This window comes from Vulpes lagopus, chromosome 20, assembly GCF_018345385.1.
Source record: "Vulpes lagopus strain Blue_001 chromosome 20, ASM1834538v1, whole genome shotgun sequence".
Classification (NCBI taxonomy): Eukaryota; Metazoa; Chordata; class Mammalia; order Carnivora; family Canidae; genus Vulpes; species Vulpes lagopus.
In genome coordinates, this window is record NC_054843.1 from 27,426,141 (window position 1) to 27,570,319 (window position 144,179).

Sequence of the window (144,179 nt, forward strand, 5' to 3'; positions counted from 1 at the left end):
TTTGTATTAATAACACTTTCGTGAACAGCTTGTCCACATTTTAGATTTTCTTTTTAGGATAAGAAACCATTAGGTCAGAAAGTATAGTGCTTTTAAGGCACTTGACACTTAAATGGCATATTGTCCCAATTTGCAATCCCACTAGAGATGAACAAAATGCCGGTTTTATTGCCAACACTGTGCAGAAGATAAACAACTTCTTTTTGCAACAAATGGCGTTTGTATTTGATTCTTTACTAACTTTAGAGGACACGTGTCTCCACTGTACCAGGTTTAAGAATGGTATGCTAGGGCCCTATGGGAGTGACAGAGGAAGGGAGTGGGAACGAGAGGGATATATGTACTTTCCAACCACATTTGCATTTGATGACAAGAGCCTTCTATTTCTGGCCATCCTGGACCATTGTGGGAGATGTCTACCTGGCAAGTCATATAGAGACCAAAGTCTGTGTCATTCACATCTTGTGTGTGACAGATGAAGCGTCAGAGTGTAAGTCCTCTCTAGGCATGAGAAGAGGGACACTTGTCATATGGCCTGGGGCAAGCAGCAGGAAGTTCGCCTGTAGGGAAGGCTGCACTGCCAGAGGCTGGACACTCAAAAAATGCCCTCCTAGCATCCTGTGGATATCCGCCCACTCATCCTCCTGGGCAGATGCCCACTCCCTTGAAGGGCAATTTCCTGAGCCATCATTCAGGCACACCTGCCACCCCCGCAGCCACTGAGTCTTCACAGTTCCCACTTCCCTACCTGCCCTCCAACCCAAAACAAACACTTTAGTCTCCTCTCCATGATATTTTACGGAGAAGTATTGAGATTAATAGAGCAAATGCTCTTCTAACCACCACCCAAATGTAACAAATACCATTATTTTGCCAAATGTGCTTCCAGGGTTGCTTTCTTTCCAAGAAATAGAATGTTATACCACTCCTCATTCTAGTCCCTTTCCTCCCTCTTCCTCAGAGATAACCACAGGGTTGAGATGGTAGATCGTTCTATAAACTAGGTAATAGACAAAGGAAATTGCCAATTCTTTTTCCCTTTCTGGGTCAACCAGATTTCTTCTCATTTACATATTCAAAGACACTGAGTTGGCCCTAAAAAGAAAAGAACTTCATTTGGAAGAGAAGAGTTGTTTTCCTATATATAAATGGTGTCATCAGAATGAAATGACAGGAGGAATCTCCTCCACTCTGGCCTCCATCAGATGACTATGAGCAAGAAAACAATCAAGAGGCAGTAAATATAAAAATAAGAAAATCAGGGGGTAGATAGTTGGTTGAGGTAGAAGCCTTATCAGAGAAAGGCAAACCTGAAACAGTCTTCAAAATGAAATAAATTCTGAATGGAGCCTTTAATGTTCAATAATAGAGAAATATGTAAACCAAATATGGGCAATATTTTGATGACATATTATGCAGGCTATAAAATCTTGTGTTTAAAGACTAATAAATATAGGGACATGTGCATGACAATGTTGAAACTTTTAATAAGGAATAAAAAAGGAAAAATTATAAACCACATACATAGTCCATAATACTATGTATATGTACATATATATTCATATTTGCAAATCAAGTCATGGATAGAGAGATAAGACAAGTAGCAATCATTTTGCTTGTAGTTGCATGTATGTATGTTTATGTTTACATCTTAGGAAAAACGACTAGGATAAAAGTAAACTAAGATGTTAATGATTGAGTGATAGAATTACAAATAAATTTTGTATTTCTTTTAATTTTCTCAAATTTTCTTTAGGGTTGCACAGGTATTTCTTTACATAATGTGTGTGTGTATAATAAAGTAGTGAATTTAGAGATAGGTTGAACTTAATTCAATAGTGAAGGCAATTTTGCAATCCTTTGGCAATCTTCAAAAAAACCAGCCTACCTGAGAGCTACTCCATTGTCTGCAGTCATGAAAGCTAGAGAAATTTTAATAAATTTAAATAAATGGATACAAAATGGATCTTTATTTTGAGTTTATAAGGAGGAAAACCTATTTGTAAAAAAGCTGATTTTGTGATTTCAATGTTTTTTTTTTTTTCATTGAATCAGGTTGAATAAGTTACCAATGTGATCAACTAAGCATAACAGAATTATCAAGTTGGAAAAAGAAGAGAGAGAAAGATTCAACTTAAGTAATTGATCCAATAGCCACATGTAGACACAGAATCAATGTCAGGGTCAAGATCATGAGAAAACAAGGCAAACACTTGTTTTGTAAAACTTATTCATATATGCTTAGGAACAATAATGGATAATCATGATTTTCGATTCAGCAATTACTCTTTTTAAACTATTTGCTTATTATGCTTGACAACAGGCAATATGTTTTTATAGTTCTCATTTTGACAGCTTTTCTAATGACATTTCCTTGCTTTTGGATGCAGCCCTCCTTTTTTCCTCCTTCACTACACAAACCACCAGAAATCTCAGCTGAATCAGGAATGTCTTGCTCTCAAAGAATTTTCTGTGAATAGGGGAGAAGCTATTATCTTACATTCCTTTACTTTTATTGTTGTTGGAATAATTTTTGCTTAGAAAATTTTAATTTCTGATGACTTTATGTGAAAGACTAGACAAGCCAAAACTAGTAGAGTTACTCATAAAATGAAACTTAGGTTGGAAGTCATAATAAAACGGATCTCACCTTCGATGAAAATGAAAAGGTCTCAAGAGATGAACACGCATAAACACATCGTCATCCACTAACGTATTAACAAACATTAGCGTGCATTAATAAAAGCCAAATGTCTTAGAGGTGAAAAGGGAATAAGATATCATCTAATTCAATTCCTTCCTCATTTTTTAGATAAGAAAACCAAAGTTTTTTTTTTTTTTAAATGACTTGTTCAGATTGTAGCCAATGGTTCTCAAATCTCAATCTATTCTTTAAAAAATTTTTGAAATTTTTTCCAAATAGTTGCATGTGGTCATCTTTTTGTTCCAGTTGCACATTGTCTTAATCGTGGGCAGTCAGCACCAAGCAGATGCTTCATCACATAAACCAGCAGGGCTTAGTGGAACAGACGCCTCACTGAAAGCTCCTCTGACCTGGGGACCTTCTGCCCATGCAGACCATACTGCAACTGACCAAGACAGTTTAGTTTAGTTTGGACAGCAGGTGAATCTAATGATGTCAAAAAGAGAGAGAGAGAGAGAGAGAGAGAGAGAGAGAGACCACTTATAAGCCAATTGCTTTCAGAAGGGCTTCCTTAATACTAGAGTCCACTATAAAATTGGTGATTATTATATGTCATTATAGGAGGCCAATTTTTATGTGAAAGATCTATTTTGTTGATTAAATGAAATTCTTTTTAGTGCCATTGGGTCACACATAACATATGTCCAGTCAATTATTTTAGGAGTAGTTGAAGATTTCTCTTTTCACAGTAATAGTTTTTTTGGCAATCAATAGAGCTTTGAAGAACCATTTTTCTTGATAATGACCTAGATCTTTTTTATAGGAGGTTTTTTTTCCCTCAAGATGGATAGACCTGGGTCATGGGAAAGGTTGATCATACATGCTTTATTGTTATGTTTTTAGTAGGATCGATGGTTTTGCATTCTAAAAGAATAGCACAAAAATAATAGTTTTTAGTAACTTGGAATAACTAAAAACAAATGTGGGTTTGAGTTGACAGATGTCAAATAAAAATATTGATAGTAAAGAGAGAGCTATACTTTTTCCAGGAAATCTCATCTCTTTTTATCCTACTTAGATCAATAAGACAAATTTAAGCTATATGATGGTCAATAATCTAGCCAGGTAGAAGAATCAATATTAGATATTTGGGAATTGACTTTCAGATCTAATTCTGACACAGTAATTTTTTGTCGAATAGTCATTTAACTTTTAATTGCTTCACAAATAAACTGTTAGTTTTTAGCCACCATTTGTGTTTGTGGGAAAAAACGCTGCATCTTTACTAAAGGAAATACTTGTATTTTCTTTTCAGATTTTATTTATTTATTTATTTATTTATTTATTTATTTATTTATGAGAGAGAGAGTGGGAGGGAGGAAAGAGAGAATCCCAAGCAGGGTCCATGCCCAGGACGAAGCCTGACATAGGGCTTGATCTCATGACCCTGAGATCATGACCTGAGCCAAAATCAAGAGCTGGATTGGGCCACCCAGGTGCCCCATAAATACTGGTATTTATATATGATTCTTCGTTTCCAGTTTGTGCTCAGATTAAAATAAATAGTTCAGGTAGTCTGTTGACTTGTTCTTTAGTCCATATGTGTGATTTTATACTGTATAGTCTTTTCTCCCAAATAGGTTGAAGGTCTTCTGAAAGGCTTAACTAGTGACCCCTGTTGATATAAACAATGCTTATATTGACAATTTGGTTAAAAATCTCTGCCAAACTTGTCTGAGCTTTACTTACTCTGTTCATGATGGGGGAACCTTGTGAACCTATCCTTTCTCCCTCATTTTCATTCTCTAAGCAAGATACTTGAAGCTGTAGCTAATCTTCATGCCTGGTATCTATAGACTGTGGCACTTAGGAACAAAATTTAAAGGTTAGAGAGTGCCTTCAGGCTGCATTCACTGTCCTAGCTACAAATGGTAAAGCCGTGATAATGGACTGCTCTGTATGCAGATGCCCAATGCAAGCGTCACCAGCCCACTGAAAAAGGAAGCAGGCCAGGATTCCTTTCTTTTTGTCATCACACTTTAGGTGAAGAAGACGGATTTACTGCATCCCATGGAATTAGAATTAGAAGGGACCTATATCCAATTCTAATCGTGATAGATTCAGAGGGATCAGATAACTGCTTTATCCATGTGCTGATCCAGTGGACCCACCAGTTTTCCTAAAAAGAAAGAAAAAAAAAATATATATATATATATATATTCCTATGAGATTAGGCCGTGCCAGGAGAGCTTAAAGTTGGGAAATCTGGTAACACAAACTAGGCATGGAAAATTAATTTGTGCAGCTGCTTCTGCGCACCAACATGTGTTTGTTCAGCAAGGACTTGCACTTTGTTCATTTCCAAATATACATAGATAATTATCACCCCTTTTGGAAAATAACAGAAAAGTTGTTTTTTTCCCCACCTACATCTACCATAGTCTTAATGAAATTCCCTTTTGAGATCCTTACTTATACTTGAATCAGCTCCATAGGAGTTGAGCTTACCTGACTCCATCCAACTCCTGCATCTGCAAACTGAACACTTGATCTGAGCAGATGACAAATGGAAGACAGTTTTCAAACTTTCAAATGCATAGTGATTCCATTAAGTATTCCAAGAGGTGAGTCTAAGGATTCTAGGCCAAAGCTAGTTACAAATATCATTATTTTCATATATATCATGGAGCTCCATTCCACCAGTTCCTAACTAGCTGGGACTATTCTAAACATAGTGTGAATATACCATCTTGGCACCAAGACCAATATCATATTGAGAAGTTTCAAAGTGAAGTTTTTACAACTACATAAATATCACTAATCATGGAAGAAAAGGATAATCAAAGATGTCTGGTAATTCCTATGATTTTCTAGATAAACAGTGGTTCATGCCCTCCCTTTTCACTCTGACCATTCCGATAAAGACCTCCTCTGGACCTGAAATGAATAATCTGACTCATGGAAAAGGCTTTAGCATTCCAACAGTTGGAAATTGACCCTTGTCCTGACACTGCTTCATCTCCCACCATCAGCACAGCTAATGCTACAAGAGCATCCTTGCAAGTGAAATCTCAGTGCCCACAGCTCTAGAAACCTGGTCCTTCCTGAAATCCATACTGCGTATGAAACAGTAAATTCTGGCAATCAATGCCAAGTCTGAGTCAAGTATCCAGACAAATGACGACAAGGCATTTAAACACTGCAGCCTAGAAGAGCCAAGGCAAGCAGAGTAGGTAGGTGACATGGGCCATGTTCTTTAAACACTTCTACCAGTACACTGTCTAAATCTTGGGCACACCGTTCAGCAGGGTATGGTAGTACAGTCAACTCTCTGAGAGCTCCGCTGATCTGGGGACCTTCAGCCCATGCTGTAACTAACCAAGACAATTCAGTTTGGACCACATACAAATGCCTGATCGTGTCAATGTCTAATAAAGGCACTACCCAGAGTCTTTCCCAGACTTTACAGGATCCCCATTATCTTAAAAAAGTGGCAGCATATCCCAGCAGAACCATTAACAATAGCTCCTTATTCTACGCATGTCCTGGATCTCTGCCTAAATCCTGATCTATTGCTCTGCTCTTTGTCTATCTGGCTCCATTTTCTAGCCTCAGTATCTGTGACCCTTATCATTTGGCAACTGTCCTTTGGCATTTAGGGCCTTAGTTTTCTTCCTATTGTAAAAAAATGAGGGAAAGAAACAAAAAGCCAAAATAAGAATTCCACATTTCCTTTCAATCACCATAAGTATTTTAATGATATGTCCTTACACACACACATTCACACATTTATGTGTGTGTGCACACACCATAATCCTGCATCTATATGCACATATGAGATCCTATATGAGAGGTGTGTTTCACAGTGCCTAATATAACTAAAACACGCAGTAAACATGAGCTATTGTTATATTTCTGATTTTTAACCTGCTTACATTACTCAGCAACATATAATGAGTACGTCCCATGTTAATACTTATTTTTCTATACATAATTTTTTAATATTTTATTTATTTATTCATGAGAGACACAGAGAGAGGCAGGGACACAGGCAGAGGGAGAAGCAGGCTCCTCAGGGAGCCTGATAGGGGACTTGATTCCCAGACCTGGGATCACATCCTGAGCCGAAAGCAGTCGCTCAACTGCTAAGCCACCCAGGCATCTATTTATACATGATTTTTAATAGATACAGAGGATGCACCATTATTCAATCCTCTATTGTGAGACACAAGTTATTTACATTATTTTGCTAGTATAAACACAGCTACAACAAACATTATTCTAGTTAAATTTTTATATTCCAGGATAAATTCCTAACAATGAAATTGCTGGGTTCAAAGAATATGCATAGTTAAGACCTTTCATATAAAGTGATAAACTTGCCTGCAGAAGACAAGCTTATACTGGTTTACACTCTCCCAACACTCGCATATCTGGAACGTCGATTCATTTATTCATCCTTTTATTCCACAAATGGATTTCGTGAACTCCAATAAATGCTATAGATATGTTTGAGACCAAAAATACAAGGACCGTGCTCTCCTGGGTATGCAGTTTTAAAGGGAGGGGGGAATAAATATTAAATAAATGTCACAATGATCAATTATAAAGTCCAAAAGCACCGTGCCTATAAAAAAACCAGTTTCTGTTAGATGTGTATTGGTTAAATATTGATGTGTAACAAATTACCCCAAACCATAGTGGTTTGAAACAACAAACATTTATTATCTTACAGTTTCTGTGGGTCAGGAATCTACTTGCAATTCAGCTATATCCTCTGAAGAGATTTAGTATGTATATTTGAAAGGATGACAAGGCAGGTCCTAGCGAAAGATTAAATGTAAATGAAGAAGAGAAATAAATCAGAAAATATCCCCAAGTTTCTCGCAAATGACTATAAGCAATTTTGGTTTCATTATTACTATTTTATCGTTGTTATTATCATTTGAGTATTCAATAGATAAAAGTTATTTTCTCTTTTGCTTTTTCTTTTGCATTTCTTTTTTATGCGTTCACTCGTGAGGGAGGCGTTTTGGCTTAATTATTTTATGCTTACTATCATAGCACTCTTCCAAATGGTAGAATTCGTGTCAGAAACTTGGTCTTTTTTTTTCTTTAAGATTTATTTATTTATTCATGAGAGACACACAGAGAGAGAGAGGCAGAGACATAGGCAGAGGGAGAAGCAGGCTCCCTATGGGGAGCCTGATGCAGACTTGATCCCCTCACACTCGGGATCACACCCTGAGCAGAAGGCAGATGCTTAACTGCTAAACCACCCAAGTGTCCCTAAAACTTGGTCTTTAACATCTTTTCAGTAATTTAGCCATTTTAAACTTTCTACCTAATAAGCAAAAAAGTAAGATGTGCAACAGTATGCTTATAAATGAGTATATAATATGAATTTATATTTGTAAAAGTACCTGTGTTTGTAAAGGTTTAGATTGTCTGTAGTACAAAAAAACAGAAATAGTGAGTTTTTCTGGAGATGAGAACTAGGTAGCTGGGGGACAGAGAGAGGTTTATTTTCCCTGTATAATTTGTCTTCCCTTAGAATTTAGTTCCTTATGCTGATATTATCAGTTTTAAGACATACTACTAACAAGTCAATAGGTATATAGGATGATTGTGCTGAAGTAAATAGGTGACAGACTTTAGTGCCTATTCTTTTGTCACCTTGTGGCTATTTTATCAAATGAACAAGATACATCCACAGGCCTCCAGGAGAATTCATTCTAGAATACGCTAGCTCAAAGACATGGGTTGTATCATTGTAAGAATTGAATATAAAGTCATTCTTGGTGTATGGTAGTTGGTAACCTAAGACCTTTAGTAACAATAGTATTTTGCTCTGTATATCATTGTCTCCTGTGCGTTATCTACACCAGGTATCAATTATTTAGCACTCACTTTTGAGCTTGTGCATTATCTAGACTCTTTGATTCACATCCTTAGCTCCTCTGCCACCTGCCTCTTAATCATTTTCCTGCTCATTAATGGCTCCAGTGCACATGGTCATAAAGGAGAGGCAAAACTGGAATAAAGTTATTTGTTATTGTTAATTGCTCATATAAAAAGACTTTATGGGGGAAAAAAGTTGAGTTTGGTGATTAAAATGAGGTGTTTTGATAATTTTAATTTATTATTTTTTTCATTCTTGATTCTTTCACATCTATACACTCTACTTACTACCAATTACTGGTTTTTCTCTTCTGCTATCAAAAAATATTATGTGCATAAAAGACCACTTAGATGTGTTTTTGGCCACTCATTCCACATTCCAACATTTATCCCCAAATTGGACAATATAAAATGAAGACACAAAATACAGTAACAGTTGTTAAAATGAGATGTTTTGGGATAATAATCAAAGTAAACAACAACAAAATGTAATAATGCATGAAAAGGACAAAGTAAAAATGGTACGGGCCAACACAGGATGCATATAGAAAGGCCAGATGTAAGATGACTTCTCAGAAACAGTCCCAAAGAAAACACAGACCAACTGTTTAACATGCTTATTAAAAAAACAGGGAGAAGAAACGGAAATGGAACAAAATCTAAAGATAGGAAGGAGTAGAACTTCAGATAACTGAAATGGCACTCCAGGGGCCAAAAATTGTTTATTAGGTGCCCAATATCCATTCATTCTATTCTGATAACTGTTTCCAATTTATCTATTTGAGGATCTGTTCTTGGCCTCTAATCTCAGTTCTCATGATCTCTGATGTGAAAATGCAACCTTGATTCCAGAGACAGCATACAGTCCGGAGCTGGCCAAAGTATCACATTTTTCCAGCAATTGGTTCCCAAAGATCCATGGCCCACCCCAAGCCAATCGGAGCCAGTAACGCTGATATGAGGGACTGTATATTGCCCACTGGAGGAATCAGATTTGTCCCTTTGTGTTGAGCTAGGGATTGGGAAATTTAAAATCAGGAAATGTTTCCACCATCTTTTTTCTGTCACTGAAGCTGAGAACAAAGCTGTAAATGAAGCAAACACACCAAAAGTTCAGCACCCCGTCCTGCCAAGAGGAATGAGACAAATCCAGACTGGCAGGACACTGTGTGAACTATTGCCTGAACCAGCCCACATGAATCCATCCCTATCTCAGACTTCCCAGTTGCATAAACTAATCAATTCAAATTTCCCGCTGCCCTTACAGGATTGAGTTTTCCTTGCACAGAAAAGAGTCTTAAATAATAGGTTTTATTCACAGAGGTCACTATGGGAAAGATAGATGGTTTCATTTTTGTCTGATCAACCAGTAGTTTATAGGTAGGGATCCTGTCATATGGAGACAATTTGCCATTCATTCACTAGAAAGACCCAACCCAGGTCTAGTGGGGCCATAAAGAGTAGGCTCTTCCACTGGGCAATAAATACTAGTGGTTTCCCTTTCAAAAATTTAGAAAGTGGTAGACCCCAATGCGGAATCACTGAGAAAATATCTGACTGTGGCTTACCTAAAATTTTTAATAGGAAATATTGACCTGTGAAAGAATAAGGCTTTGAGACTGAATAAAATGGTGAATAAAATTGGGGGGGCAAAGAAATGGGACAGTGAAATTCAGAGTAGAAGTGTGGGAAATGCAAAATTATTTCCATCCCTAATATAATGGAAATCTCTCTGGAGCTGGCAGCGTAACTGATGCCTGGAAAACATGGTCAATTTCACTGTGACATTGAAACTTGCTGAATTGAAACACTTTGCTGCCATCACACTTTGAAATCATCATCCTAGACTTGAACTTTTGGGAAAAGTTGAACAAGATCAAAAACTCTGAGTCACTTTTGTGATAGCTTGATGCCAGGAAGTGATGACCTCTTTGGAATAATGGGACAGTGACATCAGTTTACAGTGGGTCACTAGGTATTATGCAGGGTGGCAAGTTTTTGTGCACTATCCAGTAATATGCTTCTTGCATGAAATATGAGACCAGAGCTCTAATTCTAACAATGTTATAAACAAACCTATGCAATTAAAGCCTGGTGCATGACTGGAAGCAGAGATAAGCTAATAAGATTATAAACCAACTAAATAGATCCTGAAACCATATGATGACATCATGAAATTTTAGAAGATACAGCTGGCTTCCCGTGATATTTTTGCAGTTGAAAATATGTAGCATCTGGTCTTTCGCTTATCATTCTTTGCTGAAGTAGTTGTCATCTTAGGTTTCCTTTTATCATGTAGATGTGCTAAGTTTAAAAATAAAGTCGGAGGTTTTGATAGAACATTCCATCTAATTTCAAGGAAGAATTAAGCAAAAATTAATTACTGCTTCATAAACTAACTATAAATATGGGCAGTGCCCTGAGCCTTTGCACATGCATTAAGCAATTTTGTACTGTTGGAGCACCATCAACCTATAGAATGATTGTCTCTCATGCAACTGTAGAATGTTCAATCATTCCTTCTTGCATGCTTTCAGTATACGGAGGTAGTACACTATAGGTTTCTTTGGTTCAAGTCCCAATTTCTCCATTTACTAGCTGTGTAACTTTGAAAGAGTTATTTAATCTTTCAAGTTCCAGTTTACTCTTCTATAAAACAGGAATAACAGTAACTGCTATTAATTGAGCCAATATTTGTTAAGTATTTTGCAGCATGTCCAACATACATAAGTCTCAAATAAATATTATTTATTATTAGTCATTCACTTAACAAATATTTATTGAGGTCTAAATATGGGCCAGGCCCTGTGCTAATCCCTGGTAATACTTGGCCAAAAAAAGAGAAATAGTCTCTTAACAATTAACTTGTGTGTAGGGATCATCTCTGACATTTTAATTGTCTGATACCAAACTGCTCCATTCTCTGACTCTCAACTAAGAAGAACTTTGGGAAACTATTTTCTGACATCCAGTGTTCAAGATGAGAAAGGATTCATCCAGAGAAACAATGTTAAGTGACACCTCTATAATAAAAGGGAATGTGTCCTCAAATTACATGCTATTATCAAAAATTTAATTCTAGGTGGTAGCAATGATGTGGGTGGACACATGGGAATGGATTCCGGAATCTGATTCTGCTGCTGATGGATGGACTTGAGGTCAGTCATACTGACTTCTCCTCTGGTTTCATTTCTGTTACCTCTCCTCTGCGCCTGTAACTCCTGCCACTCTTATGCCTGCTGGCAACTTTTCCTTTGCTGCAGGCCCAGCCACCCTTGCCATGTGTCCTGTCATCTCCATTAAATGATCTCAAAAGCTGTCTCCACTGGCACTGCCTCTGGTCGCTCCCAGAGATCTGACACGGCCCCTGCCTTCCAGAAGCTCACAGTCTAACAGGGTATAGGGTATTTGAACATTCAGCCATAGTCAGGCCTAGATGAATTAAGTACTAACAAAGAACCTTAAGAAACATTATTTTAAAAAAAGGAAAGTTTTATGAAGAGACTGGTATTTGAGCTGACTCTATCTTTTGATGGACAAAAAATAAAAGGAAGACCATCTCTGGCTACGGTAATGGCATAAGCTTCTAAAAAGGTCATCACTTTGCTGTTCTTTTAATAGTACAAAAACCCAAAACCAATGAAGGCTTTCAACACGATGATCTAATCACTTATATCTTCTGGAAGGGCATATTTAGGTCAGTTTTTCCAAGTATACATGTGTGAATGATGCTTCTGGTTTTACAGGGTGCCAGAAGAAACAGAAAGGTAGCTTTTTTTGTTTTGCTTTTGTCCACTAGTTTCTTGCCTAACAGTGTACAGCAAATGGTAGATGTTAATGCAAAGTCCATTATGATGTGAGTGTGTGGGGGGCAATGAGTACTGCCTGTGTATATGTGTGTAGGTGTGCACACACATGCACATACATACGTACGTACATACATAAAATATAAAACAATAATTTAGAAACAAGAACCATTTTGAATTTGAAAACAATTTCTATAAAATAATAGTAAATAATGATAATATGAGGCATTATTATTTTCTGCTAGTATTAACTACTAATTTTATTTTGTTTCACATCCCAGAAGTATTGTAACTACCATAGGCTAATTCAAGAAGCATATGCAGAGTATCTGAACATTAATTACCAAATCTTTTTGTGATAACTTGATTAATATTGCTAATCCTCATTACTCACCTGAGCCTTCTAGTCATGATGCCTTTGATCCATAAGATATATAGAAACAGGACATGACTAAATGAGACAGTTTAGGCTCATGGTATTTAGCTATGTCAATGAAAAACCTTTAATGCCATCACAATACCGTTTCTTATCTCTCTTCACCAGAGTAGGACACAATAGAGCATGAGAAATGCATATGCCCAGGTTTTAACAAAGAGCTCATTACCATGTTAGACTTAGCTGTGCTCAGTTAACTCTGAGGGATCAAAATAGAGGCAAATGATCCAAAGAGTGCACTTTATTGCCAAATGTTGTCCAAATTAAATAGATTATTTTAGCAAATGTTTCATTAGCGTTTGACTTAACAGACAAACCACTATTTTCCCTCTGAGCATGTTTTAATCAAAATGGAGAAGCCAGCAGATGCTGTTTGATAGTTTTCAAACCTATACCAAAATTTCTCCCATCATCAAATACATTTCAAGTTCCTTTAAAGGTGATATTAAGAATGTTTATGCCCAAATTAGATAGCTCAGTTCACTTCAGAGTTTTCTTGCTATTTTATGTCAATTCCCTTCCACACATCATTCAAACAGGATTAAATTATATATGCTTTAAACATACAATGTGTTGAAGTAGTGAAAGTCAGCCTAGCTTCCTGAAAAGATTAATTAAGTGCATCGGCTCTTTCCTGAATAGAAAGAACCTATAAATTTGGTTCTCTGATGCAAGATCGAGCTACTCCCCCACAAACGGGACTGGAAAAAAGTGTTGATCACAGGTAGGGCTATCCTAAAATTAGAATGTCTCATTCACATTATGTAATTGAGGAAATTTGAAAAAGTCTGACTAGCAAAAAAACTGACTCCTTCTTCGGTGTATGGAGTATTTCAGATTCCCATTCTTCAATTCACTCCTTGTGAATTTTCTAAGACCTCTTCTAAGGAGTCCAATACAATAACTAGCCAATTTATTAGGAGGGATTAGTATATCGGAGCCACGGATATATCCTTGTCCCTGGAGGAAGGCAGGCTTTTAGAAGAATGAATAAAATAAAAGATTTTAGTATTTGATTAAGAAATTAAGCACTTGTGGCAAAATTTTTCTCATAACACCCTGAAATATTGCTTACAATGAAAATGACTCTATGTTTTGTATAAATTCAATACCACGCGAAACAAGGTTCTAGTATGGTCAAATGGTAGCAGAGACTGGATTTAAAGACAAAATGCAAAAAGATTTTGACAACTATCTGACGCTGATGCCCCCCACCCCCGAACATTGAGAAAAGATAACCATTATTCGATTTTGAAAAACAGGAAATCTTGAAACATCAGTATTTTTCAAAAGCATGATTTGTGAACTGTTGGATTAAATTTTTCAGTGGTGGAGGTATGATAAGTAGGAGGTTGAGAAACATAGTGTAGGGCCATGAATACCCAAGAGGCATAATGAAAAGTAGCATAAATTGGTGGAAAGAGACTTAGGTTATGAATAAAATATCCCCGTTCTACCATACATAGTACCAACTCCACTTTTATAAGCTTTGGGGGACATCCAGTACTTTGCTTGTAAAATAAGAATCAATGCCTACCAGACTTACATTATTATGACAATATTCAAGAGATTCAATGTATGCAATAACACTTTAGGAGCTATCAAGTAATATCGTATGTCTTTGATTCTATGTCATATACCACTGATTCATCATTTGATGTATTAACATCTCTGAAATGGTGATGTGCCTTACCCTCACTGTCCGTGGGCATCATCTGCCAGTGCATCTGCATCAAAACTTCTAAAGGAAGGTCAGCAGCTTTGGAAAAAGATCCCAGAGAGAGTCATAGAGCACTCTTTTAAGAAATGCTACTTAGCAAAATGCTTCTTGATGGCACAGAAGATTAAGTTGTATTATAACAAAACAAAACAAAATAAAACAAAACATAGGCATCAATGTTTGAGTCAAAAAGTGATCCTGGGGAGACAGACTCAATGTGAAAACATTTTAGGAATATCTTGAATATATTTCACTTATATCGTTCTTTGACTTATACCTAATAGTGATAAAAGATTTTAAAAATCTATGTATAAGTAAGTTTAAGAGGGTTCTTCCAATAAGTATAAAATTAAAATTCTATGTAATGAAAAAGCATTCTGTTATTATTTTATTTTCTTACTTAATAGTACATGAAACAATTGATGTGTTAGAAAGAAAATAGGTACATAAATACACAATGTTACTATGAAGTTGTACTGAGTTGGAAAAAGGGCAGGTACTGGCACCAAAAGTAAGGCTGGCACATTGCATAACTTTGTTTGAGGAAGAGATCAGGAAATAACAACAACCAATACTGTAGACCTGTAAAGTTCTGATTTGCATGCAAGCCATCTGGGCATTAGAAAAGCAAATTTTACCCTCAGAAAGGAATCTGAATCTGCTTGTAATTGATAAAATACCATTCTAGTCCTATATGTTAACACGTTGACAATCAACAAAACTTGCTGGGAGGGTAATAACATCTGCAAAATCCGTTTTGATGACAGGGTGTTATAGTAAGCAGCTTTTATAAACACTAATCAGTGATGACCATAAGAAAAAAATCATGTTGGTAAATTCATCATTTATGATATGGTTCAATAATCTCTTTAAAGGAAGAAATCCTTACTTGAAATCCCAAAAAGCAAGCAAATGCTTCTTTCCCCAACAACACCCATCTTAATTACATCGTTATTAGAGAACATACCAAACTAATCAGCTGTCTCCTCAAATGGGTACCACAAAGCAAGTAACCAGAGCGTGTTCATTTGATATCAAGAGAACCTTGATATAGTGTACTGCAGAATACTTAGTAGGAAATCAATACATAATTGGTGAAAGAATGAATATGTTTAATGTATTTTGTATATAAGATTCACAGGCATTCATTTGTTGGCAGACAGTTTGTAAATAAGATTAATGATGCTGTTACAATATTACAAGTCTTAATTTATGTGGTATAAAAGATAATGACTGTACTACAAATATTAGTTTATTGATCTACACACCCATCTTACCCTTCTAGTCTTACTAGCCCTCTTCACAGGCTTGGGAGTGTCAATCCTATGTAGTAAGTTAACTTTCCTTCACCTGCAATCAGGGCTACAGCTGATTAGAATGGGGTGGATACTTGTCCATAAAAGTAGTCCACTGTCTGGTCAAGGGTTAATCAAATTTTCTTTTTGGAGAGTTGGACCAATAGACAGTTTGAACAAGTAGACAATGAAGACACGTTACTGGTGGAGCACCAGGATGAAGTTCTATGGTCTTCTGAGAGCTAATGGGACAGCATCTTCTTAGATTCCTTGTGCTTTATTCCTTAGAATTTCCTTTCTTTTCAAGTTAATTGGTATGTTTCTTTTCCTTAAAACCAAGATGCCCTATCCAAGAGCGAGGACATTTTTTTTTTTTTTTGTATCCCATCAAGATCAAGATATATAGTATACTAGTTAACACTGATTGATGAAATTTCCAAGAGCTAGAATACAGTGAAATAGAATTAATGCAAAACATACCCCAATTTAATGATCGTTGGATGAACTATTGTTTATTTTACAATGTGAAATATTTCATGTGCCTCAGAAAGTTTTGGTCTTGCTCTCTAGCAGAATGAACACTTTGGCCACTATGTTAAATACCACGGAATGACACACTAAATACCATTCTAATTTCTTTCTAGTATGCTTTCCTGCTTGCTAGAGATTGAAAAACTGAGTGTTACATACATTTCTCAGACTCAAGTGAAGCTAGTATCTCACATGTGACCTGGTCTGTGCCAACCAGAGATGGCCTTATATCAGAGATGGGAGGTAGATAGATACAAACATGGCAGGCAGAAAGCATAGGGCCGTTTCAGCAAGTAAGGTGGCTGAGTGTTTAGTTCTTCTATAGAGCTGTGATGGAGGTTCTAATACTTAATCTGTACCTTCATTAGTTCTAGAGGCAGGTGGTAGATAGAGTTTCTACTTGGCTGTTCCCATAATGCAGCTGGACACTTCTCCCATGGATCTTTGAAGCCTGGTTCCTGGATTCAAGCCTGGTTCCTGGGTCCCAGCAAAAAGTTTGTAGATTGTCTATTATATCGCATTATAATAAACCCTTCTGCTGCTTGAGCTGGCAAGAGTTAATTTTGTTTTCTGAAACCAAGAACCGTGGCCTATGTAGTAATTGGTACCAGAAGTGAGATGCTACCAAGTACAAATAGTGAGTGGTGGGGGTCTAATTTTAATGTGGTAGCCAAATATTTGCTTAACCTGTCATTTGCTTACCTTAAAAAAATCAGGCTATTTGCTGAGTCTATAATGTTAAGAGAAGCAAAACAAATGTATGGCGTTGGTATGTGGTAGTTCATTTTTTGCTATTTTTAGCAAAATCTAATGCATTAAATCAACTCAGACTAGAACCAAACCTTCTTGAAACAGAGGTGGAAGGAAGCAAAGATTTACTAAGGGAGGTATTCTCTGCCTTTGCATGTTAAGGACACTGATGGAGAGTCCAATGATTTGGGCCTTGCAGTGTTGAAAAAGTCATCTGCCTCTGTACTTGAACTTGAAGAAGTTTTAAACTGTGGCCATGAAACTATAGTCTTAGCAAGAGGTAAGACTCTTGCTTTGTCATAAAGCAGCAGTGATATTGCTGGCAGTCGGTGATGAATTGTATTGCTTCTCCAACTAAGACTATTATTTCAGATGCTCTCAAGGTAACCACCATTAATTTAAGGGCCAAAGAGATGGGCAGAGTACAGAGCCTAGTAAATAAAAGAGGAGAATCTACAGGCTGAAAAACCATGTCTAGGCAAGAATTTTGGCTATGGTAGTTTATACATAGAACAGAATGAAAATAAATCAAGTCTGTTAAATGTTTGAAGGAATTATCTTCCCAAAGAAACGCTAGCTTGGTCTACAGTCTGTGGTTGTTAAAACTTGAAAGCAATCTCTATGTCCTGGTGTTTTAAAATCCATGTAGTCTCCAAGAAGGGCATCCTCCCCTGTGCCTACCTCATTTATATTTGTTGAGGAAAATTGACAAGAAGAAGCCTCTCAGGAGCAGATCCAGGAGCAGCAGAGGTCAAAACATGAAGGAAAATATTCACGAGAAAGAACCAGGTAGCTGTCAGGTTGGCCAGCCAAGGAACTCCCTGCGGTGTTAGGGCAGGGAGTCCTGGCTATTCCTGCTTAGTAGGTCTTTATAATTATGATGGAATAATGACTGTCTCTCCTTCTCCCTTTTCCGAATGGAGAGGTTTATTTCAATAACCCATTCCTTCTACAAAATTTAAATGTGCTGATAGTTGAACACATGTCTTTAAAACTGAAGGTTTTAAAGGTTGCCGTCCTACAGGGAGTCGTGTCTGGGCTTCTTGGAGAGGGCTGCATATCACCCAAAAGTTTTGGGCAGTAGATTTGATGAAGTCACAGAAAAAGACTTGTGTCTGTACCCCTGGAAAAGACAGTGAGACTGTTGTACGTATAAAAACAAAAGTGTACGTGCTGGTTTGGGAAACCAAAGAGGCAGATTATGACAGAAAATACTAATAGACTACTGTATGGTTTTAAACGATGCCCACACATTATTTGATACCCTTCCCTTCAAGATGACTTTCCTTTTAAGAGTGGAATTAATTTAATGACTTACCTCTAATTAATAGAATAAGGTGGAAATACTCCATGTGAATTAGGCGACCAGGTCACAGAGGACGTTGTGACTTCATCATTGCTTTCTCTTGGATAGCTTCATCTGGGGGAGTTAGCAGCCACATCGTCAGGATACTCAAGCTCATGTAGCAAGAACCCAAGGTCTCCTGCCAAGAGCCATGTGAGGACCTGAGGCTTCCTGCCAAAAGCCTTGTGAGGGATCCTTCTTGAAATTGGATACTCCAGCTCCAGGCAAGCCTTCAGATGATTGCAGACCCTGCCAATATCCTGATTGCAGCCACATGAGAGACCTTGTATCAAAATAATCCAGCTAAGCGGTTCCTGAATTTTATACCTCCCAGAAACTATGAGATAATAGTGTTTCTTGGTTTAAGCTACTAATTTTTGTGGTGGTTTTTTATGCAGCATGAGGTAACAAATACACCCACTAAATATCGAGTCTCACCTTCTTAGAAACAAAACCTTGACTTTTATCTGAGTATTATTCCTAGCCAAAATACTATGCACCCCACGCTCCCTCTGGATACATCCAATGGTATGTTAGGGGGAGTTATTTGATGGTGCTCTCAGGAAAACTAGTTAAAAAGGTGGTAGGCCACCCACATTCTTTCTGCCAGAAATGCAAATGTGATGACTGGAGCTGTAGCGGTCAACTAACATCAAGAGGCAAACTTTAGGGTGAAAGCCAAGAGCTACAGGTGACAGAATAGAAGCAATCTGGGTGCCTAAAGATGATGGCTTCATCAAGCCAGCTCCAGGAATATATTTGTGGACTTTTTTTACTTTCGAGAAAAATAAACTCCTTTCTTGGTTAGTTCTTATCTCTGTTACTATCAACCAAATGTTGTTACTAGATGATGGAATTTGGAACTAGATTTCTTGGATATGACAGAGAGATATAATACAGTGAACTACCTAACAGGAGTAATCATTTAGTTTGTAGAAATAGTTATTACTATAAATTACTGAGTTACGTATACATGTAAGCCAGCTTTGTGGAACATGAGCAGTATGTGCAATTTATACAGGATTCTCTTCCTAAGCCACCCCCAGAATTCCATATTGGCATTGCTGAAAGACCACACACACACACACACACACACACACACACGCGCACACACAGTTAGTATAGTGCACACTAAATTATTGGAACTTGGGCTGTCCTGATAAAACCATTCTTCTGTACTATGCCATTTAAGTATCATTAAACAGCTGAAGTTAATTTCCAATGTGTAGTTTTTGTGGTTTTAAAGATTTATCTGTATCTATCTCTTTATATGGATACTATTTTGCTGATTTTGGCAAATCATATCAAGCAAAAACAATTTTGAGTTGTAACTATAAAAATGTTTAAAAAATAATTTTTAAAACATTTACAGACATTATTTTCTAATACATGTCAAGTTTTATTTTCAAAATTAGAAAACAGAAAGCTTCTTTAGTGTTTTTAGATATATAATAGTTTTATTTAGATATAATTGACATACCATATTACTCATTTAAAGTGTATAATTCAGTGGTTTTTGAAATATCCAGAGTTTTGCAAACATCACCACCATCAATTTTAGAACACTTTTGTCACTACAAAGAAATCCTATACCCATTAGCAGTCTATCCCCATTTCTTCCTATATCCATTAGCGATCAATCCCCAAACTTCAACCCCCCTTTCTACCCTGCCTTTGCCCTAGGTAATCACCATTCTACTTCTATTTCTACGGATGTGCATATTATGAACATTTTATATAAATGTAATTATACAATATGTGGTCTTTTGTGACTAAATTTTTTTACTCAGCATAATCTCTTCAAGTTCATTCATTATGTAGCATGTATCAGTTTATTCCCTTTTTTAAAAAAAGATTTTATTTATTTATTTGAGAGAAGGTGAGTGCATGAGCAAGAGGGAGGGGTAAAGGGAGAGGAAGAAGCAGACTCCCCGAAGGGGGCAGGGGTCCTGGTGAGGGGCTCAATCCCAGGACTCAGGGATCATGACCTGAGCCAAAGATAGACACTTAACTGATTAGGCCACCCAAGTGGCCCAGTTTATTCCCTTTTTATTGCTGAGTAGTATTTCATTGTAAGGATATACCACATTTGCTTATCTATCCATCATTTGATGGATATTTGGGTTTGTTTCTCTCTCTCTCTCTCTCTCTCTCTCTCTCTCTCTCTCTTTTTTTTGATCTTGTGAAGAGTACTGATATGAACACTCATGTACAGATTCTTCTGTGGAGAAAAAGTTTTCATTTTTCGAGAGTATATACTTAGAAGTGGAATTGAAGGGTCATACAGTAACCATATTTAACCTTTTGAGGAACTGCCAGACTCTCTTTCAAAGTAGCCGCAACACTTTAGTTTTTCACCAGCAATGTATGTGGGTTCCAGTTACTCTATATCCTCCTCAACATGTGTTTTTATCTCTTTTGTTTTGTTTCATTTGTTTGTAGACATTCCTGGCAAGTGTGAAGTGGTAAAACATTGTAGTTTGGATTTGCATTTCCCTGGTGACTAATGACAAGGAGCATCTATCTTTCCACGTACTTAATTTACATCTTTGGAGAAATGTCTATTCAGAGCTTTTGCTCATTCTAAGTCTTTATTATTGAGTTGTAAGAGTTATAAAAGTAGATAATTTGCAATTTTTTTCTTCTATTCTGTGAGTTGTCATTTCATGTTTTTGATAGTGTCCATTTAAGTACAAAAGATTTTAATTTTATTTAAGTCTAATATATCTACTTTCTCTTTTGTCACTTGTTCTTTTGATACCACATCTAAGATGGCTTTGCTTAACTAAGATCATGAAGATTTATTGTTATATTTCCTCCTAACAGCTTTATAGTTTGGTTTTTACAGTTAGGTCTAAGATCCATTTTGAGCTAATTTTTGTATATGGTATAAGGAAGGGGTCAAGTTTCATTCATTTCCATAAATATCTAATTTTCCCAGCATCATTTATTGAAGACTACTCTTTCTGCATTGAATTTTGTGAAATCTTAGGGGTGTGTATATATGTGTGTGTGAGTGTTTGAAGGTGAGAAGTAATTTTAGTTATGTGAAGAGATAAACTATATAAGAAATTTATGTTCCTTAAACTAAACAAATCTAAAACAGATACATCAGAGTTTGTATTTATTTCTTTTAAGGGTCAAACAAATGGTAAACATACATTTGTAACTTTATAGCTTTGTTCTCCGTAGAACCCTGCATAATTCGGAAAACAGAAATGCACTTTGCTTTAGTTGAAGGGTATCTGAAAAAGATGTCTGAAAATTAATAGAATCATATTTCCTCAATTGATTTATTATACGGATGTATGTTTGTGAAATCCCAAAATTTTGTATTCATTTGACTGCTTAATGAGATCTAAATAACCTACTTCTCTCTCTTTTTTTTTTTAAGTAGGCTCCATGCCCAGCATGGAGCCCAACTCAGGGCTTGAACTCATGACCTTGAGATCAAGACCTGAGCTGAGATCAAGAGTCAGATGCTTAACCAACCGAGCCATCAGTGCCCCTAAATAACTCATTTCTAGATAAAAGGATAGGATTCCACGTCATACTTACTTTCAACTATTTAGACATACTAGACTGATATATCATCAAGATGGACATGTTTTCTTTAGCTTCATTAGGACTTTTTGCTTTTTGGATCCCTTAACTATACTAGACATTTTCTTGTTTTGGGAATGAGAAGCCTTCATCCACATTTGCACTTCCCTGAAGTATCTGTCTTTTTCTTGCACATTTTCAGCTACTGGTACACAATCATTTTCAGACTTTTTTTTTAAGATTCAGTTTTCAGGATTCATTTCAGTGTAGATTTTGAGTGCCCTGGCTTTCTAGTCCTTGGCATTCGAGTCCTATCAAAAGTAAAAACGCTCCAATCTCATTTTGGAAAACTTCACAGTAACCTGCAGGCTGGGCATCTATGCATCTTCATCTCAGCTCTTTAGACCTTTCTCAGTACCCAGGGTGCCGCGGGACATCCTTAACCACCGCGACTTCAGGCAGGTGACTGCCTCAAACAGGCTGGGCTGTATGGTATAGCCCAGGAGTAACTGGGCATGGAAGAACTGAAAAGCAAAACCTGGGCTTCTATAGAAGGTGCTTGGCAGTGACTAGCACAGAGGTAGTTCTATCTTCTAGGGAAGACTTCTTTAAAGCTTATTCAACCCCAAATTTATAGTGTTTTATTTCTGCCATAAAGCCAGTTTACGTTTACAGTCCACCACCAGAGTTAATAGAGATAGCCGTAGTTGTAACTACTGTATGGTTAATGAAGACACAGTACATAAAATGTAAACTTTGCTGATTTTCTAATTGGCATAAAAGCCTAGATGCAAGAAAGTGGTTTTTATAACACAGTAGAGCTAAACACCAGTAATCAACACAAATAAAATCTTAGATTTAACAAGATTTAGATTTTCAATTTAGGGGATTACTTTTCACTGTATTGTTAAGTATTTCGTCTGTCCTCTAGAGCTGTTGCTGTCCAACGCAGCAGCTGTTAGCCACATGTGGCTATTGGACACTTGAACGTGACTAGTTCAAGTTGAGATGTCCACTGGATTGTGAAAATGCAGTGTGAATAAAATAATTAAAAATATCTAATGGTGGGCAGCGCAGGTGGCTCAGCAATTTAGCGCCGCCTTCAGCCCAGTGTGTGATCCTGGAGCCCGGGGTCGAGTCCCACGTCCATACAGGGAGCCCGTTTCTCCCTCTGCCTGTGTCTCTGCCTCTCTCTCTCATTGTCTCCCATGAATAAATAAAATATTTTTTAAAAATCTAATAAATAATTTTTATGTTGTGCACACATTAACATAATATTTTAATCTATGGGGTTAAGTAAAGTATATTGTTAAAATTAGCTTTACCCGTTTCTTTGTATTTTTTTTTTTTAAGATTTTATTTACTTATTCAAGAGAGATAGAGGCAGAGACAGAGGCAGAGACAGAGGCAGAGGGAGAAGCAGGCTCCATGCACCGGGAGCCCAACGTGGGACAACACCCCCACCCCCACCCCACCCCCCCCACCCCCCGGGTCTCCAGGATCACGCCCTGGGCTGAAGGCGGTGCTAAACCGCTGAGCCACCCAGGCTGCCCTCTTTGTATTTTTTTAAATGTGGCTACTAGAAAACTTAAAAGTACATATGTCGCTCACATTTATGGCTCACTTTATATTTTTATTGGGCAGTGCTTAATCTAGAGGCTAAGGGGACTGTAGCAGGGTAGCTACACTGGAGTTTCATCTGTAAATATTTTTGTCAGTTGTCCTAGTTTGCTAGTCACTAGTTCATTGTGTATAATGGAGTTTCAATCCTTCTCAATGTATATTTTTGTTTTCTTTATACCTCTGTACTGTCGAACAGCCTTTTTCCTTTTCTGAGAATCCCTTTCTTACTTTGCCTACCTGGTCAATTCTTACTTTTAATAGTTTGCTGAAGCATTATTTTCTTTGTGAAATTTTCCCTAAATCCCCTCATCCCTCACCTATAACCCAGGTAGAGCTAAACATTGTCCCCTGGACTATGACAGGATCTTGCCCAGTATCTCCTGAGTGCTGTTTGTTGAGCACAGGGATACGTGGTGGAGATATCTACATGTGAACCAGGGGGATATGGACCTTGTCTCTGCCAGCAGTGCTTGCATTTAGAGGGGGATACAGTCACAAAATGGTGTGAGAAATGCTGTAACAGCAGAGATTCAGGCAGCACATCATAAACGTACTTTTCCCAGATTCCTTCTTCGTGATGGATAATCATATTGAGAGTGAACCATAAATGTCTGATGCCATAGGAACCCAGGGCATCAATATAAAAATACTTTTGTGTTTAAGTGTATAAACCGACGGGCATCTTTTTCACATCACAATTGGTTAAAATGAGAGTCGTCTTCAAAATACACATTACTGAATAGGCGTCCTTATATTACACATATGCCCAGTATCACTGCAATGACTCTCTTAGCCAGGAAACTTAGGTATTGATTTTTCAAAAACAAAGAACAACAACAAAAGAGCCCCACCACAATTAGCATGATCAAGTAAAAACGAATCCCACAAAAGGTGCGCAATTTACTTTCACTGATGCCCTATCAAAAAGAGTTCAGGATTTCAGGGACTGGATTTTTGTGGGGTTGAAGAGATAGATTAATAAGAGGTGAAAGGCTTTGTTAAGTCCGCTAACGAATGGCGGTAGATTTTCTAACACTAGCATTGGAAGGCAGGACCAATACTCTGCTTGTTGGGTCAAGCGTGTAACCTCACTCATTAGAAGACTGTTTATCTACCAGCCTCGATGATCCAAAACCCAGTTAAGGAGGAAAACTAGTGCTTTTCAAAGCAACATTTGGGTAGTCTGAATAGCTGTCCCAAAGTCTATGCGTTGAGGTTCATGTGTCTTACTCCTTGGTGAGCACATCAGTTTCGTATAGGACCTATTTAGTTTTACTTTACTGAATTGGGACAAGGGAGGTTATCTAGATTCCCAGTCTGCCCCAGACCAGAAGCTGCCAGTCAGAAGAGGAGGAAAATATTAGAGACAGGCCCGCTGTGGCAACAGAGAAAAAGGCCGAAAGATTGTCAGCGAAGGGGAATAGAGGAACTACAAAAGGCAGAAAGAAAAAAAAAAATCACTAAGTCCTAACATCCTAGAGTCCTTCAGTGCATTAAGAGTGTATATACCTCCTGGGAGCATCTTTTAACACCTAGGAAGAAGCCTGATATAGAATAGAAACTTGATGTATTCGTTGAATCCACTACAATCTACCACAGTAAACACTTTTAATAATATTAACCCTCAATTTTCAAGAAAAAGCCAAATGAAGTCCAATATACTGCTTAAGAAAAAAAAATAACCCATTTTAGAAAATCTTTGTATAGCACTGAAGTCCAATAAACTGCTTAAGAAAAAAGATAACCCATTTTAGAAAATCTTTGTATGGCACTTAACAGTGTTGTTGTTGTTGTTGTTGTTTTTAAAGAAGTTTGACTCCTTAAAGGGCCGGATTCCAGTTCTGCTGATCATCACTTAATTGGAACAGTTCGCCTTGCATCAACCCTAGATAATGATGCATGATGGAACAGCCGGCTTGACTAAGTTGCCTTGAGCAGATTTCAGACTATGGTACATACACACAATAAGTCATCCCATGAAGTGTAAACTATATAAGATGGCAACAGATTGCACAGTTGAATCACTAGGGTGATGTAAAATAATCGTTCTAAAATGCACCATCACCATCCAGCAAACTATTCGTACCGTGTGCCCAGCACTGGGCTCGGTGGTGGATTTATCTTCAGCATCGCTTTCACTTTTAAGATTTGAAGGTTTTGCAGAACTTTCATTCATATTTTGAAAGGTTAAAGGAAATCTTAAATGCACAGTACAGCCATTACATAACAGGCATAGAAAACTGCTTCATGCCTAGGATAGTGGGTTTTTTGGTGGTTAAGCACGCTATTTCCAAATGTCACAGAATTCCTAAGGATGTGAAGACCTGCACAGAAGAAGGGAGAGCCTCGTTCCCTCGGGTTCTGTAGGGTGCGCGCGGTTGAGGTGCAGCTGCACTTCAGCGTTCCTGTTTTGCTTTAATCAAGCAAAAAACAATTTCGGCAATGACATTCCGTTCCCCTCCCCTGGTAATCTTTTTTTTTTTTTTTTTTTCCCACGGCGAGTTAGGAGCTGCTGGATGCTAGAGTCAGAAAGAAGCCTGACGTCTGGGGGTGCGGAAGGGGTGTCGATAGTCCAGTTACGGTGTGGGGGGCACCGGGGAGGGGTCTTCAAGCGGGAGGCGCGGGGCGGCATCGCGGGTTCCCAGGACGCTCCGTCGCCTGCACTTTCCCTCCCGCCAGCCCGGACCCGGGTTAGAGGCGGGTTCGGCGAGATTCCGCCGCAGGAGCCCGAGAGGCTCCCACGCCGCGGCCGCGGCCTCGTGATGTAATTGTCGTTTCCTATCGGAGACTGGGCCGCGCGGGGGGCGGCCGGGGAGGCGGAGGGTCGGCTTCGGGCCGGGACGCCGGGGCTGGCGCACGGGCCCGCCGGGGGCCTCGCGGTGACGAAGCAGCCGGAGAAGCCGCGCGCCCGGGTCCTGCGGCCGCCCGAGGGCGGGACGGGGCGCCCGCAGGTCTCCGGCCCAGCTTTCCTCGCGGCGCCCCACGTTGGTCCCGGCGCCTGCCGCGGGCCGAGGCGCGGGGTCCGGGTGACCCGCGTCAGCGCCCTCGCCCCCCCCCCCCCCCCCGTGAAGCAGGACACACCGACCGCCGGGCGGGGAGGCTGGGGCGGGGGCCGGGCGAGGTGCCAGCCGCCTGCCCCCGGCCCCCAGCGCGAGCCCCGGCCTGGGTCCCGGCCCGGGCGCAGCTGTCCAGGCGCCTGCGGCGGCCGCGGGGCTCTCCCCGCCCGCCCGCCCCGGGGCTCCCGCCGCCGCCGGCCCCGCAGCCCCCGCCCGCCGGCCGCGGGGCGCACAGGGCGGGGCGGGGCGCACAGGGCGGGGCGGGGGGCTCGGCTCGCGCGAGCGGCCGGGCCCGAGAGGCGGCCCCTGCCCCGGCGGCCGCGGCGGGAGGGGGAGAAAAGGGTTAAGAAACTTGGCTGAAGAGCTGAATGGCGTGGAGCGGCGAGGGGAGGGACCGGGCCGCGGCGGCCTCGGCGGCGGAGGGAGGAGCGCGGCTGCGGGCGGGCGGGCGGCGGGCGAGGCGCTCAAAGTCAGCCTCGCAGACATTGCAGCAGAGCCCCGAACGCGGGAGGCGGCGGCGGCGGCGGAGGAGGCGGCGGAGGAGGCGGCGGCGGAGGCGGCGGCCCAGGCGGACGGACCAGCGGCCCCGCGCACGCCCGCCCGTGGCCCCGCGGCCGCCCCTGCGCTCGGCGGCGCTGCCCGTGCGAGAGCGGAGCTCCCGGGGCGCCGGGAGGACGGGGCGGCGGGCGCGGAGCCGCGGCGGCCTCCGGTGAGTGGCGGCCGCGGCCGGGGGCGCCGGGAGCTCCGCGAGCTGCCGCGGGCGCCGCCGGAAACGGCCCGGGAGCGCGGCCCGCGGGGCGGAGGCGGCGGCGGCGGCGGCGGCGGGGCGGGCAGGGCCGCGGGGCGGCGGGGCGGGCGGGGGCGTCCCCGCTCCTGCCGGCGCCGGCGCCGGCTCTTCCCGGGACCTCGGGGGGCCCAGGCCGGGCAAGTTGCGGAGTTGGCCCCGGGCTCACGGCGGGTTCCCTGGAGGCGGCGGTCGCGCCCCGCTCGGCTCCCCTCGGCCCGGAGCTCCGGGCGCGTGTGGCCGCGCGGCTCCGGGTCCTGCAGCCCGGGGCGACCTGGGCGGCGCCGGGCGCTGCCCCCCGCCCCCCGCCTCCCGCCTCCCGCCTCCCGCCCGGTGTCCCCGGCGCGGCGCTCTCGCTGGATTCCGGGTCCAGAAAAGTGATCAGGAACAGGGACCGCTCTCCTGGCCCTGCCCGGGCCCCCGAGCCCCGGGCCCCGAGCCCCGGGCCTGGCCGCTCGGCCCCAGCCCCCCCCCCCCCCAGGGCGAGGCTCTTTGCACCGAGGCCTCCACCATCACCACCCCTGAGCCCCAAGCGGGGCTCGCGTTTGGGGGGAGCCCTGCGGAGGTCCCGGGAGGCTTCCTCGCCCTCCTGTCTGGTCCTCCTTAACTACGAGTGAATATTGTTTCATGAACGGCTTCCCTGGAAATACTCCACACACCCTCGCATCCCTTCCAAAGTAGTTTCCAAATTTTCCCCAGGAGTTGGTGTGCGGCCGCAGGAACAAAGGAATCGCTGTGCCTCGGGGGCGCACTCGCCGGGAGTCGGACACGTGTTGATCCCGGAGGCCCGGGGCGGCCCTGCCTCGCGTCCCGGGGGGCCTGCGCGGTGCTGCAGGTAGTGGACGAGCAGGGCCGGGAGTGCTTTCGCGTTGCGTTTCGGACGAAGATGAGGACGTCCCTAGCTGCAGGGACTTTTCACTCAGTCGGTGGGGCTGAGTCGGAGTTTGTCTCCGGTAATGTGAATGCCTAAGTCGTGAGATTGTGCGGGGGTGAGAAACCGTCTTTAGGGGCAGAAAGACTGTCTGCGGACGTCCAAAGTGACAACGGTTGTTGGGGCGTGTACGGTGAATGCGCTTGCATTTCTGGGGTGGGGGGCTTGTGGGCAGGAGGCTTTGGTAATTCACTCTTTAAAGTTATGGATCAGTGACTCACAGGTTTAGTTTTGCAAGTGGGTGTATTTTCCCGATGGATTATTCAGTGTTTAGTAACCAGTTTGCTACCTTCGTGGAAGAGACACTGGAATAAGTGGACTTTCTAAACAAATAATGTTTCAGTTGCTTGGCACCCAAGTGTGGGTCGCTGCCTAGAGTGTGTTGAAATGTTTTCCAACTTAGAAATAAGTTGTTTTGGTTTTGTCCGGCGGTTTGGTAATGTCAGTTGGGTTTAGTTGGTTCAGAAAGTAATGGCTTCATCACCAGTAGTAACTTTTCTCTGCCTGGAATTAGTTCCTAGAGACAAAGAAGAAGAATCAGTCAATGGAACAGCTACTCCTCTGCAGACTGTGGGATAGTTAACTCTAGTGCGCTTCATTCAGTCTGGTGGGGGAAATACCTCTGAAAGTGCCCTAAGAGTGTGAGTTCAGTGAGTTCAATACATATTTCAAAAAAAAAAGAAAGAGAGAGAGAGAGAGAGGAGAACTGCTCATTGTTTGTTTTACTCAAGTGAGATCTCTACAGTGCTTTTGAAGCAATTGAAAACCATGTTTAATGTCTGTGGGAAAACTTGACTTAGATCCATTCCTTGCATTTATCTCCGAAACTCTGTCGAACTTGGATTTTACTAATTTAAGCGCCCTGAAAGATTGTAAGTTTGCAATCAAGTGTCTGTAAAAGAGGCTAAATACTCTCCTGACTCTTTCAGTTTTAAGAGCAAAACATCATGATAAAAAATAACCTATACCACCACCTAGAGTCTGTTTGTTAGTTTATTGCTCCTAAAGCTTGCTTAAATTGACACGTCTCTTGTGGCTCCAGTAGAACCAAAAAATGATTGAGAAGTGCTAGTGTTCGAAGGCCATCCAAGAGAACAATTATTCGTGTAATAAATAGCAAGTGCCAATTTAAATTATCCATGCTACCTTTAGAAATGAAAATGATGACATATCAAGTTGAGTGGCTTTTCTCCAAAAGATACTAATTCAAAAGAATTTAAAACGGAATTTTCGGTTTGTGCTCCAAGGTAGTTCTCCAACTGCTTCAAGATCGCTTCCAGCTCTGCATCGTTATCAGGGTTATTTAAGAAATCTTGCAGATTAAACGTCATTAGGACTTTTCCAGGTCCACCTCAAACAAAAGCAGTAAGAAAAGTGTAAGGGAGTGTTTAAAACTCCAAAAATTCTGGAAATTCAAAAGGTAAGAGGGAATGTAGGCAGAGCAGACTTAACGGTTCAGAGATGTGAAAAGTAAATCAGTGTGAAATAAAGTGGTGATCTGTCTTGCTGGTAGTTGATACATGGTAAAGCAATCTGTTAAATGGGAGACTTGGGGATGGCAGCTTTAGTGCCATGTGGCTTATCACATTGTCTGGAGGAAGTAACGTTCCTTCTTTAAATGGTGTAACCTGAGAGAAAGATGGCCTCCAAGATCTTTAATTAAGTACCAGTTGAGCAGAGAGAACTAGAGCACTGTATTAATTCTATCAAACATCACTATTTTAGAACATTGAGGACAACTAAAAATGAATTAACTCATATCTGAAAGCAGAGTTTTATGGAAGGTGACAGATGAGGCAAAATATGTCAATCTAATGGAACAAGTAGGGAGATAAGAAGATATGTCATCCTTGGCTCTCTAGAAAGATGAGAGGGAAGAAGGTTATTATTAATTGTACAGATTCCATTGCAAACCAATCCTAGGAGGCAATGATAGAGAAGGTAATTTTAAATCGGAGTGGCTTAGGATATATGATGCTAAAAGGATTATTAAGCTTTTGATTTTAAGCCTTGCAGATTGTTAAGAAACTCGAAAGCTCGTATTTTAAGTGTTGTGGAAGAGCAGTACTAGTTTTGTGTATCAGGTTAAAAGATGATTCAGCCAAAAATAAGTTCCAACACATCTAATTTTCATCAAGAAAATATTGTTCGGTTTAAATTGTGATAGGTTCAGTTTTGTCTTTCAAACTTTAGATTGCCGGATTCAGTTAGTTTTTAGAGTGTAGGTGAATAGAGAAGAATTGTACTTTATCCGTCAGTACTTCACCTTTCTCTGTATTGCTCTCTCATCTCTCACCCCCTTTTCTAAAAGAAACAGCTTCTGCATTTTGGGGTGTGTTCTTTTATGAGAATCACCTTCAATTGTAGCTTCCTTTCTTGGCTGCGGTGGGTACAGTTTCTTTACTGTGTGTTTTTTCCATATGCCCCTTCACGTGGCTAATCCATGATCAGTGCATTTTGTTTTGTTTTAATACCAATTTACCATTTTTGTGGACGAAGACTGGGGAAAGGAGCATTTGCTCTTTTAATAAAGCCCCAGTACCCATGTCTTCTAACCGAGGACATATTTTTATGAAAAGCATATTGATTACCAAAAAAGCACATTGATTACCATCAAAAAGTCAGACATGTGCAACAGAATATGGCAGGGGGAGGGACTTCAGGATATGTTCGAATCTGTGAATTGAATTGTTGAAGATTCATTTCCTTAGGTTGCTATGGTGGTGGAGGGTTAATGGGCAAACTCCTTCTATAGTATTTAGATACCAGAACAATCACAGAACTACAACATCAGGAGGGTCATTAAGACTTGAGAAGGTAAAACTCAGGAGTGTCAGATGATGAAGCAGGCCAATGGAAGGGAACTGAGGAGTATGTCCAGAGGTTGGAATGAACAAAAAGTAAATGGAGGAGAGAGATCTTGTTTCCGTATCCTGTTTGCATCTGATGCTGAAGCAGGGACATGAATTGCTGATGGTAATGGATTCCCTTTTATGAGGGCAGCAATATTATATAAACAGTGGTTGTTTGAAGGGGGGAAAAACAGCAAATTCCCCATTTGTGCCTTTGCACACTTTGCTTTTGAACGTCTCTTAAGTGTATCTAAGGTGGAAGATCAAAACTGGGTACCAGAAGAGAACCAGGAGTTACAGTTTGGAAGAAAATGAATTCGTCTTAGATCATCCTTTCTTTATTCTTTTAAGATTTTGTGATTTCTAAGGGTCTTACTCAACATGGGAAACAGTGCTGAGGTTTGGGTGGTGAACTAGAGACCCTTTTCATATGATTTCTGATAAAGATAACGATGTAAATAACTACAGAAAGAGTGTTTCCTTTAAGCATATTATCAAGGGCAGGGGAAAACTGTAACTAAGAGACATCTGAAGTCTTACCAGGATTTCTTCACAAACTATGGCATAAATGCCCATCTGTTATTTTCCTATTCCTTGAAAATTAACATTCAATTTGATGGATAGTGAATGTTTAGGATTCTCAAAATTAGAGGTCATTTAGAACAGACCTTTCCTTTCACCTTACTACAGTTATGAAGGGTAGTTTTAATTTTTCATAATAAATACAGCTGTTGAAATAATAGGATGTTATACTAACTGTTGTCACTGTAATAGTACACACTGTGCATTATGAACCTTGAAGTTCTATCTTGCAAATATTACAAATAAAGCATTCCAAAACTTGTGGTATTTTAGGGTATCAGTACACCTGAAACAAGGTGATTTTCTTTTCATTCATCAAACATGGAGAAGAACAAGAAAGAGGGGAAAATGTGGCACATTTTACCACTGTATTAGCATTTTGTTAAAATTAATACCTTAAACCGTGCTAGGGATAACATTTGGCCTAGAACTCTAGGAATACTATAATGAGAAGCAGACTTAAAGAATTTATTAGGAGACTGGCAACTCAAGAATGTAGTTATGAAAAAAAAAAGGACTGCACTATATTAGTAGTATTAAGATTTTTTAAACGTCTTTACCAGATTTTAAGATAGATTGTTCTTGAAGATAATGTTATGGGTAATTAAGCTGATTTGGGTAATTCATGTAGGTTGTTTTTTGGTTGAATTGATTTCCAGAATAACTCCAGAATGTGTTGAACCTTTGGCTAGGAGGGTGCTTGTGACATCCATTCATCCCTTTATCCATCCTTCCACCCTCCCTCCGTTTTTCCCTCCCTCCCTCCCTCCCATTCCTCCTCCACCTTTTCCTTTGACCTCTCCTCTTTCCCTCCCTTCCTTCCCATCTCTCCTTCCTCTTTTAATAAATAGGACTAGGGGAAGAGGCGTTTTGTTAAGAAATTTGGAAATAGAATTGCTCCTCTGACAGGGTTGATAGTTGTGTTTGAAATTCAGAGCTAGCATGGTTCATTCTCCCCAGGAAATTTTTTGACTTATAACTTAGGGAATAAAAGCTCTAAATTAAAGCTCATCTTGCCTCTTTAACTTTGCGTCATTTAGCAAAAATGTCTTTAAGGATGAAAGGAAGAGACCCTCATTTGCCTTAAATTCCAGGTCACTCTGACTAAGCCTGGTGTTTCAAGAAATATTAAACTAGATGCCTGCTGGGAACTTGAGTCATCAGCTTAAGATACCACGAGGACCAGGACAACTCTTACTGACCTGATGTTGGTGTCTATTCAGAACTTTGATGGAAAGGAGTCTCTTGCGCTTGGACTTCTAATTAAGAAAGTTCTCTTTTTAGTCATGTGTTAAATGATAGGGCTACTCCTTATTTTCAACTCTGTAATTTGCTCATGAATTAAGGACAAATTAGGAAGTGAGGAGTTAGGAGCTCCTGTTGTTACTGGGGTGTCTTATTTTACTTTTACCTTCTTTACTAGCTATGTGAGGCTACGGGGTAAAAGTCAGGTGATGAGCTTTAGGTAGATAAAAAGGAAAGCTTAAGTCCCACAGTGGCTACGCTAGCTTCTCCTTGTAGTTGTGTGCTTTTAACTGTTGAATTTACCCATACTGTCTGCAACCTGTGAACATCTTGAATTATGTTACTGCGATTAAAAAAAAAAAAAGTTAGATGATAATTTAGCATTGTAACAGTTAGGAATGCATTCTTAAAAATAAGAGTAGCATTTATGATTATTGTGTTGATTTAATGACATAATGTAGATCAGAGAGCTGACACCTGACAGAACATAATCCAAATTTGAGAATTAGAAGTTCAAAACAAAAAAGGGTCTTCTCGCTTGAGGGATCTCTCCAGAATTTGAGAGAAATGAAATCTTTAAGGGATTGTAACTGGCTTTTTCTTTTTAAAAAATATTTTATTTATTTATTCATGAGAGACAGAGAGAGGCAGAGACATAGGTAGAGGGAGAAGCAGGGTCCGATGTGGCACTCCATCCTGGGACCCCAGGATCAGGCCCTGAGCTGAAGGCAGATGCTCAACTGCTGAGCCACCCAGGCGTCCGTGTAACTGGCTTTTGAAAAGCATACTTTCTTAGATTTTTTTTTTTGATTCTTGAATTTATGAATTTATAGTAATCTACAACAGCAGAATGGTAGATGTATACACTGGAAAAGAAATACAATAAGTAAAGGAGGGAGGAAAGAAGAAGGTGGAGAGCACCAGGAAAAGGTGTTAGAAAACATGTGAACCCCTCCGAAATAGGTTATAATAAGACGCATCCTCAAAATGAATTAATCACAGTTGCAGTTTTTTCCTGTAAAAGGAGTATTTGCACAATGGGTCATTAGGCTCAAGTTTGATTTTTGAAAAACAAATTTTTACGTATTTGTTTTGTTATCCCACATGTACTTTTCCAGCTTAGGATCTGCTGCTATGACAATGTATGATATAGATAATGGGGAAGTCCTTTTATCTCTCTGAGCAACATCCGTAGAGTATAGAACAAGATTAGTTGGACCTCTAAGTTCTGGAATTCTCATTCTATGTATCGATGTATGCTGTTGTCAGTAAACAGTAAAGATTTCGAGCCTGTGGGTTTTTTTTTTTTATTCTTTTTATTGTATTGTATTGTATTGTATTGTATTGTATTGTATTGTATTATTCATGAGAGACACGCAGAGAGAGTCAGGGACATAGGCAGAGGGAGAAGCAGGCTCTCTCCCGGGAGCCCGATGTGGGACTCTGTTCCAGGACCCCGGGATCACGACCTGAGCCAAAGGCAGATGCTCAACCACTGAGCCACCCAGGTACCCAAGCCTGTGGTTTGAAGAAGAGTAGACATGATAGGGTAAAAACTTAGAATATAGAAAAGCTGCCCTTTTTTGTGTTTTTCTTTTTTATTGAGAAAATAACAGGAAAAAAGGAATTGGGGGCAACTGCTTTGTCCAGGCATTGAGCTGGCTGCTTTACAGTTTCCATGTGGCATTTAGGTATCATTTTCTCTATTTACAAATAAAACTAGTCTGAGAAATTCTTTTTTTTTTTAAATAATTTTTATTTATTTATTCATGAGAGATACAGAGAGAGAAGCAGAGACACCGACAGAGAGAGAAGCAGGCTCCTCATAGGGAGCCTGATGTGGGATTTGATCCTCAGATTGGGATCATACCCTGAGCCAAAGGCAGATGCTCAACTGCTGAGCCACCCAGGAATCCCAGAAATTCTTGAGATTACACAGTTAATTTCATTGATAATAATTTGCTTTTTCATTGGAATATGCCATCTTTTTAAGAGAGAACCACTCTCTATTTGATTTTTAAAAAGTCACCAAAATTCCTGCTCCCAAACTTGATAGGCACAGAACTCATGCAGCACCTCCAAATCTGCCCAGCCTGGATTCTCAGACCAGTCTCAGGAGAAAGGCACTCTGTTTCCAGTTGATAATTCTGCAGGATTTGCTGTTAATTCTCAAGAGAAATGTAGACAACAAGGGTAACCATGCAAACTCATTTCCCTCCTCAGATGCTAACCCTCGTGAAGTATATCACAGAATTACTGTGGAGTTCTGTGAGGCAGAGAAAGCAACTATGTGTCTTGATATAATTCATTAAAATACCTTGTCATGGTCTTAATCCAGGTATTCCCAAGGCTAATTATGTTTGTCTACTTCAAAGAGCAGTTGCCACAAATTCAGACCCCTAGCTCTTCCTGATTGAAAAGTTAAAATTCTTGACTGTAACAGTTCTGACATGAATTTGTTTTATTGCCCTATCTTCACCCACAATAATTTTATTTTAAAGACTACGTTATGCTAATAAACTAGGCTCCTTGATAGGAAGAGGAATTTAGTAATGGGATTGTGAATTTATCAGAAGGAAGTGGAAATAGAAAGATGAGCATTTGACTTCATTTTGGGAGTAGACTATGGTCAGGAAAGAGATTTTTAAGTTAGGTAGGTTTGTGGCATATAGCATAGTTTTAAGTATACATCAGAAATGCTCTTCTATTGTTTATTGTTTATAAATCTCTCCACCTCTTTTTACTTAACTCATTTAAAATTTATGGAATTTGGAACTCAAAAGAAGCCGAGTGGTTCCCTTTACGCTAAAATATAGTCAAATTAAAACTATATTGGAGACACAAGGATGAGCAATAAGGCTCATGTACATATTTTCTAGTGTGCTTTGAATTTTGAATTGCCAAGTAAATGTTGGATAAACAAAAGGGCTTCTATAAAAGCTGCAAAGAAATGTTTTACTATGATGTTTTATTAAGAGAATATATTGTATCTGGCCAAATAAGAGAGAACTGTAAGTGAGCCATCTGGGAAAAAAACAAAAAAACACTCCCCCACCCCCCACTTTCTAGAGTTCAGATATGTGGTTATATTATTTCCCTAACCCATTCATACATTTTTAAAAATTTAATTGATAGACTGAATCTCCTTGAAGCCAAGGATTGAAGATGGAAATTCTGTATTCACCATTTAGTTCTTTCCCAATATCCATATATTTGGTGGTGTTGACACAAAACAAACCAATGCATTGTTTGCTTTGTTAGTAAAGCATTGCTCTTACCTATCTATCCTAGTAATCCTTGAATCAGCATCATATTTTCTTTTTCTTTCTTTCTTTCTTTCTTTCTTTTCTTTCTTTCTTTCTTTCTTTCTTTCTTTCTTTCTTTCTTTCTTTCTCTTTCTTTTTCTTTCTTCCTTCTCTCTTTCTCTCTTTCTCTCTTTTTTTGCTTTAGCTTTCACAAGTTGAAGTAATTACAAAGAATTTTTAGATTTTCAGATTGGAAGGAAATTTGATAAAAGTTATGGCTGCTCCAGGTTTAAGTATATTGGTCATAGAGGTATCTTGTGTTCCCTATTTTCAAGCAAGTTGGATTATAGAGGCATCTTGCTTAATGGAAGATCACACAGGATAGGTATTTGATATGAACTATAACTCAAATGGTGATAAGTGCTACTTTTTGGCACTTATACACTTTTTTCTTTTGATCCTCCTTTCTCTTATTTTTGTTTCCTCTTTTCCCTGTTTTCTCAATTTCTCACTTGTCCTTTTTTTTTTTTTTAATTTTTTTATTGCCAGGGTATACTTGTGATACAACGGGGTAAACTACTTTCTTATCTTCCAACATTATTGTCATTGTTAATGCTGTGATGAGCACTGTGTGTTGTATGGAAATGTTGAATCACTATATTGTACCTGAAACTAATATTACACTGCATGTTAACTAACTGGAATTTAAATAAAAACTTGAAAAAATAAAAATAAAATTTCCAAAACATGTATTGTTTGCATTTTACAGTGGAGGAAATTGAGTCCCTGAGAATTTAGGTAGAGGAGGAAATTGAGTCCCTGAGAATTTAGGTAAATTCTAAAACTTGACAGCTAGTTGTTGGGTAAACCCAAGATAAGAAATCAAGTCTTAATTTATTTCACACTTTGCATTTGTTTAAGGCAGTCTTAGCAAGAGGGCTTGTGTACCACATGTTAAGAAATAGTTAATAACCTTTGGTGATGGATCCAGCAGTAAAGTCCAAACTGACCTTATGATTCCAGAAAGAGTCTTGAGAAGTGGGGTGAGACAAGGCCAACCACATCCCCCTAGTTTTGGTAGTCTATTTTCTTCCTTGCTACTGAAATATGGTCTTCAGAACAGTCTTGTGATTCATGTATTCTAGTACTTAGAATGTACTTTCTAGGCTGAGAATTTAAAAACAAGTTTTACAGTACAGGTGCGCATCTATTCGTGCAGCAGCTTTGTTTCTACATGTTATATACATTTTGAGTTCTATTTAAAAATCAGTAGGGAAACTTCTATTTGTAGATTAACAGAGTCAGGTACCTTTAGTTGACCAGTGGGATCAAACTACAGGTCAGCTCTAGTTATCACTAAAGAGTAATGTTATAAAATCGTTAGTGCAGGTAGTTGGGTCTATCAGCTCAATTGGGAATATAATACAAATGTCATGGACCGTGTTTCAGTGTTCTCCTGTAAAAGGGTAACAAGATGAGATCGCACTGTGTGGACTAGTGTAATGTGCCCTGAACCAGGTGCATCTAGATCCACCCCTCTAAAATGAGAGCAAGAGAAAAGAAACCTAAGGTAGTCACTTACATGGTCCACAAACTGCATTTTAGCCAGAAAATTGGAAAGGAATATTCTCACTCCTGGGCCAGTGGGCAGGAGAGAATAGATGCTCACTGTAGTCCCCAAGCCTCCAACAAGATCAGATTTGTCTGTCCCAGTTCTCTGTACTCCTGATTGCAATAGCCAGACTTCTTTAGCATTTGTGTTTCTTAGTAGATCGTAAGCTCCATGAATAGGAGCTAATTCATCAGTGTCCTGTTGGTACTGTAGGTGCCTGGCACATAGAAGGCTGTTACAAACATTAGTTGAATTGAACCATACCAATCCCTATTTACTGGTAAAATCTGGCTTTTGGGGGGGGGGTGGTCAGGAAAGGAGCCTTTATGTATTTATATGTAACAACTACTAATTATTATGTATAGCTAATTCATAGTAATTGCTATTCTACATTTTTTTCTTCAGACTATTTAAATAAAGACTTCTAAAAGGAATAACAATTCTTCCTTAAAATTTATCATCGTCTTTCCAGGCATATTAATTATGAAGGAAAAGGTGAAATTAATGGTGACATTATAATTATGTGGCACTTAAAGTTGTTTTGTAATGCTAAGTTTCTTCAAAAATACACAAAGTACAATCTATTTGAAAACATGTTTAGCAAAACTGTTGGGGGCAACATTTAAGTATTTTTTAAGGAAACAACATTTTTAATAGAGCCTTATAGGTAGTCTCCTTAGCTTCATTTCCAAAGCTAAGAAAACTAGCTAATAGTAGTGGTAAAGATATACTAGCTTGACACATTTACTCACATTGGATTTGACTGGTTGGAAAGATGAAAGTATTTCAGAATTTCATGTCTAGAGTTAATTTTGGTGTTCAGTAATCTAAAAGTTAGCCTCCATTAAGAATGACTTGATTCAAACCTTACTAAGTTATAGGACTTAAGTAATATATGAAGCCTCTCTGTTATTATTATTTTTTTAACTAGCAATTGCTCTTCTCTGGAGGTGAATTTTCTGTTAGAACATGATTATGTTCAACTAGATTAATAATGCTAAGGTAGTAAAGAAGTTTATTTTAAAATGGAGCTAAGAAATTTCTAAACTAGTGATTTTCAAATGCTAAAGGAAATGTATAGGTAATCTGGCATATATATTTGCAACACTGAGATTTCATAAATCTTCTTAAAATAACTTTAACCCAGTTTCTTGCTTTGTGAAGACAAAGTGTTTTACTAAACTTCATGCATGTTTAGAAGTCGGTATCTTTTGTAAACAGAAAAAACATCTCCTCTCATGGCTCATATATTTTTTTATATGTCACATGCTTATAAATCATAGCAAAAGAAGATATGTAGGCTAGTAGACTATTGTCCAAGGTAAAAGGGTAGAAAAATAAGCACATTTACTAATTATGTGATATATTCTACTTTGTGCTTTCATCATGATTTATCCTGATAAACTGAATTGTCTTTGCCTTTCATTGTTAAAGAATGCATGAGTTCTATACAGTAGTATAAATTTTCCAAAGTAGGATTCCTCAACAGAGAATCAGACTTAATTTCTATGTTCATGAACTGACTCTTATAACTAAGACATGGTGTCTCATATAAATTAAGAGCGTTTTCCTTTGCAGTAAAAAAGGTGAATACAATGCTGAATCATTATTTTACTGGTAATTGTCCCTGCTACAAGTGTTTGTTTTAATTCTGGCTACTCATCCATCCACGTATTTGACATTTTATACATCCTCGTATATATTCCTTCTGATAATGTCAAGTGACACTTTCCTTTGAAGGTGTCATTCTAATAGCATGAACACATTTACTTTGGGTCTTAAACTCGATACCATGTTTTCTTACCTCTTAAGACATAATAAATTCCCTCACTGGATTTATTCATCATTTTAGTACAACTCTGAATGATCTTTCTTTTAAAAATTATTGTACATTCTCCTCTCTGTGTGTCTCTCATGAATAAATAAACAAAATCTTTAGAAAAAAATTACTGTACATTCCAATAAATGGTATGTTACCTTAACCTGTAAGGTTCCAGTAAAATGACAGTGTTGCTTAATAATGAAAATAGGTAAATGGGCTTTGGGCAGTCAACAATAAGGATAAAATTAAAATCTGACTTTTAATCTTTTGAAAATCTGAAATTAATATATGTTTTCTCACAAGAATCACAGGTGGAAATCTAAAATTTGTTAGATGTTATTGATCTTTAAATTATTTTCATGTGTTACAGTGAGAATAGTAAAAGAAAATATTTCTAGCTGTGTGAAGAAAATAGAGGAATAATAACACACATTGCTATATGCTAAAACTAAAATACCTCAGTGATGACAGCGTGTTAGTTTGGACTACATTTGATTTTATTTTACAGTGAATTTCAAAGTTTTTTGTTTTTATATTTTGGAATTCTGGTAGATGTGAACAGCAATCCTTATACATATAGGTATAAAATAGAGCTATTTTTAAAGATATCCAGCTGTGAATTTGCACTGGGGAGAAGTTGTGAGTTGTAATTGCTTTCTGTAGCTTAAGTCATTTTCTCTGTTAAATACTTAGATGAAGCATTAGAAAAGAAAAAAAAAATTGTATTCATACATACTGCCTTAGATTTGAGTGTTGCAGAATTTAGCAGTTTTTGATGACCATTGTTACTTTTAAAAATAAAAAAATAGCGAGGGGATAGAAAGTTTTGTGTGTATTGGGAAATTAGTTCTGAGGTCTCTTCACATGCTCATTTATTTTGCTTTAGGCCAGTTTGTGTATTGCATCCTAGAGGGTGGTGAAAGATACAAATTTGTGGTGAAAATATTAGTATCCTTAACAACCATTGGTTGGTTTAACTATTAATCAGAAATACCATGGAGAATAAAGGATTAGAGCTAGTGATGAGATAGATTTCATTGTGGCTCAGCTAAAGCTCTGAAATGGGCGAGTTGTTAAATGTTTTCTGGCCTCAGTTTCTAAAATAAGGGTGGACTAGGATCATAATTCGGTTCTTCTCAACTCTAAGAATCAGTATCACTTCAAAAATGAGGTTTTACTGTTGCATACATGGAGTAACAGGGTGCATAGAACTAAGGGCTGGGAGGATGTCCCTTATGATTTTTTGAGGTTGGCATTTAATATTTTACAGCAAAGTTTTTAGTTTAACATAATTGAACTTGTACTAGATAGGGTTAATAGGCTAGAACAAAAGGTCAAAGCATAAGGCATTAGGCTTAATTAAGGGAGAGCAGGAGTGGCAGGAGTGTGTGACAGTTAAATGGGTTTCCCACAGACTAATGTCGGTTACAGTGCAACCATGCCTCAACTTAAGTGGGTTATTTTGTGCAAAGGGCAGCAGTGATTAGCAGTTTGACATGCCAGACACTTCTGGCCAATCCCATCTGTTTTAGAGGTTAAAAAAGCACACCTTTATGAGCTGATGGATTGATTTGTGTGCCCGTCTGGTAAAGATTAGAAGTCCAAGGCCAATGCAGTAAATGTCAGTTATAGAATATTGTACTTTCTTGGTTGGCTCATTGTTTTAACCGTCAACTGTTTTATAATGGTGGATTACTGCTGTTTATGGAGTTGAATGCAAGATGGGTGGGGGAACAGGTGAGAGAAGAAGAAAACTGTTTCCTAGATGGAATTGTGAAGTCACATATTCTTAGCAGGTGTTTCAAATAGAGATATGGCATATTCTAGATACACTTGGTTTTATGGAGTGTTTTTGGCATGTTCCTTACGGATTGAGTCACGTTGTGCTTTTCTGAGTGTTATCTGAGCAACCCTGTCAGTCCAGGATTTAATACTTAAAAAGTGTCATATTTTGTTCATTAACCTCCTGGGGATGAGGAAACAGAAAAGAAAAGAGAAAATGGAAGAGGCTCATATACACGTGCACATGCATGCATGCGTGCTTGCTTTGTAGGCAGGATTTACTAGGCTCACCTGAGATTGATGCATGTTGTTAAAATGAAGTGTATCTGAACCTAGGCTCAGACTTATTTCTTTCTTTGAGAGATGTAAGAGTGATGCCATTAATATAGTTCATTTTCAGTTCAAGATTGTAGCCCATTTAAAGATACACTAAGGCTAGATTGTGTCTATAAAAATTGGCTCTAACATGTTCTGATATTCAAGAAGAGGAAGATCCTAAATATGTGGATGAGATAGAATTTTAGATTATTGTGATTGTAATCAATGAGCTGTAGGAACACATGACATTGGGTGGTCATTTGGGTGGATAAAGGGGAAGTGTTCTAGAGATAACAAAAAGTTATCATCTTTATCAGAAAATTATTGTCCATCTGAGATTTAAGTAAGAATGCGACCAAGAATATTGGAAACAATATTAGAAGATTCTGATAGGCCCCCGTGCTTTTATCTTTGTCATAGGATATGAACCATCGATTGCCTGTTATATAGTTATACAAATTATACATATCATGTGGATCGTAATAGTAACTAATACTTTTAACGACATATGTATGCATTTATTTTACTGCTAAGCTAATCCAAAGTGAATTGGCTTACCTTCTAGAGAAAAATTGAGATATTTTATTTCTCATTTAAAAAGGACAAAGTCTAAAAAAAAAAAAAAGGACAAAGTCACATTTTGGTATTGGGGTTTATTTAGGAATATGGTACTTGAATAAATATATATTTATCCTTGTGTTCTTTGTGGAGGAGCATCACTTGAAACTCTTTGGATCTAATAGAGATTTGCATGAAAAAAAGTCTTGCCCTTCTGTGAGGGTAGAGAAGGTAAAGAAGCATACATTTTATAATAGTGTTGCTTCTCTTTTACTGACTCTTTTAAATTACAAAGATTGGCTTGAGTCGTATAAAAGTACTTGGTTAGTAAATTAATCGTGGGAGATTTATCTAATTTATTGGACAGAAACTTTTTTTTTTTTTTTTTTTTGAGAGCTAGAGAGAGGAGGTAGGGAAAAGCAGAGGGAGAAAGAAGAGTCCCAAGCGGGCTCCTCATCTAGTGCAAGCCTGACCTGGTGCTCAACCTTAGCACCCTGATATCCTGGCCTGAGCCCAAACCAAGAGTCAGGTGACTTAGGTGTCCAGGCACCTCTGGACAGAAACTTCTTAAATGAATATTCTGGTGATGATATATAAAACCTGAAATACATATTTGCTGCTCTCCGTTTGTACTAATAATATAAACCTTTTTAAAGCACCCCTAGATCCTATTTTAGTTTCCTTTTCTCCAGTAAACTCAAGTACCAATATTATCCAGTTTGTGTTAGAATTTGATAAGACTACAGGGAAATATTCTGGTGGGTTAACTTGATTTTGTGTGTTTTGATATATTCTGAGGTTTTCAAAGAATATACATAGCCTTTTATAATCTGTGATAGTCCATTTCTGTCTGTTGTATTTCCTTCCTTTTACTAATGTTGTATTACTGACTTTGAGACACGTAAAGTCTGCTTCTCTAAGCAAAATAGTTGAACATATGCTTGTTTAGGTTATAAAACGTGAAAGCAGTAACTCTTAATATACCTTAGATCCTGTGTTTGTAGTTATTGTCCTAAAAATTGTTATAACTTTGTAATCTGAGTTTTAGTTGTTAGAAATTTTATGAGATAATGGAAAAAATAATAGCTCGGTTTCATGTTTTGATTTTAATTGCTAGTGGATTGTCCTTTACCTCTATTTAAGCAGACTGATTATATGATGAACTTATTCTAAAATATATTCTTAGTATATCTATATATTTATAGTTATAAAATCAGTGTGTATATATGTAATATGTTTCAAAAAGAGAACTCTGCACCTGTTGATTGCATTAAGCATTTGGTATCTTCTAATGAGGAGGGAGAAGGTGCTATCATTCTAAGTGGATCATTCCTCCTCAGCAAATTGCGTACATTTTACTTTTTTGTATGCTGTGACCTTGCAGTCAGTGACTTCAGCCCAGAATAGTTTCAAAGTCATGTAAATGAATGCAATTAAGGTATTGCTTATCATCTTACATAGTTCAGATGGAACCTTATTGGATAGAGAGATTTGTTTGCTTTATAAGGAAGGTCAAAATAAGGTTAAATTTTATTACATAAAATGATTTGGTAATGTTTTTATTTAGCTGCTGAAAAAGTAATGTCCTAATAGGAAATGATAATGCTTTTTTTTTTTTTTCTTTAAACCACTGGGAGGTCTTTTCAGGGTTTTTGTTTGTTTGTTATTTCTAATAGTTACAGTTCTATTTTAAGATGATATCTTCTGTCTACTTGTAAAATTTTGGGAACATTCTACCCTTAGTTATGATTCTAGGTATCTTTGACTCATACATGTAGAAGACATTTCCTGCTGCTGATGGAGGGTTGCTTAGGAGCAGCTGATGTATGTGCTTAGAGGATTTGTGTTAATGTCCAGTTATCATGCCAGTTGGTGCAGGACCTCAGACGGCATGATTAGAGTCCTGGTTCAGAAAGGAGATCTGCTCTCCTACCAGGCTGATTGTAAGGGTTGGGAGAGCATTGACATAGATACTAGAAGAATTTTGCTGATGAAGAACTGTGTGTGTGTGTGTGTGTGTGTGTGTGTGTGTGTGTGAAGTAATTAGAAGAAGGGCAGCTACTCTTCATTGTAGTTGGCCTGTATAATTACCCTCTTTCCTTTTATGGATTATTCTTACTTCAGCATGGCATATTAATTGATAAAGTCTTTAAGATTCACTTTGTTGAGTAGGTACTTACTGCACATCAGCTCTTGGCCTTGCACCATGTTAAGTGTTGGAGGATTCAAAGATGAATAAAGGGTTCACAATTACAATGAGAATAATAGTAAGCATGAGGCAGAGAAAATTATCTGGAAGCACAATGGTCAAAGAGCCTGCTTTGGTAGGGTGTTGAGAAAGCATTACTAAAAGAAATTTGGTTCCCCTGTATGGTTTTAGGGAAACTGACAGGTACTGGTAAAATGAAATAACAATAAAAAGTAGCTCCTTTATTTGGGGAAGTCGAAGTTGCTATAATGGAATCAGGATATCTGCATCACGCCTTCCTTATCACCAACCAGCTTCACTGTCCATTACCTATTGATCAATATAAAGCCTCCTCTGCCACCACAGTATTAAAGTAGAGGCTGTGTCTCTTGCTGGTCAAAACTTTTCACCTACTTTTTTATTCCTGAAGTTATAAACTTTCTTATATGGTTGATGTCATTCTGTATCTGAAGGCTTCTAATTCTCAGTTTAACATTTTTTGTTCCTGGTGATCTAGAGAGAGGGAAAAAAAAAGAGGTGGTTCAAACTCTGTATTGACTACCAAATAATCCTAATACCTTTACTCTCAGAATCCTTGACCAGAATTTCTCTTCATCACCATTAACTTCTCACTTTGAGAATAGGTGATAGTGTTTATGTATATAAAGACAGTATATTTTGGTAAATAATTTTATAATTGGTCATCAGTTGTGGTCAACAGCTATGCCCAAGGAAAGCATGTATAATGAAAACTATTTTTTATTTTACATCTTTTGTGTTATTTTTAAAGATAATTTATTTTAGTAGTTAAGATTTCATTGTAAAACATGCCACTGAAATTCTTTGAGATAAGATGCACTTGAAGTAATATTTATTTTTCTTAATTTTCAGGGAGTTTTTGGACTGTGAGCTATTTCAGAACTCTCTTCTCAGGACCCATTATTTTAACAGTCAGGAGAAACACATCCAGAAGGTATTGTATTTTGTCTGTTGCTCCATTTTTTAAAATGTAGTTACGCCTTTTCATTTATAGAAAGAAAATTATGTTGCATTTTGTTATTTATTTTTTCTTTAAGTTTCAGATATTGATTAACTAGTTGATGTTCATAATGGAGGAGAGGGATATATTTCAATATGGGTAATTCGGAATTTTTTGTAAGTCAGTAAAAGAAATCTGGTTTGGGGGGGTGGCTGGGTAGCTCAGTTGGTTAAGCATCTAGCTCTTGATTTTCACTCAGGTCATGATCTCAGGGTCATGAGATCAAGTCTTGCATCCCAGTAATGGGATTACTGGATCCTAAGGTAGGTAGTTCTATTTTTAACTTTTTGAAGAACCTCTGCACTGTTTTCCACAGAACCTAAGAGGTTCATTTTTCTCCATATCCTCTCCAACACTTGTTGCTTGTTGTGTTTTTGATTTTAGCCATTCTGACGAGTGTAAGGCAATATCCCATTGTAACTTGGGTTTGCATTTTCCTGATGATGAGTGATGACAAGCATCTTTTCATGTGTCTTTTGGCCATCAGGATGTCTTCTTTGGGGAAATGTCTGCTCATGTGTTCTGCCCATCTTTTATTGGATTATTGTTTTTTGGGTGTTGAGTTATATCGTTCTTTATATATTTTGGATACTAACCCTTTATCTCGTATGTCATCTGCAAATATCTTTTCACATGATTCACTAGATTGCCTTCTAGTTTTGTTGATTGTTTCCTTCACTTTGCTAAAGCTTTTTGTTTTGATGTAGTCCCAATAGTTTATTTTTGCTTTTATTTCTCTTGCCTCAGGAGAGGTGTCTAGTAAAATATTGGTGTGGCCAATGTCAGAGACCTCATTGCCTGTGCTGTCTTCTAGGATTTTTATAGTTTCAAGTATCACATTTAGGTTTAATCTATTTTGAGTGCATTTTGTATGTGGTGGAAGAAAGTGGTCTAGTCCATTGTTTTGTATGTAGCTGTCCAGTTTTCTCAACACTATTTGTTAAAGAGACTGTCTTTTTCCCACTGCATAATCTTGCCCCTTTGTCAAGGATTAATTGACCCTATAATTGTGGGTTTATTTCTGGGCTCTCTGTTATGTTCCATTGATCTATGTGTCTATTTTTGTGCTAGTACCATACTCTTTTGATTACTTTGGCTTTGTAATATAACTTGAAATCTGGAATTATACCTCCAGCTGTACTTTTCTTTTGCAAAATTGCTTTGGCTCTTTGGGATCTTTTGTATAAATTTTAGAATTTTTTTGTTCTAGTTCTGTGAAAAATGCCATTGGTATTTGGATAGGGATTGCATTAAATGTATATATTGTTTGAGGTAATATAGACATTTTAACAATATTCTTCTAATCCATGAGCATGGAAAGATATCTTTTTAAATCGAAGAATTTACTATGACAAGGAAATATTGACGATACATTCAAATAGTTTATTAGTTATACAAAGGATTCTTAAACTTTTAAGGTCATTATGAATTCTCCATTTATGAAAGTTTATCATGTAATCTCAAAATTAAGGGTATGTTTGAATAAAGTTGAACTCGTTACTATTTTTGATTAAAAACTGTAAATAAATTTAGTTGTAGGATTAAGTAGACAGACTCTTACGTAAATTCAAAATAGGAATTGGTTTTCAGTAATTCTTTTGAAACTGACTCAAAATACTTAAGGCCCTTTAAAAAAAAGTTTCCTAAAGAAAACAAACTTTTTACCAAGCCATAATTTCATGTAGTCAAACAGGTACTCTTACTTGCTAGTTCAGTCATTTTTCTTTTTCTTTCTTTCTTCTTCTTCTTCTTCTTTTTTTTTTTTTTTTTTTTTCCACACAGCATACCCAGCATAACTAACACTATCCCAGGAGACTGTCTGTCTTAGGCAGTACTACTTCTGTTCAACAGAAACCAGTCTATGGCATTTTTTACTATGTGTTAGTTTTGCCTGTTTTTGAACTTTATACAATTAGAATCATATAATATGAACTCTTGTGTCTGAGTTTTTTGATCAACATTACATCTCTGAGAGTCACCCATATATTGTTTTTTTTTCTATTTGTACCCCACCCCAATTGTCTGTATTCCTTTGTATGATTATACCACCATTTATCCTTTCTACTATAAATGGATATTGAGTATCTTAACAATTTGGGGCTACAAATAAGACTGCCATGAATTTTTTTTTATATCTTTCATATCATAAGCATTCATTTCTGATAAGTATATGCACAGGAACGGAACTGCTGAATCATGGAGTATGTATATGTCTAACTTTAGTATGATACATACTTGGAGTGCTTTTAAGGATATTTGTGAAATGTCAATTAGTGTATCTCTTCTTAATGATAGCTTATACTGTGATAGACTTAATTTTTCTCTAACTGCATGTAAACTCTAAAATTGCTTTTTTACGAGGTATGAAATTTTACCATCTATTTAAAATAAATTGCCTGTTTTTTGATGTCATCATGGTATGTATTTGATCTGTGAAACTTAGATCTGTCCTAACCCTACGGAAGGAAAGGAGGACATAAAACCATCCTTATATATATACCTACTACTGTGGAAATATTGAAAAAAATGATTTTAAAATAAATTGGACATTTTGTACATGAAGCTTTTATTTTATTCTTGAATATTGGGATACCTCTGGAATATCCAAAATTATATACTCTTGAGTTACAAAAAACTTACTTTAGCATTTCTGATGAATCTTTCTTTCTACCTTTATCTGTGTTGTGTTAATCTTTTTGGTGAAGTGAAATTATGCATTTTAGAGCATAAGTACTTGAGAAATTTTATGTCAGATCTTCTTCTTAGTCTTTACTATAGAACAGTGCTGTTTATTCAATAAAAGTACAATGTAAAAAAAAATAAATAAAAGTACAGTGTAATTTTAAATTGTCCAGTAAGCACATAAAAAAGGAAAAAGAAACTGATTAATAAAATATTTTCTTTAACTCATTATCAGCAAAATATTATAAAAGTACAGTGTAATTTTAAATTGTCCAGTAAACACGTAAAAAAAGGAAAAAGAAACTAATAAAATATTTTCTTTAACTCATTATCAGCAAAATATTATTTCATTGCATAATTAATATAAAATTGTGAGATATTTTACATTTTTCTCATAATAAGTTTTTAAAATTCAATGTATATTTTCACTTAGTGCACATCTCAATTCAAACTGGTCACCTTTCCTATGCATTGTTAGAGCTTGGAATTGAGGCCACAGCCTGGCCAGTGAACTCAAGTGTAGGGTAGTGTTGTGTTACATGAGGGGTAAGTCTGGCTAACACCACAAGGGTCTCTGGCCCAGTGAATGAGTTTGATAGTAATTCTTGCTGCAGGTGTGTGTGTAAATAAATATAAACACAAATACATAAACATTTAAAAAATAAAAATTTTAAAAAGACAGACTATTCCCTTTTCAAATGCTCCATAACCACATGTGTCTATAGGTTACCATATCTGACAGCACATTACAGAATTACATCTTGGTTTTAAAAGACAAGGCTTTAGTCAAATCCATATCTAGCTAAAATTATCCTTTCCGGGCACCTGCCTGGGTGGTGCAGTGGGTTAAGCCTCCGACTCTGGGTTTCAACTCAGGTTGTTATCTCAGGCTTCTGAGATCGAGGCTCCCAGCCCCCCTCATCAGGCTCAATGCTCAGCACACAGTCTGCTTTAGATTCTCTCTGCCTCTCCCCTTTCTGCTCGTGCTCTCTCAAAAATAAATAAATCTTGAAAAAATTATCCTTTAAAATCCAATAGAAAGCTGCTGTGTCAAAAGCTAATATACCATCTTTCAGTATGTCTCAAGCTGCCTGTTTTTCCTTCAGTATTGGAATAAATGACATTTTCTTTGGTTGAACATCAGATAAAGCAGTTATCCAATGTTTAGGGGACATGTTGTATGGAAAATACATGTCTTTAACTGTAAAATCAAAATCTGTAACGGCAGGTTCACATCTTCCATCTTACTCTAGGTTATATGCTGGATAGGTTTTTAATCTTTGTTGTTTTTTTTCCTTTTTTTTAAAAAAAAATATTTTTAAAGCATGGCTGGTTTAATTTGAATGTGGTAAACTGAACGATGTAACTCCACTATCTCCTGCATAAAATAGGACAGTTAAAAAAAGGTTATATGTATACATATAGATGTACCTATAATGACTTTTCATTAATTAGGATATTTAAAAGTTACCTACATTTTAAGGGTTAATGTTTCTTCATGTATATATTTGCCAGGTAGGATAAATCAAGAACCATATGCTATCTCATATGAACTTAGGTCAGATTTTACTACTAAATTGGCTTGCTTTAAGCTTTTTTAGTGTTCAGAATATGGATAAAGTACTATTGACCTTCGAATGTAGTCACATACGGAGTTGTCATGAGGGACAGGGCACCTTTAGCAATACTTGACATAATTATACATGTTAGCTGTTATTTTGGGTTCTGGATTGGAGGTAGTTGTTTCATAGTCCTGTCCGCTAACTTCTTTAATAGTACTTACCTCTTCTTTTTTAAAGGAAATCAACTTTACTTTTTTGACACCCCGTTCTAATAGTGCATATTATGGCTACTTTTTAAAAATGAAAATCATCCTTCTGCTGAAAAGCCCTCATCTTGGTTGTAGTAAAATTAAAGTTCTTGTATTTGCTGACAGGGCCATCTGCATCTTATTAATGAGGCCTAGTCTGGTGACCACTCAAAGTGGAAGCCTCTTCTTTCTTTTTCTACAGCATTTATCACCTTTAAGACTGCCATGAAATTAATCTTATAAAATGATTGCTCATTGATTATTTTCCTCTTCTAAAATGAAAGCTCCCTGAGGGCAGGAGTGCTCAACACTAGTACATCTGAAAGAACCAAGAATAATCCTGGGCATCCATTGGTACAACTACTGTGGAACAGTGTAGAGTGTTCCTCAAAAAATTAAGAACTGTCATCTGATCGAGTAATCCTACTTCTGGATATATATCCAAAGAAATTAAAATCAGGATCTTGAGGAGATACCTGCACTCCTGTATTCATTGCAGCACTATTTGCAGTAGCCAAGACATGAAAGCAACCCACATGTCCATCCACCTATGAATGAATAAAGAGAATGCAGTATTTATTTCCATCCTTAAAAAATAAGGAAACCCTGTCATTTGTGACAACATGGATGAACCTAGAGGACTTCATCATAAGTAAAGTAAACTAGGCAGGAGCACAAATGTTACATGATTGCACTTATATCCAGAAAGACTTCATAGAAGCAGAGAATAGAATGGTGGTTACCAGGAATTCTGTAAGGAGGAAACTGAGGTTTTGGTCAAAAAGTAAAAACTTTAAATGATGTAAGAGGAGTAAATCCTGGAGATTTACTGTACAGCATAGTACCTATGGTTAGCAAGACTGTATTTTATATTTAAAAATTTGCTAAGAGGTAGGTCTTTTTTTTTTTTAAGATTTTATTTATTTTGAGGGTGGGGGGGGGAGAGAGAGAGAGAGAGAGAGAGAGAGAATGAGAATGGTTGGGGGAAGGGCAGAAGGAGAGGAGCAGGGAGCCTGATGCGGGGCTTGATCCCAGGATCATGACCTGAGCCGCAACCAGACACTTAACCACTGAGCCACTCCAAGAGGTAGGTCTTATGTTAAGTGTTCTAATCACACAAAAAATAAAGAGAGTGGGGAAAAAACTTTTGAAGGTGTTGGATATGTTTATGGCATTGACTATGGCAGTAGTTTCATGAGTGTATACTTATTTCCAAACTCATCAAGTTGTAACAGCATTTTGTAAATCAATTATACCTTTAAAAATTGTTGTTGTTCAGTGATAGGCATCTAGAAGGAACTCCTAAGTATTGATTAAATATTTCTTGAGTGTATAGAGAAGCTACGCCTTTTTCCCCCTCCCAGAAATTTGCCTTTGAGAATTATCTGGGGGCAGAGAACATTTAAACTAAGAGAAAACAAAGATCTTCAGTTGTATATATAATAATACATTTTGATATTTTGAATTAGTTGAAAGTAGTTTATTTATCAAATTGATGTGTATATGCCTATGAAAGGTAACATGTAAATATGAGGTTTCAAAAAAATAGGGTTTATTATTATGGTCAGGTAATTTATCTTTTGGATATTTGTATGTACATTTTTCCATTTGGGTCATAAAAATAATGTTGGTTCAGAGAAGTATATTTATAAGATACTTCTTTCATTCTTAGGAACTAGAGAGACACACATGGTATTTTGGTATCTTAAAATTAGTATGAATCAAACAGACCTTGATAGTTTTTAAGAATAATTTGTATGTAATAAAGTATAAATTGTTCATATAAACAATGTTGTAATAACGTATAGATTTCGTTTTATATAGACATTTTCTAATTGTAGTTTTTGAAGTTTTATTTTTAGGCCACCTACAATAAATGTTTTTAAAATAGTACAAAAATATAATCAAAGACTTATATTAAGAAATGGTATATGCTACCTGTATTCACATTGAAAGGAGTTTTTTCCAAAGTGTTTTTTCCAAAGCAGGATAGGTAACTTTTACGTGATGATTTAAGCAAAGTTTTCCCTGCAAGTCTGTTTACAAGTCTTTGGTTTTATTTTGTGCCTTTATATATCAACACATAATATATATAACTATTTCAATAATCATTTTCATGAGAACAGGAAGAGCTATGTGTTTTGATTTATTCCTTCTCTTTCTACTGCTGTCTTCCAAATTCACATGTTAGTATTTCATGCTTGTTAGTCGCTTTCTAACTGCTCTTTTTGTCTTTTCATTTTTATTATTCAACCCATTCTACACACCGTAGGACAATAAGCCTTTCTGAAGAAAGTATTATAACTCTGAACAAAGACCTTTGCCTAACAAGATAAAGGCCAAGTCCTATTTTTATCTGTCTCCTACTTATCCCAGCATCATATTCCATTTGCCTCACCCTCAAAGATGTTAACTGCACATTTCTTATGCTGCCACCCGGGTTTTGTCATCTTTCTCACAGGTGTCCTGTGATCCCTGCTTATTTTCTTTTACCAAAACACTCCCTGGTCTGTGATTTGAATAATCACCCTGAAGTGCCCTCTTCCACTGTCCCTTAGTAGTTGATGAGTACCATTCACACTGCATTTATTTAATTCGTCTCTCCTGCAAGATTGTAAACTTCTAAAGGGAAGGGATCATATCTTGTATAAATCTGTGATTTGTAAAACACCCAGCTCTAAGCCTTACACATAGAAGGTGATAAATCAAAACACTGAGGAGACAGTAACTCCAGGGTATATCCTGGAGCTTTAGAAACAATTAAGAGGGGCAGCCCGGGTGGCTCAGTGATTTAGCGCTGCCTTTGGCCCAGGGTGTGATCCTGGAGTACCCAGATGAGTCCCCAGATCAAGCCCCCTGTCGGGCTCCCTGCATGGAGCCTGCTTCTCCCTCTGCCTGTGTCTCTCCCTCTTTCTCTCTGTGTGTCTCTCATGAGTAAATAAATAAAATCCAAAAAAAGAAAAAAGGAAACAATTAAGAAAAGGATACAAATTCACCTGTATTACACAAGTTCCTTAAGCTTAGGCTGCAACAATTTCTACGTGTGGTTTGTGTGAAGATGAAATGACAGTATGTGTGTTAGCAATTTGTAGGTTCCAAAATGTAATCTAAGCATTTGTAATAGTTCTCAAACTACATTTTGTGGACTATATAAGTTTCTTTTCTTCATGTAAAATGTATAGAATGTTGTTTTAATGTTCCTCACCCTACTAATGGCAAGATTGATTTAATATGTTAGCTGTATGTTTACTGTAATAAGTCTCTTTACAATTCATCTGAAACAAGAAGGAAAATAGAGATGCCTTTGGTGAAAGTAATAAATTACCTGCGTGGAATCCAACAATTTCAGAGATGAATGAATTTGAAAGTTTTGTTAACAACTTTCCAAAATTGATCCTTAATTCATCATATTGAATTACATGGAGTAAAATACATTTTTTGAAGGGCATCATCTCACAGATTTCCATAAATTTCTCAGAGGTGACCCCATCCCTGTCAATTCTATTTCCTAGGAGTATTTAAAATTAAATAGCTTACCTGGCTAGTGGACATTCTATATGAGACTGAAATTGGGATGATGAATTTTTTTTTTTTTTTAATTGGGGTAGGGTATAGTTCTGGTGCTAAGAACAGCATCTAGAAATGGAATAAGTTTCTGATTTTCAGAGATTTTTTTTTTCTCTCCAAAACAAAATCTAGGTATCATGTATATCTGGGATATAGCTGTGAATTAGTTGAAAGAGAGATAGGGTTGAGGTTCAGGGAGGAAATAGTATTGTAGGACCAGCATCTTGAACCATGAATACAATCATTATCTGTAGATTCTGAAAATATGGTATCATATGGTCTTGTGTATTTAAATGCTCAGATGTTGATAACACAAATTGGTACCAGAGACTGAGTTTATTAAGCATGAGGCAGTGATTATGGTTTCTGAGTGTTCCTTACTCATGACAAAATATGATGTGCAATTTGGATACTATTCCTTTGGCAACTAACTAGATTTGAGAAGTTACCCTTACAGGCCACCCAGATATATTTTAGATCGTGAGTGTATGGAGCCGTTATTTCATTACCTAGGCCATAGTAGAAAATATTTAGCCTTTTTTTAATGGTGACTAAAAATTTGATCCTTTGATTTTATGTTAATGTTACAGACAAAAATTCTGAAAGTCAGCCCGTGAGTTTCTGTTAAGGGTGAGCAGCATTTGTTGGAAAGTTACATACAATTTCAACCTAGTCTGGTGACTACAGAATGCTGTTTCCTTAGCTTTTAAGTCTTTTGCAGTAGTGTAGCCTGAGAGAAGGCAGAAATAGTTGTTTCTTTGTTATATATATATATATATATATATATATATATATATATATATATATATATATATATAAACGATATGCAGTTGACCCTTGAACAACACGGGAGTTACAGGTACTGGTCCCTGACAGAATCAAAATTCTCTAATTTTGACTCCTCCAAAACTTAACTACTCATAGGCTACTGTTTACTGGAAGCCTTACTGATAACATAAACAGTCTATTAACACATATTTTATATGTTATATGTATTATATACTGTAGTCTTATAATATCTTTTTCTTATTTTTTTTCATATTTCTAGGTTACATGGTTCATCTGTTTTTTTCAAATTATTGCATTCTCCAAAAAATTTTCCAATATATTTTTTGAAAGATACACAGTTCAAAGTGTTTTTCAAGGGTTAACTGTATTTCTTTTACCCCTTGTGTAGATACAAAGAGTAGTCCTACCGTGGCCACAGTTTAATACAGTGATAGGAAAAATGCTGGTCTTAGAGACATAAGATTTATATTTGAACTACAGCTCATCAAACAGACTGTTTAACCTGAGCCTCAGTTTCCTAATCTGTAAAATGAGGACATAATCTACATCAAAGGAATATTGTGCAGAATGAATGAGGAAATAACGTTTGTTGTCACCGGTGTAATCTTTTAGAAAGACAATGTTTTATTGACAATATTGTTAATTCTGTGTGTTCCAAAAGAAATAAAATAGGTTTTTGGATGACTACTGTTTTACTCAATAGCATACCCTTCTAAATTAGGACCACTCTTCCACACATTTTGCATTTTTCTTTTTTTGGTTCTCTTCCACTTGAGTTTTCACAAACTCTGCTCCACGCTTTTGAACTCTTTTCAAGTTTGAACCAGTTACCATCTGCCACCTACTGACCCAGTTCTCTCTACTTCCTTCAACTGAGCTCTCCCCATACACACATGCTTATTTTCGTTGAGTGATTAAATTGGCCTTCATTTGATTTTTCCAAAGATCTAGATTAATACAGGGTTAGAAACAGCAGCTTCTGCATGTGTCTGAACTATAAATAAAACAAGGTACAGAAGAACCAGTAATAATACTCTTTTTTTTCCCCTAAGGAAGACAGTTGTCAGAGAAAACAATTGGTAACACCCCAAATGGACTTGCTTTTTTTTTTTTTTTTTCCATTGCATAGTACTTACAGGTTTAAAGTGATTTCTGCCTACATATCCAGGTTAAAAAAGTTTTCAGTATAAAGTATGAGTTGTCAAGTGACTCACCACATATGCAAGTACTTCAAAATGCATGCCCTTAACTACTATTTGAATTTTTATAGGTTTGTAGTTTTGCTGACTGCAAGAAAATAAAAGGCCTAGTGCCAGTTCTTACTGGGTCAAGATTTATTTTAAAGTATCAACATTTCCTCAGCATTTTGATACTTACAAAAGTCCTAGAAATTTTCCTGCAAGAAGACTTAATAGGCTTTATTCCAGTAAGGAAAATTCAGGGTGCTTATGCCATGGTAGTAACAAAAGCGATATATTTGGTGAATTTGTTTATAGAAATTGCCAGAAACCAGACTACCCTAGAGATCTATTTTTATTTAAAGAGGCAAAGACTAGTAATTATATTTGTTCAGCTCCAGGTACAGAAAATTTGGCCAATAATTTAAAAACAGACTGCTAGTCTTTTCTGAAATGATCAGGAGCTGGATTGACTAGGGCAATTGGTTGGACACTGTGGAGACTTTATTCAGTAGTGGTTTGTGAAGTACATTATAGAAGCACAGCGACTTGAATTTGAATCCTTAGTCTACCCCTTACCTGTTTTATAACTTTGGGCAAGTCACTCCATTGCTCTGAGCCTTAGTTTCTTCATCTGTAAGGATGAATAGTATCTGTTTTATAAATAGTGATTAAGTGAGATAATATATGACTTAGGACGATTGTAAAAAAGTAGCATTTATTTGCCATCTAGTTAATTATAATGGCTGGGAATTAACCCTCCAAAGAGTAGGTTTTAAAACTTGCATTCCTAAAATAGGGCACTTCAGTGGCTCAGTTAAGTGTCCAACTCTTGGCTCAGGCCATGAGCTTGGTATCTTGAGATCAAGCCCCTCATTGGGCTCCAGCTTAGTGTGGAGTCTCTGCCTGAGATTCTCTGCCTCTCCCTCCCCCTTCCCCCAGTGCATGTGTGTTCTCTCTCTTTCCGTCTCAAATAAAGTCTTTAAACACACACACACACACACACACACACACACACACACACACACACACACTTGAATTGTTGAATTACTGTATCGTATACCTGAAACCAGTATAACACTATGTTAACTGTACTGGAATTCTAAAACTTAGTTTAAAAAACTTGCATTCAGGGGATCCCTGGGTGGCTCAGCGGTTTAGCGCCTGCCTTTGGCCCAGGGCGCGATCCTGGAGTCCCAGGATTGAGTCCCGCATCGGGCTCCCGGCGCGGAGCCTGCTTCTCCTTCTGCTTGTGTCTCTGCCTTTCTCTCTCTCTCTCTGTCTATCATGAATGGATAAAGTCTTAAAAAACAAAGAAATCATGAAAAAATGTTAAAAAAAACTTGCATTCCATGTTGAGAGTCATTTAAGTATAGAAGTATATTTGAGATTTCTTTAAAATCTTTAGGAAACCACATTAGAGTCAAAGCAGTGTTTATAGTTAATAGACTGAATTTGACAAGAATTGAGACACTGTGGTGTGGTGTTTTGAACAAGTGTGAATCCTAACTCTGCCACCTACTTTATTGACGTTGGATCAATCATCTTACCTCCTAAGGCTCAGTGTTCTCATCTGTAAAATGGGGTAACTTTATAGGGTTGTTTTGAGAATTGAAAGAATGTCATTCTTGACACAGTAAGGTTTAGTTATTCTTATTAGTCCATAGATACCCTTTTGAACATGGCCATGAGTACTTATAAGAAATATAGCCTGAATTTTTTTTTATGTAATATTTAATGTTGGAATTTTGGAATCAATACCTTTTTCCCCGTTTGTATAATGTTTAGTTGACTTAAGATAAGATAAAATATTCTGAATCTCCTATAGTCCAAATAGCACTTAATTTATATTTGAAAAACACATTTTTACATATCATCTGCTATGGTCTGAATGTTTATTTTCCCCTCAAAATTCATATGTTGAAATTTTAACCCCCAAGGAGGTGGTATCGGGAGGTAGAAACTTTGGGAGGTGATCAGATTATGAAGGAGGAGGCTTCACAGTGGGATGAGTTCCCATATAAAAAAGGCCTGAGAGAGATCCCTTTCTCTTTCTGCCATCTTTGATATCGTGGAAAGATAGCCATATATATGAACAAGAAAGCTAGATTCTCCCTGAATGCCATGCTTGCATGTACCAGGGTCCTCGACTTACCAGCTGCCAAAACTCTGAGAAATAAATTTTTGTTGTTTATAGGCCACTCAGTCCATAGTATTGTTATAACAGCCTGAATGAACTAAGACAGCATCCAATTTTATGGCTCTGTACTTTTAATCCAGTCTTTATTTCATGTTTCTGCTTTCCTTTCTGCTTCATTGCCTGAGAGTGACCCAAAGGAGAAGCAGGGAAAGCAGGAGTAGGCAGGATTGTCAATAGATGGTCAACCTTACCATGATCAGATATACTCTCAGGACTAAAGTCCTCAGTTAAATTGACTCATGAATGCTTTCTCAAGTATTACCACAGAATAATTTTTAATGCTTTTTTTTTTTTACTATTGTTACATATACTGAGAAGATTTTAAAGGAAATCTCTACTTTTCCCACCATCCTGCAATAATTTTTTTCAGAGCCATAACATAATTCATCCAGTAATTTTTCAAAGTGACAGCTAATAAGGGATTGGTAAGTAAATAGTTACCACATATTATAGGTATCATATTAAGTATAGAGTTGAGTTTCTCCTTTATAAAGTTAATTTTCTGTATCTTCTGTTTGGTGATCAGTATGTCTAAAAGAAGCTATTTAATGGTATAGGAATTTTAATTTGTAGAAATTTTCCAACCTTATAAGACTTTTATGAGAAAGCACTGTAGTTTGATAGGTTCGTACAGTGAGAACTTGAAGAGTTAAGTTAGAGTCTTGGATAGATAAAGCTTTGGCTTTGTTACTGACTAATGGTTTGGCTTTGAGTAAAAAACCAAAATCTGATGACTTTTAGTCTTGGACTCAACCCATTACTGAGTCATGAAACCCGGCTTCCCTTCAAACCTAGGATTACTTCAAAGATGAAGGGGAACATTTGAGATGGTGTCCCCCACCTGCCTTCCAATGTGTGTACACACACAAAGGAAGTGTAATTATTTATGTTTAATTCATCACGTCCTAATTTTGTTTGGCCACGGGACCTCCCACGTCCCTCCTTACCACCTAACTTCCTCTCTCTTCCCTTCCCTTTCTTCCTTCCTTTGAGTAAATACTGATAGTTCTGTAGAATCCAGTTAGGCAGATCGTGATTTTGAGTACATTTTGCCATTTATTTCAAAGCTCTATATTTGGATTGCCTTTGCCTTGGTCATATGTTTATTTTCAACTCTTAATTAGGAACACACTGTTTATAAATTAATTCCTGTGAGAAAGTATGACTCATATTAAGAGGTCTTGTCTTATTGTCATATGACATGTTCTGTAGGCCTGCAGCATAGAAAAGGGGAAAAACACCTGACATCTATCTTCATTTTAGTTGGATTAACACATTGCAGGAAACTGTGTAACTATTTTTAACTTTTTTCTATGTGAATTAAAATATAAGTAATTGAAGAGCTTACTAAACTAACTTAAACGAGGGATAAATACCCTATGCAACATGAAGTTTAGAATAGAGGTAATTAATTGTCCTAATGGTGTTAACAAGAACGCACAGGGTATTTTCCAGTTTTCTACTCTGCTGCTTTTTTGTAATCTTTGGTTGCAAGGTGGCCATTTTTCCATGCTATTTTTTTTTTTTTTTTTGGTAAGAAAAACATTTCCTAGTAAACTTTATTGGTTGCAATTGCATCATATGCCCGTGCCTAAACCCCTGATTGGCAAAGTAAATAATACTTGTCTTAGTGGCTTGACCTAATCAGGATTTACCTCCTAAGAGAAAGAGTGTTTTACCAGCAAGTAAGAAGGGGGGGTGGGTATGTCTTTTAGAGGGCTGCTGCAGTGGATGACACAGCTAGGGAAGGTCGCAGTTTTTTTAATTTTTGCAAGCTTCCTTCCTTATGGAATCACAGAATATAGACAGTCATGCCTTGATTCATTTGACATATGTTTATTGAGTATCTACTGTATTCCATTTATTCTCTGTCTTAAGGATAGAGCAGTGACTAGAAAAGGGAATAATTATGGCCCCCTTGATGCTTACATTTTATTCATGAGATAGACAAACAGTATGCAACAATTCAACTTCATGATATCTTACAAACAGTGCTAAGTAGAGACTGAAGCAGAGAAAGGAGTGTGGAAGGTCTGGGGCAGGGGTGTATGAAATTTTAGATTATGTTCAGGGAACATCTTATCTTGCCTAGGAGATAACTTAAGGAAAGGCTGATTTGATGTGATACTTACAGCTCTCTAGAAGAAGAATATTCTAGTCAAAGCCCCTGTGGGTGAATGAGGGAGAGTCACATTAAGTGAGGTCAGAGTGGGGAGCAAAGGAATGACACAATAAAACGTGTTCACAGAATCACTTTTGGCAGTTGTGTTAAGTAAACCAAAAGACATTAAAAACAGAAACAAGGAAACCAGTCAGAAAGCTGTTGTAATAATCCAGGAGATATGATGGTGATTTAAATGGGGGCAGTAAGTAGTAGTTGGATGTAGATATTTCCAAGGCAAACCCTACAGACTTTGCTGACAAATTGGATGTAGCCTGTGGGAAGAGGAGAGGCATCTAGGATGGCAGCCAGGTTTTTGGCCTGAACAGTTAGAAGATGGAATTGATATAATCTGAGATTAGGAAGAAGAGGGACTCAGTTATTGACATGTTAAATCTCAGATGTCAAATAAACAATTGATGGATGTCAGATGGAGATGTAAAATAAACAATTGAATATACGTATTTCTTGAAGATGGATCAATATATATATTTTAAAAGGATGACATTGGTCATTAATAACAGGGCATGCCTTTTAAAAGAATATAAATTAAAAAAATAGGGAAAGAATAGGAAATGGAGAAATAAAGTGTATACGGAGAGGGATTTTTTTATGTTCCATTGAACAAATACAAGGGAAGTATTGGAGGTAATTTTAAAATAGACTAATGAAAGAAGCATTTATATACTGAGCATTTATTTAGTGGCCACTGTAGTCGTTTCAGAAATTGTGTGAGAAGTATATTTATTCTTTCAATCAATACCTCATTCCTGAAGCCCCAACTTGTGTCAAAAATATACATAAAAAGTGAAATACACCACAAGGACCAATGGTGTGGATTTAGTTTTTGTTCATTCCCTCTATAGCATGATGCAACAATTCCTCTAAAGGATGTTGTATTGTTAACCAAGTATGGTCTCCATCCCAATTTCCTCAGTATTATGCAACCTAATTAAGACTCAGGCATAATATTCAGTAGTGACCCAAGCCAGGAAAAGAATTGCTATTTTATATCAGGATAAATGGCTTTTCTTTTGAAGAGGAATTAGTCCAAGATGGTTTTTAAACCAGATTATATATTTGTTTGCATTTAGTGAGGATGCAGCACATAGCTAAGATTTTCTTTTTTTTTAAAGATTTTATTTAATTATTCATGAGAGACATACACACACACACAGAGAGAGAGAGAGAGAGAGAGAGGCAGAGACACAGGCAGAGGGAGAAGCAGGCTCCATGCAGGGAGCCTGACATGGGACTCGATCCAGGGTCTCCACGATCAGGCCCTGAGCTGAAGGCGGTACTAAACTGCTGAGCCACCCGGGCTGCCCATAGCTAAGATTTTCAATCTGTATGTATCACGTAAAATGCTGAGAAACACCTTATAAAGTACCTTTTACATTATAGGTACTCAATAAATAGAAAGAAAATTTGATTTAGAACATTCACATTTCTAACTTATTTTTAAACTTTTAATAATATTATGCTGCATGACATAGATGTTGCTTGGTAATAATGTGCCCTACCTACAATGCAAGGTTGTTGAGAATATTGAATTATCATGGGTTTTTTCAGATAACAGTATCGTAAAATAAATATAAGGAATTGTTTATTGGGCAAGACAGTTTTGCTCTTAAGGATGGGTTAGGCTTTTCTTATTACACTTTTGGCCAATCAGGGTGAGTATATGACCACTAGCCTATGCGATCAATGAGGGGAAATGTTTATAATTAGAGGGGAAATACTGTTTGGTCAGAACCTGGAGTATATTGAATTACTTCAGTTTGCCTATTTCTCATGTTAAGTAATTTTTGCAAAATGATCAACTCCCATGAGAGAGTTCTGCAAATTTGGAGTGATTAAGCAAGCATTTATGCTAGTTTTAAGACCAAATTGATGGTAGATATGAATTGGCCTCATTTTTTGGTTGACTGAGCTCTAAGTTTTTATCTACAAGTCTACTTTCCAGTTCTTTGGAGTGTATTTCTTATACCCTCCTTTATTTTGTTTTGAAAAAGAGATTTAGGAAAATCTGTTACCCAGCAATTAGCATTTGTTCAAGTCTGCAAATTACGATGCTCACCTAAAACTATATTCTTGTCAAAGTAAAACTCTATTTTGCCACAACGTGGCAGCTTATTTTTTATTATGCAAATAGAAATATATTTATATTATAAAGCATAATATTAAAATGATCCAGCAAGAATCCACCAACCAGATCTTGACTGAGAAAGTGTGCATCTATTAGCATATATCCCTTCTTGCCCATGGCGCTGCCCTTAATGCCTTCCCTGACTCCCTAATCAGTCTTCAATTTTGTGTTTATCACTTAGTTTTTAATAATACTGGTTTTATCACATGGATCTTTAAGTAATATGCTGTTTAATTTTACTTTTTGTAAAGATTTATAAAAAAGGGTGCATAGTTGCCTGAAACTTGCCTTTTTTGTTCATTATGGTTCTTTGAAATCTATTTATTGTATGTAGTTTGCAATTCATTTATTTTACTGCTGAGTAATACTCCATTGTCTGAATTTATTTATTGTGCCATTGGTAGACATCTGGATTTTTGTTCTGTTGGATGTTTCTGTATGCCTGTTTTGTTTTTGACATATCTATATTGAGATTGGTGTACTTCTGTACACTGATACAGGTATGTTTTTGCTATTACAATTATTGCTTATGTCTGAATTCTTTTATGTATGTTCTGGTGCACATGTGTAAGACTCTAGAATATATACCTAAGAGTAGAGGTATAGAGAATTATGATTACTTATATGAGTTTATTAAACAGTTATACAAATTAATGCCAATTGTTTTCCGAAGTCATTGGACCACAAATTAGTGGTTTATATACCACTAATAACACCACAGAAGCTCCCAGTTAACCAAATCATTGCCAAAACTTGGAAATCTCAGGCCACTTAACTTTTTCCAATATTGTAGCTACAAAACGGCATCTTTACTATGTCTTCATTTGCTTTTCTCTGATTGCTAATGAGATTGAACATCTTTTCATGTGATTACTCACCATTGGTGTTTTACTTTCATGAATTGCTCGTTTATGGCTTTTGTCCAGTATGTACTTAAAACTATGCATTAAATATATTTATTTCTAATTTTTTTCAATTTTAAGTAACAACATAAGAAAGAAAAATTTTTCCCGTGAAGATTTGATGTGATGCCTCATCACCCTTGAATAAATGAGCGTATATTTCCTACAAACAAGGACATTGTCCTATAAGCTACAATAAAGCCATCAAAATCAGGAAATTAACATTGATGCATTACTACCATCTAATCCTCAGATCTCATTCAATTTTCACAAGTAGTCCCAATAATGTCCTTTATAGCAAAAGGATCTAGTTTAGAAGCACGCCTTCATTTTACTTGTCACATCCTTTCAGTCTCCTTCAATCTGGAACAGTTCTTCAGTCTTTGTTTGACTTTCAAGACCTTGGCACTTTCCAAGACTATACTGCATAGGCCACTTATTTTGTAGAACTCTCTTCCTTTAGATTTGTCTGCTGCTTCCTAATGATTACATGCAAGTTATGAATATTTGGCAGGAATATCTCAGACGTTATGCTGTGTCTTCTCTTAGTATCTTATCAGGTGACACATGATTTTCATTTTGACGCATTAGTGTTTATGTTAACTTGATTACATGATGAAGATGGTGTCTGTCACGTTTCTCTCTTGTGAAATCACTCATTTTCCCTCTGTTTAATAATTGTTTTGTGTGGAAGTGCTCTAAGACTGTGTGACGATCTCCTTCCTCATCAAACTTTAATTAATTATATCAGTACAAATTCATGATTCTGTCTTGTATTCAGTGAGCTATAATCAGTTACTGTTGTTACTTATTTTGATGCTCATCTTGCCCAGATTCAGCCAATGGGATTCCTTTAAGGTTGGCTTCTGTGTCTTTTTGACGTGTCATTCATCAATCGTGCTGCTACTTCCAGTTTCATTCCTACACTATAGAGTTTAATCACATTTTCTTCCTTTTTTATATATCCCCTTCTCCAATAGTGAGAAACTTGCCTATTATTAACCTAAATTTACTTATTGGACCGGTCTCACTGTATGTAATCTTCATGCCATATTCATTGCACTCGCCTCCCCAAATTCTTAAGTTTTGAAGACCCTTCATGCGGAAGCCCCCTTCAACCCTATGTCAATTCCTACAGGTCCAGTCCAGTGCATCTTTTTGTGGGCACTCTCCTCCCCGTGATCAGTCATTGACATCTGTTGTGCAGGTCCTGCTTAACCCATACCACTCTGCCAAAGTTTGGGCTCTGACTCCCATGTCACACTCTTCCCTCCTTTCCAGCTTGGGTACCTGCCTCATCCTGCTCAGACCCTGACACCCTTCATCAGGGATACTTTTTTGTATTTTGCCTATTTTTATTTTTATTTAAATATTTTATTTATTTATTTTAGAGAGTGAGAGTGTGTACGTGTGAGCAGAGGGAGCAGCAGGAGAGGAAGAATATCTGAAGCAAACTCCCCACTGAGCATGGAGTCCTACACAGGGCTCGATCTCCTGACCCTGAGATCATGACCTGAGCTGAAGAGTTGGATGCTTAACCAAGTGACTACCCAGGCACCCCTACGCTTTTCCTATTTTTAATTTTTTTAAATTTATTTATGATAGTCACACAGAGAAGAGAGAGGCAGAGACACAGGCAGAGGGAGAAGCAGGCTCCATGCACCGGGAGCCTGACGTGGGACTCGATTCCGGGTCTCCAGGATCGCACCCTGGGCCAAAGGCAGGCGCCAAACCGCTGTGCCACCCAGGGATCCCCGCTTTTCCTATTTCTAAATAAAATGTTAAAGGACATACACACATACATACATTCTGGATACTGTAGTGGTTTTTTTCGTTTCTTTTGTTTTTGGCAATGTGCTTGGTGGTATTGTATTTAATCTTCTTTATTTTTTCTTGTTGTATTTGTTGATGAATGGAAGTTTTTAATGATAATGTAGTTGAATTTATTATTCATATATTTATAGTTAGCCCTTTCTGTGTTTTAAGTTTTAAACCTTCCATACTCTGTTCATAATGATAGTCCTTTATGTTTTATTTAAAAATATTAAAGACTTGGGGTACCTGGGTGGCTCAGTGGTTGAGTGTCTCTGCCTTCAGCTCAAGTCATGATCCAAGGTTTCTGGAATTCAGTTCTGCATCAGGCTCCCCACGGGGAGCCTGCTTCTCCCTCTGCCTGTGTCTCTGCCTCTCTCTCTCTCTCTCTCTGAGCCTCTACTGAATAAATACATAAAATCTTAAAAAAAATTAAAGACTTGTCTTCTCTATTTAAAATTTTAATCCCTATGGAATTTATTTTTTATGTGTTACATAGGAGGGATCCAATTTCTTCCCCCCCCTCCACAAAAAATAACCAGTTTGTTCAGCACTGTTGAATGATTCCTCTTTCCTTTAGTGATCTGCAGTGTTGTGACCTTTGTGAAATATTGTTTTTGTTCTATATGAAGGTGTGTTTCTTCTCTAGCAGTCAGTATGCCTCTTTTCTGGAAGCACACTAATTTCATTAGTACAGCTTTATAATAAATCTTAGTGTAGATACAGCAAGTTCCCTACTCTATTCTGTTTCTGGTTGGATGGCTTGTCTGTTTGGGCTTTTGCTACTCCACTTATAAAACCTTTTGGACTTTGATTGGCATTGCATTAAATTTATCACAGAATTGTGATTTTGTGATACTGAGTCTTTCTATCATGAATATGGTATGTCCTCCCATTATTTTGGTTGTACTTAATGTCTTCCAATATATTTTCAAGTTAACTTTTATTCTTCAGGTATGTTTTGTTGTTGGATTGTTTTTTGTTTTTGTTTTTTAAGATTTTATTTATTTATTAGAGAGAGATACTAAGAGAGAACACAAGCAGGGTGGAAGGACACAGGGAGAGGGAGAAACAGGCTCCCCTCTGAGCAGGGAGCCCCTGTGGGGCTCAATCCCAGGACCATGAGATCATGACCTAAACCAAAGGCAGATGCTTAAGGACTGAGCCACCCAGGTGCCCCTTTTGTTGGATGTTTTTAAAATGTTATTTTCTGTTTGTTACTAGTGTGTAAAAATGCAGTTGATTTTTTAGAAGTGATTTATATTTAGCCACAATGAACTAAACATGAACATACTTGTGTAAGTAAATGTTAGATATGCTGAAAAGCAAAGAAACAAGATTAGAAATCCAGAATTTTACTCTGAAATTATTTTTGATATTTTAATAAATCCTAGGTTAATAATCCATCTTTTTTTTTTAATATGGAGCGTTTCACGAATTTGCGTGTCATCCTTCTGCAGGAGCCATTCTAATCTTCTCTGTATTGTTCCGATTTTAGTAGTTGAAGTGAGCACAATAATCATCTTTTTAAATAAATTTATTGAGATACAGTTCACATACAATAAAATTCATCAGTTTCAACTGTTCTTTATAGTCATGCAGGTTTGCAACCAACACCACCATCTAATTTTTGAGCATTTTTATGATCCTACAAAGAATCCCACACCCATTAGCAGTCACTACCCATGCCTATCCTTCCCCACTCCCAGTCCTTAGACAGCTGTGAATCTATTTTCTGTTTTTGAATTTGCCTGTTCTGGACATTTCACATAAATGGAATCATACAGTACATGTTTTTTTTTGTGACTGGCTTCTTTCACTCAGTATAGTAATTTTCAAGGTTCATCTGTGTTGTAGTGTTTATCAGTACTTCATCCCTTTTCATTGGCTGGATGTTATCTTTTGTATTGAGCATATCACATTTTGTTTGCCCATTCATCTGATGGACACTTAGATTGTTTCCAGGTTTTAGCTATTATGAATAATGCAGTTATGAGCATGCATATACAGATTTTTTTCATGGACATATGTTTTCATTTCTTTTCTATTTATACCTTAGGGGTCAGAATTTCTGGGTTATATGGTAATTATCTATTTAACTTTTAAGGAACTCCCAAACTGTTCTCTTTAGCGGTTGTACCATTTTACCCTTCCACCAGCAGTATATGAGACAGGTGAATAGTCATCTTAAAACTACTTCTGCATTCTCCAAAGAGTAATTGTTACACATTAGGTTTATCTTTATGATGATTATTTTAAATAATGGGAGAAATGGCAATTTATTTTAACCTCGGTTTCATTTTAAAACAATTTGTGGTTCTATGTAGAGTGTATCCTTTTTATTTTTTTATGGCCTTATTGAGGTATAGTTTACGTACTACACAATTCACCCATTCTAAGCATTCAGTATGATGATTTTGAGTCAATTTGTTTAGATGTGCAACCATCACCACAGTCTAGCTGTAGAACATTTTTATCACTCTAAAGTTTCTTCATGCTTGTTGCAGTCAGTTTCTGTTCCCTTCTGCTGTCCCAGGAGATGACCTGCTTTCTGTCTATATAATTTTGACTTTTCTAGACATTTTACATATAAACAAAATCATAAAAATATGTCTTTTATATCTAGCTTCCTTCACTAGCATTATGTTTCTTAGGTTTATCCTTATTGCATGAATTATTAATTTTTATTTATTTTATTTTGGTTACTACTTTAAGCTTATCCCTTTACCAGTTGATAGATATTTGGATTGTTTACAGTTTTTGGCTATTATGATTGATGCTGCTATAAACATTTGCACACAAATGACCCATGTTTTCATTCCTCTTGGTTAGATACCAGGAGTGAAATTGTTGGGTCATGTGATTAAATATATGAGTATGCTGTTAAGAAACTGCCAAGCTGTTTTCCAAAGTGGCTGTGGCATTTTATAGTCTTATCAACAATGTATAAGGGTTTCAATTTCTCTCTATTCTGCCAAACTTTGGATTTTTTAGTTTTTTTAAAGTTATAGCTAGTCTAGTGAGTTGTATAGTGGAATCTCATTGTGGTTTTATTTGGATTTCTCTATTAGGGATAGATGGTGAGCATCTTTTTGTATGTTTACTAAATAAACATGTATCTTTGGTGATATGTCTTCAGATCTTTAGCCTGTTAAAAAAATTATTTTATCTTCTTATTCTTTAGGTCTCAGGGTTTTAATATGTTAGATACTATTTCTTTATCATGTATATGATTTGTAAATATTTTCTTCTATTCTGGGGCTTGTCTTTTATCTAAGTTATGACTTGAAGAATTTGATGAAGTCCAATTTTTCCGTTTTTTGGTTTTTTAATGGATTGCTCCTTTATTGTCCTATTTAAGAATTCTTTACCTAATCTAGGGTCACAAGATTTTTTCCTATGCCTCCTAGAAGTTTTGAAGTTTTAGTTTTATAATTCCAGCTATGATTGATTTTAAGGGTTTTTTTTTGTAAATTCTGAAACATTTATACTTATTTATTTTTGCATGTGATTATTGACATGTTCCAGCATCATATGTTAAAAAGACCATTCCTTCCCCATTGAATTGCAGTGGCACAATTGTTGAAATTCAGATGACCATGAATGTGAGAGTTATTCTGGGTTCATCCTATTTCATTATCTGTGTGTCTGTCTTTTTGCCAATATCACACTGTGTTGATTATTGTAGCCTTACAGTAAGGCTAGAAGTTAAGTAGTTAAGTCCTAAGGCTTTAATCTTCTTTTTCAGAATTGTTTTGGATATTCCAAATCCTTATTTAGATTTCATATATATCTTAGAATTAATTCCTACCAAAAAAAAAAAAAAAAAGCATACTGGGATGGGACTGATAGATCAGTTTGGGGAGACTTGCCATCGTTTTTTTTTTCTTTTATAAGAATGTTTTTTTTTTTTTTTTTTTTTTTTTTTTTAATTTATGATAGTCACAGAGAGAGAGAGAGAGAGGCAGAGACACAGGCGGAGGGAGAAGCAGGCTCCATGCACCGGGAGCCTGATGTGGGATTCGATCCCGGGTCTCCAGGATCGCGCCCTGGGCCAAAGGCAGGCGCCAAACCGCTGCGCCACCCAGGGATCCCAAGAATGTTTTTTTTTTTAATTTTAATTCCAGAATAGTTAACATACAGTGTTATATTAGTTTCAAGTGTACAATATAGTGATTCAGCAATTCCATATATCACCTAGTGCTCATCACAAGTGTACTCCTTAATCCTATCACCTATGTCACCCATCCCCCAACCCACCTGCCTTCTGGTAACCATCAGTTTGCTCTCAATAAAAAGTCTGTTTTTTGTCTCTTCCGCCTCTCTCTCTTTTTTGTCACTCACTTGATTGTTTTGTTTCTTAAATTCCACATATGAGTGAGATCATATGGTATTTGTCTTTCTCTAACTTATTTCACTTACCATTGAACTCTCTGGCTCCACCCATGCCATTGCAAATGACAAGATATCATTCTTTTTTATGCCTGAATAATATTCCATTATCTATATCTCTCCCATATCTTTTTTACCTATCTGCCAGTCAGTGAACACTCAGGCTGCTTCCATAATTTGGCTATTATAAATAATGCTTCCATAAACATAGGGGTGCATGTATCCCTTTGATTTAGTGCCTTGTATTTTGGGGGTAAATACCTACCAGTGCAATTACTGGATAGTAGGGTAGTTTTATTTTTAACTTTTTGAGAAACCGTTTTCCACAGTGGCTGTACCAGTTTGCATTCCCACCAACAGAGCAGGAGTGTTCTTTTTCTCCACATCCTCATGAATACCAATTGTTTTTTGTGTTGTTGATTTTAGCCATTCTGATAAACGTGAGGTGATATCTCATTGTAGTTTGGATTTGCATTTTCCTGATGATAAGTGATGTTGAGCATCTTTTCATGTATGTGTTGGCCATCAGGAGGTCTTCTTTGGGGAAATGTCTGTTCATTTCTTCTGTTCATTTTTTAACTGGATTATTTGGTTTCTGAATGTTCATTTGTATAATTGCCATTTTAACAACATTGGTTCTTTTAGATACGTGAACATGGAATGCATCTTTATTTAGATTTTCTGTAATTTCTCTAAACATTGTTTTGTAGTTTTTCAGTGCATAGGATTTGGACTGTTGTTAAATTGACTTTTTTTTTTTTTTTTTAGAGAGAGCAAGCAGGGTGGGGGTAGTGCATAGGACCAGAGAGAGAGGGAGAGAGAGAATCTTAAGCAGTTTTCACACCCAGCACAGGACCCCTATGTGGAGCTTGATATCATGACCCTGAGATCATGACCTGAACTAAAATCAAGAGTCAAACATTTAACGGCTGAGCCACCCAGGCACCCCTATTAAATTTATGCTTAAGTCTCTTACTCTTTCAGTTGCTATTGTTAAGTGGAATTTTTAAAATTTCATTTTGGGGTTATTTCTAGTATATAGAAATGCAATTAATTTTTACATTTGAGCTTATATCCTGCAACCTTTCTAAACTTTCTTAGTAGCTTTTCTGTAGCCTTCTTAGAATTACCTACATACAAGATAATGTTGCCTGCGAATAGAGAGTTTTAACTTTCTCTTTTCCAATCTATGTGTCTTTATATTTCTGGCCTGATTGCACTGAGTGAACTCTCTGGTACAGTGTTGAATAGTGATGTCTAAAGGAGACATCTTGCCTTTTTACCAGCATTATAGGGCAGAGCATTCAGTCTTTTACCATTAAGTATGACGCTAGTTGTGTATGCTTGTCTCAGAAAGGAATGGTTGTCTTCACCCTGAAACAATCGATTAATGTAATATACCTTATTAATAGAATGAAGGACTAGAACCTCATAAATATCTCAGTAGATGCAGATAAAAGAAAATCAAGGAAACAGAAAACAAAGAGTTTAAACAAAGGAAGAGGTAGAGGGGAAGCTACTTTACAAAAAGTGATGAGAAGCTTCTCTGAGGAAATGACACTAAAACTGATATTTAAACAACCTGAAAGCCCTAATCAGGCAAAGAATACAGTGAGAAGTAGTCCAGCATTTGGGATTGTGCTTTTCTTGTTCACTTTGTAATTCCAACACCTAGCACAGTGCCTAACCTCTAAGCTTTGTTCAGCTTAACACATAAATAGTTGAGTGTCTTGCTTCCTACTAGAGTCACATTCATTTTATTGTATCTGTCATTAAATATTATTTGAAATTATATATTTTGATGATTGCATAATATTCCATAGAAATATTGCATTACTATAATTATAATAGTCATTTAAACACTTTCTTATTCATAGAAATGCTTCCTGTCTTCATGATCCAAAACATCTGGCAAATTCAGTTCCACTGACTTGGATTTAAGACTAATTTACTCATTTATTAATATAAGACAGTGTTAAAATATTAATCTATGAGAGTAGTTTAGTATTATCTTTTGCTAACTTTTATTTAAATACTCTTTTAATTTATCTTTCTTGTGATCATGTCAGCTCAAAAAGGTTAAAACAATGCTTTAATAGAGACCAGCTATTAAAGCAAACTATTCTAGAATGTGGCAAAGTATCAGACATAAATTGTGGGCTCTGGATATTTTTTCTTTATTTGGAAAATATAGACTCATGAACTTCACATACCATTCATTGCCAAGTGTTGAGATCATAGTAGGTGGCTTACACTAGAGAAAAATTATATTTGTATTCCAGAGAACTACAAAGGCCCCATCTTTGAAATAAAATATACTAGAGTTTGAATTCCACTTTAAGCTTTTACTGGTTTTATGATTTGGGGTAACTTAAAGTCAGGTTCCTCATCTATAAAATGGAGTTGATAATAGTCATCTCATAGGGTTGTTTTAAAGATCATGTATATAAAGAGGTTAGTTGAGTGTCTGACAGGAAGTGCCCAGAAAACAAGAGCTACCATTAATTAATTACCTTTTAAGTCTCTGGTAGTCATGGGAGTATTAGTAGGAGTGGTTAGCTATACAGATTCCTTATGCTTCAAAGCTTCACTAGTAGATCTGACCAGCTTATTAATAATACGCCTCCAAAGATGTTTACTGATATTTTTGTGAGGAGTTGGATCATTTTCTTCACTGAATATACTTGAAGTTGTTTGGAGACTGTTTCTTGTCTACAGGTATACACAAAAGATTTGGCCCAAAAGGTGGTATTTTAAAGTACCATTAAGTTAGATCTTTTGACATCAACTTGTAAGTCACTATTTGCAGGATTCATAAATAGTTATGGTTACTTTCTTTTACCAGCTTTAAAATAAAGGTGATACTTTCTGTTTTTCAAGAAGGAAAGAAATGCATCTGAAAACTAAGCAATTAGATTCTTTTTGAATGTCAGTGCTTTAGTAGGTAATGTTGACTAGGGGCAAGCTGGGGTTGCCAAGATATAGCTTCCACGGTTGGGCCCTAGGGATTTAGGAAATCCCTGAGGCCCCCAGCATATTCTAATAGGAATACTAATACAATTGCAAATACGGTTATTTTTAAATTCACGTATAAATCACTGCCTTCTAGTTATAAATAATCAGAAGTGATTGTTCCCTATTCCTCTTAGAATGCCTGTCAGAATTTATAGTCAAGGCTCAATTTAAATCCAAGATTTGTAATTTTGGGACATGACACTTAGCTGGCCTTGCCCATTGTCTCTTTCCCCTCTATAAAATGGGATAATGCCTTCTCTGCTCATTTCACTGAGTTATGAAGATCAAACGAGGTCATGTCCATGAAAGCACTTTGTAAAGCACGTAGCTTACTAATTATTACTCCAGTTTATCCTGTCAGACCTGCCCTTTTCTCACTACTGTTTAGTAGGTCACTGGTAGAGGTGACATGATAGCTCAGAACTCTGTAATATGCACCACCTATGAGGAGTGTTTTACTTGTGCTGGGGAATGGACAGTTGTAAACTATTGGTATTTTCATCCCTTGTTTTATTTATTACCAAAGTAATACATGTTTATTATATAGAAACTGGGAAATATAAATCAGCAAAAAGGAAAAATAAAAATTACCTCTAAATGGAGAAATAATTGCTACATTTATTTTCATATATTTTTGAAATAAATTTGGTTAAACTGAACATAATGTTCTGCTTCCTATTTTTATCACTTATTATATGAGTTATATGGAATGATATCCTATAATTTTTATATTTTAATAGCTACCTAGTATCCCATGTAATATACCAGAATCTATTAAACTAGTCTCAAACTTTTTATTTTGAGATCTAATGGCTGTTTTCAGTTTGTTTGTTATTTTTTGAACTATTAAAAACAATGTATATAATGACATCCTTATGGCTAAATACTTGTATATATCCATTTTTTTTTTTTTCTCATTAGGATAAACCTTAGACTTAGAATTGCTACATTAAGGTGCATGGAACATTTTAAGAAATTTAATTTTTTTTTGTTTTATTGAGTTATAATTGACATCTAATAAACTGCATAGTTAAGGTTTACAGTTTGATCAATTTGGCATATGTATACACCCATGAACCTATCGCCACAGTTAGTATCCTTTTATAATCCTTCCTTCCTGTACATTCCTACCCCTTTATCCCCAGGTAGCCACTGAAATGTGTTCTCTCCCTGTGGAACACTTTGCATTTTCTACAGTTCTTTGCAAATGGAATTATATACTAAATATTACTTTTTGACTGGCTTCTTGCACTCAGCATAATTATTTTGAAACTCATCCATGCTGTTGCTTATATCAATTGTGCATCCTTTTTTGTTGCTAAGTAGTAAATATTCCATTTTGTGGGTATACCATAATTCACTTACCTACTGATAGGCATTTGAGTTGTTTCCAGTTTTTGGCTATTTAAAATAAAGCCGCTTTGGAGATTGGTGTACAAGTCTGTCTATGGACATAAGGCATATAATATTTATTACATTTTTGTGCTAGAAGGTTACATAGGTAGTATTTTGTAACAGAAAAGGTTTAGTTAAAAAACTATAGCTATGTTTTTCTTCCCTTTTTCCTTGTTAGTTTTCTTTTTTCTTTTTGGATATATATCTTTGGGAGGGAGGATTTAGAATTTTTAGATGTGGCTTAATTGGATTAATTTGACAGAAATTTGAAATTAACAGGTTAATGAAGCACATCCTAGCAACTATAAATCTTATTCACAGTTTGTTTGCTTGAAGCATCTACTTTTATCAAATGCATGGTCTAAAAAGCAAACGTTACATGCTTTCCTTTAATGAAGTTTTCCTAAGTCATAAAACCATATTTCTCTGTTAAATGACTGCTTCTACATTGAACTTGAATAAGAAAAGATACTGGGAATAGCTTACAGAACTTCACAAAAGATATTCCAGAATCTGGTTTTCCTTTTCCTCAGATGCACGCTAGGCCAAAGGAGGAGCAGAGAATCTGAAGATTTCAGATGACATCAGAGCTACTTTACAACAGCCTTCTCGATTTCCTTTCTCAGAAAGTAGAGACAAACTCAGAGACAGATGGTGAGAATATTTTTCTTGACTTCTTAAGGCTTAATCATGGTGATTTTAATATATTTTAAAGAATCCTCTCTTAGTTATAAATTAGCTTGTAATCACAGACTTACTTTTTTTGTGTTTTATCTGTCAAATTATTTCATTAGGCACAGTGTGGTTTAAAAAAAAAAGTGAATAAGATACAATTTTAAAGAACTTACAGGGAAAGTATAAGTATAGATAAATAAATTTAACCAACCAGTAAAAAGAGGCTAAGTGCCATAAGAAAGACAGAAAAAGGGATCCCTGGCTGGCGCAGCGGTTTGGCGCCTGCCTTTGGCCCAGGGCGCGATCCTGGAGACCCGGGATCGAATCCCACGTCGGGCTCCCGGTGCATGGAGCCTGCTTCTCCCTCTGCCTGTGTCTCTGCCTCTCTCTCTATCTCTCTGTGACTATCATAAATAAATAAAAATTAAAAAAAATTTAAAAAAAAAAAAAGAAAGACAAAAAATTTCCTTCTGAATTTAAAGGATGTAGATTACTTCTGGAGAGGGGGTTGGGAAGCTTGAAATCAAAAATATTGTTTGTGTTGATGATACTTAATTTGTTTTACCAAAAACCAGAGAAAATGGACAGTTAATATAAAACCTGAAATAGCAATCTGATTTCAGATAAAAAGTTAATTATTGTTGTGAGGAAAAATAGGAGCAATATTTGGTTATTGTGGGTTTATTATAGTCTAAGTCAGTGATTTTTGAATTATATAAAATGGTTACCTCTTATAAGGCAAATAGTATATTAGCATTTCTGAGAAGTAATAAAATAATCTGACTAAATTAACACAAGTAGGTGGGCAGAACAACAGAAAGAGATGGGCGAGTGGTTAATTCTCCTTGGATTAACACTCCTGTTATCTAGTAGAGCTACAACCTAAATGAATTTGTCCTGTCTTAAGCTCTTGGACTTTGTGCTGCTTTTGCCTGGGCAGAGAAGCACTCCAAGTAAACCAGGAAAGGACATAGTGATTAATTATTGTGCTCATAATTAGTTGTGAAGAGTTCACTTTCAATTAGCTAGCTGAAAAACTCTTGTTAGGAGAAAGCAGATAAGATATCCTAAAATTCATGGTGTTTTAATGGCCTCTGATGTTTCTAAAGGGGGATGGCAACTTTGAGCCAAATTTGTTCCTTATCTTAGGTATAATATGGTTGGCACGGTGATGATACAGATTCCTTTCTCTTCACTATTCTGGTTATATTCAGAAAAGCTAGTGAATAACTTATTTAATCATTCTACTTCTTTCTTATTTTGATCATTCTGTTTATTCTTTCTTGTAATTTAAGTATGAAAATCTTTAAAACATTTTATTTGTTAAATAAAAATCACATTTACTAATAATTATTTGGTTGCTAGTCATTCTTCACATATTCACCTATTATTTTTTCCTCTAAATTGAGATTTTAAATCAACCAGACTTGTATTTGTTAAATGCTGAGTTCTTTCATTTGTGTTAATGACTGATAGTCTGAAATTTGCTTTTATAGTTGTTACTGCACCCCAATTCCCAACTTTTAATTTTGTTAAGTGAAAATTGTAATCATGCATATTCTTGTGACCTACAAGATATAATTAGTTTGTTGTTCTTAATTTGTCAACGCCCTTGTTTTACCAAGTAAGCAACCACCACTTATGACAGTTGGATAAATAAATTATAGATAGCCAGCTGGCAAATTTACATAGCCAGTAAGTTGTCTTTGAAAAATGATCAAATTTAGATCTTTCTCTCAAATAGAAAAGATAGATTCTTTAGAATGTACAATGAATAGTTTTGAAAGCATATAAAAATGAGCTATTCATGATTATCATCTATATATATTTAAATTTTTTTCAAGATTTAGAAATGAATATGTTAATTGTATGTTTGTTTTCTAAATTATGTTTTGAATGAGAGTTCTTGATCAAATAAATTTGGAGAAATTGTCATTATATAAAATATCTTTTAAGTAGGCATTCCATTAGCCAGCCATTGGATTCTCAGTTTCCAAAAGGAGGGCCTTATATAGATTAGTATTTGATAGAAAACACTTGAAGACTCTGAATTAATACATTCCATGAGGTTCTACTATAGTTTGTCTTTCATACAGCTGCACTCCAAAAAACAGGTATGTCACTTTTTTTTTAAGAGAGAGAGAGAGAATGGGAGAGGGGCAGTGAGAGAGAGAGAGGGAGAATCTCAAGCCGACTCCACATCCAGGGTGGAGCCCTACTTGGGGTTCAACCTCAGGATCCTGAGATCATGACCTGAGCCAAAATCAAGAGTTGAATGCTTAATCCACTGAGCCTCTCAGACACTCTATATATCACATTTTTAGGTAATGTCCTTCTGAATGAGAGGCCAAAGAAGGTGATTATGAAAAAAAGGAGAATAATTTGATTAAATGAATATTGCAAGCCATATAAAGCATGAAGTGTTTATAAAACTTCTCAGTGCCTTGGGCCAGATTTCCAATGCTCAGTTGTCAGCTCCTTTTGGAAAGAAAAAAAAGTTAGTCATCATATGGGATGATGTTAGTTATATGGAACTAACAAAATAAAAACACAAAAAAGTGTTTTTTGGGGACTCCATATACTTTCTACGCTCTGTTTATTTCAGAGTGCAACATTTATTTATTGGCGAACTTTGGTAAATATTGATAACATAAAAATAGTGACTATCTTGGGTACAATTAGATATAATTGACCATAAATCAATTTAGCTTAAACACTTGAATATACTCATTTTCTCACTAAGTGGAGTTTTTATTATAACTCATGCATTCTCATTGGGAAGAGTTCTCTAATGTATGTTTTTTTTTCTAGTTCAATTAAATTGTTGATAAGTATTTCAACACATGTTTTAAGTGCTAAAACTTTTCCATCAGCTTACAGAAGTATCTGTATAAAGAGACAATGGCCAATGATTTTGCTGGTTCTAACAGATTGGGTCACTAGGTTGGTAAAATGAGTCTAGTCATCTACATGGAATGCCTTCCCCAAACTTTATAAAACATTTCTCAAAGTAATGTTTTTAAGAAATCACACTGTGAGGGGCACCTGGGTGGCTCAGTCAGTTAAGGATTGGCTCCTGATAATAGCTCAAGTCTTGATCTCAGGGTCATGAGTTCAAGCCCCAAAATAAAAGGAATCACACTTTAAAAAAGTGTTTAAACTCCTACACAAGATATTCAGTTGAGAACATGGTACTGGTGAAACTGAGATCAGTCCAGAATCTAGGTGAGTTATTTTAGATGGAATTAATTCCCTAAACTAACTTACCTTTCTCAACTGATGTTTCCCTGGCTTTGTGGACAGCCTTTGCAAGAAAATGTGGATGATGCACTCAAGTGAAGCATTAATTTCCAAGATTGCTTTAACCACTCCTTAATTTCCTTTCCCACAGCCAGCATCTTATCTCAGAATGCATTTCTCATCTTGAATGCTTGTGCTGGAAGCCTCCTTACTTAGGCCTTTGTCTCCACAGCCATCACATTTCCCTAAAACTTCCAGTTTGCTTGTGTTAGTTTTCTCATAGAATAATTCAGTGATCCCAATAACATAATGACCATAGGAAAGTAACAGGCCTTCCTTAATTCTAACTCACTATTACAGTGGGAAACGTTAATATAATTAACATTTTGCTGAACTTGGTGTCATTAAAGGATTGACTTTTTAAAAGTCTTTTACTTAGCACTTTAATTTTTTTTTTAAAGATTTCATTTATTTATTCATGAGAGATACACAGAGAGAGGCAGAGACATAGGCAGAGGGAGAAGCAGGCTTCCTGCAGGGAGCCTGATGGGGAACTCAATCCCAGGACCTCAGGATCAGCCCAGAACCAAGGGCAGATGTTCAACCGCTGAATTACCCAGGTGCCCCTACTTAGTACCTTAATTGATGTAACTACCTAACATTTTGAGAGGAAAATTTACCACTATACCAAGCCTCCATGTCAACTCAGGTTTTTTTCTCTCCCATGAAAGATTTAATAATTCTTTTTTTTTTAATTTTATTTATTTATTCAAGAGAGAGAGAGAGAGAGAGAGAGAGAGAGAAAGGCAGAGACACAGGCAGAGGGAGAAGCAGACTCCATGCAGGGAGCCCAACGTGGGACATGATCCTGGGTCTCCAGGATCACGCCCTGGTCTGGAGGCGGTGCTAAACTGCTGAGCCACCCGGGCTGCCCTCCCATGAAAGATTTCAAATGAAATAACTAAAATAACTTTAAAATATGTTGATAAGAGTGTTAATTCACTTTCGCTTCTTACCCAGACCCTCGTCATTTTCACTTAAAATAACTGTAATAAACCTGATATTCTCCTTGATTCTCTGCCATATTTGCCCTTCAACCACATGGCCTGTGGTTTGCACATCTGAAATGAGTGTGATTCTAACAGTAGAGTTTACACATTTTATTTAGATAACCAGAATTTCCTCACTCACTCTGGATTAGAAGTATACTAGTCATTTTCAAACACCATTTATTTTCTTTTTTGTATTTACTTATAGAAATTATTGATGGGACCTGGGTGGCTCAGTCACTTGAGCATCTGAGTCTTGATTACAGCTCAGGTCATGATCTCAGGGTCTTGGGATCAAGCTCTAGGACAGGCTCCCACACTGGGCATGGACCCTGTTTAAGATTCTCTCTTTTCTCCTTCTGCCTGCCTCCCCGCCTCTCCCCACCACCATGCAGGCATGTGCACTCATGCACCCTCTCTCTCTCTCTAAAAAAAAGAAGATAGATTATTGGTAGTACAATCTATGCAAGCTCTAGCTTGAAGCTTTTGTCTCCAGTTGACCTTCCTCCTTCCTGCCATCTTGCATCTTGTTCTCTAAGGTTCTCCAAATATCTGTGTGAAGGACCAGTTTTTGTTTTCACTTCATATATTTTTTTAAAAGTTACTTATTTTGTATTTTTAAAAAGCTGCTATCTACAACAGGTTGGAAATTAAGAAAAAGGCACACAAATTACAAGTCCAAATTTCTCATCATTGAATTTAACTGATAGTAAATTACATTATCAAATTCTATAAAACTTTCTAATTACTCACAGTTTCTGTTATTTGAACAGAATTCAAATATCTGTGATTAGAAAACTAAAGTTTCTAAAACCTACTGTGTGCTGTTGCTTTTCCCTGCTGGGACTGATGCGCTTCCCCCTGCTTGAAGAGTGCTTTTTAACTTCTGTTCATTTGGCAAAACCTTGATTTTTGCCAGTCATGTAATGTGAATTACATGCCACCTCTGGGGTCAGGTGCCTTCACTGACAAACATGTTCGCTGCCTGTCTACTTCCCAAGAACTTCCCCTTCATGGTTTTTTCACTTTGTGCATGAGTTTTCCTATAGTAGTATCTCACTATATGTGGATTATATTTTTCCTGATGGGGTGGGGTAAGCCTACTAAGGGCCAGTTTATCACTTAGCTATCCTTCTGCCTTCAGCTCTCAACATATACTATCTTCTTTATCAATAATTGTGGATTTGTTACTTCTGTATGGTGATTCCCGAAGAGTAGAGACCAGGCAAAGAATGATATTTTGTATCATTTTTAGTTTCCTAATTTTCTTTTTTAAAAGGTCATTCTTTTCTTTCCCCTACTCAAGTCTTTAAGGCTTTTCTGCACAGAGAATAGCATTTTTCTGGCATAGTTAATAGTGTAAATTCTTGAAAATTAGAAAGTGGAGATTTTGTTTGAAGATTAAAACCAAGATTGAAGTTCTTGATTCTGTTACAGTTAGACTAGCCCCAGTTCTCAAACTTTTCAGTCTCAGGACCCCTCCGGACTCTTAACTTATTGAGGACCCAGGGGAGCTTTTCTTTGTGAGGGTCATATCAACCAATATTTTACCACATTAGAAATCAAAACTAAGAAAAATGTTAAAACGCAAGAATATACAAGGCTATATTCCATTAGCCATTAACACATTAGCCATGACACGTCATGTAGCCTCTGGACATCATTGTACACTCTGAGAGAAAGAAGCAAAAAAGCAGATAACAGGTTAGTATTATAAAAGTATTTTGACCTCATGTGCCTCCTAAATGGATCATGGAGACTCTTGGGGTCCCTGGACCATGCTTTCCGAACTTGTGCTTTACAGGAATTTACTTAACTAATTGCCAACAGAATATTCTGTGTTTTTATTTCAATAATGTATCCTAGCCTTTGTGTTTGTAGGTTAGTAAATTATTGGAGTTTTTAAAAAATATCTGCAAGACTTATATTACCCACCCTTATATTAATGTCTAGACATAGAATGTGCTGGAAACTATTACCAGTGGGATGGAGGTGCTTATTCAGGGAGAAGTCATTTTATTTGTAAATACTTGGGAAGGTCATTTCTAGTTGTGCCCTGTCACTACACTGGCTTTCAATTACTAGACCTTTTTATGACTTGTGAACCTCCAAATACTTCTCCTGTGGTGCCTCTTCTTACTCCAGAGGGTTTGGAGATTTAGTCCCTCCTTAATGATCTCGAAGAGTAGAGTTTACTTCTTCAGGGAAGTGAGAAATACTCCCTTCAAAATCTTTCTTCTCTCTTTTGTTTTGACCTTCCCCTGCACTTGCTTCAATATGATCCCTGATGCTGGCTTTCCTTTTCTGAGAGTACAGTCTGCTCTCTGGCAGATAGTTTCTTGGCCTTAGTGTCTCCTCTTCTTTTTTACTCCCTACCCTCTTACCTTGGCTGATACTCTGTTAAATTCCTTCTGAGGTCTTAGCAGGACAGTCAGTCTCTAGAGTATTTGACGACTCTCTTCAAATTGCATGGGTACTGGGTCTTCCCAGAGAGTTCTGGGATTTCATTGTGTACCTTGTCAGCCGCATGGGAATACTAAGATGGTTGCTAGTTGAGACTTAAATCATGGACAGCTCAATATTCTTTTTTACTAACAGTCTTTTTGTTGTGTAACGGTGTCATGGTGTGAAACTGTAATTTAGGGACTTATCATTGTAAGTGATATATAAGAAGCACAAAGCTGATAGAATGTTGGGACTTTTTATTTTTTAATTCTGAGTTCTAAACATAGTACATACTCAATAAATGTTTGCTGGAGTAATTTTATTCTTATTAGTGTTGATGAAACCCTTGATGTGATAGCTCCATCAACCACATTATGGTTTAAGCCAGACATCTCTCTCTTATAGCCAAGGGAAATATGTCTTCATACTATCCTGAAAAGGTACATATTGCTGCCTTACTAAGCAAAAATTCTTACCCGATACTTAATGAAGATTGTCCTTTGAAATGTACAAAATCCACATCTCCAACAGAATCTGATTTTGACTCTTACATACCTCTATCGGAGTTCTTAGTTTTCTTGAAACCGTATAAATCATGTCAGGATTTGTGATTTATAAACCTGGGCTTGAGAAACAATAATCATTTTTTTTTTTACTTAATGTATTTACTATTAAAAATGCCCTTTTTAATAGCACTATATTCTATAAATTGCTTTCCAACGATTCAGACCAACCTTTATTGTTTTTTTAGTTATCTTTTTCTTCAGGGTTCCTGCCCCCTGCCTTATTTTGACCATGTTTTCTTCTCTGCACTAATTCATCTCAAATTTCTCCCCTCCAAGCCATGAACAACTCTACAACTTCTGTTTTTGTTTTTGACATGCATTTAATCATAGCATTCACTGCCTGTAAACCTTCCACTGCCCACCAAGATAAAGGCCAGCTCCTTGGCATGGCCTTGATTCAAAGTCCTTGGTCCCAATTGCGTTTTCAGCCTAATCTCTAGTCACATTGGACCACCCCCTTCCTGTATCACACTCCGCTCTTCTCTGCCTTTGACTATTATTTATGTAACGTAGAGTGGCGCCATTCTCTTCTCCCTGGCCAGCCTTTCCTTGTTTTTTGACCATAACTGACCACCACTTAGGACACATATACCTGTGAACTGAAAGCCTAGTTACACTCACTCTGCATTCCTAGAGTACCTTTTTTTATAGATTTTATAGATTTTATAGATAGCATTTAGCACAGTGTATGCTCTTGACTCCTTTTGCACAGAGACAAGAAATTCACATGTATGGTTCACTCTCATGTGTTACCTACTTACCAGGTATTACTTTACCCTTTTCTTGTCCCATTCAGGAAAGCATAGCAGAATTCAAATAAGTGAAAGTATGTTGAGTTACTCAGAGTAGTCTTGAATTTTACTTAGTCTTTTTTTATGAAAAGGGCAGAATTTGGAACCTATTGGACCTGAATAAATTCTTACCTTTCACTGAATACTCTTTACAACTAATTATGACATACCTTATATCTGATGATGACAAAGGAACATTTTATAGAAGGAGAAATACTTAAAATGCAAAATCCTAAAATCACTGTTACAAAGTTTGTTCCCTTAGACTATTGGGAGCATAGCTACTAAATTAAACTTTGAGAGCTTTGCCAGGGAAGACTCACACCCTCTGCTGGCATTGATACTGTTCTCTGGATACATGCATTGGAAATACTGCACACAATAACAGTATATTACACTGACTTTTTGTAACAAGGCTGACATTGCTTTATTTTACGTATGTTCATTTTCACAATGCTGATTTTTTCCTCTTGTAGCCATGTATCCATGATGTTAGGTAGAAGAAATAAACATATGATGTAATTTTCTTTACCTGTTACAATTTTAGTAAGCTATATGTAATATGCATGAAGTTTGTGACTTAGCCAGCTAGAGGCTTATTCTTAAAAGAAAAAGAAATTCTAGAGATTAATGTTGATGGAAAGATTTCCTTATTTTTAATTTATGACTGTTCCGCAAACCTAAGAGCTAACAAATAGAGCTTTAAGTTTTCCTGTCACTGCACTAAAATATGGGCAAGAAGAAGATTCCCCCCAATTCTTTAATAAGTGCAATGGGAGGTTTAATTGTGAGGATTGATGGCTGCCCCATCCTTTGTGATCGCTTGCTTACATAATTTGTTATGAACGAATGCTTCTAGGTAAACTCTCTCTCCAGAAAGCTGGTGATTTGTTCTGTGCTGCTTGGGAAGGGTTAAGAGGAGACAACATCCTGTCAAAGACCTTGTTTTTAATTTTGCCTCTCACACTGGCACAGATCCTGCTAAGAGCAGCCCAGATTAGTTCGGAAAACCTTTGAAGAGATTTAAGATGTCCTTCAGCCAGTTTGAAGGTTTTTGTCTTGCAAATCCAGTACAAGGGCGCCTGCAGGCATCTCGACCCTTGCTGTGCTGCGGATGCAGCTCAAGGTCACACTAACCCGCCCTGTGACATTCAACAACAACAAAAAAAATTATGCGGTGAAACTGCTTCAGCGTTTAGCCAACCAACAACTTCCTTTAGTAAGGAACTGAGGAAGAAGTCTTTTTTCCCCCCTGCTTTTTCTTTTTTTGGGGGGGACTCTGTGAATTTTTTGCTGTAGGAAATAATCCCGGATTTATGGTGTGTGTGATGACAAGGTCATTTCTTAATTAGAACACATGTAAAGAACAAAGCTAAATGGCTTCAAAACAGCTTTGTAGTTGATGGAGAGGATTTAAATTATTTAAAGAGATAGTCACCCATGTATGATGGAAGCTGAATTTTAAAGGCATTAACTCCTTCATTCCGGTCTCCTTGCCGTTTCTTTCTCTGAATCTTTCGGTTTGACTTTAGAAGGTGGCATTCTAAACTAAAGGAAATGTGTAAGTGCCCTCTTTTTTTTTTTTTTAACAGGGTGAAACATAATTTATGAATCAAATTCTTGGATAAACTTTTAATGGAGAAGTTTTCTGCCGACAGTTCTCTCATGGAAATGTTATCAAATGACTTGATTTAGGAGCTAGGAATTATGAACTTTTCCTTCTGGCAACTGTGATTTATTTATAATATGTTGGAGGGGATGAGCGAAGGGCTTTTTATTGCCTCACCTTGTCTCCCTCTTTTTTGCCCATTTGTGATTTAGAATTCTCATTGAGCAATTTATCCCTGCTTCTTTAGAAATTGTAGCGCAGATCATCCAGGTTTCTCAACTCTCAAAGAATTAGTATAGGATGATACGTGCTTTTTCCTAAGCAAAAAAAAAAAAAAAAAGTCATGTTGGTTTAAAGTGGTCTTTAAGAAAGTTGTTTCTGATCATACATAACTTTTTAAAGGCACAGTGAAAGCATGTCCACAAACACTAAGCCATATTAGATTCCCTCTCCTTTATGGGGCTCCTTTGCCTATTTTGTTCCTCTGCTGTTGCCTCCCAGTGCTAACTACCAAAGACATTCATTGGAAAGAGTCCAAGTGAATTGGCTTTCTATGCTTGAGACTTGATGCATATCACCTCAGTAGGAGCAGAGTAACCTGAGCAACTTAGAGTTGATTTTTAAAATATATATCATATACAGAAACACACATTGCAGTTATTTCTTTATCCACAGAATCACACCATGTAGAGAAATGTAACGTCTGCTTGATGATATTAACATCACAGTTGTCTCAGAATTCATACCCAGTTGCTTTCTTGGAGACCGTTCCCCGTGAGTGTGATTAAAGTAGCATCAGGGCAAGTACTTGATGAAGATGGATAATATTTTAAGTGTGATTATTTAAATTGATATTTTAGATTTTGTGGGCCACGCTTAAATTTAAGTTTGAGGACATAGCATGATAGATTGTGTAAGGAGAATGATTTAGAATTAACTATAGACCTACTGTTCTGAAAGATTTCCTTCTAGTCCAGAAACAATTTATTTGGGTATCTTCCATGAAAAGTGAAAAGGTATGTATACTTATAGGTTATGGGTATTTTAAAGGGTTTTGGGTTTGTAAGAAGAAAATGCCAGAGGGAAAATCTATATGCAAGAAAATGGTTAGTGTGATTGTGTGCATCCCTGCCCTTGCCTGGAGTCTGGTATGCCCTTATGTCATATATGACCCAGGCTCACCTGCTAGTAATTTCTAATTCACTGTCCTAATTCATCGATTTGTTATCACTAATTGTTCTTCATTTACTTCTGTGTAGTTTCCAGTACCTAAAGGGTTGAAAGGTTGCTGTAATTGGCACCCGCAGCTGCTCTTTCTTTTGACAGGGGATAATTTTGCAGCCTATGCTTTGTGTGACAGCTGCCTAATTGGGCATTCTCCCCTTGTAGCAAGCCTGCCTCCTCCAGCCTCCCTGCTGACAAATGGTGGTGGATTATAGATGAGGACACGCTGACCCATTCGACCTTGCTGAGACAGCGGGGAGGGGCCTCCTGCTACTTGAGGGAAGCTTTAGGTCATTTAGAGGGCAAGGTCATGAGCCAGGTGGGGAAATGACATGATATCACATGACAGTAGCCTGATGACATGGTCAGTGTGTCAAGGACAAATGCATCAGTATCGATTAAACATTATTGCAATACTTCATTGAAGGCCCTAGTATTTCTTAATTGTTCCTGCTGCATTTTTTTTTTTAAGAGTGCAGAGTAAGACCCATGTTTTTATAGCAGTGTTAAAGCATTTGTGTACATGAAAATAGAACTGGTTTAGGAAGCCTCCTGTTAAGTTTCTTTGATTATCTAGAGTGTTTTGTCCTTAACTGTTGCTTAGTTTGCAGCCCCTTGACCATCAGGACTTTTTAGGAGTTATTTGAAAATTAAGGCAGGCAAATTAAAATGAGGTTAATATGTGTTGTTAAAAAGTATTTAACGACTTCTCTCATCACCCTACTCAATGATTGGCATACCTTTTCACATTTGGGATAAAAGAAGAAATAAGCCAAGTAAAAATGCTTTGTAGAGAGGAACCTCTGGATTTTTGGATTTATGACATCAGAGTTATCAGTATGCTACCATAATTATAAAGTGTTAAAAATGTTTTTTAAATAATTTTGAGACCTGATTTTTTTTTTAAGTAGCTTGGGGTTACACTTAGTATAAAAACTTTAAAATAAATGAAAATCTTTTGGATATCTTTTCACTATTGGTAATGCACATGCTTTTCTTGAAGAAGTGGATGTGAGCTATTATATTACCTTTTTAAGTGCAAAATCTTAAGAATCTTTGCTGAGTCCATTAACCCTATGTTAGTACTTGAAAGTATAAGTCCACGTAAATTGTATTGGATAGTCCAATTTAGAAAAATGCCATTTTTAAAAATCTGAACAGTGTAATGCAGAGAATACTGATCATGATTCTCATTTCTGGAAAAAATAATTATTGTTGGTTACTGTTGGATCTAAACCCCCAGTCCAACAGGAGGTAATTTTATGCTCCTGAAATAAAAAAAAATCTATCAGTGGTAAAGTGTGATGAATTAGTTCACCGAAGTAGACACATCTGTATTTTCATGGCATGTGCATGGGTGTGTGTGTGTGTGTGTGTGTGTGTGTGTGTGTTTAATTTTGACCGTGCTGTGCATGTGTTAGCTGCTCTCAAACCCTCACTCAAGCTTGGTGGAGGTTTAATCCTGTGCCCTTGTACACGTAGACTTGATTAGTAGTTGTGGTTATCTCAGCAGAAGACATACCGCCCTCCTCCTAGTATTGGTCGGGACCCGGGCATTGGGGAGTCAAGGCAAAGGAGAAAGAAAAGAGATCTTACATTAGTATTCTATGAAAGCCTTACTGTCTGCAGAACAAATTGATTGCTCCGGTGTACCTGTGCTTGGCACCACTGCTGTGAAAGAAAGGTAGGGTTGTAATCTGTTTTATTGTATTACATATTGTGACACTCCAGGAATATTTAACATGCGCTCTTCCTATGGCACGTGCTTTAAGTCTAAGTAAAGAAAAAGGAAATAAATGAATGTAAAGTATACAAGAGCAGTGGGCTACAGCATTGTTTACTTCAATCCATGAGAGTTCATTCGAATAAGATAATTGTGTTGAAAGCGTCACTAGGAACATAACCTGATTGATAACGAAACCCTATAAAGTGTTCTGAGGCACTAATCTGCTTCACTGCTTGAAACGTTTCAGGCAGAGATGAAATTCAAGCTAATATTATAAGATTTTAACCACAAAATGAATGGGAGAAGTCATGGAGGACCTAGTTGGTTTAGGAAATGATTTTTAATTATTTTTCAGTATATTACACTGTTAAAGGTCCTACATAATGTGGTGCAGAGAATAAGAAAAGAGGTTTTCCTTTAAAAAAAAAAAAAAACACAGTAGCCACTGTGCCACCTTCAACTATATTAAGTAAATTAAGAAATATGTTATTTACTTTATTCTTTTACTAATTTCATTCATTTGTACAAACATTGTACTGTTTGATTCTGTCATGGGGAATTGAAACATTTTTTTGTAGGGTTTTTTTTTTTTTTTTCCAGTTTGTGAATGTCAGATACTTGTTGTGTAAAATTTGGGATTGCTTGTAACAAATTAAATATTTCATAAAATGGTTGAAGTATCTGTGATTAGGATTTTACCCCTTGCCATTTTCAGGCATTCCTGAGATGTTGTGGCTGTACTTTTCAGGTTACATATAAATCTGCACTGTGAAAGGGATAGGAGAAATTCTTCTTGTCCCAGCCTCTTGCCACATGTGAACTGCAAGTGCCCTTTGCCTCCTATGTCTCCATCCTGATCCTCCGATTATAATCAGAACCTTGATTTAGGAAAGAAGCAGAATAGCTCACTGATGGAATTAAAGTTGTTTTCCATTGTTTACTTTTCCATTCCTGAAATTAGTATATAGCTTTACAGTTTTCAGATGACATTTCACTTCCATTTAAATGTGTAATTGTTAAAAAAAATTAGTAAATGTGTAATTGTTTTGCATATACTAATTTTAATATCACAAAAACATCCTGATACAGAAATCAGTGAAATCAAAGGTCATAGACATTGGTCTAGACTTGCTCTCAGATACTTTCATAGAAGATGGGTGAATGGAGAAACATTTTTAAGCACTTGTTAAATAACAAATATACCAAATCTTGATGTGATTAAAATTTAAGGTCATAGTATCCATAAAGGGATGGGATGTTTTCAAAGAACTTTTAAACTTGATGGCAAAATTAAGACTATTAGATAGGTTTTCAGTTGAACATAAGCCATCAAAATGATTACTAGTACATTCTTATATACCTAGTTTTGTAGTTTTTTTCTTATTGAAAGAATGTAAATTGAGTTAATGTAGAGAAAAAATAAGCCATAGAACTAAGAACCAGAATATTTTCCAGAATAAAACATGTTTTAAACTTTTTCTAGCTTTAATTTTAGTTTTTTAGTTTTGTAAGTACTTTGCAAACTTTGAAAATTTTGTTATCTTTCACTGTATCGAAAGAAATGCATGGCATGGATATATATAATGTTCAGCCAACTCAGAATGGGAAGATAGAGAAGGGAATACCAAATAAAATAAATTGATATTTATGTTTTCTTTTCCTATTATTGTCATTCTTCTTCTTCTTTTGGTGGACCAGAAGGTTGTTTTTTGTTTACCAAAGTACCCATAATTCCTATTGTACCTGGCCCATAATAACTACTCAGTAACTATTTCTTGGTCAAATGAATAAAAAATGTTCAACCAATCACCTCACCCACCAACACACACACTTTGTGTTTTCTCTCTTGTCTATTTACAGTTTCAGCTTTTGCTCTGCTGACTGTAGTGAGTCCTTAGCCTCAGCTTCTTTTCTGAAAGTATTCTGTGTGTCAAAAAAATAGAGATTCATTGTTTTAGAACCAACCTAGGTTGGTTATATAAAGCCATGTTTATAGAATTGTCTTATGGGCAGAGTCATTCAAGTGACTGCTTTTACATTGTTATTCCTCTGAACACTGGACAAGGATATACAAACACACTTAGAGTTCTTCACTTCAGATTGACTCCATCTTTTTCCCTCATGTACTGATCTATGATGCCAAATTTTTAAAGCTATGAAATCCATTTCTTATTTAGATTCATGTTGTGAATCTAGGTACATTATGCTTATTAATCAATATCAACAAATTACTTTGAACCAAGAAAACTGCATGTTAACTTGAGTCAGAGATACCTAGGTACATGAAACATATGGAGAAGACAAATGTTTAGCGTGTTATCATGACCATTAATTTAGGCCATGAAATGAAAGTCATTAATGAAGACAACTTTAAATATGTGGGTGACAATTCTCTAAGCTCAGTTAATGAGCAGATGTTTTTATTATTTGGTGTCTATTAGCGAGGTTTGGACCAGGGTTTTTGAGTGATAGAAACCTTAGAAATCAGTTAATTTAACAAATGAAAAATCTTGTAGCCACAACAAAATTTAATTCACATCCAAGTAGGTTGTAAATTAAAGCGAACTGATACATCATTTTATACAAACACAACAATTGTGGCTTGTTCTCCATGAATGTGGACCCAGCATATACCAGAAAGAGTGAGAAAATATTGAGTATCACTAAAAGACACTAAAAACTAAGAAGGGACGCATGGATAGTTGAGAGTCTGCCTTTGGCTCAGGGTGTGGTCCTGGAGTTCCAGGATCGAGTCCCACATTGAGCTCCCCACTGCTTCTCCCTCTGCCTATGTCTCTGCCTCGCTGTCTGTGTCTTTCATGAATAAATAAAATCTTTAAAATAAAATAAAAATAGATAAAAACTAAGGAAAAATCTTCATGTAAAAATGTAATGTCTATATTATAATAAATCTGTGACTGGTACAATTACAAATAAACACATTATAGCCTATTGATATTTAATATTTTATGGCAGTGTTTCCCTTAATAGTGTAATAACGGCTGAGCAGAGAAAGAGAATAGCTAACAGAGAGTCTTGCTGGGTAGTATGAACCTCCAAGGGGGGGATACTAGCCAGGCATGGCCTCCTTGAAGCATAATTAAGTGCTGAACTGCCAAATTTGAGAAATATTCTAATTGTTCTTGGAAAGATTAGACTCCTGGGGATGGAGTTGGGGTTTGCAGATAGATCACAGCAGTACATGTCAGATGAGTATCCAAGTTAAAGAATGAGAAAGTCTATCCAAAAATCCATGCCTGACAAAAGTAGACTCACCTTCATCTACTTGGGCTGAGATTCATAACCTCATTTTATTTCTAGCAGAGAAATGAAGGAGGAACTAGAGAACTGACAGGAAACCAAATTGACCAAACCTGGAAACAGTGGGAAACTAGTGCATGTTGGAGGTGTGGTTTGGGGACTTGGGCTGTCTCATGCTCCAAATTCAAGTTTATATAAAGCTTGCAAGTCATAGGAATTGCAGTAAACTGTTTCTAAGCCTTTCTCTCCTAGTGGGGAAAAAAAAATCTCCATTCTTACCTCTTTGATTCAACAATAGCAAAGTTTACAGGCAAACTATTTAACATCTCTAAACCTCAGTTTGCCCATCTTCAAAATGGGCATTGTTATATATCTACCTTCTGAGGTTATTATGAAGATTAAATGAAAGGACACATGTATAGTGCCTGGACAATTATATATATGTTTTTGATAATTTTTTGTGTATAGGGGTTTGTGTGTACCAATGTAAGACAGCTATGTCCTGTGCAAGTGTATTCTTTATGCTACTATTGTTAACAGAGGACTTGACTGGGTAACCATAATATGATGCAATAGAATTTTTGGATATTTCAAAATGAATGATACTGTCTTTCTTTTATATGCGGTATATTAAAACTACATATAAACTCTTATTCCTATTTTTTTAACTGTCAATTTAGTTTCAGATTTCAACATTAAAAAAAAAAGAGCCTGTAATTTTAATATCATTCCCTCTCAAAAGTACATACTACGTCAGTTATGTGATTTTTTTTGTATGAAATATCTTAAAATATGTATAAAAACTGCATAATTTTCAGCGACCACCTTTCTATATAATAGTGTAAAAGCGTAAGTAAATAATGAATCTCAGTTTAAAAATATAGTAAATAGGGATGTCTGGATGGTTCAGTAGTTGAGTATCTGCCTTTGGCTCAGGTCATGATGCCAGAGTCCTGGGATCGAGTCACACATCAGGCTCCCTGCAGGGAACCTGCTTCTCCCTCACCTGTCTCTGCCTCTCTCTTTGTCTCTCTCATGAATAAATAAATAAAATCTTTAAAAAATAAAATATAGTAAATAATATGGAAAATGAGAAGCTAAAGGAAATAAAGTTTAATTTGTTTAAATCTTAGCTAAAAAGTTTAGTTTTCTTCCAGTGACACTCGTAGTTTACACACCCTTCATTTCTCCTTTTAGTATAGAAGTTACTTAGCAATTATAGACTTTTGTATTTCTTTCAAGGACTGAGGTGATCTAAGTGTACAAATGTGAATGCCAGATAAATTGCAGTTAACACAATACTTCTCCAGAAGGCACAGAAAAGAGGAATATTAGAAATACTTCATGATTGATCTGAGTTTAAAATTTAACTTTTTCATTGGGTAGTACTTATAATTTTAAAAGAAGTTATTTCTTTTGATCTTTGGAAAAGCACAAAATCAAAGGATTTCTTAAAGTTATATCTTTTAAACGTCTTTACTTGGCTTAAGTGATAAATTTAAGTGATTGTATATGTATTTCTTATGCTGCAAGTTTCTTTCAGTATCAAAGTTCTGTGTTCAGAAAGAAACTAAGAATATATATAGATATCCACTTATTTAGCCAAAATTCAATTGCCTCAGACATACTTGTGGCAACAGAATAAAACTAATCCTCATCTTTATGATGCAATAATTACAACATAGTGGTAGAAGATAGGTATTAAGCAAGTATTTAAAAAGCAAGGAAAAGTAAGCAAGCAACAAACAAAAACAAAAATAAAACACAGAAGGAGAGAAAACCCAAGACAGTTGTGCTCTCCTGAGTGCTTTGCTAGGGAATAAAGCCATTGGGAAAGGTTTATGGGAAAGGAGGTGACATTTAGGCCAAGTCAGGGAAAGAGACAAAGGAGCTAGTCAGAGGAAGAGCCTTCTAGGAACAGGGAATCTCACTTACAGTGGCTCGAGGGCTAGAAAAAAATTGTCCATTGTGGCACTGAAGGAAGTCTTTGTAGCTTAAATGGTGCTGTCTAGTTTAGTAGCTATGAGCCACACAAGCTTTCTCTGAATTGAAATGGGCTCTAACTGTGAAATATACCCTAATTTAGAAAACTTGGTGTGATGGAAAGAATGTAAAATATCTTAAGAACTTTATATTGAGATCACAATATTTTGGATATATTGGGTTAAATAAAATATATTCAAATTAGTTTTACTTTTTTTTTTTACTTTTTAAAAATATGGCTACTAGAAAATTTTAAATTACATTTTTGGTTCTCATTGTATTTCTGTTGGACAGCAGCTTAGTAGAGTATAATGAGTAAGGGACTAAATGACTTGAGATAAAATTGGTTAGATTCACTGGAGCCAGATTATACAGGGCCTTGTGGACCACAGAGGAATTAAGACTTTATTCGAAGTGAAATAGGAAACCATTATGGGTTTTTAGCCAAGGGGATTTACCTTTCACAAAGAGCATTGGCTACAATGTGGAGAATGTATTGGAGGGGGGCCAATTAGGAAGCTAGTACAGTAGTACACATACACACACAGCTAAACTAGTTATCACAACAGCTGTCAGATAATGTTATGTAAAAAAAGTCTTGTAATCATAAATGAGTTTCTGAGTCTTACTGATGGAATTTCTTAAGCTATGGATGTAGGCACTGGTTTAGTTTTACATGTATAAGAATTTTCTTTCCTCCATGTTCATGAAATATTAAAATTCTTACAAAATTAAATCTCTATCAGCTTTCCAGAGCACTATAATTCATGGAAAATAGTAATACCTCAAATCGTGTAATCATGTATGGCTTTAAAGATTTTTAAGAGTTTTGACGAATCTAAAGCATTTCTTAATACTTTGGGGTTCAAGTAATTACTTGATGATTTGATGGAAGCTGTTGACATCATGGATCCTGCAGGTCTGTACAGCTACCTTTCTGGGAACCTTGGTTCTTAAACTTAAGAAGCTTCATCATACTGTACAGCCTTAATCCTCCCAACTATTCTCTTGGTAGAGCTTATTCTCCTTCTCTTGTGCATGAAGAAACTTGAGATTTAGCGTAATTAAGTAGACTGCCAAGGTTATAGGATAGTAAGTGACAAACTGGGCAAAACTCAGATCATTCAGATACGTGTTGTGATTTCCTCTTATCTGAGTGTTCCTTTTATGCAGTGTACTTGTGCATTTGTGTACATGAATGTGAGTTACATTTGTCATTTGTTTTATTTGGCTTGAAAGCTGTATTTGTAGTACCACTATTTAATTTATATAACATTGGAATGATTCATAACTTTAGCTTTTTACTGTCATGCTATTCTGTGGTGGTACAGGTTTTGGATTGTTTTCCATAGTACTGAGAAAATGTAAGCCATGTCAACATAGTTTTGGTGTTTTTTGTTTTGTTTTGTTTTGTTTTGTTTTTTTGCTTTAGAGGGAAAAATACAGCTTACTATAGAATCTGCTTCCACTTATGTGTACTTAGAGGATACCAGCCACAATACTTAGCACTTTGCATGTTTTATGTCATTAAATCCTTTTTACAGCCTTATTAGATAGGTCACATTATTCCCAGGATCTCAGAAAAGTTAATATCTGAGTTAAAATTCAAAGTCCAAATTCTTAGCTTCGATATATTATCGACTTTTTTAGGTATACTGAACCAATTAACTTCCCAATATCCCTGCTATGGAACATTGACACTGTCAATAGTATTTTTCACTGTAAAAAGAAAGGTCATTTAAACATTAAGTTTTTAAAAATCACATTTCTTAACCATATTAAAGCTAATCCAGTGTTATCACTGACAAGCTGATACTTTTCAGTAAACTAATGGTTTTATTTCCTTTAATTAAATGAAAATAAGGGGGGGGGGTAATCAGGTAACACTTAAGTTCTCCTTGTATAGCATAAAAAATTAGCAGTTTGCTTTTAATGGGTGGCCTTATAAACAATAGGGTAGTGGAATCAATAGTCCCAATACTATGACTAAGCAATGCGCTGTAACTTAACGTACCATGTCACAGTAAAATACCTATTATATGGTTCAACTTTAGATTTCAGATTCTGTTAGATATTCTATTAGTTAGCTATTGATATTATATAAAAGGGTGTTGAAAATACTTGAGTATCCAAAACATTTGCAATATAGCACTTCTACTTTAGTTTCCATTATACTATTTGATTTTGGAAAGGATAGGTTTTGCCTAATTAATATAAAATTATATTAAAACAATCAGTAAGTTATCAGTTGTATCTTCTAGAGAGATAAGTAGCACAAAGAAGAAAATTAACTTAACATTTCTTAAGGACTTGCTGTGTTGTGTTATATATACGTTATTCAGTCTACACAACTGTCCCTTTAGGTAAGCTGGTATCCTACATATTAAACTGAAGTTTGGACAGATTTATCCGGAGTTGCAGAGCTAGTGGATGAGCCCCAGTACTACTGTTTGTGAAGCTCACAGTATGTTTTATAAATAAAAGCTGGGAGGAATTTTTTATTATACAAATTGTTTGAAGGTGTAAAAGAAGCTCTTTCTGAAGTGAACGATGGAAAATCTGACTCTTAGGCTTTCTTCACTTTAAATTATTGACATTAAATCTGGTAGGATTGGAGTGGTGTCTAACCCTATGAGTAGCCACTACAGTAAAATAGTTTCTGGAGTCTAGTTTCTCGGTCCTGACTTTTTGTTGTTACTGGTCTCCATTTTTGTTGGTTACTTCCAACCCTCTTTTGTCCCCTGGCCCATCACAGATCACACAAAGGTATAAATACTTAACAATGCAAAATACAGAAGTTACCTTCTACAATTGTAGAAGTGTTCTTCCTGTTGACAATCTTTTTTAGTAACTAAAAACCAAATTTAAAGGTTTTAAGGAGGTTGAATCATTTTTATCCCTTTTTAGTTATAACTGTACTAAGATTTGACTAGTATCAACTATCTGATGACCATTTTTCTTGATTGTGTAGTTAAAAGTAGAAATTCCGGGCACATTTGTTTTGTCCCAGTATTCAGGTTTTAATGTATAATTTTGTTCTTTCATTTTGCCAGTTATACACAACTCCATGGAGCCCTTTTTATTCTGAACATGTGTTCCAACCAGTTTTACTTCATAATGTTTATGCCATTGAATAATATATTTAGAACAAAAATATTATTAAATTTTGGGACTTTTTCAGTACCCTATAGATGTTTTTACTATATTGAAGGCGTCTCCCCACTATGTGTCACTCTTTCAGAGAGTATTCCTGTAGTGAACATACAGGAACACACCTTTTGAGAAGGTGACAGGACACCGTACTCAGCAGGTCAACCTTGGCAACTATTTTATAGCAAACACATGTTTGCAGTTAGACTTTTTTTTCTTTTTTTGAAAACACTAAGTCTTTTCTTCTAAAACTTTGAATGGTATTCTTTTATGTAAATAAATGAATACAGAATCTTATCAGCCATTTCTGTGAGTATATCATAAACCACTATACTCCCTGAAGCTGAATTAGTAAGACATTCAGGATAGGGGAGAAAACACTCTTCCGAGAAACTGGGGCAGGTAGGGGAGAGGAGGAAAAATTCTTAAAGGAAAAGAATTCTGGATGAGGTTCCTTACCATCTCAGATGTAAACGGACAATATTTAGAGTTTCTTGCACTTTAATTCTGGGAATATTTTTGGCAAATCTTTGTCACATGCCTGGACTCTAGAGTATGTTGTGGGGAAAGTAAATGGAGCAGTGGGTAGCATGTTTCCTCTGATTATGGTACGCATAGAAGAGTATATTAATTTTGCATTCTAGTCACTTTTTGAAAATGTGGTATCATTTATGCAGGTATTTTTATTTCCTTTTGATAGCCATGATAATTATCTCTAAAGCACAACTGCAAAAAAATTGGAGTGACGCTTATAAAAAGTCTCTCTTTTGTGAGTAAGAAGGAAGATGAAAGAAGGCATTTTATTCCATTTAGAGTGGAAATACATACTTACTCCCTGAAAGGAGCATCAGTTCTAAGAGATGGAGAAGAGAAAGAAAGGCAGAATGATTAGTCTTAGCTGTACTAAGAACATTCTCAAGGAGGACTTTAAAATAGGAAGCTAAAATAACTAGAGCCTGGGGAGATGCGATAGAATCTTAAAGAGGATCTTGTTGAGCCTTCTGCTTTTAAATGAGTAAAGTGAGGCACAAAGAGATAATAACACAAGGTCACTTTTTCTTTTTCCTTCAGTATCTCTTGTAGTCCCAGAGTTCCAGGATTTGGTCCAGATGGCCAAATTCATTGTCTTCCTCTTTTGATCCTGCCCTGGTCCTATTAATAGGAAGAAGCATTTACATGATGTGCAGGAAGGAATTTAGTCAGAAGTATTTGGAGAACTGTCACAGTAGAACCTTCTGCCTCTTGTCTTATTTATCCTACCATGGAATAACTGTTATTTCTGACTCCATCTTTGGGCAGTTAGTATCAAAACATTTTGCCCAAGGCTATAATCTCGGATCAGGAACCACCAAAGTTTATTAGAAGTGGAGACAGGTGGAAATCCAATAGTTGACAGCAGGAAATGAAACAAGAGAAGCATCTGGAGCTCTTAGGTACATCCTGGACTTGCTTGACCCCGGGTCACCCTGCTTCCCACCCAACTTCACTGATGAAGTTTGACTGCAGACACAATACCCGTATGATGCTACTCACCATTAGATGCCATACCCATTTCCTATTAGAAATAGGGACATATTTTTCTAGAAATGGTAGAGGTTAGCTGAATCCAGATCCCCTTATCTAATATTTTGCTATCTAGCCCTCTGAGTAAGAACCATCTGGTCTTTATTTGCTAGCGAATTTCACTGTAACCCATCTACCCACCCTTAGTGCTTGGTTCTACTTTAGGAATTCGTTTTCCACATCCACTCACACATATAGCTTGAATACAAGTGTCTCCCTTAAGATTTTATCACTTCTTGTCTGATTCCTACTGTAGTCCCTGGCATGGACCCTTACCCTTCAAATTAAGAGAAAATACCCAGATTGTATACTGGGTAAAGACATTCCCTCTAAGCTTGCCTTATTTTTCAAACATTCATTCTCAAGACCTTAAACCTTGTTTAAGGCTCATCATCTAGGGCTTGGTCAACCCTAGTCTGAGCCACAATTCGGTATTCCTACCTGCATTAGTAAGTATTAATAACCCACCCTGTTCCCACTCCTGTATACCATTGCCAGCATAGAGAATGGGACTTTTCCATCAATACCAGGAGCCTCTGTACTTCTGAGTATCAGCAGCACTGATGAGTAAAACACGTAGAATAATTTAAGGCTTGAGAATTAACAGGTAGAAAAAAGAAGAGCGAGGTGGAAAGAGGTGGAGGACACAAGAAGGAAGAAACGAGAGAAAAAAAATAACAGGCTTAAGCAACTCTTGACTATTGCCTTCGGCTAGCGGTGCTAAAATCCTGATTTGAACCCACTGGATAGATATGAATCTGACTCTGAGGTCTTAGGAACTGCTCTTGAGTTTAATAGTCCAGATTTGTTGTCATCCTACCAAAATTACAAAGTAGAACTCAGGAACATGGACAGGGAAATAGGCTACCTGTGCTCTTTCATGGTTCCCTTTTTTCCTGAAAGATCAATATTCTGTCTTACTTTTCATGTAAAAAGAACAGTGAGTCCTTATTTCTTTTCTAGTGGCCATTTTTTAAATGAATTGCTCTCATTCTGAATATGAGAAGTCATTCTTAACGTCAGGCAGTTTCAGTCCCCTTTGCCCACACATGTGCATGCATACCCACAGCATATATAAGTTCATGTAGATTCAATAACCTCAGAGTCAGTTAAACTGTTTGGCTAATATGAAAATAAAGATTTATCTACTTTCAAATTTAATAGAGGGAAAATGATAAAACAAATTAAACTGTAAAGTTCTTCAACATCAGTAAGTTTCACACAGCTGCAGGGATAAGTTGACGAAAGGACATGTTCAGCCAGATGGCCTGTGCTGGCCTCCTTCCCATTCCTGCAAAAGATATGTTATTCACTCCCAGGGTAGCTCAGGGAAAGAGCTGATTATGGAATTAAAACAACCAATGTCCAATTAACCCCTGTTTTGGTCAATGTTTCCTACACAGTTTGGATAATTGGCATACTTTAGTTCCGTCAAGGGAGGCAGCTGGTTTATTGGTTAGTTCAAGCTCCTGGGAATAAGAAATTTGAAATTCTGTTATCAGCTCTGCCCCTACAAACTCTAAGTATGACCTTGGACAACTTATTTACCTCTTCGTGTCATTAGATTTCCCCATTTGAAAACCGGAGGTACATGTTGCTTTTAGACCATATATGAGGTGGAGACACTGTAGGAAAAGTAAGGGAGAGTGTTGATATTTGCAGAGGCCTTTAAGACTGTCAATAAAAAGGTACACTTTGTCTTGTATAGTATTATTATAAGGATGCTGTGATTGCACAGGACAGAGGCCCACTCCACAAAGCTCATGTATGGTGGATTTTTTCGAGACATGAAGTAGGTTAGGAACTCAGTGATAAGAGTGAATTGCACCTCCTTGAAACTGGAAAACCATTCAGCCACTCCTGACTGTCTTTTCTTTCTTCCTTTTGCTTTCCTCATCTTTGCTTTTCTGTATATGCATACTTCATTCCTTTCTTTCAGCATACTGACTCCTCAGCATTGTTGTCTGTGTAATGTAGCCTCATTAAGGCAACCTAAAATGAAGGTTTTTCCATTTCATTGAATTTCTGATCCCACAAGAAGAAATGTATTGATCCATTTTAGTTAGGTTCCTAACATTCCCACATTTCCTTGTGGCTTAATGGACTGGGAACAGATTCTTTAAGAAAAATGTCTAGGGAAGAAAGAAATAATAGGTATCCTTTGTACCTAAAATTACTCTGGCTTATGGAAACATGTCTTACAAAATATTACAAAATTAAAGAATTAATTAGCTAGGTTATTAAATTATTTTACAGATCAAAAGTTTTGGGGTTTTTTTGTTTTGTTTTTTAGTTTTCCAGTATATACAGGGAATATGTTAAAGCATTCAACAGATCATTTTGAGTGGCTCTAATCTATCAGGCACAGGATTACAAATACAATAGAAATCCAAATTCTCATGGAGCTTTATGTGTGGTGACCGGCAAATGAAGAGAAAAAAATATATTATTTTTTATTTATTTTTTTATTTTTTTGCAAAAATCTGGTGCTATGGCCATGACTAATAGAATAGTTAACATTAATCAGGTGCTTAGAAAATAGTAGATGTTATATTAAGTGTTTTACGTACATATTTCATTTAAGACAACAGCTTTATGAATGTTGAGAACCCGACAGCAGCTTTATGAGGTACGTAATATGATTCCTGTCTTCCAGCTAAAGAAACTGAGCCCCAGGAAGGATAGGTGATGACCAGTCACCTACTAATGAATTAAAGAGTCAGGAATCCACAGACTGTTCTCTGAACCACTGTGCTTTGTGGACTTTATAATAAAAACAGGAGACTTAGGATGGTAGAGACTAGATTTTGGAGTAGAAGAAGTAACCCAAAGTTTTCAGAGTTCTATAACAAAGTATTTGCCTTACCAAATGTTTCCAAATTCACTTTTGCTGTACTCTGTGGCAGTTTTACATACTAATAGAAAGGGCTAGAACAGAAAACCCTACTTAGGTTTGGATGAGCTACTTAAAGGCCTGTTTAAGGCATCCCCCAGGAGCCTTTTATACATTGCTTTGGCCAGCCAGAAATTTGTAAAGAATTGCCTGCATGGCTCAGTCAGTTAAGTGTCTGCTTAGAGCTTAGGTCATGATCCTGGAGGTCCTGGGATCGAGTCCCACATTGGGTTCCCTGCTCATCAGGGAGTCTGCTTCTCCCTCTCCCTCTGCCCCGCCCTACCACTCATGCTTTCTCTCTCACTCTGTCTCTCTCTTGCAAATAAATAAATAAAATCTTTAAAAAAAAAAAAAAAGAAAAAGAATTGCATCTTTGTAGCAACCACCACAGACTGGAGCCCCAGAACATTTATCTTCTTTTGTTTGTCCTTTGTTAGACTCCTGTCAACAGTGGAATTTAACTATCTTATCTAGACCTTAACAAGGTGATAGACTTAGTCAGTGGAATATGGCAGCTCTTTTCTCATGTTTGAAGGATAATTCAAGGATTAGCCTTGTTGTCTGAGGCCTCTAAAAGACCAGCCATAAGACTAAGAGGAGACAGATTAAGGCCCAGTGCAGGGAAAGAATGTTTATACCATTGCACTTGTTCAAATGTGGAACAAGTTCCTAAATAATGGATAACCTAGACTGAGAGCCTGCATTGTGCCCGGGCACTGTGTTGAGCACTATATGGACATTGGCACATTTACCCCCTCACAGAGGCTCTGTGACATAGATTTTTGCACATTTATAAATAAAACTTTGAAGAGTAGTTAACTTGCTCAAGATCAGTTTACCAACTAATTGGTAAGAACCATTTGGTAAGTCGAAGAGCTAGAAATTAAACCCAGAGCTGATTCCAAAAGATACCACCTTGGAAGACACAGTCCATGGTCACTAGAGGTTTTCAGAAAAAAACTAGACAACCAGAGTTAGCAAAGAGGTTATAAAGGAGTTTAAGCATTCTGTGGAGTGATTGGTTAGGCAGGTCACCTTTCACTTCTCCCTTAACCTTTAAATTCTGATACTGTTGTGTTTGTAGAATCAATTTGCAAGACATACTGTTAGGAAAACGATAGTTGGTGGTAGAGTCGTTATGGGAAAAACGGTTTATCTTTCTAAAAATTAGCTCCTCTACCAATTTTATACAAGTTCTATGAATTTCTTTTCCCAGTATTATGCAGACTGTGATGTTTGTCAGTTTAGCTTTAAAAGGAAGCCATTAATCCAAGTAAGTAAAGTGCCAGGAAAAAAAAAATATGTATTTATAGAATGAATGACAAGGAAATTTGATTAGAAAGTTGAGCATCTTTAAGACAAATAGCTAAAAAGCTTTTGGGATACAATCAGATATATTTTGTTTTTAATATATATTAAACAGTGGTTTATTGTACATTTTAGAAAATTTGGCTTTTCAAAAATCTTATCCATTCTGCATCAAAGTTAGATACTTTTAGACCTACATGACTTCTTAGCCTCCTCACACCTGAGAAACATTTAGATGTAATAGCATGCCACGAAGCAAAAAGAGACCTAAAGTTTACCCTTTCAGCATGGTTCAGAGGAGTGAATGTCCTGATTTTATATCACTACTAACAGCGCCGTGTAGATAGGGTGAAAAGTAGAAAAGACAGCAGTGACATGTTGACTCTTCTTGCATCAGTATTCAAGACCTGCTTGTATAATATTTGTTTTTATTGAATTGGTTTTTGGTTTTTCAGGTTTAAGTCTTCAAGAAATAATTTGATTACTTTAACATACTCTAATTGAATCACTTTGGTAGAATATTGTTTTTATTTAGCCAGATACAATGAAAGCTCACACTTAAAGCTCTTCAGTTTCAAGTGAAAAAGATTATCCTAAGAATAGCTTTGACCAATTGGATTTAATCTTTATCACATAATTTAAAGGGTTCAAGTTCTTCACTACATGATGATTTTTCTACTTCAGTGATTGATTTTTATAGTGGACATAGAAAAACAGTTTCTCAGTTGTGCTTGATATAAGGTTAATTCATAAAGCCTTTCTTTCCCCATGTTATCACAACTGTTTTTTTAGGATGAGTTTGATTCGTTCAGTTTTTGGAAATAAATCTTTCAATGTATTAACTTCATTTCTTAACATATCTCTATGATATGAAAATTTAACAGAGTAATACTTTAATGTTAATTAGGTTTTACTCAATTTTCTAGAGAGTGTGTAGTTTGAGAGGGGAAAAATGATTAAAAAAGAAAGCTTTATGATACCAGTATTCTGAAACATTTGCCCATTCTAGATATAGTCTGTGGGCATATTATAACTTGACTGGGGAGACACTAATTAAAGGAAATTCAATGACTATGATCGTTTTGTTTTGTTTTGTCTTTTAAAGAAAAACATGTTGAAAATCTAGATCTTATGAAAACTAAAATCTTCTAAAAATATATATATATTTCTAAAATGTTTAAACATTGTATTTTTCTAACAGGTACTAGTCACACGGTCTTCCAAACATAGAACTTTCTGCATAGAATAAAATACTTTATTACTCTTTAATCTTGTGATTATATTCACAGTGGAGGGGGAAACGATATCTTGAACTCAAAACCAACCATTATAGATATCATTATCATATCATCTTAAATCTTAAAGTACCTTAGAATTATGACAGTCTACCCCTCATTTTTCAGAGGGCTCTAGGAGGTTGACTTGTTGCATGTTTTACTGGGAATGTTACCTCTGCCAGGTGCTGGGACATAGGGATGACAAAGATGTAATCCTTGCCTAAAAGTTGTTTACCTCTAGTTGAGGACCAGACATAAACAAACCAAAAAACAGTTTTGTAGGGAGATGATTGAAAGATCTACTGAGTGCTGTGAAGTCCTAGAAATGAAAAACTATCCTCACCCTGTGGAGTTCAGGGAAAGTTGTCCAGGGAAGGGGGGTGGGTGGGTCCTCAGCTGAGGTTTACAGAATAAAAGAGATGTCTTATTCCTTTAGCCTGATTGTAGGCAAATGGGGCTTATTGTATTATTTAAAAATGCATTATATGATGCATTATATGATGATCTGGTATATTTCATCAAATGATGATGATGTAGGGACTGTGGGTAAATGGGGGAAGGGAAGGGCACGGAGCAGAAGGTTCTTTACTCCCACTGTTATGTCCTCTTCATGTGTAATGACAATTTAAATATAAAACAAATTATTCATTTTATATAAACACTACATTTGAAAGCACGATAAGGACAAAAACAATAAAGCAAAATATAAACAGGAAATATTGATGTAAGGATTTCAGTCATTAATTGATGTTAGAGTTAAACAAACTACTAAGCATAGAAGTAATCAAACTAGTGGACATGTATGTGCCTTTCCACATATCATCATTCTATCAAAAAATGATATACATGATAGATTGAGATTTTAAAGCTAGAGTATATAATTTTTTAATGTAAAAATGTCTTAATTTTATGAAGTAATGTTGATGGTAGATAGGAGTGTTTTTTTTTAAGAATCTTCAATGCTAAAGCAAAAGTTGTTCTGAAATGTTTTTGGTCCAGTGAGTATTTTTTTTAAGATTTTATTTATTCATTCATTCATTCGTTCATTCATTCATTTATGAAAGACACACACACACAGAGAGGTAGAGGCATAGGCAGAGAGAGAAGCAGGCTCCATGCAGGGAGCCCGATGTGGGACCCAATCTCGGGATTCCAGGATCATACCCTGGGCTAAAGGGAGATGCTTGCTTAACTGCTGAGCCACCCAGGCGTCCCTGGTCCAGTAAGTAAAGTCAGAAAAGCTGTGACTTCTATTACTTACTGAGCCCTTCTCATTCCTTCTCCAGCTCTGAAGAGCCTCTTATAAAGCCTCTTCACTACCCTGCCCCCCAACTTGGTCCATATTGGTGTCTGAGTGTCAGGTGCTGAGGCAGGGGCCAGATGCAGCTGTCCCTGCTGCACATACCCAACAGACCAGAGACCTGGGTAGCAGCAAAGCTGTGGTTCAGGTTGGCAGCTACTGCCTGGAGTCCCTGAGATTATTACTGCAAACATTTTCTTATGTGCACAGCCGTGCAAAAGGCAGGTCAGGGAAAAGTATGGGTGGCAATTTCTTCAATAAAAATGAAACCATTGGGGATCCCTGGGTGGCGCAGCGGTTTAGCGCCTGTTTTTGGCCCAGGACGCGATCCTGGAGACCCGGGATCGAATCCCACGTCGGGCTCCCGGTGCATGGAGCCTGTTTCTCCCTCTGCCTGTGTCTCTGCCTTTCTCTCTCTCTCTCTGTGACTATCATAAAAAAAAAAAAAAAAAAAAAAAAATTAAAAAAAAAATTAAAAAAAAAAATGAAACCATTTAAATAAATAGCCTACTGATAGATGGTATGCCAGTAGCTTCATCTTCCCAATTGAAGAACACATTTTAATATTACCCTTTAATATTTAAAGACCGAAATTCTCCAGGTACATTGTACATACTCTTGTTTTTTGTTTATTAATCCCCTGGGGTGGGACCCTGTCAGGTTATTGATGTTCCTCTTTACAGATATCGTCATTATGTCTGTCTGCCCAGGTGACGTTTCTCTGCCTCGAGCTTACTAAAACCTTCAATCTGGAAAGTTTTGTATTCTGGGCCAATACAGGCAAGAAGGATACTGTGATGTTTACCATTTCAGGGAAATCAAGTCAGAGTTCCTGGACCACTCAGAACAAAGGAGCACTTTCACTCAGGCAGCGCATAAAGAATGTTAGTTGATTGAATGATTAACTGATTAATTGATAAATGATTCCTCTAAATATACTTTAATAGTATGTATGGAACTCTATTTGTTTTAAAAGAAAATAAATGTTGATGGATTTCTGTGATCAAATTTTTATATACAAATTAGTATCCATTACTAGTAATTTTACAATACCTAGTCTTTTTCTGCCTGGTAAAAGAAGTTCCATTTTTTTGTGGTATTTAATTTGATACATATTTTTTTTCTCTTTGGAGAAATCCCAGTGTTTCTAGGATAGTACAATTCTGGTATTTTCATTTAAACCTATTTAATTATAAAAAATAATTTTGCAAAATGAAAATTTGATAATTGAGAACATTTACATGTGCATATATCCTAATTTGCAAATTATATAAAGCTACAGCAGGTGATACTTGATTTAACAAGGAAAGCTATAATATATTGTAATTTACTCCAACAGCATTATGTATCCTTAAAAATGGTAATTTTTTTAATCAGAACACTTTTAGTAAGAACATTCATCCCATAACTTTTGGTTCATAAATGTAATTTAAGATCAATTCAATATCTTGTTTGAACAGCTAAAACAAAAGGCATGGTTTTGTTAGATAATTGCACTGTTCAATAATATATTCCATTAAGAATCACTTTTATTGCTGTTGTCAGTAACAGAACTTTCTTCTTATAATTTGGAAGTTATCATGGAAGAGTGGATACATTCTAAAATTTTCCTGGTTGAACCAATTTCTAGCAGTTAAATCTGTATATTTGGGAAGAAGTGTCCCAAGATATCAAGGAATATACAGTTAATTTCCACTTCAGCTGATACAGAGGTGTGGGGGAGCATAGAATGATTCAGGGACCTGCAATTTAAATTAATTTCAGGTTGTCATGGCAAAGATCAGTAATAGCAAAAAATTAACATGCAAGCATACACATACATATACACACATAAAAACTTGTAATTCTGAAATACACATACACAAGTTTCTCACGTTCTGTGATCAATGCAACATTTTTAGAAGAATATGCTTCATAACAAAAAGTGCATGAAGATCTTATCTTCAAAGATGGGGAACATTTTTAAAACAGAGTGTACCCTGTGAGTAAATGCAGAGTATCTGGTAAGTGTACTAAAAACCCCAGGAGCTTTGATCAAATGCCAGCTGTTACATCAGTTCTGTTGGTAATCTTTCTTACTGATCTGTGACCTTGACCTTGTGCTTGTATCTGTATGTCAAATCTATTTTAGGGATGGGGAGACCATAGTTGAGTTTAATAGGATTTATGCTCCAATCTCAAAGGATGCCCTGTTGTGTACACACACACACAGACACACACACACACACACACACTGTAAACAATCCCAGGAGAAGAAAGCACCATTTTCCATTATACTTTATATCTTGATAGAGATTGGAAAATATTTTGCTTTTGAAAACCGATAGAAAGCACCAGGTACTTCAAAGAGTTATTGAAAAGGGTTAAGAGAACCTGTACCTTCTGTTTATTTTATATTTAAACCCTTTTTCCCACATATATGTGCTACCAAAAAATTTATTTAATGAGTGTTTTGTGTTTCTTCAGAGAAACTGTTGTTTCTTCAAGAACAGTAGGAGGCAGTGAACAGACACTAATATTAATATTAAATAAACATCATATATATTCTTTATCATATATAATGATTCTCTTCTAGATTTTTAAAAGTTGTAGTTAGAATTCATTTTAGCTAACAGTTTTCTGTGTTTTCAAGATAATGCACCACAGCATCCAGGAAAGCATTACATTTTTGGAATAGAAATTACTTGGCAATTAAGCACTTTCTCTAGTTCCTTTGACTCCGTTGAGCCTTTTTTTAACCTAAAGTCTCCAATTTTTTCATCTTATTTCTATTTAAAAAATTTTTTTAATAGACTGTAGAGGCAAAGTAAAATGGATAATGGATTTCATTGAATCTGATTCACATACATAAGCCTTCTGAGCATACATAAGCCTTCAGAACAAAGAAGCTGTTCCTTACTTTGCTATATCAAGTATAGGGAATATTTGTTTCTGTTGTCAGGACAAATAATTGTCCTCTTTCTCATATGCATTTCTCTATGTTATCAAGGATCCTAAATCTTTACTATTGCATTTTATTTAGTATGTAGTTATTGTGAGATAAGCAAAAGCTCTAGTTTGAATATAAACTCGTATTTAACTTTTAGGTAAACATTTATTTGAAATTCTGTGATACCCTATCCCCTTAAAGAAAGCAGTGAAGATAAATAATCTGGGGAGATTGGATGGGTAGGGCATATGGCTGTTTCAAAATCATTTCCTTCCCTCAGACTTCTCTAGAAAGACTACAACACATATTGATCAGGACAACTTTCTGATAGCATTGTCATCTTTCTGATTAAAATACTTGTCATTTTTATCAACTACAATTTGATAAATTACTTGGAATCATAGCATTTTAGAATCAAAGCATTTTAGAGTTGAAGAAGTCCTCAGATACATATGTCCTTCTATTGAACACTTGAGTCAGTCAAGCGCTAGTGTGTCCTAGTGAGTCTCTCTTAATAGGGAATGTGAGTGACACTATTTTACTCCTATGGAAGCAGCTGACAGCAAGTTAAAGCTGATGGGCCTGGAAGTTAGGAGCAAATTTGGCCTTGGGCAAAAATATGTAAGTCCCTCAGGTGGCAATGGAGGGCAATCTGGGCAGCTGTTTTACTCACTACAGTGTCAGTGGCTTCTCTTACCAGTCTTTGAAGACTATTTTCATCTAAAATGAAAACCCCTGGGAGAGGGCAAATAGCTCTTTTGTTCTCATTTAATGTTGAGGCCCTCAACTATTTGAGCAAAATGTTTTTAGATAAATTTATTTTCTTGGCACCTGTCAAATTGTACAACCACACATCCATCTTTTGATAGAGATAATACTACAAAGAAAGTGACTGTCTTGGAGTTCAAATTATATCAAAGGACATTAATGAGTATTTATTCATTTTTTAAAATAAATTAGAAATATATTCCAATAAATGAAATTTCAGGCTTCCTCTTTTACCATGCCCTTGTTATTCCCTGCTTGAAATGGCAGCAATTGCATGTTCCATTTTTTCCTTAATTTTTTTTCAAAAACTTTTGTTTTTCCCATTGCTGTCACTGATTTATTACACTTCTATTATGTAGTGGTGGTCTGTTAGATTTTATTTTAATAAAGCCACATCCATTTATAGATAAGACCATTTTAAAGTGGAATAAAACAGTAGTTACAATAATTAAGAGAATAACAATTGATACTTACAGTTTTTCAGACAAAATAACTCAGTTTTTCAAAAGTTTACAAATACTTAGGATTCTTTTGTTTTTCCAGTTTAAGGAACAATTGACATACATCACTACAGGTTGATGGCATACAGCATAGTGGCTTGACAAAACATATATTGCAAAATGATTACCACAATAGATTTAGCTAACTTCCATCTTCTCATATAAACACAATTTTTTAAAAAGAAGAAAAAAGGAAAAAAAATATTCAATTATTCTCATGATAAAAACTCTTAGGATTTACTCTCTTAACGACTTTCCTATGTATCACACAGCAGTGTTAGCTGCATGTTACATCCCTGGGACTTATGTATCTTATAACTGGAAGTTTGTACCTTTTAATTACCTCTTTCCAGTTTGCCCTCCCACAGCTCTCTGCCTCTAGTAACCATAAGTCTGATCTCTTTGAGTTTTTGTTTTCCCTTAGTTTCAATGTATAAGCGAGATCATAACATATTTGCCTTTCTCTGTCTGACTTACTATTTCACTTAGCATAATGTTTCAGTGGCATCCATGTTGTCACAAATGGTAGGATTTCCACCTCTTTTTATGGCTGAATAATATTCCTGTGTGTGTATAGCTTCTTTATCCATCCATCCATCCATAGACACTTAGGTTATTTCCATGTCTTGGCTCTTGTTAATAATGCTGCTGTGAACATGGGGAGCGCAAATATATTTTCAAGTTAGTATCTTTGTTTGCTTTGGACATATTCCCAGAAGTAGAATCACCAGATCATATGGTAAGTTTATTTTTCATTTTTTGAGGATCTTCCATACTGTATTCCATAGTGGCTGTACCAGTTTACAGTCACACCAAGAGTGTACAAGGGCTTTTTTTCTTCACATTCATATCAGCATTTGTTATCTCTTATCTTTTGATGGTGGTCATTCTGACAAGCATAAGGTGATATCTCATTGTTTTTTTAATTTGCATTTCCCTAATGCCTAGTGATGGTGAACATATTTTCATGTACCTGTTAGCTTTTCATATATCTTCTTTGGAGAAATGTCTCTTCAGGTTCTTTGCCCTTTTTTAAAATGGGTTACTTGGGTTTTTTTGCTATTAAGTTATATGAGTTCTTTATATTTTTAGGATATTAATACTTATCATATATATGGCTTGCAAATATCTTTTCGCATTCCATAGGTTGTCTTTCCACTCTGTTGATGATTTCTTTTGCTGTGTGGAAGCTTTTTAGTTTTATTAGTCAACTTGTTTATTTTTTATTTCATTGCTTGTGCTTCTGTTGCTAGGTGTCATATCCCAAAAATTGTTACCAAGACCCATGTCAAGGAGCTTTATTCCTGTTTTCTTCTGGGAATATCATGATTTCAGATCATACATTTTTTTAAGTCTTTAATCTGTTTTGAGTTAATTTTTGTGAATGGTAGAAGACATAGGTCCAGTTTTATTCTTTCACATATGAATATCCGATTGTATCAACACCAGTAATTGAAAAGGCTGGCTTTTCTCCATTCAGTATTCTTGAATCTTTTGTCAAATATTAGTGGACTGTGTATGCTTAGGTTTATTTCTGGGCTCTTGATTCTGTTCCATTGGTCTATTTCTTTTTATGCAAATATGTGCTATTTTGATGACTATAGCTTTATAGTATAGCTTGAAATCAGAAAGTGATACCTCCTGCTTTAATCTTTTATTTCCTAGGATTTGAGAAGGGGGCGCTATTTGGTGTCTTTTGTGGTCCCATATACATTTTAAGAGTGTTTTTTATACTTCTGTAAAAGAAAAAAATGCTATTGGAATCTTGACAGGGATTGCATTCAATCTATAGATGGCTTTTGGTAGAATTGAGAGTTTAACAGTATGAATTGTTGCAGTGCATGAATACAGGATACTTTTTCATTTATTTGTCTTCTTCCTTTTCTTTCATCAGTGTCTTGTAGTTTTCAGAGTGGAGATGATTCACTTGCTTACATTTATTTCTAAGTATTTTGTTTTTGATCCTATTGTAAATAGGATCAATTTCTTTTTCAGAAAACCTGTCGCTAAGTATATAGAAATGCTACTGATATTTGTATGTTCATTTTGCATCTTGTGACCTTACTTAATTTATTGATTACATCTAACAGTTTTTTGGTTGGTTGAGTCTTTAGGATTTTCTCTATATAAAACCATTTCAACTGCAAATAGGGACAATTTTTACTTCCTTTCTAATTCTGATACCTTTATTTCTTTTTCTTGTCTGATTGTTAGGACTTCTAGTACCATGTTTAATAGGAGTGGCGAAAAAAAAAATAGGAGTGGCGAGATTGGACACCATTGTCTTGTTTCTGATTTAAGAGCAAAAACTTTCAACTTTTCGTCACTGAATGGGACATTAGCTGTGGGTTTGTCATGTAAGGCCTTTATTATGTTGAGATATTTCTTTTATGCCTAATTTGTTAAGAGTTTTTAATCACAAAAAGATACTGAATTTTGTCAAATGCTTTTTCTGCATCTAGTGAGATACCATCAGTCTTTTTTTTTTTTCATTCCATTAATTTGATGTATCACATTGATTGATTTGCTGGTGTTGAATCATTTGTGCATCTCAGGGATTAGTCCCACTTGATCATGGTAAATGTTTCTTTTAATATGCTGCTAAATTTGGTTTACTAGTATTTTATTGAGAATTTTTGCATCTATATTCATGAAGGATAGTGACCTATAGTTTTTTTTGGGAGGGGGGTGCTTTTGCTTTATTTTGTTTTCTAGTAGTGTCCTTTTCCTGGTTTTGGTGTCCAGATAATGCTGGCCTCATAAAATGAGTTTGGGAGTGCTCACTCCTGTTTGATTTTTTGAAAAGTTTGAAAAGGATTGGTGTTGATTCTTCAGAATTAAATGAAATTCACCAGTGAGGCCATCTGGGCCTGGGCTTTTTTTTGTTGGGAGATCTTTGAGTACTAATTCAATCTTTTTTACTAGTAATTGGTCTATTCAGATTTTCGATTTCCTTTTTTTTCTTCCCTGATTCAGCCTTGGTAAGTGGTATGTTTCTAGAAATTTTTCCATTTCTTATAGATTGTCTGTTTGTTGGAGTATAATTGTTTGTGGTAACCTGTACAATCCTTTTCATTTCTGGGGCATCGGTGATGGTAATGTCTCCCTTTTTATTTATAGTTTTTGTTGACTTGGGTAAAAAATAACTTTTAATTTATAATAGAGGGTTTGCTGTTGTCTTTACTTTTTAATGAAGTCCCAAAACCCTTGATCTGAAATGTTACATTTTATTTCTTGTTTTGTGAAATTTAGTGTTGAGTCGTTGGCCCTTGGTTTGAAAAGCTTAATCTCATACATTTGGATAGAATGTTTGGTGTCATGTCCTCTTGATAAATTTTTCATGGATTTTTGTTTTCTTTTCACCTTTTAAAACTTTCTTTCACAGTCTCACCCTAGAGAACACCAAGAGTATTCTAAATTATTTACCTCAATTTGTATTGCTTTAATAAAAGGTTCAATATTTAGGACTTTGGAATCTTCCTAGTACTTAGATATTTTTCTTTTAATCCTTAAGGGAACATCTTAATATTTTTCTTAGTCTTTTTTTTTTTTTTTTGTAAAAAGCATCCCTAAAATAATCGAAGGTGGAAATTAAGTAATATTGTCCAATGGGAGTTATTCTTGAATGTTACAATTTAGTAGACTTTCAGTTACTTTTGCATTTTGAAGAACCAGAGCCAAAAATTAAAATGCTCATTAAAGTGGCATTGGAGAAATACCTTTAAATTCAATACTCAAACAGGTATTACTTAATAATGGATAAGCAAGTGGAAGAGATTTCATGGAAACAATTGGAAGTCATGAGGTATTCACTAGATATAATTTAAATACCATACAAAGTGACTTTGTAGATGTTTAATCACTTAAATGTGTTTCAGTGGAGAATTTGTTTGGAAGTAAGATACTGAATCTTTTCCTTAAAAGCAGCTGGATGCTGGGGCACCTAGGTGGCTCAGTTGGTTAAGCAGCTGCCTTTGGCTCAGTTATGATCCCAGGATCCTGGGATGGAGCTCAGCAGGGAGTCTGCTTCTCCCTCTGCCCCTCCCCCTGCTGATGCTCTCTCTCTTTTGCTCTCTCTCTGTCAAATAAATAAAAATCTTAAAAAAAAAAAAAAAAAAGCTGGAGGAAAACCAATTCATTATTTATTTATTGTCAAAAGTAGTCCCATATATAAGAATTCTATTAGGTTCATCCTTCATTTATCCAAGTAAAATTTTATTTTACCATTTTTAAAAGTGTTTAAAAATTCAGCAGATTTTCCCTTTGCTTAATAAGCCATTTCCAAATAGAAAGTGCAAAGTGCATTGCAATGAAAATAGTTTACTTCAAAGAATCAATATAACACTCATTTGGGAACTGTTAACGTGCAAATTATTTACAACTATCTTATTGATTAACATTCGAAAAAAAGTTCAAGATAATTTCATATTTTTCGGATACTTAAAAAAAGAACATGCAACTTTAAAAAAAAAATACACTCTGAATTCACACATTTTACTAGATATTTAAACTAGCCTGTGTTGAAACTTGGATCTTTCTCCAAATCTGTGCATATGGTCAAGAATTCTTTAATGATTTAGTTTGATTTTACTATTTTTTTAAATTTAACAATAATAATTTTTTACAGTCTGCTAGCTAGAGCAATAAAATGTCAATTTTATAAAATTTAAAAGATTTTCATGCTTATAAACAATTTTAAATTAATAAAAGATTCGGTTTATAATTTTAACATTAGTAGTTGTACATGAACTTTATTAAATTGTCATGAAATGCATTAACCCTGGATATACTGTCAAGTAGGGTTCTTTGGCCCTGGTGTTAGTTTTTGAAACTTTTTTTTTCTAACTATTAGGAAGGATTATATTACATGACTTTTATTTTTTAAAGTTTTAATAAATGTGTTTTTAATAGAAAAAAAACAGTTATTTTGCCATTACTATATGTGTCTTTTGGAACCTTTTGTAAATCAGTGATACATTTTGGAACCTTAGTGATCTTAATTTTCCTATGTCTTTAAGTATTTTGCTATTTTCTGATCTTGAGAATTAGTTCATTATTTATTTCCAAATATGCCAAGTAAGGACTAAAATAATAAGTCAAGAGAAAAATGGAAGTGCCTAGAAGGATGATGCAATAGTGAAATAAGTCATCATTATATCACCTTCAGTTTTCTTATTGCATAGCCCATTATTCTATAACATTTTCATGAATGTTTAAAAAGTCTAGAGACAATCGTCTTTGTAGTCTTCCTATTCTAAGTTTTTAGTAAACACAATGGAGAACTCAGTATTTTTCATTTTCCATCTATAGCATCAAAGAAAAGAAAGTTGGCATAGGAAGATGCTTCAATTAGATGAATCAGAGGATGACTGCAAAGAGAATGATGGTAGTACTCTAGACATGAATGATGATGGTGACATTGACTGTATAAGCAACATCGTTGACTGTTGTCTTCAGATGACAACATCCTAAATGGATTTTTCAAACTCAGGCATCAATGAGTGAACGATATAGTTCAATAATATAGTTCTTTTTTTTTTTCCAGGCTTATTGAGGTATAATTGATGTGTAATAACATTGTGAAAGTTTAAGGTGTCCGGTGTGATTATTTGATATGCATATACATAGCAAAATGATTATCATAATAAAGTTAGTTAATGCATCCATCACCTCATATTGTTCTCATTAACAATATATTTCTAAAGATAAAAAGGAAATACAGTATTTTATATAGTCAATTGATCAGTAAGAAGGGTTTCATCACTCACTATTTTGTGACAAGAACCTCAATGGTCCTGTTTAGCTCAAAGGAATAATAACAGTATTCTTTCTTTTATGACGTTGACACATCCAGATTTATTTGAAATGCTTCATAAGTGGGCAAATATTGAAAACTGGGGTGTAATAAAAGAGACTGGAAGAAAATAGATAACTTGAAAATGAGGTAATCCATTGTGTTGATCATTGTAATTGGTTTTAGTAAAACTAAAACTAAAAGATAAATATATTTGGCAATTATGGAACAAGGAAGATTTCTATCCTCTCTTCAGCATAATTATGAGCTGTTGAAGATTTCCAAAGTAACACATTTTGAATTATACAAGTACAAAGAGAAGACCCAGAAGTGGTGATAAAGCTTACCTCTTAGATTTACCAATCTGGAATTGGTACTTAGAAAATGTTTCCAGGTTCACGCATGACAGTCGATGAGCTGTCAGTTGCCCATTAGGGATATGTTGTCTTTCAAAACCAGGAGGTTAATGGATTTAGGAATGGGTTTGGTGTGTGTACATTTTTATTTAAAATTCTGATGTTGTTTCATAGTATCTCTTCCTTCTTACTCTGTTAATTATTCATAAATTGACTTAAATATTAATAAAATGTTTGTTGGACCCAGACGGTAATGGTGATGGCTATTTTTCTTGGTATATTGAGGGTTAAACGAATCCATTAAAATTACAAAGAGCTGATTTTGATTTAGGATTTTTTTTTTTTCTTTCTCAATCTCAATCTAAAATTGAGATTAAGTCACCCCTCCATATATGATTAAAGGTTACACTAAGCTTTTTGGCAAAGTCAGTTTTTCTAAAAATTTTATGGAACCACCTTATAAAAATGACAACTAAGTTGAAACAAACATTGTTCAATCAGCTTTTATCACTGGGTAGGTTTTATTTTTTCTCCTTCATATACATGTATTTTTAGTGTTCATTAAAAAAAATCTTTCTTGGGTTTGCCTGTCATATCTGCCAACGTAATGTTTAAAGATAGGATATTAATATAACCTATTTTAGTTTATTATATAAATTTTTTCTTGTAAAATCTCGTGAGAGTTACAAAACTTATGAGGCCTACATTTGTTCATTTGTAATTTTTTTTTTCCCTGCCTCCTCCTTACTTTTACTCTCTTTTGTTGTCTTTTACACACACACACACCCCCCGGCCCATGAACCAAATGTTGTGGATGATTCTGTTACCTTTGCAATGAAATCACTTAGCAGTATATGTCATATAAGTAAAGTCTCTTCCTTATTATATTTATGAAGAGACCATTGAGTATCTTTAAATAGACACGGGCTCTAATAAAATCATTGTTGAAGTTATGGACATGCAAGTAGGTCCACTGATAAGCCATTGCATCACAGTATTTTGTAAAATACTCCAGTTTTAAAATATACTGCTTGCCAATCTCTCAAGAAGTCTGATTCTTAATAGTGTGTTGACATTTAGATATTTTTAACCAAATATACTCAAGTAGTGTTAAACATCTGGCAACATTCCTAAGTAATACATACATAAAATTTAAAAAGCAAACAAACTATAAGTTGGTGATTCAAAAATAATGTGGTTGTCTTTTTGCTAAAAGAAAATGAATCAGGCTAATACTAACTTTAAATGATTTTAACTTTAAGAAGTCTATTTATTAGGTGGTAGTAATATTTTACATTATACCCTAATATCTATAGTCTTAGTGAGCTGTACTGTATCCAAGCACCTTGCCTCCTTTTGTTTCTTTTCTAAGAAATTTCTCAATTAAATTCTGTTCTTCATTACAGAAATATGAAAAGGCATGATTTGGGAAAGGTAGGAAGGATTGTTAATGATTTCTCCTGCTTCAGTTATTTAAAGGAAAGAAAAGGAAGTTATCTGAAGAATTTTGGCTCACTTAGTTCCCTGAAGAGTTTTAATAGTAGGATCTGAGTAAATTCAGGCTTTAGATAGTCTTCAGAATTCCTTCTTTCTTCAGCATTTCATTTTTTGCTAGAACGATGGTAGGTATTACAACTGAGTGCTTCTGGAAGCAGCATCTCAGGAAATACTCTTTGATTTACAGATTCATCTTATTAAAAAATAGGTTTCTATTAGAAGGTCTTCCTCCCTGTTTCATAATGGTGCTGTTTATACAATTAAAAAAAATTAATGAAAAATAACCACATTGACTTAGAATTTTCTGAAAGCAGTTATTCATCTTCCCTTCAAATCTATCCTAAATTTATTTCCTGCCCACTTTTCTACAGGATGATGCGATTACCTATTGTGTACACAGTTATATTTACACGTATTATAGTAACTACATTTTTTTTTTAAGATTTCATTTATTTATTTGACAGAAAGCAAGAGAGCACAAGCAAGGGAGATGGAGAAGCACGCTCCCCGCTGAGCAGGGAGCCCAATGCAGGGCTCGATCCCAGGACTCTGGGATCCTGACCTGAGCCAAAGGCAGGCACTTAACCTACTGAGCCACCCAAGTGTCCCAGAAACCACATTTTCTGAACTAAAAAATTGGTACAAGTACCTTAACACATTTTTCTAAATTAATGATTTTTATTTTAAAACCTTACAAAACTTTTTCAAATCATGTATAATATTTGAATTTATTTATACTTATAATAGCGAAGTCACACAAAAAGAAATAGCATGGGTGGGGAAAAGGAGTATTTTCTGTGAGGAACACCTTAGAAACAGAGTTACGGGTTCACCTGTAACCTGTCTTCTGCTTCTGTTAGGAATGGGCCACACATTAAAAGTTCTACATAGAGCAAATGAGTGAAGATTTAAAAATGGATACATTAAGCCTCTGATAGACTTGATGAGCATCTAGAGAATCACTCTCTTCTGTTTCCAATAGGTCATGATAAAAATGAAGCCTGTGATTATACTTCAGTATTTATGAATATGACTAAGACTGTCACACTTTGCATAGGCCTACAAGATACTTGTCAGTGCTTCCATTTCTTTAAAAACAGAAATCCCACGAATTACTTATGGAATGTGTGATGTTTCCAAAATGATGTCAGAAGTGAACCTAATCTGTAGTATTCAACCCTGCATCTAGCTCATCACATGAGTCCATGTCATGTGCATCTCTCTTTTTTTTTCTGCACTTTTACTTTTTTTCCTTCATAAGCTCCCAGTAATATAAGAAAGCCAATTCTAGCTCCCGTATAGAGCTATGTCACTATAGGAGACTTAGCATCCTTATTGTTACTATGTGGAAAGTGCTCATGAAAATTCAGAATCCCCCCCCCAAAAAAAAAAGAAAGAAAGAAAGAAAGAAAGAAAGAAAGAAAGAAAGAAAGAAAGAAAGAAAGAAAGAAAGAAAGAAAGAAAGAAAGAAAGAAAGAAAATTCAGAAACTCGGTGTGCTTTGGAAGACAGTTATATAACACCAAAGTATTTTCTTTAATTGATTTGATCACTTTAACAATATGGGTTAATTTATAGGACTTCCGGTAGCGATTTCCAATTTAATAGGAATGGCAAACTATGTTACTAAAGAAGTGGCTATAATGCATATATACGTATGTACATTATGTTTTACATACATACACGCACACACATATATAGACTTACAAGTACTAGATTCTTTTGCTTCTTGGTATCGTCACATAATATTAGTTCTGCCTCTTCTTACCTTTTTTATTTTTATTTTCAGAACACCGCTGTTGGCATTTAATTGGAAACAAAAGATGAAGAAGGAGAAGCAGTGTATTCACTAAGGATTCTATCTGCCTGCTGCCGCAGACCTGTGTATTAAGGAATTCTGCTGCTGCTTCTTGTGGAGTTGATCAGCTCTGTGGTCAGACTACTTTGGAATTTGCCTGCCTTTCATCTTGTCACAGGGAACCCTGGTTGGAATGTAACAGTGCATCTCTGTCTGATGACTATGGAAGGTGATAAATTGACACTCACTTATTAAAATTACATCTCACTCACCCACAGAAAACCATTCTTTAACGTGAATAGAAACCAAGCCCTTGTGAACACTTCTATTGAACATGACTCATGGAGAAGAGCTTGGCTCTGATGTGCACCAGGATTCTATTGTTTTAACTTACCTAGAAGGATTACTAATGCATCAGGCAGCAGAGGGCTCAGGTACTGCCGTTGACAAAAAGTCTGCTGGGCATAATGAAGAAGATCAGAACTTTAACATTTCTGGTAATGCATTTCCCGCCTGTCAAAGTAATGGTCCAGTTCTCAATACACATTCATATCAGGGATCTGGCATGCTGCACCTCAAAAAAGCCAGGCTCTTGCAGTCTTCTGAGGACTGGAATGCCGCGAAGCGGAAGAGGCTGTCTGATTCCATCGTAAATTTAAACGTGAAGAAGGAAGCTTTGCTAGCTGGCATGGTTGACAATGTGCCTAAAGGCAAACAAGATAGCACATTACTGGCCTCTTTGCTTCAGTCATTCAGCTCCAGGCTGCAGACCGTTGCTCTGTCGCAACAAATTAGGCAGAGCCTCAAGGAGCAAGGATATGCACTCGGTCATGATTCTTTAAAAGTGGAGAAAGATTTAAGGTGCTATGGTGTTGCATCAAGTCACTTAAAAACTTTGTTGAAGAAAAGTAAAGCTAAAGATCAAAAGCCTGATACCAATCTTCCTGACGTGAGTAAAAACCTCATCAGAGACAGGTTCGTAGAGTCACCACATCATGTTGGACAAAGTGGAACAAAAGTCATGAGCGAACCGTTGTCATGTGCTGCCAGGTTACAGGCTGTTGCAAGCATGGTGGAAAAGAGGGCTAGTCCAGCCACTTCACCCAAACCTAGTGTTGCCTGTAGCCAGTTAGCATTACTCCTTTCAAGTGAAGCCCATTTGCAGCAGTATTCTCGAGAACACGCTTTAAAAACGCAAAATGCGAATCAGGCAGCAAGTGAAAGACTTGCCGCCATGGCCAGATTACAAGAAAATGGCCAGAAGGATGTTGGCAGTTTCCAGCTCTCAAAAGGAATGTCAAGCCATCTCAACGGTCAGGCGAGAACATCATCGAGCAAGCTAATGGCGAGCAAAAATACGGCGTTTCAGAACCCGATGGGTGTTGTTCCTTCTTCCCCCAAAAATGCAGGCTATAAGAACTCACTGGAAAGAAACCATCTAAAACAGGCTGCTAATAATAGTTTGCTTTTACATCTTCTTAAGAGCCAGACCATACCAAAGCCAATGAATGGACATAATCATAGTGAGAGAGGAAGCATCTTTGAGGATAGCAGTACCCCGACAACCATCGATGAGTACTCGGATAACAACCCTAGTTTTACAGATGATAGCAGTGGTGACGAAAGTTCCTATTCCAACTGTGTTCCCATAGACTTGTCTTGCAAACATCGAATTGAGAAACCAGAACCTGACCAGCCTGTTTCTCTTGATAATTTAACCCAGTCCTTGCTGAACACTTGGGATCCCAAAGTCCCCACTGTGGACATCAAAGAAGATCAAGATACCTCAAAGAATTCTAAGCTCAATTCGCACCAGAAAGTGACTCTTCTTCAGTTGCTGCTTGGCCATAAGAATGAAGAAAGTGTAGAAAGAAACAACAGCCCTCAGGAAGTACACGGCGATGTGACCAAGTTCAGTAGCCAGAATTACGCGAGGACTTCCGTAATAGAAAGCCCCAGTGCAAACAGGACTACCCCAGTGAGCACCCCTCCTTTGCTTTCCTCCACAAAAGCAGAGTCTCCCATCAATCTGTCCCAACACTCGCTGGTCATCAAGTGGAATCCCCCGCCGTTCGCCTGCGGCTCTCAGGCTGACAGGCCAGCGAATGCTGCACCCAACCCCCTGATGGACCTTACGAAGGGCAAAGACTCGCTAGGAGAGAAGCCAGCGCACAACGAAGGCGCACCGAGCTCGGCGACTTTCAGTGCCAGTAAGCTGTTACAGAATCTAGCTCAGTGCGGGCTGCAGTCCGCCCCGGGAGAGGAGCAGAGGCCTAGCAGGCAGCTGCTGAGCGCGAGCACGGATCGGCCCCTGGGCATGGTGGAGAGGCGGAGCAGCCCTCTGCTCTCCAACAGAGCAAACGCGGCGGAAGAAAGCAAGGCATTCGGCAGTGCAGCGGCGGGTCCCGAGGCAGGACCTCCCGGTTCCGAGATCGAAAATCTGCTGGAGAGGCGCACTGTCCTCCAGCTGCTCCTGGGCAACCCCACCAAGGGGAAGAGCGAAAAGAAAGAGAAGACTCCTCTGAGAGATGAGGGTACTCAGGAGCACGCGGACAGAGCTTTAAGTGAACAGATCCTGATGGTCAAGATAAAGTCGGAGCCTTGCGATGACCCGCACAGCCCCAGCCCCAGTCCGAGCGCGCACCTGAGCCCTGACGCCAGGGGCGCCCCGTTCCCGGGTCCCGCGCAGAGGAGCGCGGCTGCCCCGCCGGCGCCCGGGGAGCTGAAGTCGGAGCCCGTTTCACCCCAGGACTTCTCCTTCTCGAAGAACGGCCTGTTGAGTCGGCTGCTGAGGCAGAACCAGGAGGGCTCCCTGGCGGAGGAGGCGGACGGCGGCCGCGGGAGCAGCGAGCTGGCGCTCCTGGAGTCCAGGAACCTCTGCGTGGTCCCCAAGAAGAGGAAGCTTCAGAGCGAGCCCTTGGAAAACCCGTTTAAGAGGCTGAAAAGCAGCGCAGCGGACGCCGCAGACAGCCCCGGCGGGGGCGCCCCCGACGGGCTGTTCGGGTCCCTGCTGGGCCAGCCGGAGCCGAGGTGCAAGAGTGATCTCGAGTTCAAATACCCCGGCAGCCGGGGCCCCGCGGGCGACGCCGAGCCCCGCGCCTGGGCCCGGGAGAGCAAGAGCTTCAACGTCCTGAAGCAGCTGCTCCTCTCGGAAAACTGCGTCCGGGACCTGTCCCAGCCCCGCGGCGGCGCCGCCCTGGAGGCCCGGAGGAGGGCGCCCCGGAGCGCGGCGGGCGGCCCCAGGCCCGAGCTGAGCGTCCCGCCCCTCGACGGGCTGCTGTACGGCCCCGCGCAGCCCGGCGGCTGCGGCGACGGCAGGACCGGCCCCGGCCCCGGCCCCGGCCCCGGCCCCGGCCCGCGCCCGCGCCCCCGGCCCTGCCCCTGCCCCTGCCCCGGGCCCGCGCGCGCCGCGCCCAGCCCCCCCTTCCCCGAGCCCGGGGGCTGCGCGGGCGCCAGGCCGGAGCCGGGGCCTGCGGACGGGTGTGCGGGCGGCGCCGGCGACAAGGGCCCCATCAAGTGGGTCATCGCCGACGCGGACAGGAACGGGCACGAGAAGGGCTGCCCCAGGCTGACCAGAACCAACCCCATCCTCTACTACATGCTGCAGAAGGGCGGCGGGCCCGTGGCCGGCCGGGACGCGCGGGACAGGGCCGCCTGGGGGGAGCCGTGTGCGGGGAGCGAGGCGCAGGGCACCGCCACGGCCGAGGCCCCCCCCGCCGCGGGCGCGAAAGCCGCCGTCCTGGGTCTCCGCAGCCCCTTCAACGGCCACGTGGGCGGCAGCGGCCCCCGCCCCCGCAGCGCGGACGCGAGCGCCTACGGCCCGCGGGGGCACGTGCTGGCCCTTAAGGAGGAGGCCGAGTAGGACGTTCCCGCCCTGCAGCGTCGGCTCTTCCCTTCTTTTCTTCTCTTTTTTTCTTTTTCTTTTTTCCCAACTGCTTAGTATGAACTTGCGACCTGTATAAATAAGAGCATGATTCGAGAAAAGCATGGGACAGCCGAGACTTTGTCCGTTTCCAGAAGTATTGGTTGCCGGTGATGTCTACGCGCACTACTTCTCGCTTTACCTTAGGTGCCCCGAGGGAGCTGACGTCGGCCTACATAACACATTTGTTTTTGAATCCAAATTGTTAAATGACTCTTTAAATATTAATCGTTGAATAAAAAAAAAAAAAGAACCTAATTCGCTTCCCATTATCCGATTCAGAAATAAATTAGAAAAAATATGCTTACATTTTTCACTTTTGCTAAAAAAAAAAAAAGAAAAAGAAAAAGAAGAAGACGTATTTATTTTTAACTCTTGGAAGGGGTTTTGTGGTTCCCAATGTGTCTGCCCCACCCCAGTCCTTTTCAATATGTTTTTCTTTAAACCTTGTACTACTTAGTAAAAATTGATTACAATTGATGGAAGTTTGATAGATCCTTAAAAAAAAAAAAGGCAGATTTCCATTTTTGTATTTTAGCTACTTTACTAAATTAATATTCCTCCTTTTACAGAATTAGGAAAGTTAACCATTCACCTTCCGGTGGTTTCCTGAATAGTTGACTATTTAAGAAGTTATTTTTAACAGAAGCAAAATGGCTCTTCTTTAGACAATTTTCACCATCTCTTGTAAAAGTTACTTCTCACCATTTCTGTGGTACCTGTGAGTCTTATGACCAGGGTTTCTTAAAAGCTGGACTCAGACCACCTGCATTAGAATCATCTGGAGCACTTGTTTTAAAATGCAGATTCCCAGGCAGCATCTCAGATCTACAGATCAAGAATCTCTGCTAAGTGGACCTGGGAATCTCCCAGCTGCATCTTAACACACTCCCTAGATGTTTCTTCTGCACACTCAAGTCTGAGAACCATTGCTTATGACTTTTCTCAGAACACAGGACTGTAAAAAACAAACAAACAAAAAACCAAACTACTTGATGCCTATATTTTCCCCAGTACAGTTATACATCAACTCAAAATTTGCAATATTGTAGTTCATATATAACCGTTATGTCTTTGGAAATCGGGTTCAGAATACTTTTTATGACAAAAAAAAAAATTGGGTGGAGGGGACAACTTTCATATCTGGCTCAACATCTCAGGAAAATCTGTGATTATTTGTGTGTTCTAATGAGTAACATCTACTTAATTAGCCTTAGGGATGGAATAACAGGGCCACTTACCAAACTCAGGTGATTCCAGGATGGTTTGGAAACTTCTCCTGAATACATCCTTAGTTTCTATTAAAATCATTGTTCTAAGAACATTGCTGACCAAGACAAAAATATTTCTCTCAAACCCAAGAAAGGCACTCAGCTCAGATTGACTAAAGAGAAAAGTACAGAGGGCACATATACATGACAAAGTTGCACACAGTCCCTCCATTGGTCCCACTCTTTTAAAATTGCAATTAAGACATAAACATTGATGTTCTCTTGGAAGAACTTATTATCGAGCCACATGGGGTTTTGATCTTGAAACAAGTCCCTATGTTTTAAGTTCAGCTTTCACAGTCCACAGTTTGTTCACCAGATAATACTTTTGTTTTTAAAAGTGAACCAGGTTTGCAACTGACCTATCAAAAAATTGTTATATAATCAACTATTAATTAGAAGGAAATCTATTTGAAGTTGTTCTACTTGAAGTTGTTTCTAAGATTTTTTATATTAAAAATGGGCGTTATTTCCTATATGATCTAAAACCCTAAATGATTATTTTTTTCTCAAAATGATTTGTAAATAGTTACTGGATATATTATAAAACAATAGTCAGGAGTGAATATTATGCTACATCATGGAGAGATGAAGGCGTATGCTTATTCTGAAGTGAAAACCCCACTGGCCAGTGAATATATTCTATTCCATCCCATATTGACTCTGTGACAATCTTATTGTCTCCACTATATAAATAAGTTTTTAAGCAAGTCATTTTTTTTTTCCTGCCATTGTGAAAGGTCTGCAGCCGTAGAGGTATGCTAGAAAAATTGTTGGTATTCCCCTTTGGTCAGGGGGAAAATGGGCTTTCACAAGGGAGTGAAATTTAGGTCAGGGAAAAGAGTATCAAGGGCCAGCATTGCTATCTTTTTGTTTGTTTCTTTGATTGGTTGGTTGTTTTTGTTGTTGTCATTGTTAACAGTTAAAGGAATGAGGATATGTAATACGTAGATAAACATGACCAGAAGAATGATGTTCTGATTTACTAGAGAATGTCCCCAGTTTGACTTTAGGGCGATTTTAAAGAAGAACAGTGAGAAAGGGCATACATCCGTAACTTCACTTTGTTTATGCATATGTAGTTACAAGGACGCACATACACACATTTTCAAGGACTATTTTAGATATCTAGACAATTTCTTCCCGATGAAGTCGTTTGTGAAAGGGTACTACAGCTCTCATTGACATCAGTAAGGTAGCATTACCTGTTTATTCTCTGGTACATGTTACAGAAGAGTAAACTGGTGAGAGTATATATTTTATATATATATATATATATATAATATGTATATATATATATATTGACTTGTTACATGAAGATGTTAAAATCAGTTTTTAAAGGTGATGTAAATAGTGATTTCCTTAATGAAAAATACATATTTTGTATTGTTCTAATGCAACAGAAAAGCCTTTTAACCTCTTCAGTTTCTGTATATTCCATGTATAAGTGTAAATATAATCAGACAGGTTTAAAAATTGTGCATGATGTATACAGTTGCAAGTCTGGACAAATGTATAGAATAAACCTTTTATTTAAGTTGTGATTACCTGCTGCATGAAAAGTGCATGGGGGACCCTGTGCATCTGTGCATTTGGCAAAATGTCTTAACAAGTCAGATCAGATGTTCATCCCAACATGACAGTATTCCATTTCTGGATATGACTTCTGTGGTTTAAGCTTTGTGAAAGAATGTGCTTTGAATCCAAGGGTCTTAAAACTTTTTAAAATCAAGTCAACCACTTTTCAACATTAAGAGTTCACACAACTACTTTCATGAATTTTTTAATCCCATTGAAAATGTAATATTATACCAGGAGTATTCCAGTCTGCTGGAATACAGGGACATTACCGTTCATATGAATTTTGGGGTTTACACAACCAATTTTAATGCTATCGGCTTAGTAATATAATTTGTCATTTTTATTAGAAATTTAATTTCTTCATGTGATATCATGAAACTGTACATACTGCGGTGTGAATTTTTTTTGTTTTGTTTTTTAATCTTTTAGTGTTTACTTCCTGCAGTGAATTTGAATAAATGAGAAAAAATGCATTGTCTATGGTTTCAAATGACTGTTATTTTGTGGGTTTTCTCTGGTTTTTAGGTCTTCCGTAAATATAAAACTCTCTGGTCATGGAAATAGCAAGTCTTCAAGGCTGCTTTACCCTTCTCAGGAAAAGAAGGAAAATAAAAAGAAAAGAGAAGAAAATTAAAAAAAAAAAAAAAAGAAGAAGAAGAAGAAGAAGAAGAAGAAGGTGGCCAGTGAGTTAATGTATCTAGAGGCAGGGCAATTGAAGCATAGCTCAAAAAGACAACCAGCCTACCTAGCTTCACTTCTGTTATTTCGTGTGTAACTGAATGATCACTGGAGATTTTCAAAATGGGAAGAATTTGTAGAGTGTTCAGAAATAAAGATTTGATAAATTTTATTAGGTTTTCATCCAGTTTTCACTGAGTGTTATGTTCATTTTAAATTTTAAAAAAGTCAGGGCACCTGGGTGGCTCAGTCTGTTAAGTGTCTGACTCTTGATTTCGGCTCAGGTCATCATCTCTGGGTCATGGGATCTAGCCAGCCCCAGGACTCTGTGCTCAGCAGGGACTTTGCTCAAGATTCTCTCCCTTGCCCTCTGCCTCTCCCCCCACTCCTCCCCCCCCCCACCTGCTTGATCTCACTCGCTCTTTCTCTCTCTTTAAAAATACATAAATATATTAGAAACAGAAAATAAAGGTCTTCAGTCATCTCCCAAAAATGAACATATATGTGTGTGTACCCACACATCTATATGTAAATATATATGTGTATAGTAATTAGTAGTTAACAATGCTAAGCAAAATATGTAATAAGTAATGGAGACCAATTTATTTAGGAAAAAAGAAATTCTTGTAACCAATGGCCTGGGAACTTGTATTTTTGCATATATATTATTAATGATAATTTAGGAGGAAGGCATTTTCCCAAAATGAAGGTCTATTTTCTGGCACTAAAATAAGTCTGTAATGAAAATTCTGTAGCTACTATCCCAACGTTTATAAGTATTGTCTAAAAAATAACTGAGGAGCAGAATGCATTCAGCTATTCTGTTATTAAAATATTGAAGTTACACTTTGCGATAATATATAGATACCATCGTTAGCATCAAAAGATGGATGCACAACCATGTTTTGCTTGATTTATTGATTTATACTGTGAAAATACATAACAAGACCATTGAGTAATTACCTAGCAAGGGTTTCTTTTAGTTTATTTTTATTGTTTTAGTTTGGTTGTTTATTTAAGTAATCTCTACATTACTCTACATCCAGCATGGGGCTTGAACTCGTCACCCCCAAGTTCGAGAGTCTGCATGCTCTTCCAACTGAGCCGGCCAGGCACCCCCCAAGGAATTTTTAAGAAGAGAACAACTACTTAGTTGTTCACTTCACTACAAGATAGGGCCAATGACTTAAACATGGAGAGTCTTTACTAATCAGAATTTTTTCTACCACTGGTATCAGTAAACTGTGACCTATTTGGTTATTAAAAAAAAAAAAAAAGTAGGTTTTAAATGTTTGTTACTAAGCATGTCACTTTTTGTTTATTCCATGAAACTTAGAGGACCTGGTAAGGGTTGGTGGAGGGATCTATTACAGTACAGTAATATTTACAACATCTTAAAGATGCCAGCTTCATCGATAAGTTAAAGACTCCTGCTCTGAAAAACCAAAATTAATGTACTCCTTGTTTTTACCAGAATGATTGGAAATAAAATTCGAGTCTTATAAATGTCAGTCCTGAGGAAGTGCTGCCGCACTTAAGAGGTCCTCTCTGAGTGTCTAACAAGAAATATGTAAACTCGAATTTTAAAATAGTGTACTTCTGCAGTCCAGCGCAGCAAGAGGATTTTTGAGCCATTCCAAGCAGTCTTTTTACAGCCTTTTCATTTTCACAAATACCTAGACAAATTCTATTTTCCAGTCTTTGCTTTTACTAAGTTTCATTGGTAGGTGCTCTAAACTTTGACAAAAGTCTGCGACCATTTTGGACTGTTTTACTCATTTTTGCTGATACAGCATTCACCTGTGAAGTCCCTTCTGGAAAAGGAAGTGGCCTACCACGTCTGGATGTTGTAGCCTGTGTTTTTCAAAAACCATCAACAGGATCACAGAGGAGAGCCAGAGTGCGAATACATTGTCTGAGATTTTCTTTTCCCTTAGCTAATGAATAAGAAATGATAATTTAAGGATATAGTAGTTAGATGATTTTCTCCAAAAACCACAGCTTTCTCTAAAGACTGGAAAGGTTGCCTGTGCAGCCATTACGGGTAATCATTTGATAAGCACCGTGCAAATCCTCGTAAGACTGTTGGCACCCCATTGGGTGTGCCAGCTAGCCTTGCTGCATCCCCTGGTGTGCCTTCTGACTTCTGGCCCGGCCTGCATTTTCACATTTTTAGCTCATTCTCTCATCATCCTAACACCTTTCTGCCCATCATCACAGAACATTCCAATGTTCATACCTCCCCAAGAAGAATTCTCTATTTACTGAGCACATCTGCCTTCTTGGCCTCAGTGCCGGCAGTCATATGACACTGCCTGCCTAAAATACCTCCCACCTTTGCCCTCTTGTCCCCATTCCCAGATTTGTAAACTTATACTTCGCTTTAAAACTTCACAAATACTACCTCCTCAAAGAAGCCCTCCCTCTGTGATTCCTCTGGGGCAAAGTGTGCTGTTCGGGCCGGTGTAATCCTATAATGCTTTATGTGGACTCCCTTGAGGCAATCATTAGCAAACAGCATACCTTGTATTCCTTCTGAAGGCAAGAAGTGCATGTCCTAGATCTTACATGCAAGTCCCAATCCTGATGCATAGCAGTTAACTCAGTAACATGGGTGCCTCGTCAGGAAATGAATGAAAGGCAATCTCTTCTTACACAAAAAATGAAAGGCTGCCTCCCCTCGCCAGTCTGGGACATGAACAAAGTAATTTATGTGGTAGGGACACATGCATTCCCCTGAAGCAACGGCCAGCCTCCTCAGCCACCTCTGGCCCTAGACCACGTTTGTGGGCCAGCCCACGCATTCTCCCTCTGCTTTCTCTAATCTATGGGAATGCAACCTACTAGGAAATTCCTGATACTTAGAGGAGCTGGTTCTTGGAAACTGCGGTTTTGCCAGTAAAAGGCTAATCACCTGCTGTACCCCTTCCTCCTACAAATAACAGTGAGCAACTTAGAAGTTGTGCCTTTTAGCAAAGAAGCTCTTGACCCTTCCAAACACCTCTGTGCTGAGATAGGCCCGAGGCAAGCATTCGTGGCCTCTCCCGCCGCCAATCATGAATGTGTTTATGTTCCAGAGGGTTACATTTGTCTGAACTATCCAGGCAGGACATGCTGTCTTGATGAGTTTGGTACAACTAACTCCTTGATGGTGAGACCCTCACCAGGGTAGGAGCTAGAATTATTAGAATAGAATAAGCTATTTCAGATTCTCAAGGGAATCTGGGCCCCTGAGGTGAGAATATGCAAGAAACTGGTGCCACATATGAACTAGTCCCCTAAAATGAATATTCCTTCATCAGAGGACTTTGATGACAGTAACATAGCTATAAAACCAAATCACCAGGTTTTAAGAGTATTAGAAAAGTAATAGGTACAGTGATTTGTTAGGTGTGGAATAAAAGTGTGTTAAATTGATGTGAAAGCAGAAACATCTCATGTGTGGAACTGGACAGACAGATGTCATTTCCTTTTATTCTGATATAAAGTTAATGTAATAAACATGTTCATTTTTAATTATTGCATTCTATTCAGAAAAACTGCATTTCCTGTTCCCAGCCCCAAGAGAAGAAATAAGGTCTTTGTGGAAATCATGCTTGTTATATGCCTAAATGGTCTTAAGGATTAGCAAAATAGTATTAAAGATAAAGTGATCACAAGAAAGTTATACTCCAGGACTTTCTTTTGCTCCAAATTGAAGCTGTTTGTAATGGGAGGAAGGTTCTAAGAAGCCAAGGGTCTTAGAATAGTCAAAGTACAACTTTCTAAAATAATGACGACACTGATGCCAGTAGGTGAATGGCATCATATAGTATTTAGAGGCTTCTTTTTCTTCTTCTTCTTCTTCTTCTTCTTCTTCTTCTTCTTCTTCTTCTTCTTCTTCTTCTTCTTCTTCTTTCTTCATGATTTTATCTATTTGTTCATTAGAGACACAGAGAGAGAGGCAGAGAATGAGGGAGAAGCAGGCTCCCTGTAGGGAGCTTGATGTGGGACTTGATCCCAGGACCCCAGGATGACAACCTGAGCCAGGCAGATGCTCAACCACTGAGCCACCCAGGAATCCCTAAAGGCTGTTTTCTGATCACCAAGTAAATTCACTCAAGCAGTAATATAGGCCAGAGCATCCTATTTATATTTATCAGATTGCTTTCTCAATCTCTCTCTTTCCCCCCTCTCTCTTTCTTTCTCTCCTTTTCTTTCTAAATATATGATAGATTTATAGAGGTATAATTTGCATACAGTATAATTCACCCATTTAAAGTATATAATTCAAGAAAAAATAAAATAAATAAATAATAATAAGGTATATAATTCAATGGTATTTAGAATATTCATAGAGTTATTATAATCTCTAGAAACATCTTCTCACTCCCAAAAGAAACTCCATTTCTTTCTATTGTCTTAGATAACTACTAAATCCAGTTTCTGTCTGTAGGTTTATATATCCTGAACATTTCATATAAGTGGAATTATGTATGATCTTTTGTGGATGGCTTCTTTCACTTAGCTTAATGTTTTCAAGGTTTATTCATGTTGTTGCATGTTTCAGTACATCAATATTTTTTATTGATTAATCATTTCCCATTTTATGTATGCCACATTTTACTTACCCATTTATCAGTTAATGGACATTTGGGTTGTTTTCGTGTTTGTCTATAATGAATAATTGTGCTATGATCTTTGTTATTATTTCAAAAAGAAAATGGACAACCAACTAAAATTTGGTTTGGATATTGCCATGTATGCACTAGGACAGTATAGAGTTAGTCAACTGCCAATGTGAGGGTTTATTTCTGGACTCTCAATTCTGTTTCTATTGATGTATATGATTATGTTATGCAGTACCACACTTTCTTGATTATTGTAGCTTTGTAGTCATTTTTGAAACCAGGAAGTGTGAGCTCTCCAAATTTGTTCTTCTTTTTCAAGATCGTTCTGGCTATTGTTGGTTTTGTAAATTTACATATCTGAATTTTAGAATAAGATTGCCAATTTCTGCAAAAATGATAGGTAGGATTTGAATGATAGTGAATTTATAGATTAGTTTGGGGAATATTGTGATCTTAACAAGATTAATTCATTCAGTCCACTGAACATGGGCTGTGTTTTCATGTATTGTGGTCTTTAATATCTTTTAACACTGGCACCCTAGGATGATAGCTTGAGCTGGACTCTCTTTGACTGTCTCTTTCCCTGATCTGGTAAGCTGTCTGCTTCTTTTGGTGTCACACCCAGCTGTTAGGCTCCACTAATTGCCTGATCCTTGCTCTATTGTTTTTGACAATGCCCTGGGGCCTTAATAGCTCCATTGTCTGATCTAATTAAATTTGGGTCCTTTTGCAAGAGTGGTTTTTGAGGCCAGTCTTTGAGATTTGTTCTGTTCCCAGGCGGGCTTCATAGCAGTCTCTTTCCCTGGTTCTGTCTGGTAAACAGCTGTCCTATGGCTTAGCTTCTTGTTCTCATGGAGCTACCAGCCTTCAATCAATTGCTTACCACCAAGATTCTCATTAGGCTTGAACTTTCTCAACTCTGTTCTAAATGAAAGGAGACTTTCAGAAGCCTCTGTCCTTATGGCTTGCCACTTCATTCCTGGGGCGGAGATAGTGGCCTGCTTCTCTCAGTTTACACTCCTGCTTTAGAAGCAGGGTGGTAAGTGGAGAGGATAGCCCCTGGTGTTCTCCGGTCACCATTTCTGGTGGGAAACCTCTACCCTATGAGTGAGCTGGGGTTAGGGCAACCAAAGCCAACCATTCCAAATCTGACACACTGAGGGTAGACTGTCCGCCCTTACAGTGGAAGCAGTGAGGGAGAAGACAGCCCTTGACTTTTGGCACGTGCCTGAAATTTTGCCTCTGAAACACAGAGCATTGCAGGAGATGAGAAATGTAGGTGACTTGGCCCTTCCAAGGAGATACACTTTTAACTAGGAGCTGGGGAGAGGATCTTCCTCTTCTCAGCCACACCAAACTTGAGTGGGGTTTCTGAGACATTAGACTGTGGCAGAGGAAAAGGAGAAGGTCATGGCTCAAATGCCATAGACTCTCATCGTTCTTACCAAGATTTAACAGACATTTTCTTGCATACATATCTTCTTCATTTGCTCACTGCCTTTAGGAAAATTTTTGGAGTGTTTAAAAAAAAAAAACCCACAAAATTCATCAGTTATATTATTTTGCTGGGGAGTTGGTTTGTAGAGCTCTTTGTGCTTCCATTTTCAAAGGGAATTGTCTTATTTCTACCTTTCTTATTTCTAATCACAAAATTATTCAAAACTGCAAACTGCATTCCTCCAGAGTCACCTGCTTAAGCAACATTCTGCTACAGCATTATTTCTATCCATAAGATGGCACATTTCTGTCACATGCTGTTTGGAAAGAACCTTTTCTTCATTCTCATTGACCATAATTTACCCAAATCTATTCTCTTTTCTCCAACAATTTTTTTATCCTGACAGGACAATATTCAGATTCATAACTTTTCTTGCCCATGAAATGTTCCATAATCAAGTCCACCAGACCAACTTCAATGCAACAATCTGCCAACACTTACATTTACATTACAACTTAAAATAATTTAAATGGCTCTTTGAAATTTAGCTCAGTAAATGTATTCTTAATTGTTCTTTCTTTTTTTAACTTAATTTTTTTAATAGTTGCAGGTTTACAGAACTGAGCAGAAAGTACAAAATTTCCCCTTACTAACATACTACCACTCCCTCACTCAGTTTCCTTTATTATTAGTATGCATTAGTGTGGTATATTTTTATTTTTATAACTGATGAACTAATATTGATATATTATTAATTACAGTTTATAGTTTGCATTGGTGTTCACTCTTTTTATTACACCTTCTATGGATTTTGATAAATGTATAATGACATGTACCCAGTATAATAGTAACATACAGAATAGTTTCACTGTCTTAAAAATTCACTATGCTCCACCTATTCACCCCTCTCATCCACCTTTGCTTCTATCCCATCTCCTCCCCAGCCCCTAGAAACCACTGATTACTTTCTGTCTTCATAGTTTTGCCTTTTCCAGAATGTTGTAAATTGAAATTATCCAATATATAGCCTTTTTGGATTGGCTTCTTTCACTTAGCCATATGCATTTAAGTTTCTGTTATGTTTTTTGCAACTTGATAGCTCATTTCTTTTTATCACTGAATGATATTCTGTTATATGTATGTATCACCAGTGGTTTATCCAGTCACCTACCGAAGAGCATCTTGAGTGCTTCCAAAGTCTTAACAATTATGAATAAAGCTACTATAAACATCAGTGCATAGGTTTTGTGTGTGCGTAAGTTCTCTCTTTTGTTTTTGGTATGTGTTTTCAGAGGTAGAGCTCATCTTCTGATAATTCAAATTTCCCACCATTCCTGTACTCCAAAAGTGCTTAACCATCAATGCCAATCCCATCAGTTTCATTGGATGTATCAATTGGACAGGCTGAGTCATGCTGTAGTATCATACAACTTAAACTCTCAGTGACTAAAACCCACAGAAGTTTATTTCATATTCTTGATACATGTCTGACTTGAGTTGGCACAAGGCTTTGTTTGTGGTGATGCTTACTCTGGGGCCCAAGGTGGTGGAGTCTCCACTATCTGGAAAGGTCACTGGTTGCCATGGCAGAGGGTAAAGAACATGGTGAACTGAGCACTGACACCTCACGTTACATGAAACAAAGCTTTGGTCAGCTTAACTTTAGCGGTGTAGGAAATATAGTTGCATCCTGAACCTAGAAGAAGAATCAGAAATATTGATGAGCATTCAACAATATCAACTTTTATTTTTCAATTTGTGTGAGCATAGCACAATAATCTTCTAATCACTAAATTTAATTCTATTTTATTTTAATATTTACTTTCCAGGACGCCTGGGTGGCTCAGCAGTTGAGCGTCTGCTTTCAGCCCAGGGCATGATCCCGGGATCTAGAATTGAGTCTCACATCAGGCTCCCTGCATGGAGCCTACTTCTCCCTCTGCCTGTGTCACTGTCTCTCTCTCTCTCTCTCTCTCTCTCTGTCTCTCATGAATAAGTAAATAAAATCTTAAAGGAAATAAAGAAAAATGTTTACTTTCCCTCTCTAGACTATAGGCAATAGGCTAGAAGCTAAAATTAACTGGCCCTAAGGGCTCAAATAATATTTACTAATCCAAAGAAAAGCACTCACTTTGTAACACAAAATTCTATAGGCTAACTGTAAGGAAGGCAGCAGGAGCCTGAGCATGACTGATAGAGTTGGCACTGCCCACATCCTAGGACTCAACATGAATGAGGATGAGTTCTTTTCACCTAGGCTTAGTGTAGCAATAGAGAGCTGTTCACTTGTGGTATCACATAACTGTCTACTCATATACATTGATATATCTTATTATTTCAGTTTATATGATATTTTTATTTATTTTTTTAAGTAGGCTCCACGCCCAGTGTGGAGCCCAATGCAAGGCGTGAACTCACAACTCTAATAGCCACATAGGTGCCCCTTTTTAACAATTTTTAATTTTACTTTTCAGTTTGTATGTATGATGAGAGCTTTTTTCTCTTTCCAAAATGGAATATTTCTTTTGAACCTAAACACATCTGGAAGTAAATTTCAACTCAAAAAAAGTTTTGGTTTAGGTCATTGCAAGTTCATGTGATTGCTCTTGAATCCCTAAGTGAAATAGATACCTTTTTTGTTTGCTTTCAGGATTTGCTGACAATTTTGCACTTACCAGCACCCACTTTATGAAAATCCTTTAGTTATGAAAGCTCCTGGAACTGGGTACTCCTTTACCTGTCCATCCCCAGAAGTTTCTCTTCTTCCTTACAGAAACTCCTTGTGATTAAGTTAAGGATTTAGAAATGAGAAGATTATTGCAGATTATCCAGACAGGTATGGAATACAATCGTAAGAGTTCTTACGGGTGAGAAGCAGAGGAGACATTTGACACAGACAGAAGAAAAGAAGGCAGTATGAACCATGGAGTCAGAAACGCGTGACGTAGCCACAAACCAAGGCATGCCAGCAGCCACTGGGAGCTGGAAGAAGCGAGGAACAGATTGTTCACTAGAACCTCTGAAGGGATTGTGGTCCCACTAACACTTTAATTTTGGCTCAGTGAGTGAAACTGATTTCGAACTTCCAGTCTCCAGAACAGTGAGGGAATAAGTTACAGTTGTTTGGAGTCACCACGTCTGTGGGGATCTTTCACAGCAGCCCTAAGAAATTTATATATCAACCACCCCTGCATAAGAAATGAATGAAATACAAAGGAATCTAGTTTCATGTTCCACAAATATCTTCCCAGGTTCCAGCAAACATGCACAAACTACATTAGAGATCTTTGTCTTTTTTATGTGTGTGTGTGAAAATTTGTTAAGTATCAAGTGTTTACTGTCCTGTGGAGAGTAATAAAGCAAAGATAAGATTCTCGTGCTTGAGGTATTTATATTCTAAATCACACACACACACACACACACACACACACACACATACCTGGAGCAGAGTACAGAGCCCTGTGTTTTCTCAAAGTCCACCTTGAGGTACACACTTTGAAATATGTCAGAATTCAGAGCACATAAACATGAAAGTGTAGTTTGAATCCTCCCCCTTTGGAGATATAATTGCAGTCGTGGAAAGGAAAATAACAAGGAGTCACAGATAATAGGGCCCCAAAGATCTCAAAGAAATAGGTTAATCTCACTGTGGATCCTAGCATGTCATAAAACATCAATGTGCACTAGCTTCTCTTTCCCTTCCTTGGTTAAAAATGTCCCTTTATTGTCAAGGTCTAAAAAAAGGCAAGACATAACAAATGAATCCGCAGTGATGTTTGAAAAATATGCCCTGACACATTTGGAACATACCCACTGTTCAAAATCTGCCGGCTAAGAGAAGCTGATTAGAACCCCTGATGGCCCGTGGGGAGCCCTGTCCAGGTGCCTGGTACCTGCTGCTGCCAGCTCAGCCTTGGGCCAGCATGGAGCCAGAGTATCCAGGGGCCTCTCATCTTTATGTAAACACCAGACCAGGAGGCAGCCACTGCTGTTGATATAAACGTGAAGGGAAGGTTGTGCTGGCTAGGGAATAGGATGAGGCCCCTCTCTTCTTCCTTGGCATTAGACTTCAGTTGAGCCTCCACGGTGATGAAAGCATCATCTTTTTTCTTTATGAAGTGCCTTGACTTTGGTAGTTTTTTGTATATCTCTTCATTTGAAGTCAGAAAAGATTTTCTCTACACATTCTCCCTTGAAGCTAGCAACCAAGAGAGGCTTAATATGATCATCTCTGTTGGTACGTGAATTTAAAATTGAAAGGACAATTCTAAAATTGGCCAGAAGCCTTGTATTCCATCCCCACATGGTGGATTTTAAATGTATTTATCATCCACATTTCCTTCCTGAGGGTGAAAAAAAAACTTGCCAGAATTCATTTAGCATGTATCATTTTTTATACTACAATATATTCTGAAATAAATCATTAATGTGATTATAAATAATAAAGCATAGGAAAAGTTTTCTAGGAATGAAATAAGTCAAAATGGAACAATTGGTGCTGTAAGCCATAGACAAAGCAGCCATGATCCATGATACAGAGAAATTCTTGTTAGGGGAAAAATGGTTCATACATAAATTTATTCACTTAACAAAACATTTATTAGTGCCCATTCTAACATCATTGTGTAAGCTCTAGAAACACAATGAGGAATAAGATTGATCTTGTGTCTGCTCTTAAGGAATTTAAAGTCTAATTATTTCAAAAACTAACAGGAGAGACAAACTGCAGTCACCACTTGGATCCCTGATAGGGAGCAGAAGGAACACATCTAACTCTTACTTGACTGGACTAAGGCTTTGCAGAGGAAATAGCATTTTCCATGGAACTTAGAGGATGGAAATACCATGAGCAGTGGCTTGGACATAGGAGATAACTTGAAATGTTTTAAAATACTTTAATAGGATCACAGCAGCTAGGAGATGAAGCTCTGAAGGGGCAATGAGACCCCACAGGGACCCTGTAAATAAAGACAGTGGAGGTTATTAAAGTATGTTAACCAGGTTACTGACGTGATCCAATTTACCCGTAAGTAAAAGCCCTGGGTCTACAATGTACAAGATGGCTGCCAGAGCTATTTCAGGGAGAAGTGATGGTGCCCTAGGTGAGGAAGCAGATACGTGGATGATCAAGAGATACTTGAGAGAGATATTTGTCAACCTTGGTGATTGAATAGGCATGAGGGTGAAACAGGAGAAAGCTAAATCAAGGACAATTCCCAGTTTTCCAGACTTCATCAAGCAGCAGGTGAAGTTAATGGGCTCAGTTTCAGACGAATGCTTTGGAGATTTCTAAGCTATATTCAAGGAAAAATGTTCAGCAGAGAGTTGGATAAATGAATTATTTCAGGAGAGAGATTCTGGCCAAAGGTATGGATTTAGGAGTTGTTAGCATGCAGTAGGTAACTGAAACTACTGGTGCCAATGAGAATGCCAAGGAACCTTGTAGGTTAAGAAGTGATGAACACCTGGGGCAGAACCTGAGAAATACGTTTTAAGGGATGAGAAGATGAAATCCTACAAAAGAAACTATTAGGTAGGAGAAGAACTGGGAAAGTATCATGGAGACCAAATAAAAAGTCTTTAAAGAAGCATACCATGGTCACCCATGCTGAATGTTGCTTTGATCAGTACACAGTGTATTTAATACTAGCAGAGTCCCTGTTTCCTATGGTGAAATTATTTTTAGTCATCATTATGAAAGATCATAATCATCTTTATTTTCTTGATTTGTGCTTTAAGTTTAAAATGGGCACAATTTTAGAAGAATAAATTTTAACTTTAAAGGTACTATTCAAACTGAGAAACAAAAGTAAAAGTAAAATTAAAATAATAAATGAATAAATAAAATTAAAAGCTAAAAAAAAAACCCTCAGGTAACTATTTCATATATAGATTAAAATTTGTACTTACCAAGGAAGTAACACTTCAAAGCTCACACACTATTTTGATGTTTTCAATTTTATTTATTTATTTAAAGATTTTATTTTTTTAAAATAATCTCTATACCCAATGTGGGCCTCAAAGTCATAAGACAGATCCAGAGTTGCTTATTGTATCAACTGAGCCAGCCAAGTGCCCTCCAATTTTAAATACAAATAAACTCCTAACATGTGGTAACATAAAATGACAGAATTAAAATAACTCAATTTCTTTTTCTCTGTCTTTACAATTCCTGTGTTGTCATGGCTTATTTTGAAGCTACTGATTAAACATGGGAATATGTATACCGTATGGCTAGAGACACAAACCATGCCCGAAGCAAGCCTGGACGATTCTGGATCATTATGGATTTACTCTTGAAATAAATATATGTAGCCGAGTCCATATGTGTCTGAGGTGAACTGTATAACTGCTGCAGACTCCTGAATATGATATTTGTTAAAGGATAATTAATCAAAGTGTGCTTATTTTAATTTTGCACATATACACATTTATAGTCTACATGTACTATGCTATAATATCCATGTATGATAATAATATATATTATTAAAATGAACCAGCAACCACAGCAGTTGCATAGAACTTAGATCAACAAAAGAGTTTTGGGAAGGAGTATCCTACAAAACATTGTTTGGAATTGCTGGTGCATTGTGATGATCAAAAATGACAAACTTTTAAGTTTTTACTATTTCCCCTTATTGCCTATACCCAAGATGATCTCTATTCTCACTGCCCAATTACTGGCCTAGATGATAAGAAAAATGAGACCTGAAAATTACACATGTGTTCAGTCATTAGATGGTCATTGGTGACCTTGGCCAACAGTGTCAGAGGAGTGGTAGGGGTGAGCCATTTTATGTTGGACTGAGAAACCACTAAGTAGAGAAGCAGTTTGGACAGTGACCTACTTTACTGGTTATCATCATACTTAAATAAGACCAGTCAGTATGTGGTACTATGTCAGGCCTTGCCTCTCTGGGTTCTTTCCCTCTACTAGGATTTCTCTTGCCCTGAAACCAACAGGGACATTTTAATTCTCTTAGGTGAAAGGAAGCAAGGGAGGTTTCTGCAAGAGCAGTTTGGTCAGTTCAATCTTAAAGATCAGTTGAGCAAAGCAGGAGTTATTGTTGCCCTAATACGTCCCACTTGTACAAGAAAGGCTCTGTTGAGTTTTCAAAATGAATGACTCAAATGCATCTAAATATTTACATTTGTTTGAGAAAGATTGAGATTTCAGAATGTAATTGGATATGTGCCTTTCCCCCAATACATTAGCCTTTCTTTTCCTGTGCTTTGTTAGGTGTTCAGTGACACGAAACCAGGTGGCACTTGACACTCCAAATAACTAGAAGCAGGTCATTGTCGCTTCCAAAGTCAACCATGTGTCTGAGGTCAAGAAGGAAAATTGGGTTGTTCCGAATACTTCAGATTTAAGGTTTTCCCCTGCCCACCGCCATACCCCCACCAGCTTCTTCGTACTTTTTCTTGTAGTTGTTAAGTTTAAAATGAGATTTTTCCATGTTTTGAATTCACAAACAATGAGCACTTAGACTTGTTGATAATGGAACCGCTTGAGGCTGATGTCCTGTATGTAAAACTGGGCTCTGTATTCTGAATATTTGTTTTCAGTCTGTGCCAATGGATCTCCCCAGCCTATTGGGATTGATACACTCTGTCTCTAACAAAAGCCATTTAAATATTTGCAGTACAGTTCTCCTCAGTGAGTTCAACTGAACGAGTAGTTGAATAAATAGTAAGAGGATCAATTTCTGTGAAGGAACAGTAACATTCAAAAATATCTTTTTAAGTATGGTAACCTTTATGATTTTTGAATATTAGAAAATCTTAACAATGTGTAGCTGGTGAGTGAATGCCCTTTTGATAATTGAATATTTTTCTGGAATACAAAGCTTTAGATTTAACAGATGTCCAGTCAACAGTGAAAGCTACACTCAGTTGTGTAAACACTGACCTTTTCTTATCCAATTTTCCCCCTGAGTTTGTTGATACATGTCTCAGCACTCTTCTTTACAATGGCCTATCCAAATCTTGAACAAATTTTTGTTATTTACTAGCAACTCAGCCAGAGCTGGCCACAGTCAGACTAGGATGAGAATAATAGGATCTTGTTATTTGGTGATGATAAATTGCTATTTGGTGATGTTTTTCAAGGGAGGATATTCATGCTAAAATGAAATTTGGGACATGTAATGATGTAATAGAAGATCTTGATGCAGTCCTGTCTTGGTCATTAAAGCTACCATGTGACCTTAGAGAAGTCAGTGAACATCTCTGGGCCTCAGTTTCTTTGTGATTATAATGAAATCATTGAATTAGATCATTGGTGTTCAACCATATTACTAAAACCTCCAAAGTCTTTCAGGAGATGTTAAGCACCATATGGTTTGTTTTCTCTGTGGTTTTTCTTTTTTTGCCACACGTTTCTGTAAAAACTGGCATAAAACTTTGCCATAATTTTACTTTAACACACACACACACACGTAAATATATATAACTGATAGTTTGAATTTTGTCACTGTTTATGATGGAGTTGATGTTTTGACTTTCTTGCCCCAACTTTATTCCCACTATCAAATTCATGTCTTTCTGACATGGATTCTCCTATGCAAGGACAAACTCCAAGAACTCCCTCTCTATGATACCTTTATTGATTTACCAACTCAGGTAAATTGTTTGATTCCCCTGAACATCAATGAAATAAACACTTTGTGTCTTCTTTTTTATGGTGTCATTCCTTCTCTGTGCTAACTCTAGACTTAGCAAGTAGATTACAGATTTCATGTGAACTTGACTGTGGCAAATTCTTAGTTGCCTCTCTAGTATCCCTTCCCCTTAGACACAACTGAATGGATCACGTGGTTCTTATCAGAAGCTGGAGATTCATGATTGGTCTTAAACAATCATGGAAACCCTGTTCTCCTTTCTCAGGTTCTCTACTGCTGTACTTGAGCTTATGACCTAGTTCTGATCAGTGAGATATAAGCTAGTAGAAGTCCACAGGGGAGGGCAGCCCTGGTGGCTCAGCAGTTTAGTGCCGCCTTTGGCCTAGGGCATGATCCTGGAGACCCAGGATCGAGTCCCATGTCAGGCTCCCTGCATGGAGTCTGCTTCTCTCTCTGCCTCTCTCTCTCTGTGTGTCTTCATGAATGAATAGATAAAATCTTAAAAAAAAAAAAAAAAGTACACAGGGGAGATAAGGGAAAGAAAGTTTTTGTTCTCTTGAGGAGAAATACTCTTTTTTACTGTCTCATTCTTCATGCCTTGACCACAGATAAGATGCCTGGAATAGCAACGGCCATATGACAACTATGAGACAATCAAGATGAGGGAAAGACCAAGGAAACTTCAGAGACATAGGGCCCTGACCTTGTTAAATGACAAAACCAGACATCAATGTACCTCTGGAGTTTTGTTTTCTGAGAAAAATTTAATTAATGGTGAGAATTTTAAATTCATTCATTCATTCAACAAATATTTATGATAATCCTATCATATCCCTAACATGGTGCATGAAACAAATGTGTTACAAAATGTGCTACAAATGTGTAAATAAAATATAAAAGTGCCCCCTCAGAGTTTACATTCTAGGAGGGGAGGGGAGACAAAAGGCTAGCAATAGCTATAATAAATACGCTTGTGTCTTTCTGATTTGAATATGGCCTCACATTTTTCCATATATACAAGTTGGAAAGTGCTATGTGTCATGGAGGAAAGAAAGAGCAGGATATGTGGACTAGGAAGTCCACACTGAGGGATCAGATGGGGTTTCAAATAGGGTAGTGGGAACTTAAGAAAGTGATATTTGAGCACAGACTTGCAGGAGGTGAGAGATTTAATCATATGGTTTGGGGGAATAACAATTCAGACATTGAGTGTAATCAGTACGAAGACTGGAAGGCAAGAGCAAGCCTAATCTGACCAAAAAGCTGCAAGAGACCAGTGTGGCTGGTGTGAAGTGAGCAAGGTAGACGGTTGCACCTGTGCGTGTGTGTACACGGTGGATCTTATGGAATCATGTGATTATGGTAAAGACTTTGCCTTTTTGTGTGGGTGAAACAAGTAGCTATCAGAGGGTTTGAGCAGAATTATAACACGGCCTGGCTTACATTTAACAAGATTACCTGATCTGCTCTGGTGAAAATAAATAAATAAATCATCAAGGGTGGGAGTAGGGAAAAGGGATAGGAGATTATTACAGCAATCCAGAAGACAGATGGGTTTTGCTTGGATTAGGAAAGTAGCAACAGAAGTTCAAGTGGAAGAAATTTTCTTCTTCTAAATATATTTTAAAATCAGGAACAAGATTTCCAAATGAATTTAAGTGAAAGTGATCAAGTTCTGTCGTTTTAGGATAATACATACACATTAACAGTAAAATAAACATCACTAAATACAAAATTCTAGTTTTTAATCCAAGTCAATTGACTGGAACTTTAACAACCAGTTATGGGAAAGATTTCATCTAACATGAAACTGTATGAAACTATGAAACTGTATGAAACTATGAAACTGTAACATAGCAGAAAACATCTTATCACTAAACAATGTTTATTCATTTTTAAGATTTTTATCCCATTCTTCTCATTTAATCCTATCAAAAGTACCTCATCAATAGGTAGAGGAACTTCACATACCTAAGACTTCATTTATTAGGGAACAATTCATAAATTCAATGGCATGAAACAAACCCCCTGAGCCCTTTTGCTATTTTCCTGAAACTAATTTGACTGAACCTAAGTCAGCTCTCAATGGCAATAGCAATTTTTTTAGACAAAATGTGGAGAGAAGTAGAAGAACTCAAATTCATAATTTCAGGTGGAAAATATCCACCAAAAAGTAGGTGGTAGTTGTTCAGATTTGACCTAGAAACTTTGCAGAGCAACTTTGAAGATTTCTTAGCATCCAATCATCAGTCATCCTGGATCTTCAAGGTAATAATGTTAAAGTGTGTGGGGTGGGGGGTGTGGGTGTGTCCAAGTTTAATGTTGACAAATCAACTTGAGTGAGCTGCCTACAAAGCATAAGTACCGGTGAGACATGGGTGCTTGTTGAAAAGACAATGCATATACCTAGACAGCCTTCTAGTTGTCCATTGTATTGTGTAAACTTTGGCTTTAAGAGGAAGGACAGTGATGTAATAGCACTTTTCTTATGCATGTATTTATTGGCAACTCTCAGGCTATAATGAATTATTATAATGAATTATAATGAATTAATGAATTTAATAAAAACTGTAGGAGAAGCAAAGACATTTGCAAGCTCTTGAGTTAAATCTCTGAGAAGAAAGACTCATTATTAGATCTGTAGGAAGAAAAAGTTTTTTCTTGACCGTCTCAAGAGTCCCTGACTGGGTCTGAAAATTAAGCTGACAGAGACAGCTTAACAAGAAAAGCATGCAGATTTTATTAAATGTGTATATGTATATGGGAATCTTCACAGAAGAATGAAAAGCTGAAGGAGTGATTGGAGCAAGAAAAAAACCTTATATTAAAGAAAACTTTAATATATTTTAGATAAATAAACACTAAATTTGTGAACAGAGAGGGGCTTGTGCTAGGAGTAGTAAATGGCAAAGAAGTAACTAGGAAGAGAAAGGTTAGATTAACAAGTTTGTTTGTACAGATTTCTTGGCCCCAATTCCCTGTTTCTGGTGATAAAAATGTCTTCCTTCTCCTGGTACAGGGACATTACCTTTCACATGGGAGTTTTATGACCTATTTTAGGCAAGAAGGGTGACAGGGGCATGTCAGAGTGACCTTCTTCCTTCTGCCATTTTCTCAGACTCCTTCAGCTTAAGATATTCGATAGAGCAAGGTGCCATATTTGGGGATAGTATGTCCTGAACCCTATCAGATCTTTCTCAGAATATGTGTAAATTGTAAATTAAATACTTCTGGCTTTTCCCTAGTGTTCTCAATACAGAGTTTCTTTCTGAAACCCTTGGTTTTTATTTTTGTTTATTATGTATGTGAAATATTTTTATGTTTCCAAACATCCAACACATATTTAAAGACTACCTACTGAGTGCCAAGTCCTACATATGTGATGGTGACTAAGATGAACATGATCTCTCTTTTCAAGAAATCTGTATTCTATTCGAATGCTTGTGGAATTGATGGAAATGCCTACACAGGATGTAGTGAGCTAGAATATCAGAATTTTAGATCTGGAAGAAATCCTTACAACTTATACATGATGCAGGCGAGTCACAAAATGGTTAAAACACTTGGCATCCATCACACAGTAGCAGAACCAAGAAGATTCAGGTTTTTCACACTTCCGTGCTCCACATGCCACCATAGACTTATAGTTGGTTGGGAACAGCAGATCATAGGGGAAGATAGGAGAGATCTTTTAAATTAATTAGTTAATTTTCCAGCAGGAAAAGTACAATTTTAAGGATTAAGTCCAAGACATATATAAACATTTAAATGGATCTTGGAACTGACCCACCTTATTTTGAAGACCTGTTTTAATGGTGCAATCTAGCATAAATAATGTGGATCCCGTCTGGACATATTTCTGTATTGTAGAGCTTGTGGTCTGTCCTTACTCTAAAACACAAGGTAAAAATCTACATTATGGCTGCTTTTGTGGTGCTGAACTGGCTCCCATTGTGGGAAAATACAAGTCTTCATTCTCGTCTACTGCGTAAGGACTAAATCATGGAATGTGTGTTCCTCAGTCTTACTGAGAGGCTACCTAGCACAGGGAGAGATAGTAGAATATAGTGGCAAGATTGCAGACTGGTTTTCTGAGTTTAAAGTTTGGCTTTCCACTTACTAGTTATATGAACTTGAATAAGTGCCTTTTGTTTGTTTTAAATTTGTTTTGTTTTAAAATATTTATTTATTTATTTGAGAGAGAGAGAGAGAAAGCAGGGGGAGGGGCAGAGAGAGAATCTCAAGCAGACTCCCTGCTGAGCACCAAGCAAGACTCAGGGCTCAATCTCATGATCCTGAGATCAACACCTGAGCTGAAACCAAAGGTCAGACCCTCGACAGACTGTGCCACCCAGATGCCTCTGAGCCTTAGTTTTATTGCATAAAAAATAGGGATCATAATACAGCCGTTCTAAAGACGAGTTAATAAGATGAAATCACTTAGAATAGTATCTGGGACATAGGAAGATCTAAATAATTGCTATTTTTGGTGTAACCACCAGCATTTGTACAATATGGATTGGGGCTACCAAAGATACCAGGGAGGCAACGTCATATTGTGTGTGTCTGTGTGTGTATGTGTGTATGTGTGTGTGCGCATGGCAGATCCAGTGCTTGAGACAAAGCAAGATAAAGACTCCCAAAAATACCTGTTTTTTTCTCAATTTAAATTGCTCACTGTGCCATCAGAGAAC

General features: G+C 37.0%; 1 protein-coding gene and 2 non-coding genes across 3 annotated transcripts; 2 read left to right on the top strand and 1 right to left on the bottom strand.

The window, feature by feature from the left end:
* The first annotated feature begins 27,265 nt into the window (after nucleotides 1-27,265).
* Nucleotides 27,266-121,441, top strand: NRIP1 (nuclear receptor interacting protein 1). Its single transcript, XM_041735121.1, has 2 exons — nucleotides 27,266-27,359; nucleotides 117,353-121,441. The coding sequence occupies exon 2, from the start codon at nucleotides 117,696-117,698 to the stop codon at nucleotides 121,221-121,223; it is 3,528 nt and encodes a 1,175-aa protein (XP_041591055.1). The 5' UTR covers nucleotides 27,266-27,359; nucleotides 117,353-117,695; the 3' UTR covers nucleotides 121,224-121,441.
* LOC121479620 lies at nucleotides 48,754-48,906 on the top strand. The gene has a single exon (XR_005984777.1). It is a non-coding gene; the product is annotated as a small nucleolar RNA SNORA62/SNORA6 family (small nucleolar RNA).
* Nucleotides 66,274-66,382, bottom strand: LOC121479607. The gene has a single exon (XR_005984769.1). It is a non-coding gene; the product is annotated as a U6 spliceosomal RNA (small nuclear RNA).
* Nucleotides 121,442-144,179: the final 22,738 nt, after the last annotated feature.

Excerpts from the sequence above, each read along its gene's own strand:
- NRIP1 (XM_041735121.1), top strand. The coding sequence starts at position 117,696 with ATGACTCATGGAGAAGAGCTTGGCTCTGATGTGCACCAGGATTCTATT.